This window comes from Girardinichthys multiradiatus, chromosome 1 (genome assembly GCF_021462225.1).
Source record: "Girardinichthys multiradiatus isolate DD_20200921_A chromosome 1, DD_fGirMul_XY1, whole genome shotgun sequence".
NCBI classification, from domain to species: Eukaryota; Metazoa; Chordata; class Actinopteri; order Cyprinodontiformes; family Goodeidae; genus Girardinichthys; species Girardinichthys multiradiatus.
The window spans coordinates 16,458,304-16,580,199 of record NC_061794.1 but is presented as its reverse complement, the minus strand read 5'-3'; the positions used below and the strand labels follow the sequence as shown (position 1 = coordinate 16,580,199).

Sequence of the window (121,896 nt, the reverse complement as noted above, 5' to 3'; positions counted from 1 at the left end):
CACTAGGACCTTTGCAGATATAAACCAAAAATGTTCAATTACCATCTTCTTTCCATGAAATCTCTAGTAATTGACTGCATGCTCTGCTATTTAAGCACACACTAATTGCTGCATGTGACCCTAAACATGGTAGAATTCATATTGCCATTATTATTATTAACAAGGCTAAGCTTCCAAGCTAATTAAAACAAAGTCAATTATTCTTGTAATTACGTTTAATGCAACTATTATGTGTGCAAAACTAAGCCCCTGAATCATTGCTTCTCTCCACAGCTTCAGCCCGCAGGGTTAGACCTTGTAATGTAACATAAACTGTTTAAAACCTAAAAAATATATTTTTTTTTTTTGACAGGAGGATTTCCTCCCTCTGTCTCCATAGATGACCAAAGCCATTTGAAATCAGTTAAATTTGAAAGAAAAGATAAACCAATGCAATGAAGAAGTATGCTATGTGTTTGCATGTACAAATACAGCATGTTGCAAAGTATTTGCCCACCCATTCAAATCATTGAACTCAAATGTTCTAATTAATTTGGAGTTCGTAAAATCTTACTCTTCAAAATAAAGATCCACTCAGTTAAATGAAAGCTTTTGCACATCTGGCTTTACACACATATACACTCACCATCCACTTCATTAGGTACACCTGTCCAACTGCTTGTTAACGCAAATTTCTAATCAGCCAATCACATGGCAGCAACTTAATGCATTTAGGCCTGTAGACATGATCAAGACGATCTGCTGCAGTTCAAACTGAGCATCAGAATGGGGAAGAAAGGTGATTTAAATGACTTTGAACGTGGCATGGTTGTTGGTGCCAGACGGGCTGGTCTGAGTATTTCAGAATCTGCTGATCTACTGGGATTTTCATGCACTACCATCTCTAGGGTTTATAGACAATGGTCCGAAAAAGAGAAAATATCCAGTTCTGTGGGCTCAAATGTCTTGTTGATGCCAGAGGTCAGAGGAGAATGGCCAGACTGGTTTGAGCTGATAGAAAAGCAACAGTAACTCAAATAACCACTCGTTACAACCAAGGCATGCAGAAGAGCATCTCTGAATGTACAACACGTCAAACCTTGAGGCGGATGGGCTACAGCAGCAGAAGACCACACCGGGTGCCACTCCTGTCAGCTAAAAACAGGAAACTGAGGCTACAATTCACACAGGCTCACCAAAATTGGACAAAAGAAGATTGGAAAAACGTTGCCTGGTCTGATGAGTCTAGATTTCTGCTGCAACATTCAGATGGTAGGGTCAGAATTTGGCATCAACAACATGAAAGCATGGATCCATCCTGCCTTGTATCAATGGTTCAGGCTGGTGGTGGTGGTGTAATGATGTGGGGGATATTTTCTTGGCACACTTTGGGCCCCTTAGTACCAATTGAGCATCGTGTCAACGCCACAGTCTACCTGAGTATTGTTGCTGACCATGTCCATCCCTTTATGACCACAGTGTACCCATCTTCTGATGGTTACTTCCAGCAGGATAACGTGCCATGTCATAACGAATCATCTCAGACTGGTTTCTTGAACATGACAATGAGTTCACTGGACTCAAATGGCCTCCACAGTCACCAGATCTCAATCCAATAGAGCACCTTTGGGATGCGGTGGAACAGGAGATTCGCATCATGGATGTGCAGCCGACAAATCTACAGCATCTGTGTGATGCTATCATGTCAATATTGACCAAACTCTCTGAGGAATGTTTCCAGTACCTTGTTGAATCTATTCCACGAAGGATTAAGACAGTTCTGAAGGCAAAAGGGGTCCAACCCGGTACTAGCAAGGTGCACCTAATAAAGTGGCCGGTGAGTGTATGAACATCCGTGACATCCCATTCTTAATACATAGGGTATGATGTGACGTCAACCCACCATTTGTTGTTATAACACCATCCGCTCTACTCGGAAGACTTTCCACAAGATTTAGGGGTGTGTCTATGGGAATCTTCGATGATACTTCCAGGAGCGCATATGTGAGGTCAGACACTGATGTTGGACAAGAAGGCCTGGCTCACATCCCCCAATTTACGGCCAGTCAAGTTTCTCCGTACCAAACTCGTTCATCCATGTGTTTATGGAGCTTGCTTTGTGTACTAGTCCTCAGTCATTTTGGAACATGAAGGGGCCATCCCCAAACTGTTCTCACAGAGTTGGGAGCAGGAAATTGTCCAAAATGTCTTCGTATGCTGAAGCAATAAAAGTTCCTTTTAATGGAAGGAAGGGTCTCACCACAACACCTGAAAAACAGTCCCACACCATGATCCCCTCTGCAGACATCTGCACCTGTGCTGCTTGCTAATGGAAACCCATTCCCTAAACTCTCTATGCACTCTTCTTGAGTTAATCTGAAGGTCGCATGAAGTTGGGAGGTCTGTAGCTGTTGAATATGCAGAAAGTTGGCAACCACTGTCCACTCTGCACCTCAACAAAACCACTCTGTGTGTTTATTTTGTTTTCATTTTATTTTGTCTACAAAAATAAGCAAAGAAACCTGGAACAAATCATGGCTGCAAGCAGCAAAGTGCTTGACTATCCACTTTAAAACTGAAATTCAAAATCTTTTCCCATTATATGTGTACACAACACTGGCTCAAGAGAAAAAGACCTTTATATCTGAAGATCGGGAACAAGATTATAAGACAGTCTGGCTCCTTAGATTGAAAATCTAGAGTTAAAAAGATGAGGGGAAAAATAAGGACTTCTGCATGCTACTGTAGGTAGGTGTTTGTTGACATTTGTGTTTGTGTTGTAGGTTTATTTGTATGGGCGGGGATTTATCATTCGGAAAGCCTTACCATTGTGTCGATCTGTCTCGCCAAACCTGAGGGAGACAACTACTGTGAAAACGTCTGCCTCTTTCTTTACTCTGCAAAGTGGAACAAAAGACAGAAAACAGGGCAGACAGAAATGTGTAGGTAGATGTTTGGTGGTATTATCCATTTTCAAACAGATACATATACTAACACGTTTGAAACGAGATATTTTCATCATGAGGGATTGTTAGCTGAAGCTAAACTGTAAATGATAGTATGGATGGGCTGAGTTTATTTGGTTTAGATTCCTGATCTTCATCTTTGGTAAGTTATGGCAGTTTCTATAACATGAGACACACAGTAGAAGGAAAGAATAATAGGCGTTGACATGTATCAGTTATTCTTGTAGAGCAAGAATGCAGTGTGGAAGGAAAACAGAGAAAGACTTTATTTATGCATATCATCTGCTTTAATACTCTTGTAATTACAGTGGCAAACATCTTCTTGGCTTTTTTTTAGCGAACAAACAAAATGGTACCCCATCTTAAAATTCCATAAATAGATGTTCCTTACATATGTAGGTGTCAAATGAAAATTCATGCTTTGAAAAGTCAGGTTTTTTTTATACTGTTTATAATTGTTTACAATACACCAATTTCGTTCCATTTTGAAATAGACGGTTAATATATAAAACCATGTAGCAGCCTGATAAAACGAGCAGTGGGACATTTAAGACAAAATGAAAGAAACATTTAGCCATTATGTCTTCCTTTCATATATATATCATCTATAAATAACATTTAATGTGTAAATTTCATGCTATTTCATATATTTTCTAACTTTGTGGCACAAGGACCTAACGTCTGCTAGGGCTTTGATCAATAACTTACAGTACAATATAATAACCACAGCTGTGATTAGTCCAGCAGGATAAATGGGATTCAATAAAGGGTTTACTTGGGAACTTTATGAACACATCGAGATTAAGACTTGTGTGCATAACATACACAGTGTACAGATATCTATTTTTTTTTATCTGACAATAAATATTTCTGTGGTATGAACAAATAAACAGTGGTAAACATGAATGAACTGGTATCAGTAAACCTTAGTTGATCACAGACACGTGGAGGTGATTTAAAGAGGCAGGAAATAAAAGGGTTTAGTTTGTTTAGACCGCTCTGCTTTACTTAGCTTTTCCAACAAGCTCTTTTAAGATCAACAAATAAGCCCCTGCCTCTATTTTGCATTAAAAATTATTATTTTTTGCTCGCATGTTTCATCAACATCCAACTATGACACGACGTTTTTCTTATTTGGCTGCAACTTTCTTCTAGGTTTGTATTTTCATACCTAAAAGTCCAAGCTGTTGCACAGACAAAGATGAACCCAGTGTGACGGAACTGAAACGAAACAAAGTGACACTACATACGTATGTACAGCAACATCCACATTTACTGGCACCCTGGTATAGCCTCAACATAATCTTTCATCTTTTAGACTGGAATAAATAGCTGCACTTCTCCCAACATTGAGCTCTACCTCCCTGATCATCCTCCTCACTGTGTTTTGGAGGTGAGATGAACTTGGTCCTGGGTGAGTCTTGTTCGTTATAGTTTTAACCTTTTAAATCACTGCTCTGGTTGTGAATTTAGAGCACATTTGGATGAACAGCTACTTTGTCACATGAAAATCAACCTATCTTAATTTTGTTTTGTTTTCTCTTTCCCATTTTGAAAAGTGCCAAAGACTAAATGGGCCTCTGGTTCAGATTATCCTACGCATGGATGCAGAACCTTTCTCCCATCTAAATAAATAAACTGAGTGAAAGGTTGGATTTCTGTAATCTTTGGAGTGTGAGCTCACGTTAGTATTCTATAAGAGATTAACTAGTGGTGCTAATACATGCACTGTGTAAATGCAGAATGGTCTATATACTGCATCATCCTGAATTTAAAATCAGTTTGTTTCTTTAGAACTACGGTTTTAATGACCTGTTACATTTACATCAGATCATTTAAGCAGCACAAACATCAGAATGCAAAATAAAACTTTAAATACAACAGGTTTACTCTGCCAACATGAAAACTGTACTGCTGATGGCAGGTGAGCAGTTTGGTTGGACCAAAAATCATCCACAAATATCAATCTTTCAGACTCTAATTCGATCAAATTTGTCCTAAAACACACAAAACTCATCTGATCGAAGTTGATGTAGATCGAAAAGCATATCCAGAGACATTAAGGCAGGTTTTAGAGAGTTAAACCTTGCCACATGTTGGTTGGGAGATTTATATTACTATGGTTTTGGCACAAATATTAAAGTAGAGCTATTTGGTTCAGCGTGATATTGAGTCAGAGAACATATCAGTCAGTAGGGCTGTTGCAGAAACAAGTTTGGACTTCAAAAAAATGCTCACTGAGACAGAGCAGATTAGTCTATTCTCATGTCAAGGTTCTGGTCCCAGGAGTGCTGATATAAACAGGTAAAAGACTACTTTGACATTTTTGATTCATGAGTTTCTCATTAAGACAGTGAGAGTGAGAAAATCAGCTTCCATAAAAACGTAAGACAAGCAAGTATGGAATAAAATGGATAAGACGTTAGCAAGAGGTAGACCTTCTTGCATAGAACATCTGATATCTACACTCATTTACAAGTCAAAATGCCAAATTATTCCTTTAAAACAGTTCATCTTTAACCAAACAGCTATCCAACAATGACATTTATAAAATATTCAGTTCCAGAACGTCCACGAACACTGACAGGGAGCTGTAGAAGCAGGTGAAATTGTACAATAATCTGTAACACTGAGTCTCAACCGGATACACAACATACAGGTAAGAGCTGAGGAAAAGGGTGGTGTGGGTGAAGCTAACTGTGAGGGATGAGGGGATTATGTTGAGGCTATAGTTGCCTGATGGGGGGGAGGTTAAGGGTCTCCAGAGCACTGTGGTAGAGCTCCCTCAAGGCTCTTAGCAGATGGAGACGACAAAACATCTGGTTGAAGAGGTGAGGTAATGGCTCCTGGAAACAAGGAGAAAATATTACAGAGGGGATATGTGTTTGAGTAAAAACAAATAAATAGCAGTCCCCCTTCAGAGATATTTAATGCTTTTGAATTTTTTCATGTTTTATTTTATATTATTATTTTATATTGTGAGGATGACCCACAAAACATGCATGTTGCAGGGGTATATCGTCTAACTTATGCTGCATTTTATAGAAGGCTTATTTTTTTTCACCTCTGTTCTATCCCATGCACTTTGACCATGTTTTTTAAATTGTACTGAAATAATGTGTGACGACCACAGATGATGTAACTGTTTAGCATGTTTCTGTTGTGTGAAAGCCAAAGACAAATTGTTTCCATACAGGTCCTTCTCAAAAAATTAGCATATTGTGATAAAGTTCATTATTTTCTATAATGTAATGATGAAAATTTAACATTCATATATTTTAGATTCATTGCACACTAACTGAAATATTTCAGGTCTTTTATTGTCTTAATACGGATGATTTTGGCATACAGCTCATGAAAACCCAAAATTCCTATCTCACAAAATTAGCATATTTCATCCGACCAATAAAAGAAAATGTTTTTAATACAAAAAACGTCAACCTTCAAATAATCATGTACAGTTATGCACTCAATACTTGGTCGGGAATCCTTTTGCAGAAATGACTGCTTCAATGCGGCGTGGCATGGTGGCACTGCTGAGGTCTTATGGAGGCCCAGGATGCTTCGATAGCGGCCTTTAGCTCATCCAGAGTGTTGGGTCTTGAGTCTCTCAACGTTCTCTTCACAATATCCCACAGATTCTCTATGGGGTTCAGGTCAGGAGAGTTGGCAGGCCAATTGAGCACAGTGATACCATGGTCAGTAAACCATTTTCCAGTGGTTTCGGCACTGTGAGCAGGTGCCAGGTCGTGCTGAAAAACGAAATCTTCATCTCCATAAAGCTTTTCAGCAGATGGAAGCATGAAGTGCTCCAAAATCTCCTGCTAGCTAGCTGCATTGACCCTGCCCTTGATAAAACACAGTGGACCAACACCAGCAGCTGACACGGCACCCCAGACCATCACTGACTGTGGGTACTTGACATTGGACTTCTGGCATTTCCTTCTCCCCAGTCTTCCTCCAGACTCTGGCACCTTGATTTCCAAATGACATGCAGAATTTGCTTTCATCCGAAAAAAGTACTTTGGACCACTGAGCAGCAGTCCAGTGCTGCTTCTCTGTAGCCCAGGTCTGGGGAATGCGGCACCTGTAGCCCATTTCCTGCACACGCCTGTGCACGGTGGCTCTGGATGTTTCTACTCCAGACTCAGTCCACTGCTTCCGCAGGTCCCCCAAGGTCTGGAATCGGCCCTTCTCCACAATCTTCCTCAGGGTCCGGACACCTCTTCTCGTTGTGCAGCGTTTTCTGCCACACTTTTTCCTTCCCACAGACTTCCTACTGAGGTGCCTTGATACAGCACTCTGGGAACAGCCTATTGGTTCAGAAATTTCTTTCTGTGTCTTACCCTCTTGCTTGAGGGTGTCAATAGTGGCCTTCTGGACAGCAGTCAGGTCGGCAGTCTTACCCATGATTGGGGTTTTGAGTGATGAACCAGGCTGGGAGTTTTAAAGGCCTCAGGAATCTTTTGCAGGTGTTTAGAGTTAACTCGTTGATTCAGATGATTAGGTTCATAGCTCGTTTAGAGACCCTTTTAATGATATGCTAATTTTGTGAGATAGGAATTTTGGGTTTTCATGAGCTGTATGCCAAAATCATCCGTATTAAGACAATAAAAGACCTGAAATATTTCAGTTAGTGTGCAATGAATCTAAAATATATGAATGTTAAATTTTAATCATGACATTATGGAAAATAATGAACTTCATCACAATATGCTAATTTTTTGAGAAGGACCTGTACATGTACAATACAATACAACTGCTGGTCATAAAATTAGAATATCATGAAATTCTTTTTTTATTTCAATAATTCCATTCAAAAAGTGAAACTTGTATATTATATTCATTCATTACACACAGACTGATATATTTCAAATGTTAATTCTTTTAATTTTGATGATTATGACTGATAACTAATGAAAACCCCAAATTCAGTATCTCAGAAAATTTTAATATTACTTCAAACCAATACAAAAAAAGGATTTTTAGAAATGCTGGCCAACTGAAAAGTATGAACATGAAAAGTATGAGCATGTACAGCACTCGATACTTAGTTGGGGCTCCTTTTGCCTGGATTACTGCAGCAATGCGGCGTGGCATGGAGTCGATCAGTCTGTGGCACTGTTCAGGTGTGATGAGAGCCCAGGTTGCTCTGATAGTGGCCTTCCGCTCTTCTGAATTGTTGGGTCTGGCATATTGCATCTTCCTCTTCACAATACCCCATAGATTTTCTATGAGGTTAAGGTCAGGCGAGTTTGCTGGCCAATTAAGAACAAGGATACCATGGTCCATCAACCAGGTACTGGTGGTTTTGACACTGTGTGCAGGTGCCAAGTCCTGTTGGAAAATGAAATCTGCATCTCCATAAAGTTGGTCAGCAGAAGGAAGCATGAAGTGCTCTAAAACGTCCTGGTAGACGACTACGTTGCTCTTTAACCTCAGAAAATACAGTGGACCAACACCAGCAGATGGCATCCCAAACCATCACCGACTGTGGAAACATTAGACTGGACCTCAAGCAACGTGGATTCTGTGTCTCTCCTCTCTTCCTCCAGACTCTGGGACCTTGATTTCCAAAGGAAACGCAACATTTACTTTCATCAGAGAACATAACTTTGGACCACTCAGCAGCAGCCCAGACCTTTTTGTCCTTAGCCCAGGCAAGACGCTTCTGACGCCGTCTCTTGTTCAAGAGTGGCTTGACACAAGGAATGTGACAGCTGAAACCCATGTCTTGCATATGTCTGTTAGTGGTGGTTCTTGAAGCACTGACTCCAGCTGCAGTCCACTCTTTGTGAATCTCCCCCACATTTTTGACTGGGTTTTGTTTCGCAATCCTCTCCAGGGTGCGGATATCCCTAATGCTTGTAGACTTTTTTCTACCACATCTTTTCCTTCCCTTCGCCTCTCTTTTAATGTGCTTGGACACAGAGCTCTGTGAACAGCCAGCCTCTTTAGCAATGACCTTTTGTGTCTTGCCCTCCTTGTGCAAGGTGTCAATGGTCGTCTTTTGGACCACTGTCAAGTCAGCAGTCTTCCCCATGATTGTGTCGCCTACAGAACTAGACTGAGAGACCATTTAAAGGCCTTTGCAGGTGTTTTGAGTTAATTCGCTGATTAGGGTATGGCACCAGGTGTCTTCAATATTGAACATTTTCACAATATTCAAATTTTTTGAGATACTGGATTTGGGTATTTTCTTTAGTTGTCAGTTATAATCATCAAAATTAAAAGAAAAAAACATTTGAAATATATCAGTCTGTGTGTAATGAATGAACATAATATACAAGTTTCACTTTTTGAATGGAATTACTAAAATAAAATTTATTTTTTCATGATATTCTAATTTTATAACCAGCACCTGTATTTCTATTCATGTATTTTCATCTCAGACAGGGTATTGGGACTGAGAATATGGATGGATCCATGTTGTTTACATGGAGCTAAATACAGGACAATTCTGAGAGAAAAATAGTTAGACTTGAGACTGGGGCGGGGGTTCATTTTGAGCAGAACAGTGGCACTAAACATACAGCCAGAGTTAGAATGGCCCAGTCAAAGCCCACACCTAAATCCAGCTGAGAACCTGAGGCAAGATTTAAAAGTCCCTGTTTACTCCCCCTCCAGTCTGACTGAGCTTGAATTTAAATGCCTGCCAAACTTTTCAGTTTTTCATTTGTAATAAAGGTCCATGACACCAAACCCCACAAAACACATTGAGGTTTGTGGTTGCAACTTGACAAAATGTAAAATGTTCTGAGTGCAGGGATACATAAACGCACAAAGACCTTCAGTAATACTAACTGATTTTACATAAAGAAATTAAACCCTTAATACACATTCAGCAAAAATGAAAGACCCACTTGGGCCGTTTACAGAGTTTTAAATTTACTCTGTTATGGTCAAACACAACTCATGCAGTTTCTTCCATTTAAAAACACACACAAACACAGGAACATGTCCTCACCCCGAGCACATGGACTCTGTTGTAGTAGGAACTGAAGTCCTTACTGAGCGAGACGAGAAATTTACAGATCTGAAGGCACAGAAACGTGGAACTTACATTTAGATCTTCAACAAACTTTCGTTAATGGACAATACTGATGGCTCGTTATTTCGAACATACTTGTTCAGTTTTAATGTTCACTCTGGCTCCTCCTCCTTCACGATCTAACGCTTGTCCTGATTGGTCGAGCAGCTCCGAGAAAGGAATGATGTAATTGAAGAGCAAAAGCCACTCACCCTGTCGGGGAAAAAGGAAAAAAAACCAAAGCTCTGGGTCGTAGTATTTTAACTGCGGCAACTAACTTAAAACAACAACAAAACAACAATAAGAATATCCAAAGAAACTAAAGAAGAACCTCTTCTTTTAGAGCAGAAAAGTCAAGCTGGGACCCATCAGGGATTTCTGGGTACAGACCTGCAGATAAGTGGAATGTGGAAAATCTGTGTGAGCATTTATATTGAACCAACAACTGTCAATTTTTAACACTACTGCAGATGTTCTGAACCAGTTAAAAAATAAATATACACTCATGGATCTTTGTGGGGCCGTCCAACAACAATCTCCTCCACATAAAAGCTCATGATTCTCCTTTTATTATGTACATGTTTTCATTATTTTTTTATTAATGTACAACTGGTAGCAACATACACAGTAATCTACAAGTAATAATTCATTTTGCTGGTTAGTGATTCTGTTTTGCCAGAACAATAAATCTAATTCTCTAATCCCAATTCACATTGATCTAAGTCCAAACCTTTCTGCCAAAACCAAAATGACTTCTCAGTTATTCATTAATTCAAGCTCTCTTTTTTAAATTATAATTTATTATAAAATATTCACTTTATGAAAGTCAGTTATTGGGTTAAACTAAAAGGAACAATAGGTGATTTCCTCCTGTTGGCAAAGTAATGCAGAGATTAGCAGCAGTTGTTTGAAATAAGGGTAAGAAACGTTAAAATGCACTAAAAATATATATTTGGAGGTTAATACATTAATATTGACTCTTCCCTAAAGTTACATACAACAAGAAAACCATCTTTGGCATTAGGATATTGTCCAGTTAAGGTTGTTAACATCATTTTTCGGCGTTGTTCTATTGCCCACAGCCCAGAAATCAGTCAAAGCGTAACACTGAGGTAAATGTAGAGGTTAAAAAGGTCTAAGACTGATGTTACTGGATGTTACTACCATTCCCTACATATCTACTTAGAAAATCCTTTATTCCTTCAAGAAAGCCCCTGTTGACAGAAAATCGTTGTCCTATTTGCAGTTACATGCAAAAGGATGTGTGTGACAGAAACTAACACTGCACATCACCCTGAACATATCATCCACATGGTGAAGCATGGTGGTGGCAGCATCATACAGTGGGGGTGTTTTTCTTCAGAATGGATAAGGAAACAGTTGACTAGACATTGGATGGAGCTAAATACAGGCCAATTCTGAGAGAAAACTTGTCAGAGGCCGCAAAGGACTAGCATCTGGGGAGGAGATTCACCTCCCCTGAGGACTACTAAAGAAAAAGAACAGAAGAAAAAAAACTAAAAACACACTAAAAACAGAAAAAAAAAAAAAGATTTTATGAATAAAATGATAAAAACAATGCATTATTTCATGCTAACAATGAATGTTCTCCATTCTGTTTGGCATCTAACAGCTTTTAAAGTTGGCTAAATACAATAAAAAATGTTTGCCAATTTTGGCCAAACTAGAAGAGCAGATGTGGTAACAGGAAGTTGCTTGTCTGCAAATGGATGATGCCAGAACTGAAAGGCGTCAACGGGTCTCACCCTTCTCCACTCCTCTCTCGTAACTGTCGAACAAAGTGTGCAGTCTGGCGCAATTATACATCACAAACACGCCTCCTCTTGGCCCTTTGGTTGACACGCCCCCTTCCCTCTGGACGTCCAGTGTCACCTGAACACACGAACGTTGATCAGTCTGACTACATCGTTTAAAATCCCTGCAGCCTGAAGGTACGGATTCCAGTTAGAGACATGTTTGATATCATGACGCATCTGAAACCTGTGCTTTTTTAAGCAGAATAGGCATCTTGGGAAATATACAGTCTTTGTACATGTGCGTACAGCACCACCTGCCTGACAAGCTCAGGTGTTAACCAGAGTTTTAACTCACAGGACTTGAGTGAACAGTTGATAGTAGCTCAAATCTGACCGTGGCAGAGGTCATGACTTTGATGATGTCATCCCAGGTCTGACCTGCAACAGGAATTCATTTGCTTCATTTACATTTCATATATTGCCAATACATACAACATTGTTCAAGTTACATTTCATAACATGCACACACACACGGGTTGGCAAGTATTTATATCCTGTGAACGTCTTCAGATTCAGTCACTTTACAACCATGAACTTTGATGTATTTAATGGGATTTAATGTTTGTTTTTCAGTGTTTTTTTTTTGTTTTTTTTTACAAATAAAAATCTGAGAAGTGTGGTGGGGATCATTTGCGAGCAGCAATTTTAAATTCTTTCCACAGATTCTCAATTTAGGGCAGGATATTCACGGTGCCATTCAAACACATAAATATGTTTTGATCTAAGCCATTCCACAAAATAACTGGCTGTATATTAAGGCTCACTGTTCTGCTAGCAGGTCAACCAGTCTCAAGCCTTTTGAAACCTCTAACAGTTTTTTTTTTTTCTGGGATCGGCCAGTATTGAAGTTGAATCTATCTTCGAAACAACTCTAACCTGCTTTCCAGTCACTGCTGTAGAAAAGCCTCCCCACAGCATGATGCTCCCATCACCATGTTTCACAGTGGGGATGGTGTTCTATGTGTTTGCTGTGTCGTCTACATGGTTTGTGGTAATCTTTAAACAGGACTTTTATAGATTTCTTTATACAGACGCTTTATTCTTACCACTCAGATTTAAGGAGTGCATATAGGGATTTTTGTCCCATCAACAAATTCTCCTAACTGAGCAGTGGATCTCTGCAGCTCCTCCAGAGTTGACATGGGCCTAATGGCTGCTTCGCTGATTATAGTTCTCCTTGCTTGGCCTGTCAATTTAATCAGACTACCGTGTGGTTGCAGTTGTACCATATCTTTTACATTTCCAGAAGGTGGAGTGAACAGTGCTTCATGGGATGTTCAAAGCTTGGCATATTGTTTTATATCATAGATCTGCTTTAAACCTCTACTACATAACTGTATCCCAGTTTACTGAGAGTAAATCAGGCACAAATTAACTCTATATACTAATTTGGTGACGTTTGAAAGCAAATGGTTGCTGCGGATTAGATTTTTGCAAATAAGAGTAATGGGAGCTCAACACTACATGTCAAACTGTTAAGATTTTTATTTGTAAAAACCTTTATAAACCATTTACCATTTTCATTCCATTTCACAGTAATGCACTAATTGTCCTGGTTTATTAGAAAACACCACATTTGGACGTTTGTGGGGGAAACGTAACAAAATGTGAGAAGTTTAGGGGGTATGAATCGCAAAGCAATTTATAGAAAGAGAACAATACACACCCTCTATTTTATCTCCATACTTCATCTCAGAGGCCTCTTTCATCTGACCTTTTCTCAGCCTGGATGAGAGGAAAAGACAAGAGAGAGCTACATTTACACCAATACCTGAGCTAAAAACATACAATTACAACGTTGACAAGAAAAAACAACATTCACTAGTATTTCCTTGATTTAGTTACTGTAGAAATAGCCATTATGATTAATTAGTGTTAGTTGTGAAGATAAACAGTTGTGTTAAGGAAAGGAAGAGACCAGGATAACAAAGAGGGGACTCTGCAAATATAAAATACAGAAGAAAGTAGGGGTGTAATTGTACACAAAAACCACAGTTTGGTCTATTTTTGGTATGCTTCAGTTAAAAAAATTAATGAAAATAGGATTTTTTTTACTTTGGTCGGCAGCAAACAAAGAATCGTTTGCAATTTCTGAAATTAATGTGATTTCACTATGATCTAAAACTTCAAAAAAGTGTAAAGTATAGAACTGACTGTAGATTTGGTTGGAGCTTTTTCATTGAATAAAGTAGTATAAGCAGGCATAGCAAATGCCTGGATAGATTATACAATAATATAACCACTTGAAAATGGTCAAAGATGATGTTTAGAAATTTAGAAACATCACTGTGTCCATTTCTGAGAATAAAACAGGTTTAAATCATAGTTGTTTTGACATTTAGACACCCTAGTGCCCCAGCTGTACCTGAATGCAGCATGCACAGCTGTTTGGAAAATCTTCTCTCAACAATGGAGATTACACTCCAATCATATTGATGTACAGAGTTCGGGCTGATGGGAGGCTACAGGTAGCCATTTGGACGACAGCTGATTTTTCTCTAGTACCAGTGATGTTTACATTTACACTGACGTTTCAGGTGAGTGATTCAGTTAAGTGAAGAGCGCGCTACATACCTTATTGCTGTTGAATAATATGTATGCTGACTTAAAGTTTTGGTTCAGTCCATCTTTTTTCTCCACTGTAGCTACATGAGAAACCTTAAAGTTCCCGAAAGGCAGAGTTTAGTGATAGTAGGAAGTTTCCTGTTTTGTTTTGGTGTCACTTTTTAAAGTTGGGCTACAAAACGTTGCATTGTGCACTTACAGGGGTTGGACAATGAAACTGAAACACCTGGTTTTAGACCACAATAATTTATTAGTATGGTGTAGGGCCTCCTTTTGCGGCCAATACAGCGTCAATTCGTCTTGGGAATAACATATACAAGTCCTGCACAGTGGTCAGAGGGATTTTAAGCCATTCTTCTTGCAGGATAGTGGCCAGGTCACTACGTGATACTGGTGGAGGAAAACGTTTCCTGACTCGCTCCTCCAAAACACCCCAAAGTGGCTCAATAATATTTAGATCTGGTGACTGTGCAGGCCATGGGAGATGTTCAACTTCACTTTCATGTTCATCAAACCAATCTTTCACCAGTCTTGCTGTGTGTATTGGTGCATTGTCATCCTGATACACGGCAGCGCCTTCAGGATACAATGTTTGAACCATTGGATGCACATGGTCCTCAAGAATGGTTCGGTAGTCCATGGCAGTGACGCGCCCATCTAGCACAAGTACTGGGCCAAGGGAATGCCATGATATGGCAGCCCAAACCATCACTGATCCACCCCCATGCTTCACTCTGGGCATGCAACAGTCTGGGTGGTACGCTTTTTTGGGGATTCTCCACACCGTAACTCTCCCGGATGTGGAGAAAACAGTAAAGGTGGACTCATCAGAGAACAATAGATGTTTCACATTGTCCACAGCCCAAGATTTGCGCTCCTTGCACCATTGAAACCGACGTTTGGCATTGGTATGAGTGACCAAAGGTTTGGCTATAGCAGTCCGGCCGTGTATATTGACCCTGTGGAGCTCCTGACAGATAGTTCTGGTGGAAACAGGAGAGTTGAGGTGCACATTTAATTCTGCTGTGATTTGGGCAGCCGTGGTTTTATGTTTTTTGGATACAATCCGGGTTAGCACCCCAACATCCCTTTCAGACAGCTTCCTCTTGCGTCCACAGTTAATCCTGTTGGATGTGGTTCGTCCTTCTTGGTGGTATGCTGACATTACCCTGGATACCGTGGCTCTTGATACATCACAAAGACTTGCTGTCTTGGTCACAGATGCGCCAGCAAGACGTGCACCAACAATTTGTCCTCTTTTGAACACTGGTATGTCACCCATAATGTTGTGTGTATTTCAATATTTTGAGCAAAACTGTGCTCTTACCCTGCTAATTGAACCTTCACACTCTGCTCTTACTGGTGCAATGTGCAATCAATGAAGACTGGCTACCAGGCTGGTCCAATTTAGCCATGAAACCTCCCACACTAAAATGACAGGTGTTTCAGTTTCATTGTCCAACCCCTGTAGTTCTGCACATGGATGTTCAGCATGTCTTCATATATAAAACAATCCTGTATTTGTTCGGTACATGAGCGTACTGAACCGACAGGGCTGTACTGGGGATCCACAAACTATCGCCTTCAACATCGATATCGGCCAATGTTAGTCATTTTTAAACATATCGGTATCAAACCCATAAGTAAAACTAGGCCGATATTAAAAGTCGATGTTTATTTCCATTTTGTATCCATTTGTGTTTCTGGAGGTGGAGCGGTGGGGGGTTGACCATGTGGTATTTGTTTGGTCATGTGACATTCATTGTGATGCAGCACAAGATTGTGAGGGTGCTTAACTGAACCAGAAAAGCAATGTCAGCATTGTGGTCGATTTTTTTTACACTATCGAAAGGGTACGAAAACATATGTAATATCTGTAAACATCGGTAATTGGTCTTAACGGCCATATCAATATCGGCCAAAGTTTTCAAATCGGTGCATCCCTAGGCTGTAGTGGATATCATCGGTATGAATACGTGCACCGTTACACCCGCAGGAGAAAGGCTGTTAAAATGTAAAAGAAGCCATGAGATAAGAAGATTGAATAAAGAAAGAGACTAATGCATCTTACTGAAGGTACTGTGCAGCAGTAAGGTGAGAACCGGGGGTCTTCACAGGACCACACACAAGATGTCTCTGCAGCCACAGATAGCAAAGCAAGCAAGTAATAAGAACACAATGAGTTGCACTGTTGTGTGTAGGAGCGAATGATGGTGGTTACCTGACTGTGTGTTGCTCCGCTGGCTCTCCATAGGATTGCTATTTGCTGCTGGCGAAACTCATCCTGACAAGAAGTCACATGCAGCACTGTTGCCATGGTTCCCTGGAAAAAAGGAGCCAGGAAGGACATTTTCTTTGAGAACAAAGAGAATTCTGCAACATGTGGTGTTTGTGTGCTATGAAGGTTTGTTTGGTTGTCTCACTGTGATGTCAGCTGTGGATAGATCCAGTTGTGCCAGGTGGGAAAGGCTGTCTCTGTGCACTAGAAATAAAGAACAGATGATAAACTATTTTTCAAGCCAATTTACCACAAAGCATCGGTCCTCTTTCGTTTCCCACACCTGGTTCAAAACAGAGACCACAGTTTTAGCAAAAATGTATTTTTGAAAATACTTCAACTGACACACAATAAATATTTGAGGCTTCAGATAAACTACTGGAAATATATTTCTAAACTTCGAACTGTAGCACAAAAATACAGTCATAAATTGAGTCAACCCAGATTTCAATAGACTGAGAATGTTTTTTAAGGTACTGGAAAAGACTTTGTGCAGAGGTCCGACTCTCCTGCCATTACTAAAAGACCTTGGCGAAACATGAGTGCTTGTCGTGATCAAATCTAAAGGCGGCCCAACAAAATATTAGAGAATTTTAACTTTTTCTTCACAAAAATTGTTTGCATCAGGACAAGATGTGCAGACACAGTAGAAAATGTATTTTTTGCTATATATCTGATTTAGTGAACGGGTCTAAAACTGCAAATGCTGAACAACTCTTAGCTTAACAAAAACACACAGAGTACATCATCCATTAATCTTATTTATTAATCTCTGCTTTTAATTGTGTTTATAAAATTAAAACTTGAGCACAAACATAGAAATTTAACTTAAGGTCTTCAATAAAAAAAGAAAATAATTCTCAAATCCAGGCCTTACCTTTGCAGGTGCCCAGGGTGGGGTCGTACCCTACCAGCCCCTCCTCTTGGAAAACCTGTTTCAAATTAATCCTGAGCCCTCCTTCGTTCTCCTCCTCCACAGCTTTTCTACCTCCTCCCCCACTGGTCCTTCTGCCTCTCTCTGTTCCCTTTTCTCTGTAAGGAGAGTTCTCTAGAGCTTTCTGGATCTTCTCCTCCCGCTCATCATTCGTCCAGTTAGCTGGAGCAGTCGGCCAATCAATGCCCAGAGCCTGAAGGAAGGTGGCAACATCGCTGTCCTCAGGAAGATTTGGGCAGAAGTACACCTCAAATCTAAAGTGAGGAAGAACATTCACATCATGAAAAAATTAATTAATTACAAGCTAACATATTGAGACAGTCTGAACTTGTATTAAAACACCCCAGTGTTCCCCCTAGACTCACCCTTTTCTCCTAAACAGTGTCCCAATGTGGTTAGCCAGTAGAACAGTTCTCAGCTGGCCCAGGCTCAGTGTGTCAGGAGTGGGTGTGTTGGGTTTAGGGTGCAGCGCAGGACAGTTGAGCACCACCCAGCCCTCCATCTGACTCGAGGGCTTTAGATACTCGGTGGTTCCACCTGCCAGGACAGCCCTGAATGATGCAACCCGGTCCACTCGCAGCCTTAAGCCCTCGCCCATCACCTCCCCACCTGCCACAGGAAGTACCCCACTGCCACGTAGCGACAGGACACGGGACATCACTGCTGGAGGAACCTGAGTGGAGACACATAATAGGGAAAAGACTAAAAATCAGAATGAAAATACATAATGAACCTACAACCGGCAGTATTTTACATATACCAAAATTTGTAATTATTATTTATTATATTTTATTTACACTCTACTTAATGATAAATGTGTATACTATTACAGTGAAGTGCATTACTGGGCATATCCTATATGAGATTCTCATGCTATGAAAACCTTAAATTAACAAGCCATGGTTTCATGTTATTTAGACAAAAAAACTACATAAACTACTTTACAACAGAAACGCAAGAATCATTCCTACTGCTGCAAAAATAGTAGAATTCATTGATTATTACAGTTATAATATAATCCATAACATGTTTTGTTGTTTTGATTTTGAAAGAGACTTAGGCAGAAGGTTTGCAGAAATATGGAATAAAAACACACCAAATTTAGAAGTACTTTAGGAGTCGTACAATATTTCTGATTGCAACCGTCATTAAGTGAAAAATCTCATGTGCAAAATCTAAATTTCAAAATCCACATTAGTTGCAAAATTGCACAATGTTTCATGTTGCATGCATTAAGCTGATTTGCTTTAATAAATTTGGTCATTTGGATGGACACTCTATTTTTTTACACTCACACCTGACATTGATCCTAGTGACCGAGATGCAGAAGCACAATAAGAAAATAGTGGGGTCATTGTGATGGCAGAAAAGAAGGAGATGGGAGAAAGAAATATGGATTGAGCTACATATACTCGAAACAGGATTTAGCTATTGTATCACAATTTCATGTTTTTCCTAATCTTTTGTAGCTTTAAAGTACTTTTCAAATGCTTATTGTGCAGAGTATGATGCATTTTTCCTGTCGTACTCTTTATAGAGAAAGTTTAACAAGCTGATATTAGCTGCTTTAGTTTCCCCACCGAGTTTCCGAGTTTTTTTCTTTATAGCTGCAAACATTTCCAAACTGATAAATGTGTCTGTCCTGCAAGCAAAGAAAAAGTGCAGTAGTGTTTTGGGGCAGTTGAGCAGCAGTGTTCAGCAACAGGTGGGGGAAGGGGCACAGTTAACCTTCTCTATGCCCCATACGCCCGGAGAAAATGGTGAGGTGGTACTTTCTCTGGCGTCTCATAAAAACTGTAGGAATGAGAGGTTTAAGTGGTTTGAAGCTTTTTAAATCCTTGGCATACCTTGATGCTACCAGGCCCATGTCTATGCATAACTAAAACAAATATGCTCCAATTATTCTCCATATCACAGTCACTTCTCGTGTGACAATCTAAAATAATACAGAGTTTTGAGATACATTTTTCCACTTGAAACTGGTGGAAAGAAGATCAAGGTTGTTAGTCTGCTTCTTGGGTTTATTGGTGGTTGGCAAACAGCAACTTGGTGCATTACCGCCCCCAACTGTTGAGGATTGAGGGGAAGAATGACATTTTATTCCAACTGTTTAAAAGCCAAAAAAAGAAAACAAAAAAAAAAAAAAACAGAAAAACAATATTCTTCTAATTAAGCCTGTCGTTTTTAGATATTGCAATAAATATAGGTAAAATTTAATTCTTGAATCTTTTGTAAGATGTCCACTAAGTCAAAGTTATAAAAGTTGCTTCAATTCAATCGTGTATAAGTGAAGCTTTCCCCTCAAGCCTGTATGTGCAGCCTCGTTTCAGCACAGCAAGTTGACCCACATTAGGTTTACCACTCATGGGTTAATAACTACAGCTGCATGCAGGCTGTCGGTGTCTGCTCGAACATAATGGAAGAAAATCGGCAGGTTCTAATCAATACAGGGACTGTGGTAGTTTCTAGTCTATTTAAATGCAGTTTTTCATAGTTTTACAGTAAGCGAGCAAATGTAACTGTTTGTAGTTTTAATTACAAGCAGTTCTCTGGGATCAGCCTACGTTTTCAGGTAGATAGTTCCTTCCCTCTGTTTTTAATGGATAAGGTTCAAACAGTCGAACGTCTGAGTAGGAGCATAGATAAACAAACCGAGGAACTATATTGCTCAGCGGAGGAATAAAATGAGGAGTTTGGAGGCAGGAACTTTTGTGTGTTAATGAACGGGTGAAGATGTGATGGTACGTCATAGCGTGCAGTTAGCGTCCTAAATTTAGTTTGTACGCTTTCAGCCAAGAACCTTAAAGCTCCTGTCTGTACACCAAACGATAATGAAGTCAGACACGATATTATTACAGGACGACATTTAAATGTTATGTTATGTTAATGGGTATAACACAATGATTGACCAACCTTTCCGCCCGCATACAGCGTGTTGAGCATCGTGCTCGGTGACAAGAAGTCCCTGTTTCGCAGGTTTTTGGCGCTGCTCTCCTTAAACCAGAGCTTCTCCGGTTCGGGGAACATCCTGTCGCCTTTCCCACGGCTGGTGCCGTGGACGTGCTCACGCTTCCCTCGCAGTGCGGAGCTGAGCGCTCGCACTGTAGCGGTGATCCGCAGAGGCGAGAGCTCCTCGATGTTCTCCATCACCGCAGCGCTGGCAGGTGAGCTGATCTCGCTATCTGCTCATTCAATCTTTGTTCATGTCTGTTTTCGAACCGCTACAAGTGTTGGTGCTGTTGCAAGCAGCGGTGGATCTGCCTTGTTCTGGCCCGCTAATTATTGGTCGATGTCAGATATTGGCTCTGTGTGTGGGGGAACTGCATTGGTTGTTTACTGTCGGCGGAACTACATAAAATTCATGTTGGTCCCGTGATGCATTTTTGGTTGTACCAGTGTGGTGCCATCTAGTGGGTTGCAGGAGTAATTGCAATCTAAATGACTGCTAGTGTCTTTTTGTATTACATTGCAGGTATCGCCAGCCTAGTTTCTTGAACATTTGGCATAACATCATAACACTGGATCAGTTTCATAAAGTGTTATGCTATTAATAAACAACCATTTAAGTCATTGTAGTTATCACTATCACTGCTACTGTGTTGGGAAATGGAGTTTTAAAACTCTCATCTAAAATGTATTTTCCCTAATATAAATATAAAACCCAAAAATAAAAACTGAAACCTTTGGTTTTGTAGTGTTAGACTTGGGTTGTAGGAAGGTAAGGACAGGGTTTAATTAGACATTCTCCCTTCTAATGAGTTGCATGAATAATTAATACACAGATTAATTAGGCAGATTGTTCTTGATCCTTCACAGCAGTGGTGCTTTATAAGGGCTATGGCAACAGCAGAACTCAATGGAAGTTGAGTACAATATTTTATGCCATATTTTAAAACACTTTCTTTATTATGAGAAATGTGCAGTACCTTTTCTACTATTTGGATTCCTTTTATACAGATTCATCTCAATAAATTACCATACCATTGAAAAAGTGTCTTTATTTTAGTAATGGAAATGTCGTACTGAAATGTTGGTTCGTGTACTGTACAGTATATGTATTCAGTAACTGGCCGGGGCTCTATTTAAATGAAGTACTGCATCAGGACAGTGTGGCATAGAGGTGATCAGCCTGTGGCTCTGCTAAGGTATTAAGGAACTACAGGTTGTTTTAATAGCTGTGGTTGTTTTAAGAGGTGGGGTTTTGGTCAGTTGAGCTTGCTGGTCCATCAAGCACCGTGATACCGTAGTCACTAAAGCAGGTATTGGTACTTTTGGCAGTGTGGGCAGGTCCAACGTCCTCCTCAAAAAATAAGTTGGCAAAGCTTCTATGCAGGAGGAAGCATGACATGCTGTAATGTTTCATGGAAGATGGCTGTGCTGACTTTAGACTTCATAAAACACAGTGAACTAACACCAGTGGATGACATGGTTCCCAGAATCATTACTAAAAGTGGAAACGTCACACTGGATTATAAACTACTTGTGACAGTGACAGTAAAGGATATTCAATTCTAATGTCTCTGGTTCAGGAGTGGCTTAACACAAGGAATGAGACAGCTGTAGCTCATGACGTTGCTTTTGAAGGTGTGAACTACTGTCATCTATCGCGAAAATGGCTTTTTGCTTACAATGCTCTTGAGACTGCGCTTGTGCAGCACTTTCACCCTCCACTTAACTTTATTATGCTTGGATACAGCACTGCATGAATAGCCAGCTCCTCAAAAAGTTTTCTTTTTGTGACTTACAGTATTAATAAATAAAGGCATCGCTGTATATAATACATCTCGTCAATACATGTTTCACACGTTTTTTTTTTTAATAAGTGGGCTTTTCGTTGATAATTCACAGAGATGCACCTGCTATAGTTCCCCCACCCCCTCCTCTGCGTAGTTTTCCGTCTTAGAAAAATGACGCAAGCCGCCGCGCAAAAACATTCAGGAGGGGTTTGTTAGTGAACTGGTTTCATGGCTCTCCAAAGAGGAAAGATACACAACTGGCAGGAGAACGAGATCAAACAACTTCTAGTGATCCGGGGGACGGAGGCGATCCGTAGCCAGATCAGAGGCACGGTGAAGGACTCGGTGGTGTACAGCAGGATTTCCAAACTGCTGGCGGAGAGGGGAGTGTACTGGACTCACATGCAGGTGATCAGCAAACTCAAGTCGCTCCGAAAGCACTACTTAAGGATTAGAGAACAGAAAGCCTGCTGTGGTAATGAACGCGTCCACTGGCTCTTCTACGAACTGTGCCACAGGACATTCTTCAATTCCCCGATGGGGAACCCCGTAAAACGGCCCGAAAGCCCGACGCCTCCCCCCAGCTGTGGCGGATCAAACACCGACACTGTCACTGCCAGCCACAGAAAGCGTCGAGGACCAACAGGAGGTTGTGGTTACCCTCTGGGACGAAGTGGATGACCATGAGATCAACAAGCATTTGGGCCAAGTGGTGACAGAGGATGAGGAGTCACCGTTCAGCCCACCTGACCCCTTACAGAACAATAATACTAGTAAGTGAACACTTTTCTGTTTGTTCTACTGTAAAAACACATTGTCACCTTGTTGACCTACGCGGTTAGTGCGCAGGTTCCCAGGCTAAGTTGGGCTTGGAGTTTCAAATCTTGAAACCAGATTCCTTAAGAGTCAATTAAACTTAGAAGAAAAACTGAAGACGTTTGTGTTTGGTGATTTAATTCTTTAGGGTAACAAGGATTCTTGGCAGTAAATCTAAGCAAGTTGGAAAGCCTGTTTATTTCTCCCTAATGTGCTGCAATTGTAAGGAAAAGGCATTTGCAAGCTGCAGAGTTCTGACCATGAACAATTTGCCTAAATGTTCCCTGCCACTAATACACATTTGGTGGAGGGCGTGTGATGGTGTGGGGCAGCATCTTCATTACTGGAAAAAACAATATTGGATCCACTCTCCATGCAGGAAACACAATGGGATGCTCACTCTGCTGTGGGATCACAGCAGTGTGCCACAAATATGGCACCATTTAAAAGGAAATAAAAAGGCTATTAGATTTATTGCCAAGGAGCATTGTTACAATAATAATGATCCACCAGCTATAGATGTCCTTATTTTTTGCACCAAGTATAACATTGATTATTATAATTGTTATCTGAAGAATTTGTGAAATCTTAAAGCATAGATTTAGGTAAAATATAGATAAAATACCAGCTAAATTATTTTTTGGTTCTGAAATGCTTATTGGGCAAAAGTAAAACAAGCTGGTTTTAGTTGGCTGGGTAGTCAGCAGTTAGCTGCTTAGCAAAAATGTTGCTTGTAGTTCTTTTTTTATTATTATTGTAGTTTCAAAACAGTGTTGCCTAATAAGAATGAAAGGTGATGATCCTTTACTTTCTATGAGTTTTATGAAAAGTTTCAGCCAATATTTCCTTGTAAGCAAAGGTAAAGTATTTACAGTCCTCTTTCATCTAGCTGACTGGCAGTGTGCAGCAATGGAAGGGGGAGGTGCAGCACCACCTTACTCTGCTTCATACACCTGTAAAAACTGGTATTTTCTGTGATATCTCCTTAAAAGGACCTTCAAGACAGTATGCTAAAGAATTTTCAGTGAATTTGAAACAAACTTTTTTAAAACCGTGGTGAATGTTTATGACAGTAACCTCCCCATGTGAGTAGCAGCATCTGTAAGAAGTTCTGTGATCTATTGTCACTACCTCCCCTTGACAGCTTTAAGGTACAACAGTGGTGTATTACTGTTGTGCGTCAGACCAAAGTGAGAAAAAGGAGACCTAGGCCCAGCCCTGTAAGTGTTGTATGGAAAGTTGGTACCGTTTATATAAAAGTCCTGGAGAGTTGAGGCAGAGGGGGAAAATACTTCCAAGTTGAGTGATTCCTCTCTTTTTTTTTTTAGCCTTCTCAGTTCCTTTTAAAGAAAAGGAAAACATTAGTGATGCAGCAAGTTTCTAATTTGGTGGCTGCAACAATGGCGCATCTCAGAGACGCTGCCATGCAGGCACAGGAAGATGCTTGACTGCAGAGATTAATGAACCATGAGAGGGAAATGCAGAACAATCTCATTAGTCAGCTGATGGCTATGAGCGAAAAGATCAGTCAAGAAAACCACGAGAGAAACCTTGAAGTTGTTGACAGAATACTCTCCAGATTCCCTTCACCCTCGTCCTCCACGAATCACTGATGGACTCTTTCTGTGTGAGCGACTACAGCTCTGGAAGGATTTATAGGGGGGGTATTTGAAACATTTGACTCTTTTCTCTGCCGGCTGACTAGTGCCTAAGCCCACATTGGTCTTATCTTACAAAGAGCAATGTAAGAAGTATGATCCATGATACCCAGAAACTACTAAGAGGTACTTATTCAGGATAAAAAGGGTTCATATTCACATTACGGTTGCACATTTCTTTTGCTTGTTGCTCATTAATGTGGCTTCCATGACTGCTAAAAACCTTAAAGAAATATCAGACAACTATCTGGAAGTGCTGTTAGGACAAACCGAAGCAGGCTTTGCGTTAAGTTTTTTATGCTCCATCAAAAACCCTCAAAACTTTGCCACTGAATTTAATTTAGAAGTCCTAAATAACCTTCTAGTCACTATGTGCTTAATTTACCTCATGAGTTACACTCACCGGCCACTTTATTAGGTACACCTTGGTAGTACCGGGTTGGACCCCTTTTGCCTTCAGAACTGCCTTAATCGTTCGTGGCATAGATTCAACAAGGTACTGGAAACATTCCTCAGAAAGTTTGGTCAATATTGACATGATAGCATCACACAGATGCTGTAGATTTGTCCGCTGCACATCCATGATGTGAATCTCCCGTTCCACCACATCCTAAAGGTGCTCTATTGGATTGAGATCTGGTGACTGTGGAGGCCATTTGAGTCCAGTGAACTCATTGTCATGTTCAAGAAGCCAGTGTGAGATGATTCGTGCTTTATGACATGGTGCGTTATCCTGCTGGAAGTAACCATCAGAAGATGGGTACACTGTGGTCATAAAGGGATGGACATGGTCAGCAACAATACTCAGGTAGACTGTGGCGTTGACACGATGCTCAGTTGGTACTAAGGGGCCCAAAGTGTGCCAAGAAAATATCCCCCACATCATTACACCACCACCAGCAGCCTGAACCGTTGATACAAGGCAGGATGGATCCATGCTTTCATGTTGTTGACGCCAAATTCTGACCCCACCATCTGAATGTTGCAGCAGAAATCTAGACTCATCAGACCAGGCAACGTTTTTCCAATCTTCTATTATCCAATTTTGGTGAGCCTGTGTGAATTGTAGCCTCAGTTTCCTGTTCTTAGCTGACAGGAGTGGCACCCGGTGTGGTCTTCTGCTGCTGTAGCCCATCCGCCTCAAGGTTTGACGTGTTGTACATTCAGAGATGCTCTTCTGCATGCCTTGGTTGTAATGAGTGGTTATTTTAGTTACTGTTGCCTTTCTATCAGCTTGAACCAGTCTGGCCATTCTCCTCTGACCTCTGGCATCAACAAGACATTTGCTCCCACAGAACTGGATATTTTCTCTTTTTCAGACCATTCTCTGTAAACCCTAGAGATGGTAGTGCATAAAAATCCCAGTAGATCAGCAGTTTCTGAAATACTCAGACCAGCCCGTCTGGCACCAACAACCATGCCACGTTCAAAGTCACTTAAATCACCTTTCTTCCCCATTCTGATGCTTCGTTTGAACTGCAGCAGATCGTCTTGACCATGTCTACAGGCCTAAATGCATTGAGTCACTGCCATGTGATTGGGTGATTAGAAATTTGCGATAACGAGCAGATGGACAGGTGGACCTAATAAAGTGGCCTATGAGTGTATACTGACCAGTAACATTTCACCCAGTTGGACAGGAGATCCAACTTACACTTTACAATTACTGGTTGTCCAAAATGTCTCTTTAGAAGCATTTTTTGTATGAATACGTAATAAATTATGCATTCACGCAGCTTTAAAGCACTATGTATGCAGTTATTATGCAGGAATATTGAAGGCACAAAATGGCAAAAAGAAAAACACGATGTCCTACACCAGTCATGACACGTGAGCAGCCATGTTGGATTTTCTTGCTGTTTCACCAACCTTTTGGATAGAATTTCCTAGAAAAGCATCTGAAGCACATAAAAAAAAATTAATTAATTTAATTGGGATTTATTGTAAATCTTTAAAGATCATCACTTTTATGCAGGCCATAGTGAAAACACGGATGTTCTTCAATGAAAAAGCCTGTTTCAGGAGCTCCAAGGTACCGCAAGCACCAAAATGCTTATTGTCATGATGTTTGGGAAACATGTAGAGCTGCAGCAATCAGACTTTTTACAGGCAGATGCTGATTTCTAGTTTCCTTTAGGGACCTTTAGGATGATTACATTTTCTATAATGCATCTTAATTCATTTGTGTAAATTGTATTTTTAATACAGCAATTAAATATAACAAAGGTTGACTTGGAAAGAAAAAATGTGCTGCAGCTTGATTGCAGGAGGTAGTCATTTTGAGTCTTAATTGCTAAATGAATGAATTATAAGATTATCCCTTTTCACCCAACAAAGCATACATCCTAGATCTTAACTTTAGGTTTCATAAACTTCAAACTAGAAGTAGGGGTCAGCTTTTCCTGGCCAATACCAACTTCTGGTTTCTGTCTTTGAAGTCTAACCTACTGATTTAGATTTTGTATATATATATACATATATCATCAATCAGCCAGATATTGGAATCAGTATCATATCATCGCTCATATATATATATATATATATATATATGTTCATCAGTATAAATAATCACTTGTCCATCAAATTTACGTGGAGAACACCCAGGCTCTGCTTTGGCATTAAGAAAAGTATTTAGAAAGGAGACTTGTTTCCTGAATCAGCTACTGACTACTGAGAAAATGTAGCAACATTTTCAACGAAAGCATTTAAAGCTTGCTACATATGGGATGCATCAAAATAAAGGTTATTAGATAAAACAAATACACTTAAATCATGGTCACTGTATTTTTGAGTAGTAATCACAAATGTTAAAGATGATAAACCCCATCAAGAAAGTCCGACTCTGTTTTACAACAGTAAAAGATTTATTATAACTCTAAGTGAAAATGGATCAAAGTTTTATTGTAGAAAATAAACTCTACTTGACTTAATATTTAGGCGCATGCAGTCATGGCTGCTGTTCAACGCTATTAACTACTCCTGTCCATGTCGGCTGACTGAGCTCTGAGGTGTCAGAGATGGTGGAGATCAGGATGAGTAGATGAGTATGAAATATTTATTAAAGCAAGAGGCCCCCGGGGCCCCCTTTATGCAAGCAAATCCTTTCAGTGACCGGAGCAGTTTTTTTTCTACAACATGATCAATAAACTCTTCTCGTCCGGCGCACATATAAACACTACAGAAAAATCCCTTTCAATAAAAAAGTTGTTAAAACGTTACATGCTTCTCATCAGTCTTCCAATGTATGTTTTATTTTCTATAGCTCTTAAAATCTTCTTAGTCTGAAGGGGTTTTACTTCTGCATGTTGTACCTGAGTGTGAACAGAAGATGCAGTCAACAGTGAACCAAACCTCTCAGCTGTTTGTGGTGAAGGAAATAATTTATTATTGGCCTAATCTTTCATTTGATGTCAGTGTAACATTTACAGGTGGAGAAAGATCACTGTAACAAAGCTGCTCTTCAGTGTTTCAATAGTTGTCTATTTTTCCCAAAGCAAAATTAAAAAATACATCATATTGGAAAAAAATACACCGTTATTGATATATTAGAAACCCAAAGTTTATTAAGAAAACAACACATTTAACAAAAGGCTTCAGCTCCTACAAATGGCTGCCGTCTCTCTAAGCGTCGACGTGGGTGTCATTCTTGGCTGACACGAAATTCCCGGTTGCATTCAGGTTTACCAGCAATCCGGGAGAAAACGTGTCATTGAAGAACAACACCCTCATCATACCGCGATGACCTAGAACCCTTTATCTCCAAGTAGCCCTGCTGGTTTTAGTTTCACTTTGTTTTATATGAGGGCCAAACTGTATTTGATCATAAAATGGAGCCAGTGGTGAGTAGCTGCCTGTAGGATCACAGTGAGGACTGTGGTTGGCTTGTCTGTGTTGCTCTGTCAACAAACATGTATTTTCAGGGTTTTTTTTTTTTTTTACATTCTGTGACCCATGTTTGAAGCATGTTTTATTCACTATTGAAGAATAAAATGTTGCAATATAACTAAACGTATTAGTGACTCTGTAACTGCACCTTCCAGTATGTGTAAAACGGAGGATCTAACACCGTTGGGGTTTTTAATCCTGCTGTAGAAGTTCTCCTCAAAGGCTTGTCCGCTCATTGTGTATTGTGTACTGTGGGATGGAAACGGACCCCATAACCAGCTGGGCCTCAGAATCACAGCTGCATTATGGGTTCCGTTACAATCCCACTCACAAAAAAATAAGGTTGCAGGATGAACTCTGGTCAGGTCAGCACTGCTAAACAGAAAAAAAACAGTTACAAACAGCAAAACAAACACTGCTCAGTATTCTAGTTCATAACCTGGCACTGTAGAGGAAAAATCTAAATCTCGCTGTGTTTTAAATGTAAAAAAAAAAAAAATCATTTTCTTTTTTAAATTGTTGCAGAAACTGGTTTGAAAATAGGAACTGACTTTTCTTTCCACACTGGGCCTGTATGCTGTGAAATAATGTGGTAGTGATGTTAAAGTAACTTCCGCTGAATGTTTTTATTACGCCGTTTCCCTGCAGGCTGTGATGACTCAGTTGCACGTGATCAGGTAAGGGTCATATTGTCTCATTACAGTAATTTGAGTGGAACTTCTGTTACAATATTAAACATGGAAAGTATTTCACCTACTGTAAAGCTGGTTTTAGGAGAGAGAGTACATTAAATGCTAGATGCTTAGAAAGCTTTTCATTGGCTTGTTGTTTCAGTTTTATTTTGCTGAAGCTTAAACTTTTGTGTATGAAGGAGTACAGAGTTGTGCTGTACTTAATAAAATCAGTAAAATCGAACCAATTCAGCCTGAACTCAAAGACCGTAATTACTTGGGTTAAACTACACATTTACAATGTAATCAGAAGTGATAAACTACTAAAATCGAATGGTTTCCTTATGACTGAAGCTTAAATTCTAACAATCAAACCTGCAGCAAATTTGTCAAACTTTCCTCTGAATGTTTTGAAAAAATCAAACAAATATTGTCTTTCTTTTTACAAAAAAAGATGATGTTAATATGTCTTTGAGATTTTTGGGGTTTGGACATGTTTTTACATTTATTTCCAAGAAATGACTTGCAGTTTTAGCAGACAGATTAGATCAATCTAAAGAAAATACCAAAGCAGTGACTCCTGCTGGAAGGTGACGTTGCGCACGAGAAGGAGCGGCACCAAAGAGCCTCTGATAAATCTGTCGCAGCCTAACAACGTCTCTGCGATGGCGGAGCCAAAGAATGTATAACAACTTTTATCTCAGTTGAAAAAACAAAACAAAAGCCTGCACATTTAAAACCAGTCTGGAAATCCAGCAGCGAGGTCATGTTTTTTCAATTTCATGTTGCAGAATAGAGCTCCCAATGAGAGCACAGTAATGATGTGAGAGATAAGCCCTCACCGTAGCTTGAAAAACCTGCTGTGTATTATTTCTTTGTAAGATAAATGGAAAAAAAAAAAAAGACAGCAGGAAAGAGGTTGTACAAGAGGTCAGTCTGACAAGGAAGGGCTGATGGGGTGATAAAGAAGGAGGAGAAAGCTGAAAAAAAACCTTAAACATAGAGATTTAAAACAGCAGAATTTGGCTGATTGTGCCCAACTCAAAGCTTGCAGAAATTACATGTACACAACAGCAGAAATAGGGTTGAAAACTTTACCAGACATGACCTAAGTACACATAAGTGAACAAAAGCACTAAAATACTTTCAGTTGGACAACTGTACTTTAAACCTAAAGAACCTGAAACATTTTCACTTCTGTGGCTGTGAAACCACCATTATAACAATCCTCATCTATAACCAACACTAAATTAGAAAAGTGAGGTAACATTTTTAAAGATCTATAAATGGAACCGTAAAAGAAGACGACAAGACTGATTTGGACAAAGCCAGGTGAATAAAATCAAAGTGAAAACAAACGGCTATATAGACTCGATCTGTATAAATCAGTGGTGGAGTGTGACGAATAGGAAATGTCGAGCAGCTCACCATCATCTCGGAGCAGCAGGTCGTTCTTTGCAGTCCTGCCTGCCAACAATTCTGCTAGTCCCAACTTCCTCTTTAAATACTCCAGAGATTCATTTCACTTTCACTTCTCCAGAGCAGAACAAACTCCTCCTTTCCTTCCTTTGTCCACTACCTCCCTGCCTCCTCTCCCTTCTGCCAGGGGGCCGACTGGTTTCTTTTGTTTGTTTGTTTTTTTTATTGTCATTCTTACAGAACGACCATAGAAACCTTTTAATTGTTGACAATACTCATTAATATAAAGTGTTTTTTTATATATTGTTTTAAAACGGTTGTATGAAGGATGAGCTGTTATCTAATTCAGATAATAGTGTTAGAAATTAGGCAACACTGATTCACATTTTCATATAATGATGGTACATTTGTTTTTAATTTTAACAGGTCCCATTAAGATACTGTACCTTAAATAAATATTCACATTGTGTAATGCCACACCACATACTTCAATGTATTTTATTGGGATTTTATTTGATAGGCACTAAAAAATAACACTGGATTGCAAAGGGGAATGAAAATGAAACATGGTGTCAAAATGTTTCCAAACAGAAATGAGAAAACTGGGGCGAGTACTTGTATTCCTTTACACTGATACCCCTAGCTAAAATCCAGGGCAAACAACTGCTTTTAAAAATTGCCGTAAATGAGTCCACCTTTGTCATTTACTCTCAGGATAGATCTAGCTGTTCTGTGAAGGCCTCAGATGTTTGTTAGAGAACATCAGAGAACCAACAGCATCACTAAGCCCAAGGAACACAGCAGACAAGTCAGGGAGAAGGTTATTCAATTCAATTCAAAAATACTTTATTAATCCCAAAGGAAAATTAAATGTTGTTGTAGCTCATATTATGAAGGTTTCCTCAAAGAGCCGTTGTAGATGCTGATGGCTGTGGGCAGGAAGGATCTCCTGTAGCGCTCCGTCTTACAGCAGATCTGAAGAAGCCTCTGACTGAAGACACTCTGTTGTTGTAGGACAGTCTCATGAAGAGGATGCTCAGGGTTCTCCGTAATGTTCTTCATTTTATGAAGAATCTGTCTTTCCACAATTATCTCCAGAGGTTCTAGAGGAGTCCCCAGAACAGAGCCAGCCTTCTTTAACAGCTTGTTGAGCTTTTTTAAGTCCCTGGCTCTGATGCTGCTTCCCCAGGAGATGATGGTAGAAGAGATCACACTCTCCACAACAGACTTATAGAAGATATGCAGCATCTTGCTGCAAACACCAAAGGACCTAAGCTTCCTCAAGAAGTACAGTCTGCTCTGTCCTTTCTTGTAGATGGCTTCACAGTTGCATCTCCACTCTAGTCTGTTGTCCAGGTGAACACCGAGGTATTTATACTCCTCCACCACCTCCACTTCTTCTCCCATGATAGAAATTGTTTTTGACTTATTCCTGTTTCTCTTAAAATCTACAATCATCTTCTTTGTTTTAGTCACGTTCAAAATGAGATGATTGTTTCCACACCATGCCACAAAGCGGTCCACCACCTTCCTGTACTCAGCTTCTTATCCATCTCTGATCCACCCCACAACTGCAGAATCATCCGAGTATTTCTGCAGATGACAGGAGTCTGTCTTGTACTGGAAGTCTGAGGTGTACAGAGTGAAAAGGAATGGTGAGAGTACAGTCCCCTGTGGTGCTCCTGTGCTGCTGACTACCTGGTTAGACTCACAACCCTTCAGTCTCACAAACTGTGGTCTGTTTGTCAGGTAGTCTTTGATCCAGGAGATTGTTGAGGCCTCCACCTGAGTCTTCTGGAGTTTCTGACAAAGCAAATCAGGTTGGATTGTATTAAATGCACTGGAGAAATCAAAGAACATGATCCTCACAGTGTTGCTGGCTTTGTCCAGATGACAATGGGTTTGTTGAAGCAGGTGTATGATGGCATCTTCAACTCCAACTCCACAGCGATAAGCAAACTGAAGGGGTTCCTGATAGTTTATTGTTTGCTTACTCAGGTGGGCCAACAGGAGTCTCTCTAGGACCTTCATGATGTGAGATGTCAGGGCAACAGGTCTATAGTCATTGAGGACTGATGGGTGAGTTTTCTTTGGTACCGGAACAAGTCAGGAGATCTTCCACAACACCGGAACCTTCTTCTGGGCCAGGCTAAGGTTGAAGAGGTGCTGCAGAATCCCACAGAGCTGCTCTGCACAGGCCTTCAGGACTCTAGGGCTGACATGATCTGGACCTGCAGCCTTATTCCTATTCAGTCTCTCCAGTTGTCTCTTCACCTGACTTCTTGAGACACACAGGTGGAAGGGGGAAGCAAAGGAAGCATCAGCATCTTCTGATATGGTTGAAGGCAAACATGTAGAAGCAGAAGGGTCTAGGGCTGAGGTGGAAGATAAAAAATGTGAGGTGTTACTGGACAGCTGTGAGTCCTGTGGGTCAAAGGAAGATGGAATGTCTGTTTGGCTGTGAGCAGGAGAGGAGGATGCGAAGCTGGTTTCTGAACTGAACCTATTGAAGAATGTGTTCAGTTCATTGGCTCTGTCCAGACCTCCATTGGTCTCATCATCCTTCTGCTTGAAGCCCGTGATCTTCTTCATCCCTGTCCACACATCTCTTGATATTGTTTTGCTGGAGCTTGCTCTCCAGTTTCTTCTTGTACACCTCCTTGCTGTCTCTTATCTTAACTTTAAGTTGCTTCTGTATACTTCTCAACAATTCTCGGTGTCCCTCTCTGAAGGCTCTTTTTTTCTTGTTAAGCAGGTCCTTCAGGTCACTGGTGATCCAGGGTTTGTTATTGGGGAAGCATCTCACGGTTCTGGTGGGGATGATGTTATCCACACAGAAGTTTATATAATCGGTTACACATTCAGTCAAGGCATTGATGTCCTCTACATGTGGCTGGAACAGTGCATCCCAGTCTGTAGCCTCAAAGCAACCTTGCAGAGCTTCTTCAGCTTCCGGTGACCATTTTCTCACAGTCCTCTTTATTACAGGTTGCCTCTGAACAAGTGGCTTATATTTTGAGCAGAGAAAAACAAGATTGTTATCTGATTTGCCTAGAGGAGGTCTTGCTGTAGAGATGTATGAGTCCTTGGCATTTGCATAAAACAAATCCATCGTTTTGTTTTCTCTGGTAGAGCAGCTGACAAATTGTTGAAACGTATGGAGAGGTTTAAAGCACCGTTGGGTTTATAGAACAATATTACTAACTTTAAAGACGTAACTAAGCATTGTTTAATCCATCATCCTAAAATAACCGACAGTGGCACTACCGCAAACCTACCAAGAACGAGGCCCTCCACCTAAACAGACATATTAGCCAGAGAAGCAGTGGAAACAGACAACATGAAAACATAGTGGTGACAGCATCATGCCATGGGAATGCTTTATTTCAGCAGGGACAGGGATGATGATTGGAGCTAAATATCTAGGAAGAAAACCTGTCAGAGGCAGCAAAAGACTGAGATTCGCCTTCTAACAGGACATCAACACAAAGCCAGAGCTACAATGGAATGGTTCAAATAAAAGCATATTCATGTGTTTGAATGGCCCAGTCAAAGCCCAGAATCAATTTTATTTTTGTTCAAATGCTCATCATTCATACAGCGATCTGAGAATTGGACACTGTGGATGGATTGGAGTCTAGACTCGATCTAGACGTCAAGCTTGTGGGCCTGAATCCAAATGGATGCCACACTTTTCAGATTTTTAATTGGTAAAAATCCTAATTTTCCTTTCGTTGCACAATTATGGACTGCTTTGTCTTGGTCTATTACATACAATTCAAATAAAAAATATTGATGTGGTGCTGATGTGACAAAATATGTAAACCTTGGATTTTGGGGTATGAATATTTCTCCTGCCTGAGAATCCAGTTACATGGTTCCATTGCTGAGATTTAGGCATCGTTGTTGGATGGACGCAGTACGTTTCCATGCATTTTGCTCATTTGTAGTACTGGTTTTGATCAGTGGTCATTTTGTTATACAGTTAAGCTCCAAATTTTTCACGCGCCTTGTTGATTTCATTCAACTAAGACGTTTGCTCCTGATAAGACTGTCATCTCGCCTAGGGCAATAAAACAATGTTAAAGGAGTATAAACTTGTATGCTTGTGTCACTTTAGTGTGTTGATTGATCTGCTTCTTGCTGTTAAATTGTCTTTTGTTCAACCCCCAGAGGTTTTCTGGTGCCTGTTGCTTTTTTAAAATGTGTTTAATTCCTTCTTTTAAACCTGTGTGGTATTTGTCTGCTTTTACTGGTGAATGAGAGAATAAGAAATGATACACAGCACACTCATATTAGCAGTGACTGATGTCCAACATAACATTGAGCGCAATCCTCTGTCAGTACAGTTTGTGTCCTATAAATTAGAAATTTATAATTTCAGTAAATGAAACACATTTAACATATTTCATCGTTTGACTGAGGGGACACAAACGAGGGCATGAATAACTTTATTACCTTTTTAATCTGCTGATATTTAGGTTTTTCCTACAAGCACAAAGTTGTGTCAGGTCCACTTGTGATATCAAGGACAGGTGACTGTGGTACAGAGACCATCTGGTTGTGGTAAACTGCTTTATTTCTCGTGGGAAACGTTCATCTTTCTGCCCAGCTAATTCTCCGAATGTACTCTTCTTCTCTGTTAATTAGAAACGTCTGAGCGCCTTATGATGGATGATGTGAGACAGGTGTGACCAACAGAGCGAAACGGGACAACTCCCATCAGGTCCGTCTGGGTTTCATCCTGGAAAGTCCGGAGGATTCAGAGGAGCACCTGATCCTCTCTGGAGACCTCGAAGAGGAAGGTGAGGGTGAGATGGGAGGAGAAGAACTGTTTGCTTGTTCTTTGATTCAATGCCACCCATTAATCCTGCACTTTAGATGTATGTCTTAGTTATAGGCTTTGCAGTAAAGAATTGTGCATATGTTGTTTTATTTGTTTGTTTTTTTTTGAATAAATGGTTTTCAATACAAAAGTACAAGTATTGTTTTAAAAATGGATCCAAAACATTCCACATTTTGTCTAGTTACAAACACAAATTTCCAATTTACTTTATTGGATTTTATTTAATAGACCAACAAAAAGTAGCATATCATTGTGTGTGTGAGTGGAGATTGAAAGCATACATAGTTTCCCAGTATTATTTACAAAGAAATCTGAAAGTGTTGTGTAAATTTGCACTTAGCCTACGAGAGTCCGTAGTTTGTTAGAACCACCTTTCGCTCCAGTTACAGCTGCATGTCCGTTAGGGTATGTCTCTACCAGCTTTGCACATCTAGAGACTAAAATCTTCTTTTGTTTTGTTTGCAGTTAACATTTCGTAAGATAACCCAAGCTCAGTTAGACTTAATGGACACCGTCTCTGAACTTACATTTTCAAGTCTTCCTCCTGATTTTCATGTTGATTTAGGTCTGGTCTTTGACTGGGCCAGTCTAAGACATGGAAATGTTGTGATATAAACCATTCCATTGTAGCTCTGGCTGTATGTTTAGGGTTCCAGTCCTGCCAGCAGGCTTTCTTCCAGGATTGTCCTGTATTTAGCTTCAGTCATCTTCCCATTAGTCTTGACCAGCTTCATTGTCTCTGCTGTAGAAAAGCATCCCCACAGCATAATGCTGCCACCACCATTCCTCAATTTGAGAATTGTATATCCAGGATGATGTGCAGTGTTAGCTTGGTGCTGTGCAAAAGGTCTTACATGTAGGCCAAAAAGTTCCATGTTGGTCTCATCGGACCAGAGCACCTTCCCGTACGTTTACTGTGAGCTCTGCATGGCTTGCGGAAAACTTTAAATGGGAGTTATGGCTTTCTTTTTGACACTCTTCAATAAAGGCAAGCTTTGCGGACTGTGTGACAAATAGTTGTCCTGTCAGGAAATTCTCCCACCTGAGCAGTGGATTACTGCAGCCTCTCTAGAGGTTCCATGGACCTCTCAGCTGCCACCCTAGTGCTCTCCTGGCCAGTCACGTCTTGGCAGGTTTGAACATAACTCTGAGATGTTCCAAGCATTGGATATTGTTTTAAAACCTAACCCTGCTTTAACCTTCCTTATCCTTGGCCTGTCTGCTGTGCTACTTGGTCTTCATGATGCCATTTGTTTATTAATAAACCTCAGAGGCCTTCACAGAACAGCTACATCAGAGCGTGTAAAATAAACACCGGTAGACTGTATTTAACTGTTTAGGTGACCTCTGAAGGAAATTAGTTACTCTGGACCTTATTTAGATGAGTAAAGGGAGCTGAGTACAAATGAATGCAACACTTTTCACTTTCACAATTTCACACTACTTTGTGTCTATCACATGAAAACCATGGTTGACCATGAAGCATGTCATAGTTACATGCACACTTCTACAAGGCGCTGTAGGTTTACTCTCCATGTAGTTTGTGTGCGATCAGAAATAAATTAAAATGACCAAATATGGCTAAGTTGAACACATTTAAAGGATTTGGGTAACAAGTGTTAATTTATGTACATTATCCCTTCTGAACAAACATTTTTAGGTGTTGAATTTGTTAAATTGTTTCTTCCCCTCTCATATTTTACTCACACCCCCCCTTTTCCAAAGACCTGTAGTGTTTAACCCATGGTGGTGTTTCCTGTTTCTTAAAAGTGTTTGCAGTTAGTCTTTTTCCAGCGCTGTGGAGGAATTTTGGCCCAGTCGTTTTTGCAGAATCGTTGTGAATCTGCCACATTGGAGGGTTTTCGAGCATGAACGGCCTTTTTAAGGTCCTGCCACAACATCTCAATACAATTCAGGTCAGAATTTTGACTAGGCCACGCTAAAGTCTTAATTTTGTTTTTCTTTAACCATTGAGAGGTGGGCTTATTGGTGTCTTTTTGATCATTGTTGTGCTGCAGAACCCAAGTTTGTTGGACATTCTCTTTTAAGTCTTCCAGGTCCTGAAGCAGCAAAACAGCCTCAGACCATCGCATTACCACATTTTACCATTTGTATGAGCTTTTTCTGAATTGTTATTTTAACGCCAGATCTAATGAGAGACACCTCGAAAACGTTCAGCTTTTGTCTCATCAGTCCAGAGTATTGGAGATCATCAAGATGGTTTCAGGAAAAAGTGAGATGAGCCTTATTTTGCTCAGCAGTGGTTTTCATCTTTGAGACCATGCATGCCATTTTTACCCAGTCTTTCTTATGGGGGAGGCATGAACTCTGACATTAGCTGAGGAAAGTGAGGCCTGCTGTTCTTTGGATGTTGTGGGGTCTTTTGTGACCTCTTGGATCAGTTGCCGCTGCGCTCTTGGGGAAGGTTCACCACTGTTACATGTTTCGCTATTTGTGGATAATTCCTCACTATGGTTCGCTGGAGTCCCAAAGTTTTAGAAATGGCTTTATACCCTTTTCCAGACTGGTAGATCTCCGTTACATGTCACACGTGTTCCTGAATTTCTTTGAATCTTGGCATGATGTCTAGCTTTTGAGGATCTTTTGTTCTACTTCACTTGGTCAGGCAGGCCCTGTAAGTGATTTGATTGAGAACTGGTGTGGCAGTAATCAGGCCCAGGTGTGGCTAGAGGAAGTGAACTCAAATGTAATAAACCAATTATGTTTTAACAGGGGGAGCAATTACTTTTAACACAGGGCCATATAGATTAGATTTTTCTCCCTTAAAACTGAATTTTGTTTGCTTGTGTTAAATTTGTTTGAAACACTTAATTGTGACAAACATGCAAAAAAATAAAATCAGGACGGGGGCAAACACTTTCATCCCACTGTATTTCACCACCGCTTGCCTGACTTTATGTCCTCCCAGTCTGAACCGATAGCAAAAACATTTCATTGCAAACCAAGTTGAGCAGAACCGTTCACCACATGCTGAAACTTTTCATCCCTCGCAGACTGTTTCTTACTGCAAGCTGCAGCAAGTCTTTCTGGGATAAAAGCCTCCTTCCTGGTAATGAGATCCCAGTAGCCCTTACCTGCTGATAAACTGCCTCTTCACTCTTCACTGCATAGGCAGCTTAAGCATATTCTTACAAGCATGTTGCTTCTTCCTCAGCTCGTTTAGTCAGTTATACGCAGACTGACTGATATAGAAATTACACTATTTACTGGAATAAAAACAACACTTCATTTTGTCAACATTTTAAATGCACAAAAAAACAAAGGTGAAAAACACTGAGGCCTTTTAATCAGTTTTTTTGCTTTAAAATAGACAACATGGAGACATTTCATTACATCAGGAGTGAATTTCCCTCCCCATTCAACTCGATCATACATGCACTGATTGATAATGCTAATTTCTCAATCAGTATACACATGCATACACACACAGACACACCTCTACAGTAACACAATGCATAGATGACACTGGAAGGAAGACAAACGTATCTCTGGAAGAGAACTGATTATTTAGTCTAATGTGAATCAGACATCAGCTGCATGGAGAACAGGATTCGAAGCAGGTCTTGCAGCCGCTTGTAGTGTCATATGCTGGACTATCTCTCCACCCGAGTGTTCCCCTCTTCTCAAAAGAGACGTTTCTCGTAACTGTGGGAAAGAAACAGTCAGAAGGAGAGATCACACGACATGTCGAGTGTCCACAATAGAGGCACCAAGGGGAAGTCAAACTGGAGGCTTGTGTGATTGTGGTATAGACATGAAACTAACTAATTTTTTGGACAATGGAATATGAAACCAAGTAAACACATGTTGAAAGCAGAGTGGAAAATACCAGTTTGTGGGAGTTTATGTACCTGTGTAGACTGTGGACTCCACCCTCCATCTGAGCTGATGCTGTTCTCTTTTCAAATTTCAGATCTCCACAGTACATCAGGGCTCTAAAAAGGACAAAAACGAGCTCTTACACCAACAGATGTTGACACCATGAAAGCTAAGCCTCAAACTGTATCTCAGCTCATCATTACTTTTCTATATCACTGTGAAAGTGTGGACATTAAAATCATCCTGCCTCTTTAACACCAAAGGATGATCGCTTTGGTTTAGCTTTACCTGAGCTGCGTGAGGCTTTTCGCACCGATGTCTTGGCAGGAGTGCTGAATGCCAGCCAGCAGGTAGGGGACAAACTTGTGGATGGAGCCTTTATCCTGCACAGCTCCAGAGACGCCTTGAGCAACTTTGATCTTGTCACTCTCACTGTGAAGGAAGAGATGGAAAACTGAGTGTTGGTTAGGTGAGTTTGGTAGGGTCAGTTTTGTTTGAATAAATAAGTCAGTAACATTTATTCATTTTTCAAATCTCCCTTCTTCTGCTTGGTGTCTGTAACAGCAGTCAGGGTGAGAGGTGAGTTGGTCTAATTCATTTCACTAGATGTATCGGACTATCCTGCACTCATGAATAGGAAACTATACCATCTTCATTCTTGAGTTTTGCATAATCAGGACATTAAAATGATCTGGTCTGACCTCTAGTCCACAAATGTCACCATATTATTGTTTATTTTACAGAACATGTTTGATCAGTCTGGACTTTAACTTGACCGTTGCAACACCTTTATTCTTGTGTTTTTCAGTCATACTGTTGATTGCCATTGGATACATTGCCTCACATCTATCTTCTGAGGAGTTTGTTATGCAGAGTCATGACAGCATGGGGCTTGGGATACAACACAAGCCAAATCATCCACCCTTCAGCTGGCACAAGAAATCTGGGCCGACATGTTTGGTTTGCACTGTGCATTATAGCCACAAATCTCCGCTGCAATCTTCTTTTTAGAGAGAAGAGTTCCTGTGAAACCTTTTCCAAACAAGTCGGAGAGTTTTGGCAATTATTTTGAGAATAGCACCGTCCTAAATGTCCTTGCTGTTGGCCCACCATGTCTACTGACTGGGAATCTGTATCATTGGGTAGACCTTTTTTTTGTACACCTTTCCAGATTCATGGGCAGAAATAGTTGCTTGTGTGAGGTTATTGCATGTGACGTTCCCAGAAACTCTGGCTCTTACAGAGGTGGTTCTCATTGCCATTTATGCATCTTACTTGAATTGGTTTTGGTTTAGTCCTGATCAGTTTAGCCCTTCCATTGAAAGAGGATGTGCCTTTAACCACGACTGTATTAAGGTGATGTGCACATTTTCCCAAAACTCCTTCCTGCAAACTTCAGCTTTTTAAAGTAAAGTTCCTGGAAAAATGTACCAACATTTGCATTAAAAAAGGCATTTCCTAAAATGTCTGCCACTCTTTTCTAGCAGGCTCATCAGTCTTTGCCACAGGACACTGACGTCTAGAGACCACTGAAAATGAAATGAGGAAGAGGTGTTGAAAGCTGCAGAAAAAAAAAGGTTATGGCAGGAGACGGTGTATGTGAAATGTTGTTGGGGTGTTGGTATTAAATCTGGTGTGTATACCTGAAGTATCTGGTCTGAGAGCCAAGGTTTTTGTCCATGGCGTCCAGGGAGCCCATGCCGCGGTATTTCTTCAGCCGGATCCCATCAGAAAATAAATACTCACCAGGAGCTTCACTGGTGGCAGCCAGCAGAGAACCCATCATTACTGCACACCCAAAAAAAACAAAAACGTATTTATTGATGAACTGAAATTAAGTTTCTGATGTCAATCTATTTAAAAATAGACAATCTACGCCAAGTCTTTAGTTTCATTTTAAATTGAAGTGACATTTTTTACCCTAATTTGCAACAGGTTACTGGAGAGTGGTATTTGTACAAATTAAAACCAGAGATGCAAAACTTACTGAATATCAATATGGCATTGATCCAAAAACCTGATGCTGAATTGACTAAAAAAAAAAAAATGTTTTATATTCAACAGTGATATCTTGGTTTCCTAATCTAAACTACATCACTCCCTGTTAAGCAGATAAAAAGGCTCCAACTTTCATATTCCTACAAATCTCAAAATATAGTGTACCACTTCTAACTGCCAACTTTGTTCATTCCTTGAATCATTTCTTTCACACTTAGGTCTATTGCTATATGTAAATACATCTAAATATGACTGAACTGACTTCATGTATAAAACTTCAATATTTTAAGTGTTTACTCCATCCTCCTCACCTGTGGATGCCCCCAGAGCCAGGGCTTTGGCGATGTGCCCAACAGTCTGGATGCCACCATCAGCTATGACAGGTACACCAAAACGCCTGGCGTACTCGGAAACTTTATAAACAGCGGTGGCCTGAGGTCTGCCGCATGCCAGCACTGAAGAGACAGAGACGCAGCAGGAGTCAACATGGAGCTGAGAAGGATTACAAGTTTAACTCTGGTTTTAGAGCTGTACCATTCACATCATCTGTTCAAAGTCTGATCTCCTCAGCTTTTATAGTTCTGCTAAAGTAAAACCAAACAATTCATGTACAATGGTTAGATTTGGTGTAAATTGAGTTCTGAATACATGCAGGAAGTGATAGAACTCAGTAATGCACAGAGTGAATGAAAACACAAGCTGGTAACGTGCTTCTTCATGTTTGTTACACGAGAGAATGAGGAAGTTAAACTTGCCACATCAGCACAAAAATATCAAACTGCTTCCAAAATTCTCAATTAGACTCATCTGCCAGCATTAAGCTCAATACAGAAAGCCACTAGATTTCAGAAACACTGGAAGTTTCAACTGATCAATCTGTATGAAGAAAGAGGAACAGCAAAACACCGACAGTAATGTTATTCACATTCCACCCTGTTTATATTCTGTGTGATATCCAGTGTGTTCAACAGCCATTAGGTAAAAAAAAGTTCCTTCTCTAATTTACAATCAAATATTTGATTAAAACAGACCAGTGTTTCATTACTAGTAGTAGAAATGCTTCCTTTGCCATCATAGAAGACTCACATTAGTTAACTGTTTAGGGAGCAACTCTTTATATTCACATTCTTCTTCCTGTTTAGAAAAAAAAAAAAAAACATCAAATCAGGAATGAAATAAAGGATGAAGATTTAGCTCCCCAGGCTGCACAGAGCAGTGGGCTCACGCGTTTACAGCCATGTTGGATGTCTTCAAAAGTTAGGAGGACCTTCTTACATCTGCTCTTTTTACAACCAAGTTACAAGACACGCTGTAGATAATCTGATGTAAGGACAATGTGTCAGTTATAATGTCTGGATTAAAACTACGGTACTCTTCCATTTCCGAGTTCGAAGGCAGCTACAGCAGCTGTATTCCATCTTTCACCTTTGAGGATCTACGACATCCCAGAAGGTTAGTGAAGTTGGTGGACGAAGAACACAAGTCATTCTGGGTGATTAATAGATTAATATGGAGACAGGAGCAAACAAACCCCCAAAACCCCAGCCGTTAAAACCTACAACCAAGCCTACAGCAACAGATGCAAAGCTGTTACCAGAGATGCACCAATCAGAGATTCTGTGGCTGTTTTGTAAATCTGAACTGCTTAGCCAGATTTTGCTTTAAGAACTATACATGTTTTGTCTTTTTTTCTGGTTCAACTGAACATTTAAATACAGTTTATAAGTAAAATAAAAACCATGACATCTAAAAACTTAAGATATGCTACAGTTTTCAGGAGTTTTTACTGTAAAACAAGTTTAATTTACTGTAGTGTTAGATTAAATAATTTACTGTAACTGTACAGGACCTGTCATGATCCATCAGTAATGGAAGAAAGTATTTTACAGCTCTTCACTAATATTTGGAAACAGACAAAATAGAAAACACCACAATTTGTGTGGTTAGTTGGCATTAGTTGCATATTCCATGTAAATTAGGTGTCTTAACTGTGAGAATTACAAAAGATTGCCAATATTTCCTGCATGTCCCATGGTGAACAAAATTGGACTTGCTAAAAGGATGAAAAAAGCACGTTTTCTGTATACCTTCAACTTCCTGTCGTTTGTTGAAGCCACCTGAATAAACAGCTTATAGGCTTGTCAAAAAAAATCTCTTCTAAAAGCTTCTTACACCTTTAGTTATGCCTCCAACTTTGTTTTTTAAATTACTCCCTTATTTGAATACAGCTAATTTCATGTCTTGTTGTTCCTATAGTTCCAACTTTTGCACTGAAGACAGTTTTTTTCTGATATGGTCTGTTTAATGATTAGAAAAAGGATTGTTTATTTCCCTAACTGGCCTATCGCTGGTGAAGGGTAAAAATCGGCCAATTCCAGTCACCGGCCGATTTCTCAGCGCATCTCTAGATGTTGCCCAATCAGTGCAGCAAGGCTGTGAAGTGGGAGGGACACGTAATAGTGGATCCAATCAAGGCTCAGCACAAGCCAGTAGGAGAAACTTACTGGAGTATCCTGTAATAGCGGTTGGGGTTTTGGGGCTGTGGAGCTTTATAGCTGGTGGTACACTGAGGGGAGCTGAACATGGACATAAATACAGACACAAGCACATGGAACACAGCAGGGGTGGGAAGTGCAAGGAGAAACAGGGGTCAAAAATAGAGGGACAAGAAGAAGGTAAAGGATCAAAAAAAAAAAAAAAACATGAAAAGAAAAAGCAGTTGTGTTCAAGAAAGTCACAACTATGGTTAAAAAGAACAGAAACATACAAATTACTTGTGTTTTAATTCAAATATACCTGATTCCAAAATCTACTTTCAAGGCTCTTTGGAAAATGGAACAACACTAACTAAACAACTATCAATAATATGACGATATGATCAGACAATAATATTTACAGTAGTGATGAAGAAGTAAACTCTGCTTTCAATCCAGATTTAAGTCATTTCTAACATAGGGTGTACTTTTTTTTTTACAGTGACTGTACCTACTATAATGTAGGTACAGTCACTGACCAACAGCACCAAATTCCTAACAGTAAAAATACAAACTGATCTCCAAATGGCTGCAACTTGTTTACTTCCATCCATCACCTCTATAACAGCCAACAACTGGGACCAGAGCTCAGTAAAAACTGAAAAGATGTAAAAAAATATATATATTTTACACCCATCTTGGAGGTAGGATTATTTTCTCATTAAAAACCTTCTTCACTCCCACAAACTGAAATGCAACATCAGAATCAAACAGAGAGAAACATGAGATCAGAAACAGCAGCGCTTTGTGTTTCCTGAGTTTGGCCGTCAGTTAACTCACCTTCCTGCGTGATACAGATGGAGCCACTGCCCATCCCAACTCTCAGTGCATCTACGCCCGCATCAATGAGGTTCTTGGCCTGAGCTGCGGTCACCACTGCCACAGACAGGGGGAGACAGAGGACATTTTTAGAACTCAATCAGAGCTTAATTAAACACAGAAGTTCTTGATGTCTTTCTTGTCAAAGCTAAAGACAAATATACACTGCTCAAAACAATTAAAGGAACAATTCTTAATCAAAGTATAATATACAGTTAGGTAAACTTCTAGCATATTGATCTGGTCAGTTAAATAGTAGACGGGGTTGTTAATCAGCTGGGTTGTTAGTTAAATTAACAACAGGCGCACTAAAGGGGCGACAAAGAGACAAACCCTAAAACAGGAATGGTTTTGCAGGTGGAGGCCAGATATTTTCCCCTCTTTTTTGACTGCTTTTTAGTACTTTTGCATTTGACCAGAGTCAGTGTCACCACTGGTAGCATGAGGTGATACCTGGACCCTACGGAGGTTGCACAGGCATGATGGGTTTGGTGGTGGGTCAGTGTTGGTCTGGGGAGGCCTATCCATGGAGGGACAGACAAACGATTACACCCTGACTGCAATTAGGTCTCAACATGAAACCCTTAGACCCATGGTATGACCCTTCACTGGTGCAGTGGGTACTGGGTTCCTACTGGAGCATGGTCATGTCCCACCTCATGTGGCAAAAGTATGCAGGCAGTTCCTGGAGGATGAAAGAATTGATACCACTGACTGGCCTCCGAGCTCCCCTGACCTAAATCCAATATAACATCTCTGGGACATCATGTTTAGGTACATCTGGCGTGACAAGTTTGCATCTCACTGTCCAGGAGCTCAGTGATTCCTTGGTCAGGACTTAGGAGGAGATGCTTCAGGACACCATCTGTCTTCTCAGGCGTGCATATAAGCACATAGAGCCCATAAAAACTACTGAGTACCATTTTGAGTTGCTGCAGTGACATTTCAGCAAATTGGACTAGCCTGCTGCATCAGTTTCTCAGGTTAAATTTATCAGTGACTTCAGATAAAACCATCTGTGGGTTGATAATTTTCATCAAATGATGTGGCATCCTTCTGTTCCCAACACATTAACCATTACATATCAGTATCCAGCATGACTTTTTTTTTTTTTTCCCAAATGAGATCTGATGTCTTAGTGTTTTTATTTATTTAGAGCAGTGTAGGATTTATGCTTCCTCTACAACAACAATCCAAATTACCATTCCACAACTTTTATTTGGGAAGCAGAGATAAAGAAAATTAGTTTTTCAGTTTAGGTCACACTTGTACATATCAATGTATACATTTAGCTGTGTGTGGTTACCATTGCCTCCAATAACTTGTAAGGTGGGGTACTTGTCTTTAATATATTTGATCATGTTAATCTGGAAGATCGAGTTGCCCTGAGACGAGTCCTGTTGACAGAGAAACACACTGAGTTTATTGCAGATATTTGCATGTGTGTATAGATGGAATCAATGAATGGTAGGACACAAAGAAGGAAGAAAGTTCGGGGACAAGGGAAGAAAGAAGGAAGGGAAAAAAGGAAGAGGAAAAAGGAAGTCAATTGAGGTAGGACACAGAAGGATGGACACAATGAAGAACTTGAAGTATGACACAAGAAACAAAAGAGGGGCGAAGAACAAGACCATAAAAACAAAGGAAGAAGGATACAAGTGAATAAGGACAAATAGAAAGCATGTAAGAAACAAGGAAGAAGATAGGGAAGTGGAAGAAAGAAAGGACGGACAATACTGAAATTAAATTCCATAGTTTTCCAGACCAGGACTAGAAATATAACCAGTTTGTTTTTTCTGTAAAAACTAAACACACTCTTCCCTCCTTCCAAACTACCAGTAGAAATAAAAGTACTCACCAGTACAACTACATCCACCCCACTCTGAACCAGCAGGTCCAGTCTGTACTTGTCGTCATTGTGAGTACCGATGGCGGCGCCACACAGCAGCTGTTTACGAGAGTCTTTGGAGGCCAGAGGGAAGTCCCGGTTCTTCTTCAAGTCTGTACGTGCAATGATGGCCACCAGGGAGCCCTCCTCATTCACTATGGGAAGTTTACCTGCAGGAGGTACCAGTGAGGAAAAAAAAACAAGCACATCAGGTTGGAATAATTTTACTTTGACTGAATTCAAAAGAATCAAGTTCTGCAGAACTTGCTATTTTCATCACCTTTTTTGCTCCTCTGGAGGATTTCATTTGCTGCTTTCAATGTCACTCCTGCAGGGGCAACCACTAGATCCTCTTGCTTGGTCATCACCTGTCATGGTAGTAATAACAGGTCATCCTCCACATTCTGGGGTTCATTTTGCTGTGTCAAACTAACAAATGCCTTATTCTTAAATCGGGGCTTTACAGCAGTATTTTTCTTTCCATGCAAATTATTATTCATTCAGGTCATAATGATCTTTAACAGAAACCAGCAGACTTTTTTCTGTTTTATAAGGACATTTTACTTCTTAGAACTAAGTGGCTTAACCAATAGGTATTTTTCAGTGTAAAACGTTGTTATTGCAACAAGCAAGTTGTTAACCCACTCAAGCATCATGTGCACTATTCAGGTCACATGACTTATTTACCAAGAAGCTGAAGTACAAGTGACTATGATCCATTTTGCCTCGGGGCTTCTGAATCAACGCATCCTGGTGGACTACATCACACAGAGTTCAGCCTAGATGGGTTCATTATTGGCATCTAGAGACTTTAATATGTAGCACAAATCCTGTCAGATTAAAAAGTGTCGGTAAGCTTCGATTTTTAAGTCACACCACAGATCGTCTACTGTCTTTAGGTCTGCACTTTGTCTAGGCCACTCTAACAAGCAGGTATGATTTGATCCAGCTCTGGCTGTATGTTTACAAGTGTTGTCCTCTTGAAGGGCAAACCTCTTTCCCCCAACTTCCCCATATTTAGCACAATCGAGGTTCTATGTTCCTGCTGAAGAGAAGCTTTCCCACATCATGATGCTGCCGCTGCCATGGTCTACGTTTAGGATGGAGTTTGGAAAACTGCAAATGGCATTTTAATAGATTTCTTCTTGCTGCTCTTCAATAAAAGAAAAGTAGGTTTACAGAGTGAAAGACTAATAGTTGACCTTTCAACAAAATCTGAGCTGCTGATCTCCAGACTTACCATGAGCCTCTTAGCTGTCCTCCATTAAGAATGATCTTTCAGACCAGGCTGTGTATTGGCAGGTTAGCCATGCTTCTTCCATTTTCAAATGAATAACTGAACTGTTTGAACAGTGCACTGTGAGATATTCAAACCTTATCCGGCTTTAAGCTTCTCCCTGACCGGTCTGCTGTGTTCTTTGGTCTCCAAGATGCTGTTTGTTCAATAATGTTCTCTAACAAACTTCTGAGGCTTCAACAGCACAGCTGGATTTGAACTGATGTTAAATTACACACAGTGAACACCATTACTAACTAGGTGACTTAGATACACACGTGGACAAAATAGTTGGTACCCCTCGGTTATTAAAAGAAAAACCCACAATGGTCACAGAAATAACTTGAATCTGACAAAGGTAATAATGAATAAAAATTCTATGAAAATGAACAAATTAACTTAATATTTTGTTGCACAGCCTTTTGAGGCAATCACTGCAATCAAACGATTCCTTTAACTGTCAATGAGATTTCTGCACCTCTCAACAGGTATTTTGGACCCACTCCTCATGAGCAAAATGCTCCAGTTGTCTCAGGTTTGAAGAGTGCCTTTTCCAGACGGCATGTTTCAGCTCCTTCCAAAGATGCTCAATAGGATTTAGGTCAGGGTTCATAGAAGGCCACTTCAGAATAGTTCAATGTTTTCCTCTTAGCCATTCTTGGGTGTTTTTATCTGTGTGTTTTGGGTCATTATCTTGTTGCAAGATCTATGACCTGCAACTGAGACCAAGCTTTCTGACACTGGGCAGCACATTTCTCTCTAGAATCCCTTGATAGTCTTGAGATTTCATTATACCTTCACAGATTCAAGACACCCTGTGCCAGATGCAGCAAAGCAGCCCCAGAACATAACAGAGCCTCCTCCATGTTTCACAGTAGGGACGGTTTTCTTTTCTTCATATGCTTCATTTTTCTGTCTGCGAACATAGAGCTGATGTGCGTTGCAAAAAAGTTCCAATTTTTGTCTCATCTGTCCGTAGGACATTCTCCCAGCAGCTTTGTGGCTTGTCAACATGTAGTTTGGCAAATTCCAGTCTGGCTTTTTTATGATTTGTTTTCAACAATGGTCTCCTTGGTCGTCTCCCATTAAGTCCACTTTGCCTCAAACAACATCGGATGGTGCGATCTGACACTGATGTTCCTTGAGCTTGAAGTTCACCTTTAATCTCTTAAGAAGTTTTTCTGGGGTCTTTTGTTACCGTTCGTATTATCCATCTCTTTGTTTTGTCATCAATTTTCCTCCTGCGGCCACGTCCAGGGAGGTTGGCTACAGTCCCATGGATCTTAAATTTCTGAATAATATGTGCAACTGTAGTCACAGGAACATGGAGCTGCTTGGAGATGGTCTTATAACCTTTACCTTTTACATGCTTGTCTATAATTTTCTTTCTAATCTCCAGAGACAATCTTTTCCTTCGCTTCCTCTGGTCCAATGTTTGGTGACATGGTACAAACCATGTCACCAAACAGCACAGTGACTACCTGTAGCCCTATATATAGGCCCACTGACTGATTACAAGAATGTAGACACCTGTGATGCTAATTAATGGACACACCTTGATTTAAAATGTCCCTTTGGTCACATTATTTTCAGGGGTACCATCATTTTTGTCCTGGCCTGTTTCATGAGTTTATTTTTTTTAATAATTCTGTTGAAGCATGTTTGAAAAGCAATGTCTGACTTTCATTTGTTCATTTTCATAGAATTTTTATTCATTGTTACCTTTGTCAGATTCAAGTTATTTTGTCCACGTGTGTAATTGGTGGCACTAGATTTCATTTAGGGTTATCTGAGTAAAGGGGACATCCTACAAATGAAAGCCACACTTTTCAGTTTTCTTTGGAAATATTTTAGAAAACAATAGATCATTTCACTCCCACTTAATAACTCTGCATTAGTCAGTGGTAGTCTATCACATCCGTTTCCAATGAAATGTTTTTGTAAAGGGACAAAAACGCTCAAGGAGTATGAATAGCCTAGCAAGGCACTGTAACAACCACAAGACAGTTAAATGATTAAACAATGAAAAAGTGCCCAAAATAGCCACTGAGCCCAATAATAGTAAAACACTTTCAGATCTTGAACTGTAAAAACTACTTGGTTGACAAATGACAAAAAGTCAAACTGGTTTCTGCTTAAACGGTTACCTTTAAAATAGTGATCATGCCCTTTAATCCAGTTTTAAGATGACTCACCTCACTTAGTGGCAAGTTATGGTCCTCTTCCTTCAGGAAATCAATATCTCTGGAAGAGATGATGCCCACCAGCTTGCCGCCCATTTTGCCGTTGTCTGTGATGGGGATGCCACAGAAGCCGTGGCGCGCCTTGGCCTGGAAGACATCCCGCACTCGCTCGCTGGGGCTCATAACCACAGGGTCTGTAATGAAGCCCTGCTCATATCGCTGGAGGGACGGAGGAGGTGAGGAAAACCAGCAATTGGGATGTAGAAGAATAGGGGGCAGCAGAAAGAGCAACAAAGGGAATACAAAGCAATCACTGACTACGTTACAACTGGGAGACAAGCAACGCAGAGGAAAAACTGCTCTAAAGGATCTACAGACAACAATACTGCAACCAGAAAGCAGGACAGCCATGTAAAAAGACAGTGAGGTGATGAAAATGGAAATAGACACATAAAAAAGACAGACAGTAGCCCAGATTGAAAGAAGTCATTATATTGATAGAAGAAATGCAACCGATACAGCAAAAGAAGAACAGTGCAAATACCGCACAGTTGTTATCAGTACCTTGACTTTGCGAACTTCATTCGCCTGGAACTCTGGAGTACAGTTGTGATGGATGAAGCCAATGCCCCCTGTTAACTAACACAAAAATAACAAACAAGTGTGTGAGTAAACATGACTGCAGCCTAAAGAACGCTGTGTTTCTGTGATACTCACCGCCATGGCAATAGCCATGTTGGCCTCAGTTACTGTGTCCATAGGGGTGGACACCAACGGGGTCTTCATGGTGATCTGCTTGGTGAGTGCTGATGTCAAGTCCTGAATTAAAGACACACATAAAAATTATTCAGTTTAGCCTTTAAATCCGTGTCAGGTAACAGGTCTAAACTTAGCCACTTCACTTTAGGTGTCCTGTTACTCAGCCATGGGTCAGACACAAAATCAACAGTAGGTGGTGTTCTTCTATAGTGGAGGACAAATTTAAACTAAATGTTTAAATCCTCTAAACATAATTAAGAGCAATTTTAAGAGTTTTTTTTCTCCTGTTTCTGCCAGGTTTTGATCCATTCAAGATGTTAACACCCAATTATTCTTAATACGTCCAATAATGAGAAGAGATTGCTCCTGTTATTGCTTTCTTGTCAAACTTACATGCTTCACATGAAATACATTTTAGTATCAGACAAAGATAACCTGCATAAATACAAAAAACAGTTTATAATTAATTTCATTCATTCAGGGTAAAAAATGTCCAAACTCTGCACTGTGTGACAAGGTTGTGCCACCATTTCTGGCCACAAAGTAGGATTTTGGCACATGAATGGCCTGTTTAAGATCATGTCAAGGGATCTAAATCAGACTTTGACTGGGCCACTCCAAAACCTTCAGCTTTTTGAGCCATTCAGAAGTGGTCATGTAGGTGTGCTTCGGATCATTGTCCTACTGCTTAACTCAAGTGTGCCTCAACTGAGGGTCAGACATTCCCCTACAGGATTTTCCTCCAGGGACCAAGATTGATGGTTCCATCAGTTACAGCAAGTCATCCAGGTCCCGAGGCAGCAATGCAGTCCCAGACCATCACACTACCACCACCGTGTTTGTCTGCAAAGTTGAGTGGGGGCCTTTGTTTTCCTTTTAGTCAGGAGCTGTTTATATCCTGCCCAGTCTCTTTCTTATTGCTGTATCATAAACTCTGACCTTTACTGCAACCGGCAGGGCTTTAGATGTTGCTCTGGGTTCTTTTTGTGACCTCCTGAATGGGTCATGGATGCGCTGGTAGGCTGGCCACTCATGGGAAGATTCACCAATGTTCCATGCTTTCTTCATTTGTGGATAATGGCTCTCACTTTGGTTTACTAGTGCCGATACCTTAGAAATGGCTGTTTAGCCCTAGGTTCTATTTAAGTAATTGTATAGATCTGGTAGTAATCAGGTCTGGGTGGTGATGACAAAATTGAACACGGTTTCCCAAAAAAATGTGATTGATCACAATTAATTCCTTATTTAACAAAGAAAGGGGTCATTCCCTTTTCACGGTAAGGTCAAGTTGTTTTTGGATCGTTTTTCCCCCTTAATAAAGGATATCACCATTTAAATGTGCTTATTGTGTTTACTCTGGTTGTCTTTGTCAGATATGAGCCACTTTCTTACAGCCATATAAACTGAAGACTCGATGTTCAGTCAGATGATTAACAAAACACATCTGTCTGGATCTTTACTCACTACTTGGTCAGCTGTAAAGTCGATGTAGCCAGGTAGAATCAGGAAGTCACTGAGGAATAGAAAGAATATCTGGTTAATGTTTATCCATCTTAACACAGCTTTAAACCCCATCATCTTCTTAAACAAAGAACTGATTTATAAGCTAAGAATTTACACACTAAACTGGTTAAACAATGTAAAGGTTATGGCTAACACCAGCTGCTTCAACATGCCCAGCCACTTTGCACAATGAAGACTGTGAAAAAGATCTTTAAAAAACACATCTGTTCATGTCATTCAAGTTCAGAGTTCCTACATATTTTCATGTCAAAATTCAGACATTTCGAGACTAACATAAGTTTATTCTGAAAGTGTGGCTTATTTTCCAGTGATCAGGCTTTAAATATGACAGAAGGCTGAAGGATGGATTAACAAAAGAAGGGATAACTGGCAAACTGGCCAGATAAATGGATAGAAGGATAGACTCATTGATGACATTTTAGAAAACACGATAGAGAATACAGTCTGGAATTACAAATATTTTTTCCACACTACTTTGTTCCATTGTATCCAGACCAGGAAAATGCGTCCATAGAGCTTCACGTTCTCCAGACCCTTAAGGAACCCTACATAGACTAAGCCACTCTAGATGAATCAAAAACCTAATCAAACAAATTGTTGTGAGTAGGTTCAAGTCATGACATGAACTTCTTTCTCTAGCTCCTCCGTTTCTGAGGAGTGTGACTCACTAGTTTGCAAAGACCAGTCAGGCAAGAAAGTAAAACTAAAAACAGGTCATAAAGAAAGCGACAGCCAGTAAGCAAACCAGTATGGCTCTGCACCCAGGGCATCCTTATAATCAGAGGGCGGTTTGAACAAAAACAATAAAAGGAGTCAGTTGTCAGATGTGCCCAGGAGGTGTTTTTTATTTAACTGCATGCCCGATGAATAGGGAATGTTGTGCACAGGGTAAACACTGCAAAGAAAAAATGGCTGAAAAAAGTTTTCGATTCATAGCTTCTGACTGGGCTCCAAATGAAGAGTTATTTCACTGTTTTGAATACTCTGGACTGCATTCAAGCATCTCATATTCAAATTGTAAAATACTTTAACTGATTAAACCAGGACTGAGTTCTGCTACAATGAACATTGAAACGTTTGCCATTTGATCTAGTTGTAAAAACACCCAGATCGTAGCATTTCAATGCTTTATTAGGATTACCATAAAGGGAGCCATACATTCATCCACTGTATGCTACTGTAACCAGAGTTATAAAGCATATTTACAACAAATGATAAACTAGAAAAGAACTAAACATCCAACAGTCATCTGTAAAGTTGCTGTTTAATCGTTAAAGTTTAGCTGATTTACCAAACACGTTATTCTGATGTCGTTAACTTCAAGATTGACAACATGACATTTTCTCAATAAATCTCCATTCCCCAAAGATGATCACATCAATTTTAATCCCAAATTATTGCTATCTTTATATTCTTTTTTTAATAGTGTGTTTACTTGTATGTGAGTCCGTCTCCACAGTTGAACAGTTGTTGTCCGGTCAACCCGTCCTCCGGTACGTAACTGGTCTGCCCGCTGATCAGGTAGTCCGCCATGGTCCAAATCTCCAAACCAAGAAACCACCTTAACAAAAGCCTCAGGTGTTGAGGGGTCACAGAAACTCAACACGGGCAGCACACACGCTGGCCAACAACACAGATCCAGAACTTTCTTCCCTCCTGTCGTGAGTGGAGCTGCCTCCGTTAAGCTAGCGGTCCAACCTTCTTCCAGCAGCTGTGATTTCTCCTTTTGTCTGTGTGTCTTTAACAATTTAAACTAACCAGAAATGTGGAGTGTGTAAAACGATCTTTTCTCAGGCCTCCCCGTCTCCCGTGGCCTGCAGCGCATGTTCAGTTTGCACGTGCGGCACTGCTTCCGGTAGCGTCATCGCGTCCGGATCCGCCCCCTCATTTATTTTGCTAAAAGAATCACAAAAAAGTAGTTATTATGAATTTTGGAACACTTTCTGCTGGGCCTAAATATTCACGTTTACTGAGTGTTTTATTTCTTTATTTATGAATTAACATTTTTTTGTACAACACCTATTTAGTCACTGCACTTACAGCCAATAACCCCGCCTACAGCACGCCGGATGGGGCGGAGTCAAATAGTTGGCGGGCTTGTACGTCAGACTCCACTCTCAAACCGTTCTGATTGGACAGTTATTCTCTTTCCCTTGCGGACTGAGGTAATATGGACAGATGAAGGGAAGAACTACTCAAGCTGTTCTCAGAAAGTATCACTGTATTATTACAGATCTGTAAACAATAAGTTCAGACCATCTGGCCATTTGAATGAAAAACTGGGTACAGTAGAAACATGAAAGTCACCTTTAGGATAGCATTTGTGTCTTCCCATCTTGTAATTCTTTATTTGCTGGCCTGCTACAAGAAACTTTAAATCTTGTACAACTTAAACAAAACACTGCAGTTAGAGTCCCCACCAGAATCCACGGATCTCCAGTTCTTGGTTTACTGGACTGGCTACCTGTGAACTTCAGAACTGAATTTATAATATTATTGTTTTTAAATCTTTGAACGATCTCGTCCCTGTGTATCTTTCATTTTACATTTACATGAATCTATGGACCAAACCAATCACAGGCTAACTTTCTTTCGATCAATGGATCAACCCAATCATATTCTCTTTTTCGCAAATCAATGGCCTAGAACACCAAACCCATTGAACGTTTGGTGCATAGGCCTTTGAACCCATGCATCCAAACCAATAACAGGTTAACCTTTAATGGATTAAAGGATTGTGAACAAAAACAGTCGAAGTACAAATTGGGTTTGCTTTGAGTTTCAACGCTGTTTCATTGAGTTATTCACCAAATAAAATATTTATCTTAAAGGTGACTTTCCTCTCTCTTACAATACACAAAACATTTCTCACTGAACTCCTTATGTCAATACTCAATAAAATCAAAGTACAGTCACATTTTCTGAGAACAGCTATCAGAATCCCTGAGCCTGTGTTTTAGGTGCACTTATGTGAATGGTACATAACATAAAAAAATTTGGCTCAGTAAGGAGTTCCAGCATGGTCACATTTTCTGATAACAGCCATTTCCCTCCGGCTTATTGTGTCTGGAGTGCTTTGAGAGTAAGTCTCACTGGATTGTTTGGCACAGCAAACTAGAAGGAAGCAACTGTATTACTCATATTTTCATTTAGTCATATTTAGTTAGTATGTGTGCTGACACAATCCTGTAGAAAATATTGTTAAAAGGAATCAAACGGCACTTCCCTCAGGTTAAGTTGATTCATTGCATCTCGTGGGATGCATGCCATCAATACATTTAGAGCGTTTAGCCACAATGAGATTGAAACTACAGCCCATTGCCTACACCAATGTTGCATAACATTATGACCACTGATAGGTGAGATTAATAACATTAATTACCTTTTAATCTTGGTACCTGTTAATGGGTGGAATTTTACTAGGCAACAAGGGAACATTTGGTCCTCAAAGTTAGTGTTGGCTAAAGGAAAAATGATTCTGAGCTAGTTTGACAAGAGCCAGATTGTGATGGTAGGCAACTGGGTCAGTGGTCCATAGCTATTACAAGTGGTTCAAGGAAGGAACAGTGGTGCACCTGCAACAGTCATGGACAGCCTAGGCCCACTGAGGTGGAGGTAAAACTGGTCCATGTGGCCCGATCCAACATAAGAGGTACTGTAGTTCAAACTGGTGAAGAAGTAAATGATGTTTCTGAAGGTGTCAGAATACACAGTGCACTGGAGTTTGCCACACATGGGGCTGCACAGGCGCAGATCAATCAATGTATGTTCAAGACTTATTCTAAAAATAACTTTCTGGCTGATTCATGTACTGAACGGATATAAAGATCCAACAGCGTATCTTAATTTTATGTATCACAGGTCAAAAAGGCTTATCCAAATGAGCAATACCTGTGTGATGTTTCCTAAAACTGTGATTGAAGTGTTATTCTTTTAAAACAAAACCATATATAAGAACAAGATATATATATTGAAGTTTACAAAACAAAAGGCATCTGATTTATTCTGAATTATTGTGGTGGTCTAAACCATCCTGCAGCCAAGCTCGGCGCTGGTGTTGTAAGGGGTTAAGCCATGTACAGAGGCTATAGTCCTCGATGCAGCTGTCCAGGGTTTGAGTCCCAGAACCGGCAACCTTTGTCCTCTTTCCTGTCTACCTACTATTGAAAAATGAAAAAATAAAGGCCTCTAGTGCAGGAAAAAATTATATAAAAAAAACTCTCCTGCAGCTATGTGGAGCTGGTTTATTATGGAGGCGTTTAGATCATTTGCATACTTGTCTATGAATGTCTGAGTAACACACGTAAGGTCAAGCAGAGCGGTAAAACTAAAAGACTTCTTGGAAAAGATTAGGCTGCAAAAAAAAACTCTGAACATGAGGTGTCAGAGTTTTACCTCTTTTACTGCAAGAGAAAAATCTAAAAAAGGTTCATATCATTTTACTCAGATTTCCTTTATTTTCTCAAACTTTCACTCTTTTTGAAATGTGCTGAATGTTTGACATAGGAACTCGTGGTGCATGTTTAATCAGCATTAGTATGTTTAATGAACACACAGGAGACCGTCTGGTTTTAAAAACTCTCAGTAACTCTATTTCTTTATTAATGTACAACCGTTGAAAATTACAGCAATTTTTTTTTTCCTTTTTCTTCCATTTTTTTAAATGATCTAACTATCAACAGCCATTATTCAGAGGTGAGCAACATGAGCTGAAGGAAAACAGAACAGAGCCAAATAAAATGCTGGGATGACAGTAAAGTCAGAAGAAAGAGCATGAGATGGGCAAATTAACAGCAAATGTCTTTAGTGGAGTGTTTGCACACGGGAGCGTCGGCGTGTGCACGCCATCTGAATGTTGGTGGGAGGTGCTGTAGCGCTTGTGAATGACGAATGAGATTACACTCAAACCGGGTTTGTCATCTGATCAGTGGAGGTACCAATGTTGGACCTTAAGGTAGGAGGTCAAGTCTAATTCAGTCTGCATTTCTCAAAATATTAAGGTCATAATATCAGTATCAGTAGGACAATTCTGTAGTTTTACCTCATCTGTTATGTTTAGGTCATGGTGCATCTCCAAGTAAAAAGGTAAAAGTTGGAGGAAAACAATGGTGGCAAAAAATTTAAGTAGCTGCTGTCAAAATCCCAACATTTTTCTCAACTATTTTGAACTTAAATATTACTACTACTAGATTTGGTTTGAAGTTAGCCATATTGAGTAGGGTACTGAGAATATTCTGTAAAAAAAAAACAAAACCAGAAAGCAATTCAGAAAACTTTCTTAAACTCTGGATGGATGGATGAGTTTATGTAAACCAGAAAAATACACCTTTAGGAATTATTTTAATCAGTTATATGGATTTAGTACAGCACGTGTACATGGTACAATCTCCATTTTTAAAATGTCCAGAAATTATTAATACAGGTGCAAGACCTGGCAAGTACCTGTATATAAGTCTGATTTATATGAAAACCACAAAATACAGATCCACTGGTTGCACTGTTGCCTTAAAGAAAAAAGGTGATCATTCTACCACATATTCCTCCTCTACTCAATTGCACAAACCTCTACTCCAAATGCTCTTTTCTAACGATAAGCCCACTTTTCTTGGGAGAACTATCCAGAAAGATTCCTAATTTCCAGCAGGCAACACATTGTTTCTTTCTTATTTCAAAGCGACTTTACTCTGTTTTTAGACACAAAACCTCAAACTGTGGCCCACAAGATCAGATCTGATGAGCTGAAACAAGTGTAAACACAACTGATGTGTCAAATATATGAAGGAGATGGGGATGAAATGAGAAGGAGGGGGTGGGGGTTACAAGCTCGACATTCTGCGATTCTGCAGCATGATGGTGGTGAGAGGAGGAAAAGACAAATGAGCAAACGAGTGTAGGGGGGGCAAAGAAAGGGAGGGTAAGTATGACTGCAACAACAGATGATTGTGGAAGGAAGCAAAGGTAGGGAAGCAAGGAAGAAAAAAGGAGGAAGGATGTTGGTGCTTTGCAGTTGCGATTGGAGCTTCAGGTGTCATGGAAATCCTTCAGCAGCGTGCGTCGCTTCTGCTCAGCAATGTGCATCTGATTCTCCAGATCCTGCAAAATAAATAAAATGTCATAGATCATCTAAAGCTGTAGATCTGTCATCAGCACCCTTCAATGCCCAGAGTGTCTTGTAAACATTCATATCCACAGAACGTTTCACATTTTTACTCATCAAAAACATCTTTTTCAGGCTGATAGTTTAAAGCAGGATGATGTTATAATAATATAAAATAATAAGCTTGGAATATCTCAAGAAAAGCATCTCACAGCATGATGCTGCCACCATCACCTGTCACTTCAGGGATGCTGTGTTCAGAGTGGTGTGTTGTGTTATTTTTTCCCAAACTGATTTTGTATAAAAGCCAAAAAGTTCCCCTTTGGCCACCAACCAGAGCCCTTTCTTCCACTTTTGCTGAGGCCAGGTAGATGTGTTGTTTAAGCATTCAGATTTTTTTTATTTTTAAATGATCCAGGAGAGGGAGCAGCCCTAGACCCAACCTGACACAGAAACAGGCGCACACAGTCACACATACGTTCTCCACCGTCACGCGTACACATAAAAACACTCACACACACCCAATGAACAGACACACAACAATGGAAGTCATGCACTCATTCGCACTCCCAATACATACGCTATACTCACAGGTCCAGGTACCGATACCCCAGAGGGGCAACCAGCCCACGGACTCAGGAGGTAGCCCCTTTCATTCCTGGGTGAAAACAGGCAGACCGCCCCAGCACCAGTCCAGACCAGTGCTGGCACCACCCAAATGACTCCAACTCCCTGCTCTGACATCGGTCCAAATGACCTCGCCAACTAGAGCCATCCCAGGACAAAACAGTTCCAGCCCCCCAATGAATTCCGATCTCAACCCCAACATGAATTTTCCCAATGGACAACCAGGACATACATATCAAACACATGCCCCAGAACCCAAACGCCATGGATGCCCTCCCCACAGGGGCACATCCCCACAACAGAGCTCCACCCCCGGAAAGCCGATAAAGACAGATCCATACAGGGCAAGCTCCACACAGCCCAGCTCCAAGCACCCCCGTTGCATCCTGCCCTCCTCCACACAGCATGCTGCAGCGGCAATGCAAGAGCACACCCGCAACACCACCCCAGTCTCCGCCCACAAGCGCCACAGAGCAGACACAACAGTCACAGCAGACTCCTCCCACCGACCCCACAGCAAGACGGGACAAGCTCACCTGGCAAGCAGTCCCCAGCAGGCGGCACCCACCTGGGGCTGACGGCCCTTACTATGCCCCAACAACCTCACCACATCAGCGCCACTGCAACGACAGTCCAGGGAGAAACACCAACCAGCTCAGCTCAGCCGATCCAAATGCAGCCGACCACAAATTCAAAAAGAGGACACAACCCCCCACCCTCCAGCTGGCTGCCCGATACTTTTTTAAAAATTTTTTTATCTTCTACTTCAGAAAAAGTTATAAAGTCTGGAAAATCAAAAATGTTTCCATGCTCAACAAATTGTTTTTTTTTCAATACTTAATCAGCCCTTTATAATGATAAAAGCTAATTTTCCAGACATTTCCAAACTTTTCCAGAATTCCTAACCCTGGATTTTTCAATGAACTGAACAATTTAGTGGGAAAATGTTTTACAACCTAACCTTGGTTTAAACCTCTTTTCAACTTTACCTTTACTTATTAAGTGAATTGCGAAGGCAAATATTTGCACTACAAAAGTTCTTCAACAAAATTCCACATCGTTCCAAACTCAAATTTCTAGATTTCTCCAACAGTTTCTTACTGAAAATCTGAGTAGAGCCCCTATGCGTAGTTAAGTTTCTTTATCTGTATGTGAGACAAATTACCATTCAATGTTGGAGTTAGGTTCTGTGATAGCATTGTGGTTGGGGATTATTACACTATCAAACATAGATAAGCCTTATTTGAAAATCTTTAATACTACAGAAAATCCAGTATGGCCGGTATAGATTCTTCAAAGAAATGCGATCAGATAAAAAACAGCTTTAAAATAGCCTATTTTGGATTTATCAGTGGGCTGTCAGTATATCAAGGGTCGGATATACAACATATACATCAATATAAATTTTACATGCAAGATGCAAAACCTGAAAAACAAAAAATGCATGGTGGAGCAGTCGGTAGCACTCCTGCCTTGCAGCAAGAAGGTCCTGGGTTCGACCCCCAGCTGGGGGTCTTTAGTCTCTCTACATTGCTCCTAGGTGTGAGTGTGTGTGTGCATGGTTGTTTGTCCTGTATCTCTGTGTTGCCCTGCGATGGACTGGCGACCTGTCCGGGGTGTACCCTGCCTCTCGCCCGCTGACTGCTGGAGATAGGCACCAGCTCCCCTGTCACCCACTATGGAATAAGCGGTATAGAAGATGAATGAATGAATGAAGATGAAAACCCTTCTTTCTAAATATGCTCTATCTGGAACTCCTTAAGCCCTACAACTATTGTAACTTACACAGAGATTTTTAATTTAGAATAGACTGGACATTTTTGTGTGGTTCGTTTTCCCTTGATGGGTTGCCCTCTCCCCTCAAAGAACTTATTTTGCATCCATACCCCTCTGTCACTGGCACTGAGCTCGCCCTCTCCTCCTACCACTCCTCTCTCGTAGCTGTCAGCTCGTTCCACCTTCCACGACAAGTTTTCTATCTCTGCTTCCAGCTGGGCCTGCTGGTATTCAAACTGCAGAGGACAGAAAAAAACATCAGGCTGAAACAGATACAGTTTACATTAATTTTAAATTTTAGAGTCAAAAATAAAGCACAGCTTGTTTGAAGATATGAGGTAAAATATTGACAAACTTATTGATATAAAGTAATGGCAAAAAACTAGACCTCCTTTTAGTTTCTAGGATTAAGAATTTGGGGGCTTTGGGGTGTACTTAGTTCCCCAGATCATTTGAACAAATGAAAACTCTACAGTTGATTGTGTTGAAGTTTGTTTCTCACCAGTTTCTTGCGCGGTCCAGACTCCATGTAATAGGCATAAGGGTAGGTGTACTGCAGCGTGTAGCGACACTGGAAACAAAGGAAAACTCATGACACCATATAGATGGGGCAAATATTTAACATTTTGACTAAAAATTTAAAAATTTCAAAGTGAGCTAGTACACCATAATCAGCTTACTGACATACGTTTTGATGATTTATACTGTATCACTTAAAAAAAAAAAAAAGATTCCAGCAGGAAAACAAAAGCAAATGAAGGGACAAAGTTTAGCAGCCTGATTAACTCCTTCTCTTCTGAACACATTTTATATGGCTGTATTATATGATGGAGTTCAGCATAAAACAACTTGGGTTTAATTCACACAAAGGTATCAGTTGTTTATTAACAGCATATCTACTCTGTCATTTCAGTACGTACACTGCTCAAAAAAATAAAGGGAACACTCAAATAACACATCCTGGATCTGAATGAATGAAATATTCTCATTGAATACTTTGTTCTGTACAAAGTTGAATGTGCTGACAACAAAATCACACAAAAATCATCAATGGAAATAAATTTATTAACCAATGGAGGCCTGGATTCAGAGTCACACACCAAATTAAAGTGGAAAAACACACTACAGGCTGATCCAACTTTGATATAATGTCCTTAAAACAAGTCAAAATGAGGCTCAGTATTGTGTGTGGCCTCCATGTGTCTGTATGACCTCCCTACAACACCTGGACATGCTCCTGATGAGACGGAGGATGGTCTCCTGAGGGATCTCCTCCCAGATCTGGACTAAAGCATCCACCAACTCCTGGACAGTCTGTGGTGCAACGTGATGTTGGTGGATGGAGCGAGACATGATGTCCCAGATGTGCTCAATCAGATTCAGGTCTGGGGAACAGACGGGCCAGTCCATAGCTTCAATGTCTTCATCTTGCAGGAACTGCTGACACACTCCATCCACATGAGGTCTAGCATTGTCCTGCATTAGGAGGAACCCAGGGCCAACCGCACCAGCATATGGTCTCACAAACGGTGTGAGGATCTCATCTCGGTACCTAATGGCAGTCAGGCTACCTCTGGCGAGCACATGGAGGGCGGTGCAGCCCTCCAAAGAAATGCCACCCCACACCATAACTGACCCACTGCCAAACCGGTCATGTTGAAGGATGTTGCAGGCAGCAGATCGCTCTCCACGGTGTCTCCAGACTCTGTCACGTCTGTCACATCTGCTCAGTGTGAACCTGCTTTCATCTGTGAAGAGCACAGGGCGCCAGTGACAAATTTACCAATCCTGGTGTTCTGTGGCTAATGCCAAGCATCCTGCACAATGTTGGGCTGTGAGCACAACCCCCATTTGTGGACGTCGGGCCCTCATACCATCCTCATGGAGTCGGTTTCTAACCGTTTGTGCAGACACATGCACATTTGTGGCCTGCTGGAGGTCATCTTGCAGGGCTCTGGCAGTGCTCCTCCTGTTCCTCCTTGCACAAAGATGGAGGTAGCGGTCCTGCTGCTGGGTTGTTGCCCTCCTACGGCCTCCTCCACGTCTCCTGGTGTACTGGCCTGTCTCCTGGTAGCGCCTCCAGGCTCTGGACACTACGCTGACAGACACAGCAAACCTTCTTGCCACAGCTCGCATTGATGTGTCATCCTGGATGAGCTGCACTACCTGAGCCACTTGTGTGGGTTGTAGAGTCCGTCTCATGCTACCACGAGTGTGAAAGCACCACCAACATTCAAAAGTGACCAAAACATCAGCCAGAAAGCATAGATACTGAGAAGTGGTCTGTGGTCCCCACATGCAGAACCACTCCTTTATTGAGTGTCTTGATAATCACCAAAGATTTCCCCCTGTTGTCTTTTCCATTTGAACAACATGTGAAATTGATTGTCAATCAGTGTTGCTTCCTAAGTGGACAGTTTGATTTCACAGACGTTTGATGTACTTGGAGTTATATTGTGTTGTTTAAGTGTTCCTTTATTTTTTGAGGGGTTGTGTATATAGGAAGGAGGTAGGTAGGTCAGTCAGTGAGGAAGGAAGAAAGTGAAGAATCGAATAAACGACCCAAAATTCCTCTTTTTTTTTATTGGGTCCCCCCCCAACAATAAAGTGGAATTTCCATCTATGCCTGTATACTTGCCATTTTTTTCCTGTATTTTGTTATTTAAACATCCAGACACAAAATTCACGGCCTGTATATAGTGTGTTCACCATACCTTGGCCAGTAGCTTTGCAGCATTATGCAGGTACTGCCAGTCGATCCAAGTACCCAGATTGTTCATTACTCTCTCCTGGATTTTCTCCTGGATCCTCTGGTACGTCTGAGCTTCTAACTGCAGGGACTTATTGTGATTCTCCCACTTGTCATTACACAAAAACAACAAATAAGCTTATATGAAGGGCATACAAAACACTCACTTATAAAACATATCTGTAGTTAAGACTATAACTGAACAGTAGATCAGCTGCTTAAAGCTTTTCCAGTGTGGTTTTCCTTCAACTTAATTTCATTAAGGAGGCTTCACTTTTGGACATGTCATTGTCCATCTAATATTTAGACATCTTTTACTTGTTTCTCTCTGCAAACGACTAAATGAACCACAAACCTATTTAGGAGGCTAAATAATAAAAATCTAAATTCAACATTAAAAACGAGAAAGATTTAAGTCTGAAATCCTTTTTATTTCCTGTCTTTATCTACTCCTTTAAAGAGTTGGAGGTTCTGAATATTAGGGTGATCATACGGTGATTAAAAGAACAAAATAAAGCACCTTACCCTCTCAAAATAGAAGAGGTATTTCTTGAGGGCCTCTCTGGCCTGAGCTTGCTGGCTCTGGTTGACTATATCAGGGTTCTCTTTGTATCGGCTGCACTCATAGTATTCACTGCCATGAGTCTTCCAGTCTCCAAGACACATCCAGCAGAAGTCTTCGAGCAGAAAACAAAATCCTTATACACTCTGCATCCACAATGAGGGGTATTTTTGTGATGCATAATGACTTGTGGCTTCTTACGCAAAAACCAAAACTTACCGTGTTTGCACTTAGAGCATTGCTGAAACAAACACAAAAGAAGGAGAAATGAATAAACCAAAAAGCTGCATGTTAATTAAAATAAAAACCCAGTCAGGCTCAACAGAGGTATCATCGGCATTCTGGCAAAATGTGGTTCTTACCATGTGATTGCACCCTCCGTTCTTTTCAATGCAGATATTGCATTTCGGACACTGAGGGAAAAAATAAGCAGACCTTAAACTAAAATCTGATCTGACGTTCACACTTTTGATCCAATAACAGAAACACATCCGCGCTCTGTTACTTAATATACAAAACTGCGAGTGTACAGTATGTATCTGCAGTCACAAAGAGTGGGTTCACGTGCAGCGATCGTACATCTTTAGTGTGGGCGCTGATGTAGTTTGCAGTCTCTGAGTCATCTGCACATTTAGTCAGCCATTTACGAATTGTTGCGCAGTCTGTAGGTGCGTGGTACATCTGGCGGCATTTGAAACTGGAAGACACACAATATGCAGCAAATTAGCAGAAATTTAGAAAGTCTGTCACCAAACAGACAACAAGATTTTCCATGAAGTGATTCACAAATTTCTATTGACTTTGTTCATCACATAACAGCTTAAAAAAAAAAAAATCTTCGAACACCACTGTCTGTGTGTCGTACCAGAAGACTTCACTGCAGCGGCTGCACTGCACTCTGCGCGCCCTGGGCTCCTGCACCTTGATGACGATAGGACAGTCTGCACCTGGACACAACTGCAACTGGAAGTGACTCTGAAAAACAAGAAAACACATCATGAGGAATAAATGCACGTCATAGGAAACCACTCCTATGTCTTTTTATTGTTGACTTGAAATTGTTTTGATTAAACAATTAAATGTGTGGTTAACCCAGGTCTACAGGGACAATTTCTGGAAGGATGTGCTTAATATCTAGATGTAATGTTTATCTAATCGTTGAAAGTAATGAAATCGTTGTTTCCATCAATCTTTGTTGGTAAAAAGTAGACAGTAACTGATTACTGAGTGAGTCTAAATAGTAAGATTTAAAACATCCCATTTGAGATTTCATCATTTGTGTAAATGTTTATACAGACTGGAAAAAGTATGACTCATATCTTCTCTGACTTTGAGTAAGTGTCAAGCCAGCAGATTTAGCCCACAGACAGACAGTGGCACACCTCAACATAGTCTCTGAAGAGGTAGCGTCTGTATTTGTCCTTTAGCTCCTCTCCTGGCAGCAGCGGGAGGACAAAGTCTTCTGGCATCCGCAGGGAACAGTCCTGAGCCATACAGGAGATACCTGAAACCACAAACATTATTAATAAAGAGTCAAAATATGGACCAGACTTAAATTCTTTTTGATGCTTTGACTAACAGGAGGAGGGTCACCATTTTCCTCAGTTAAAACAAGATAAACTGGCGGTTGAAACAATACCATATTGATACCAGCAGTTTAGCTGTTCTTTCATGATACCGATAAGACCAGAGGATGTATAGGTGATTAAACTAGCTTCCACAAAGGGCGTCCTTCAGAGCCCTTATCCCACAGGAAGTAGTCAAGTTGCTTTTCAAACTAAACATATAAAGAGATAATGGATCGATGAGGCAGGAACCAATGGATGCATAAAAGGTCCTGCAAACGTATACAAACTACGTTTCCTTTGTTAGGTTGCATCCGAAATCCTCAATGCATTTTCTTGCATAATGGTGAAGTAGAAGGGAAATGACACCAAACCAAGCTTTTTATAAAAATAAAAAGGGCTATACGCATTTTTACTCAGCCCCTTTCACCCTGTTACATCTAGACGCATGTATACTTTTCCATTACTACAAATACAGTGGTTCTATGGTGAGACCAAAATCAAATCTTTAGGCCTACATACAAAACACTATGTGTGGCACATCACCCTTAACCTTAACACACCATACACATGGTGGTGGCAGCATCATGCTGTGGGGATGCTTTTCTTCAGTAGGAACAGAGAAGACGATCAGTGTTAATGAGAAGATGGATGGAGCTAAATACAGAGAAAGACTTGAGACTGGGGTGGAGGTTCACCTTCAAACCAGGGAAATGCCCTAAACATGCAGCCAGAGCTACAATGGATGGTTCGGATCAAAGCATATACATGTGGTAGAATGGCCCAGTCAAAGTCCACACCTAATTTCAAAAAACAATTGGCAGAAATTACACTCTTTAGATGTAAAATGCAGTGAAGAACATAACCTATAAAACTTGCAGCGGTAATTGCAGTAAAAGGTGGTTTTATAAACTATTAAAATGGGGCTGATTACAAAAGCATGCCATACCAAATTCAGAAAAATCATGAATAATATTTCCTTCACAGTTCAGTTCTGCTTTGTGTCGGCCTTTCACAACAAAATACATTAAAATAACAAAGTAACAATACTTCTGAAAGGCACTTATTGCATATGTAAAACAGACTAAATCAGCTCTAAGATTAAAAAAAATGCACCAGCAAAGTGAATTCTAACTGTAGGGAGCACTGACTGGACACGATGCTGTACAAAATGGTTCTTCATGGTTTTGTTTTTATGATTAATCAGTAACTTGGAAGATCCCTGCTGTTGTGTTTGGTTTGAAAACAAAATGGTTTCTATTGTTACACTAGGCTTGGGTTAGAGGTCATTTTAAATCTGTCCTTGTTGCAGCCAACAAACAACCGTCTGACGTAGACCCACGTTATGTAGACCGAACTTATCAGAGATGTCATTTAAAAGAGACACAGGGACATTTTTTCATCCATGCAGGCTCATAAACCAAACCAGTAGAGTCACAACTTTAGGAAAGTAACCCTGGTAAACTGCATACCGTACATTGTTTTTTTGGTTTTACACAAGACATTGCACAACTTTAAACCAATCCATGTACACTCCCACACACTCGTTTGCTTTGCTGCTGACACAAGCAGACTTTCACAAGCGCTGATTTTCATGAGGCTGCTGCAACAGCATGCTTGCCTTGTAAACTTTAATCCATCTGGGACTCATCAAATCTCCCCTGAAAGCTCAAAATCTGTCTTAGATACTTTGACTTTCCACATATGAAGAAACCTGGTGAAATATGTATGATGCGCAGAGCTTTCAGCCAGTAAAAAACTGCTGCTGGATAGACTTTAAAGTGAAGCTCTGCATACTATGAAGAACCAAACCTCTAAACAAGAATGACTCAGCCACTACTATATTACATAGGATGACAACAGAGAGAGACACACATACTCGGAGCACTGCACTCACCCACTCCCATGCCATCTTTGACTAGTACGGTGCAGTGCTGCTCCCAGCATGCTTTACAGAAGGAGTGCTGACAGGGCAGAGCCAGCAGAGAGTCTCTCCGTACGACCTGTAGACACACACCACACTGGAGGGACTGAGGGGCCTGAAACACACAGAAAAAAAATAAATGAACACAGCAGTCCCAGTAGCACTCTCCTAAAATATAACGGTAAATATTTCATGAATCAATCCTCTTTGTTAAGCCTTCCTTTTATCTGTTGAAAATGTTGCTCTCTCCCAGCCCCGATAAAAGCACAGACCCGTCTTGTCATATTGTAGAAAACTGAGCTTCCTCTTTAATAGGTTCTTGCATCTCTTTGCTTCCCCTGACTTCATTTTAAACACTGATTTTGAAAATCCCCAACTTAGATTCTTCTTCCAGCAGTAACAGTTTTAAGACCTGATAGCTCTTGGCTCTTTCACTTCTATTATTAGTCCTACTCCTACTACAATTACTACTCCTCTTCCTCACAATAGTAATAGTAATAATAATAATAACAATAATAATAAGTTGCGGCAAATCTTATATTTGTACCATAAATTGTAAATTTAACTACACGATAAAGGAGTGTAACAGTGAACCCCAAACTGAAAGAAAGAAGTCATACTCACAGCGGCTAATCTGCATGTGCTGCTGGGCTGGACCAGAGCGTCTGACAAAAGCTGAGAAGAGTTGGACTTACATCTGCGTAAAACACAGGCAGAGAAAGGTTGAAAGGGAAATTCAAAAGAGGGAAAACAGAAATGAAACAGAATAGAGCTCTCTTATCACTGATTAGTTCATGCAACAGAGAACAAATGTTTGAAAAGCAGCGTCATCACTATTAAAGTTTAGCTATAAGTGTTGAGCTGGAACATGTTAAATCTCCCTTTTTTGATGGATTCAAATGTCAAAATTAGTAAAAGGGAATTTAACAGCATGAAATAATAATACAGATATAAGCCTAGAAAATCCGTAAAAGCTGCACTGTGGGAAAAACTGCAGTGCAAACAGTGAAACCAAATGTAAGAACGAGGATCATTAGACACAATTTAAATGAACTAAATATCCCAGGGAAATCAGACTCAAGGTAAATAACAAGGAAAAACACTGAAAGGAGGAGGTACGAGAGAACCTCATGGCTAAGGAAGCTGAGCCAATTAGTAACCAGAAGGTAATAAAAACAATGAAGCATGACAAGGAAGAAAAGACATACCTGTCCAGTATTTGTGAAACCTGCCAGTAAAAATGCACCAGGATCAGTTTTGCTACTGATGGCGAAACCTGCAAGAAAAATAAAGGAGATGGTTTAAACTTACTTTTAATTTAAAACAAGATTTTTCTTCAGAAAATAGGACAATAGGGGTTTTCTTCACAAAAAAAGCCTGTATAAAATGATAAAAAAAATAAAAGCTAAGAAAAATTAATTCTCCAGCTTCCTTGATAGGGTTAGTAGTTTAAAATGAAAGACATACTTAACGATTTCAAGATTACCCCTAGATCTTTCCTAACCTTTATCTGATCAACTCAAAACAAAGTGCATCACAGAACATGCTGTTTGATGATACGTTCACATACAGAATAAAACTGGAGGTTTTCAGTTTTAAAAGCACTTAATGTTCAGATTTCAAAAAGAACAAATAATTTCTTTTCATTATCTGACCTGCCGATCACTGATCTAAGCCAATCAAGGGCGAACCGATTTCAGTTTCACAGAGGACTGGTTGGATGCAATATATAGTGGGCAAATATATTTCAAAGGGCCATTTATTCACATGTTACAAGGCACGATTACATTTTGGACTTTAAACTCCCCTCGTTGCAGACAGTTGATAGTGATTTAGTGAGTGAGATGCTAAAGCCCAAGGACAGAGGCTAGGACATTGTGAGAAGACTGAGGAAACTGGGGGTTAGTCACACCAGATCTGATATTTGGAGTATTAAAACAATAATATCACAGTCACAAGTAAACGATTTCTCTTTAATATAAAAAAAAAAAAAAACAATAAAAATATGAACACACTGTTCCCCCTAATATTTAAAACTTTTTTTTTTTACACTGCTTTAGAAACCAAATGCACCTAAACACACCATAGAGAGACAAACTGTCAACTCCAGCATTCAACCTGTGTCTGTGCAAGAAAACAATGCTTTGCAATGCAGAATGGAACATGAGTCACTAAATTCATCAACACTGAACATGTTGTCTTTACGCTGGTAATGAGTGAAAAAGACTCATAGCTTGCTATTTATTAGTAGCAGTGAGCCGTTTTAAAAATAAACTCTGTAAGAAGCTATTTAGAAAGGAAACTACTTTCTAGGACATGTCGAGACTTGTCTGAGGTCCATTCAGGCTGCGAGAGAGCAACACTTGAAATAGTTAACAGGAAGGCTGAACGGAGTACAGCAAGGTTGCCGTTTTTATCCTTCTGAGCTTTCAACCTTCGTCTGTTATGGAACATTGTGGATTTGGACAGGCAAGCAGCCATTAGAAGGTTTCAGATCTAAGTACACACAGAGACTGATGTTTTAGTAACTCAGCAAACAGCTAGCATGAGCTGCTACAGATGGTTTAAATGTCAACTTTTAAATGACAGCTCTCTCGCACAGTGGTGACAAATAATCAATGACCCCTCAACACAAGGAAGGCTAGGAAAACATATTTGGAACAGTGTTTGTATGACTTTTTATGTTATACGTCTAGTTTCTGTGCTGTTTCTAGAGCAAATAGAGAAGTTTTCACAGGCATTCAGTTAACTGACAGCATAAACTCACCTTCAGAGCAGCAGCCACAATGTTCACTTCCTCCGCCAACACACGCTGGCTCTCTTTGTACGTCAGGCAGGTAAACAGGTACTCCTCTGGGTCGAAAGAATCGGCGCCCTGTTGCTCAACATCACTTGCCACTCCATCGTAATAGCCTGCAATATCGCCCTGATCCTCTTCCTCCCCTCCATCGTCTTCATCCTCCTCTTCCTCAGAGTTCACCCCGAAGTCTTCTTCATTGCTGTCCGACGCCTGGCTGTTCATGTCCACAGACATTCAGTCGATTGTGCCAATCACCCAGACAGGTAGACGAGCCGCCTACCTGTCGGATTGAAGAGGTCCAGTTCTAGTTGAAATGTCTCGACTGAAGCTCCGCCCCCCCCTCCTCCTTCTTCCCGCCTCCTTTCCACTTCACGTCGGCGTGTAGAGACACCCTCCCTTCCTGTCTGACTGAGGCGCGATGGAGCGCGCTCAGCAGCAGCGGAAGAAGCAGAAGAAGTCGCACTCTCCGTCACCCATTTGGACAATTGACTCGAGCACAATCTGGAGAAGATAGAAAGGAACAGTTAGACAAAGGGAGACCAAAAAAGGTCAAAAATGTTGGAAAAGTAACCTTACATGATACATATTAGTTTAGATATTACAAAAAACGCAGGTAGTATATTGACCGATTTCACGAATAGTGTGATATTGTTTCAAGTTAAAAGTTAAACTTATAATATTTTTTAAAGAACACATCCAATCAAAGTCATTTTTTTTCAAATAGATACATTGCAAAAGGATATTATCCATAAGCGAACATATACTTTACCCCAGACTATGTGGAGAAGCAAAACGATCACTCTGCGTACTTTAGTTAATATAATCCATCAAAAGTGCTTAATTATCTAAATGAAAGTGCGGTGAAAACAGGATTTGCCACCTTACAGATTTGCTTTTCTGTCAGACTCATATATTTCAGATCATCAAAGAAATATTACTATCAGACACTCCAGTGCAAGGACAATCCAGAACCTTCATTTGTTTTTGAGGCATTCACATGTGGACTTCCTGGTGTGCTTCACGCCATTTTAATGCTGCGTAAACCAGACATTCTCCTTCAGGATAGAAAGCTGAATTCATGGACCCATCAATTACAGCAAGTCATTCCGGTCCTGAAGCACCAAAATAGCCCCAGGTCGTAGCATTACCACCCTCATACTAAACCGTAACCTTATCTTCTTCAGAAATGCGGTGCTGGGTTTTATACCACATGTAATGGGATGTATACCTTGCAAAAAGTGGAGCTTTTGGACAAGCTCTAAATAGGGCTTTATAATAATTTCAGGACTGATAGATTTGTTCTTACATTTCTCAAGACCAGGCCATAGGTGTGTGGCTTCTTAACATTTCTTAGCCTACCTTCTGTGGTCAGGTTCTATTGAGGGGATTCATGGTTCTAACAGTGGGCAATCAGGCCTAAGCATGGCTATTGAAATTAAACCAGCGGTTAATTACAGCTAAATCATGATATAACATTAAAAGATTACTAGTTACAACAAACATTTGGTGGCAGTTGTTACCAACAATGGTGACACAACCAGTGGCTGAGTTTAGGGGGCATCTACTCTTCTACATTAAGATGAAGTGTTTTAAACAGCTTTTTACCCAGACTCCTCATCTGAAAACTACTTTCATATTTAGTCAGGTTATCTTTGTCTGTTGCTCAAATTTGCTTTAGATCTGAAATATTTATCCATGACAAGAAAAAGGAGAAACAGAAGAAACGGATAAGAAAGGACATTTGTTTTTTCGCAGCACTGTACAGGATTTACTAGAATAAAATTTGTTGGCAGTTACTCAACTACCCAAAAATATGACCACCCAATTCAAAGTCTAAACCAAATCCACTGAGAAAAAAAAAGTAATAAGTGGCTTGAGTATTAAAAACAATAAACAACTCCTGGGAGGAGTTAGACAGTCTATAATTTTTTGGCATTTGCAAAAATATGAACATTGTCCTCTGCAGAAACAACGGACATGCTACCATGGATAAAATAAGGAAGGAAATATCAGATAAAATGCTTGATGTGCTAGACATTTCTTCCTTCTAAACTAGTCACAGTAGACAATGGGAAACCTGAACTGCATAAAAACAAACGTGTCATAAACCAGTTTTTGCTAAAATCCTAGGTGTTCATGAATCATCCTCTTTCTCCTCTCAACAGTTGATCTTTATGTAATTATCATCCATACAATGAGCTAGAATGGGTCTTAATAATAACAACTACTTTGCAAATTATAGTTAATAACAGAACAGAGTTCCCCCAATAAAATCCATTTCTTTATGAATGCCATATGACTAGTTGGCCTTAATTCAAAGCCCCCAGGTTGCAAAAGGACTAGTTTGACCCTGTTGATGGTTCATTTACACTGAATTTGCAATTCAACTGTTTTTGTTCTATGCTAGTTGGGTGCTGCTGCTCTAGACCCCCTAAAATCTGGTCCAGTTCAAAACTCAATAATTAGACTTCTTACATTCTGGGCTACATTATACTAAATTAAATAGAGATTCTTGGAGTAATATTGTGTATTTTCTCAGTTTAAAATGTACACTGACAATAAAATACAGCTGAATAACAAAGCATAGATTGGCAGGATCATGGCAGGATTTTGCAGAAATGTAAGGTTTTTAAAAAGCACACTGAAGAAATAAAAACCCCAGCTAATTCTGCTTTGTGTGTCAATGACATCACAAGAGGCTCCAGAACCAATCAGCTGACTATAGCAAATATCAAGCAGGTCTTTGAAAAGTTCTGACACAGCGGCTTAAGTTCTTCCATGAGTTTCTTATCAAATTGTCCTACAATTTATCAAACGTTCTCATGGCTGCTCCACGGCATCTTGGACAAGCCCCATCTTGGAACATGGCTGTTGTGGAGCAGCCATGTTCCAAGATGGCTGCCGTGATGCAGTCACACTGTCTGGCAGGTCCTGTGTGTTTGCTACCCAAGCTTTTTAAAAGTACAAAAAGATCATGGCATACGTCATCAACCTATTTGTTATTTGCCTTTATACTCTTTACTCTTCCCTTTATACTCTTTATACTCAAACGTTTGTTGGCGAGCGCAACTTGTCATCGAAGAATGGATGAAAATCTGGTTCTCTGCCTGACCAAGAGGTCTCAACACTTTCTGTTTACCAAAATACTGGATGATGGCCATGCAAGGCCACCTCAGGATGCTCTCTGGGCCTCCACCTTTGCTAACTGGACTTCTACCTCAGCTAGCTGGACCTACACCTCCGTTGCCTGGGCCTCCACCTCAGTTAACTGGACTTCCACCTCAGCTAGATGGGCCGCCATCACTGCCAGTGGGACCTCCACCACTGCTAACAGTTCTTTCAGACTCCATCAGCAGTGTTGCGGTGAGTGAGTCCAAGAGTAGGTTATGCCCCAGGAACCCTGTGCTCAAAAAACAACGATCTGCAAATCTATACTGCACCCTTAACCAAGCTAAGGTAATTTGGGACCTACAACATAAGCCAAGAGGTCTGCTTGGTGGACATTTAAATATTAGAAGCATTTTGCCCAAGTGTGACCAAGTAATTCGAACCTGGACTTTTTATGTTAGTCTGAGACCTGGCTAAATATAAATTCACCGATGGCTGGATTGCATGTACCAGGCTACAATATCTTTCGGAAAGACCGGGTAGGAAATCCGGGTGGAGGGGTAATATTTTATGTAAGGGAACACTTAAAGTGCAAACAGATAGAATGGGTCAGTGTACACAACCTTGAATGTATTGGTCTTAAAATAGCTCTCACTCCACAAATGCCAATAACGCTGATTGGGATGTATAGACCTCCATCAGCCTCAAGTGCTTTCTATGCAGAGCTTCAGGCTCTACTTAAGGAATGTGACACAAAAAATGAAGTTATCTTGCTTGGAGATCTAAATATAAATTGGCTCAACAAATTGGTTTGGAGACAGTTAAAATCATTGACTAATTTTAAATTTACTCAATTGATTAAAGGTCCTACTAAATTAACTATTTCCTCTGAAACATGCACAGATCTTGTTTTTTCTAATTAGTGTGACAGAATTCAAAAGACGTTCAATATGATCACAGGTCTGTCAGACCATAATTTAATTCTGTTCTCAAGAAAGCTATCTGAAAATAGATTATCTTGTACTAAGAAAACAATATCAGAACAATTGAGAGTACCAAGGAGGGAGATCCCAAAATTGACTAAAACAATTTCAATTGGGATAACTATCTCACCCATAATCATGTTAGTGACAATTGTGATGTATTCATGACTGTTATCCAGGACACAATGTCTGCATTTACTAGAAAAATCAAAGCGACACCATTAAAAAAGAATCACCTCCTGTGGTTGAATGAAACCATACGGACATTACTGAAAAATCGAGATCATGCTCTTAAAATATCACTTAAAACGAAAAGGCTGAATGATAGACAGACATTTACTTCTCTTAGAAATAAAGTGGTAAAGGAAATTCGATCTGCAAAAGCAATTTCTTTTATTAATGTAATTAGTACTGCAAGAGGAAATGCTAAAGATATCTGGACAAATATTAAAAAACTAACGGGAAATGGTATAGTGCACAGAGAAATTAGGGAGCTACAGCTAGAGGAGAAAGTTATTCATGATCCAAGGGACATTGCAATAACTTTAAACAATTATTTTATAGACTCAGTTAAAAAACTGACTCAAAGCAATTCCCCCCCCCATAGAATGCCACTCACCAATGCCACTAAACGCCGACAAACCCTTTCTTGATTTGTGCGTAGTGTCGCAGTCACAAGTTGATAAAGCTGTGTGTGGCCTTAAAAGCTCTAAAGCCAAAGATGCATTTTGTATGGATGTAACATTTCTAAAATATCACAAAGAATCTTTCATCGCACCCTTAACTACTATTATAAATAAATCCATAAATGAAAGTTCCTTCCCTGAACCCTGGAAGTGCTCTGTCATTACACCAGTCTTTATGTCAGGAAATCCTGCAATAACCAGCAATTACAGAGCGATAAGCATACTTCCAGCAGTCTCAAAAGTCTTGGAAAAAATAGTAGCGGAGCAAATTGTAGTTCATCTTAACAATAGTCCATATACCTTGGACAGGATGCAGTTTGGCTTTAGAAAACATCATTCTACTGAGATGGCGGTTTGTTTCTTTTAAAAAAACATAAAATCAAAATTGGATGCAGGGGGTGTCGTTGGTGCTGTTTTCATAGATCTCAGAAAAGCGTTTGACACCATTAATCACCAGATACTGCTAACTAAATTGTCTAGTTTTAACTTTTTCCCAAGTACTCTGAACTGGATTGAATCATATATATCACCAAGATCACAGTGTGTTAGGATACAGAACATGAAGTCAACATCACGCAACAATAATCTTGGGATACCGCAGGGGTCAGTGCTAGGTCCACTGCTTTTCAGTTTGTTTATAAATGATCTGCCAAGTTGTTGTCCTTTGAATGTAATCTGCCAAATATATGCTGATGATGCTGTTCTGTATGTCCATGCAAAGGATGCAAAACATGCTGCGCTAGAGTTGACAGATGCTATGATAAATGTGTATAACCGGCTTTAGAAATCCCAACTATGCTTGAACATATCCAAGACTGTGTACTTCTCAAGAAGAGCAAATACTAACAGTGATCCTAACGTTTTTGTGCAAGGTAAAATAATTGATGTCGTACAAGAGTGTAAATACTTAGGAATCAATCTTGACTCACAACTTCTTTTTAAACAACAGATAAAAAATATTGTGAACAGAATTAAGTTTAACTTGTCCATTCCATTAACTTCTCCCATTCAACATGGGATTTTTAATCACTACAGCAAAAAACATTAAAGAGGTCAACTGGCAACGGACTTCAGATATGACTTTGCAAATATGAACCTGGAAAGAAAACACGGGGGAAACCAGCCAGTGGGTCGCGATGCCAGCCCTGCCACGGTCCGGTGTTCGCATTCCGCCCGATCCGAGTTAAAAATAGTCAGCAAAGTGGGTGACACACATCCCGCTAGGCTAATGTAACACAGCGACTCCTTACAGGTTAGATAACAGGGTTTACTGAACTGTAGAAATGTGTTTGGAGCGGGAAATTAAAGTGTGAAAACGGGCTAATAAAGTCTGGACACTGGCATCTTAGTCGGACGCCAGAGAAGAAGCTAAACGGCTGAAGTTAAATCCCCCGAGCGGCTTGCTGGGTGGTTAGCAGGGTTAGCTTCTAGGCTAGCATGCTGTAGTTCTGTTCACCAGTTTAAGCAGCAATAGACCAAAAAACAAAACAAAACACGACGAGCTACACCAATGAGCTATATAACAAGGAGCTTACAGAAGTTTTCTACTGTAAGTTAGGTTTACTTAGTGAAAAATAAAAGAGCACATCAAGAAGTAGCTACCCCTCCTTATCATTCCCTTTTCAGCCTCCGCTTCTACTCTACTCCGGGGACTGAGATGTAAACAAGGCCCGGTGCAGCTCCGGAGTAAACACATTCATTTAAACGACTGCTGCGTTCATTTCCAGAGCAAAAACCAGGCGACAGTTACCTCTGAACGAAGAGCTGGCTCGACCAGAACAACGGGCTCTGTGTGGGGGAAACGTAAAGAGCGATTTTCGCTCTTTTACTTGGCTGCAAAGCGGAAGGTGGATGGTTGGAGAGGTGCTTATCAACGACGTAACGTCCGCCTTTCGTCCCCCGAAGGTTCTCCTCTAAGCGCCATTCTCAGCATTAAACCGCTCCCGCTAATGAACATATTGGAATTAACCAAATAAAAAACAAACTCAAGCCAAAGCTTAAATCCCTCAATATCAAGGTTTTGCAGAAGTAAAAACTTTTAAATCAAGAGTTGAACTGTAAACAGGCGATAAAACAGCATCAAATAATTAAAAAAGGAAAAAGAAATAAATAGTTGCGTGAGAAAAGCGAAATATATCATTCCCAACTAGGATTAAAACTGAAGAAGGAAAAAATGCAGCTTGAAGCTTTCATTTGCAAAGATATTTCGATAGTCAAACAGTCGCAATCCGAATTAAATAGTGATACATGATAATAAAGTGAAAAGACACACATTGGATAAGAAATACATATAAATACATTTATACAAATATTTAAATGTGTTATTGACTACATAATTGGAACCATATTGCAGAAAATCATAAGTTAAATTGTGAAATAAGTGAAATTATTATAATTAGACAAATCATAATTGAATTTTATGATATCACCTATAAAATTTCCATAGGTCCTATGATATAGTCTACCATGAAATTATTGAAAATATTTGAAACTGTCACTTTGTATATTGACCTTAAATGTGATTGGGTAATATGCCCACCAACTTAAATTAAACCAATTCTTATTGCAGTGTTAACCCCACCCAATGACCTTATAAAGGGACATTAATTAAAAAAAAAATTTAATTGTGAAATTATTTCGATAATAAATATATTCAAAAACAATCAAATGCATTAACAAAAATAAGTTATTTATTTACAAAATTACTTTTACTTAAAGACGTTTATAATTATTGAAAAGTGTTTTCATGTTGGACTACAAATGGAGTATCCTGGTGCAAAGAGAGAATAAGCTTTTTCAAATTTAAGACAGTAACTATACTAGTGTGTTTGAGCATTCTTGCTGCTGCTTTCAGCGCTTGCTCCAGGTTTCACATCTCACTCTTACTTTATGTCAGCAGCAGAAACAAGTGCAACATCATAAAACGTCAAAGCACGAGATACTCTTAAGTGAACAATGATAGCATCCTCAGTGTCCAACGTCCTAATATCATGCTATAAACACTCCTGGTCCGCTAATGGCCCATAAATCACTTATCTGAAAGATACAGAACACGCACTTTGTGTTTTTTACAAGTTCCATTGGTTAAAGTGAAACTGTGAAACTTTAATGTGACTCTTCTGTTAGATGAGATAATGCACTTGTGGCAATAAAGGTATAGGAGTAAAAGCAATTTTTTTATGCATTCTCCTCTAATGCTCTTCTCTGTTGCAAATCAGAATAAGAGGGCTGAGTGGCAGGAGTAAATACAGAGTTAATAGGTCTGCAACTGCTGAGGAGGTAGATTTGAAGTACTTAATGCTGTAACTGTTTATATTTACATTTGACAAATGCAGTACATTTTCTTTTTATTCTATTAAGATTTCAAAGCACCCAGGTTTTCAAAGGAAAGTTTAAAAAATGTGTGCTGTTACGTTGATGTCTCTGGAGCTTTTGCTTGCAGTAAGCTGAGTTCACTGTCAGCGATCAGGTTGTAGAAAACAAATATTCTGGTCCTGAACTTTTCAAGATGCTGACTGTATGTTTCATTATCCTGATGGATGGAGATCCTCCACTCCAGTCTCAAGCCTGCGAAGGTCTGCGCTGTACAAGACTGAGGTAGTTAGCTCCATCCATCTTCTCATCAGCTCTGACTATTATCCCTGTCTCTGTGAAAGAAAGGGTCCCCACAGCCTGATACTGCCACCACCATGTTGCAGGTTGAGGATGGTGATATTGACCTCTGCAGCTCCTCCAGAGTTACCATGGGCCTCTTAGCTGCTTCTTAGTTTAGGTAGACATTCATGTCTTGGTACATTTCAGTTGTGGCATGTTCCATTTTCGGATGATAGATTGAACAGTGCTTTATGAGATGTTCAAAGATTGGAATATGTTTTATAACCTAGAGCTGCTTGAATATTTTCTACAGCTTAACTCATGACCCATTTAAGTGTGATCTTTTGTTTTCATGGTGCTCTTTGCTCACCGATGCCTATCACAACTATGCTGTGATCCAGACCATCCTGTTTTATCTCTGGCTGTATGCTTATTGTGGTTCTCACCTAGAAAGATGATCCTCTGTCCCAGTCTCCAGCTGGCTGCAGCCTTTGACTGGTTCTCTTTTATCTATCCTCTCATCAGCTCTGACCACCTTCTCTGTCCCTTCTGAAAAAAAAGGGTCCCCGCTACCCTGTTTTACAATAAGAATGTGTTCAGTGTGATGTCTAGTGTTAGTTTTGCATATAGACCAAAAAGGCCTTAAATTCTGAATACAGCTAGTTGCACTGGATTCTATTTAAAGGTATCAGAGTAACGGAGACTGCATACAAATGTAAACGACTTTCAGATTTTAGTTTGTTGACAAAAACAATGAAAAATTTAATTATTTTTCCTTCCACTGCTACTAAAATACATAGAATTTTGTGGTTGTACCTGGCCAAAACTGGGAAAAAGTTCAAGGTGAGGAAACACGTTTGCAGGGCATTGTAGTTTCCAATCATAGTTTAAATTGTAGATTTAAAGTTCCTCATACTCACATTCACTAGTAATAAAAGGTACTGCAGCTCTCAGTTCTTAGTACACAAATACGTCACAATCAGCCTCACCTGATAATGAAGGGAAACTTTGGAACCGCTGGCTTACATGGTTAAAACATCATATTAACTTCTCCAAATTAGGTCTTAATTCAGCATGAGAATAATGAACATCAAAGGACTCCATACTTTTTACACATTTAGTCCCAGACATGTATTCAGAATAATATTTGTATTTACTTTCGTATTATCCTTTTTAAAATTAAAATCATAATAGTTAGTCACTAAATGATTACCTGTCTAGGAAAATCTTAATGTTAATGTATTAACTGCTATTCTAGGTAACTATTAAAGTATCATGGGATGGTATGATTGCATTAAGTTACTCCACATTCAGTAAAAGATGACTCCCTGCTGAGTGAATGGACGGAATAAAAGTTCCAAACAAATATGATGCCTAATCTAATCAATGTGTTGTTACAGTTTCAACAGTAAGGTTTGGTTTTAACTCAACTTATCATAGATCTACCCTTTGCTTTGTCTTTTTTAACCGGATAACTCTGGTTGTCTTGCAAATGCTTGGAAGAAAGAACAAAAAAAAACTTCATCATTTAATTTGGTCATTTTGCTTTTTACTCATGAAACATTTCTTATAAAAATAATTTTCATAGAAAAACAGATTACTATTTCTATTACAGCAACCATCACCTGTGTACAGACACATAGAGCAGTGATCAAAGTTGTGACGTAGTGATAAAAGATATAAAGACAGATGTGGAAAGTGGTGCATCAATATGAAAACAGTTAACTTTAAGGAATTTAGCACCTAATCAGGAAAACAGTTTCAAAGGGGGAATGAACCTGTACTTTGATCATCAAGTGCTTTCCTGTCAAATAAATGCACCTAACAAACCAAAACCCATTCACACAACTAAAGCTCAGATAAAGTGGACAAAAAAGAAGTACAACTTTTAAGTTGATTCAGTGGGGGGGGGGGGGGATTCAACATCCATATTTGCAGCCCTAACAATTTATTTAGAATAAATATAGCTGAATCTTAAGCTGTTAATACCCTCCTGTTTCCCTGGGGAATTAATCTGATGTGACACAAAGTGCCATTTCTTTTTCCCACCTTTCAAAATGGGAAAGACAAGAGGACATTCAGGTAAGGTAGATGTGTGTTGATCAACATAAATCAGGAAACAGCAATGTGAAAATAGCTACTTATTGAAACTTGTCAAAATCTACAGAGCAGTGATAAAAGTTTAAAAAAACTGGAACTGTCACAAACAAGGTTGGCAGAGTATCCAAGTTTATATTGTTAATACGCACAGTGAGAAAAATGGTCTGGGAGGTAAAAGACTCGAGATATTTCAGTGTGAGATTTTGCTACTGCAATAAAACATTAATTTATTTCTAGGCTCGTGCACACATCTTCACCCGGGGAGTTAGTAAATGTGGAGGGAGCTGTAATTACTGCGCACCAATGGTTTTGTGTGCAACAGCTTCGCCCAACCACCTCAAACCAGCAGCACTCTAATGCTTGGCACACATTAAACTGAAGGACACTTTTGTAACAGTCATACTGTGTTTGTTTTCTCTACAGAAATTTTTTAAACGTGGGCATTTCTACTGGTTGTAAACATAATATCCCTGAAAATGAAAAGGTAAATACAAGAAGGATCACAGCTGGAAGAAAGATTCCTCTCCTTTCCTAGCCTCCTCTTTCCATTCAGTCTTGCTAAAATGGTTTTAAATCTGTAGCATCTGCTCATAAGAAACATCATACCCTGGTATGTTTGATGCTTGGTTTATAGCATTACACTTTCTCAAAAGGAAATAAATGTTTCTCTTGACCCTTCTTCTCTCGCTTTGTTGTCGTCTTCTTCTGTTTGCCTGGACTCCTGTCCTCCTCTTCTTTTCTGTTTTGGGGCCAAGACAATGCCAAAGTCTCAGATGCTGTCTTAGCACCACAAGGATCAACTTCACCCCCCTCCTCATCAGAGGAGAAACCTCCAGCTTCCTCTCCATGAACAAGGGTCCCCAGGCCCTGGTTCTTCTGGTTGTAACGCTGCTTGAGCCTCTCTCTGATCAGGAGTCCCTTCACCAGCAGAGTCCAACTGGCGATCGCTCTCTTTTCTTTTTTCTGGGAGGCAGGAAGAAAGAAGCTCAAACTGAGTTTTCCAACTGAACAGGTTTGAATGACCGGTTTGACTTCAGCTTGAAAATAATCTAGTTCCTTTTAATTGAAATCCCACCATGGATAGTCAAAATGTTATACTTTTTCATACTCCAGGGTTTTCCCTTATTGGATGTACTGATGGATGGATGTACAGATAGATTAATGAATAGATGTACAAATGAATTAATGTAGAGTTGGCTGGATGGGTGCATGTACAAATGGATGGATGAAACATTTAAACAATGGAATAGGAAATATTCAGTTATTTCCAGACTTATTCTGAACCCGTGGGAAGCCCCAAGTTAAAAACGTTTAGTCAGTAAAAATGAACACTAGAACGATACACACCTCTTTTTCCTTCTGTTTCTGAATCTCCTGCTCCTCCACCCAAGCAGCTCGGAGAACCTCCTCATCCTCTTCACACACAATATAACCATCAGTCCTATAACATACAGAAAAGGTTTTTTTTCATTTAAAAGACAACCAAATACCTGACAAAGACATACAAAAACGAATCATAACAGCTACTGTACATCACGCATGGGCTGTACATTAGCTAAAGCTTGTAGGTGAAAGTAAAGCATCTGCTCCTGCCGTGTTTGTGTTTAAATGTCAGTCGGGTCTTACACAGCGTGCGAGTAACCTCCGTGGTAGTCGAAGCCTGTGACTGCAGAGGCAACATCCAGGCTCAGCTTCTTGGCCACACGGTGCAGGTTGGGCAGCCTGAGGTGAACGCAGCCCACTGGGATCATACAGGCTTTAAAAAGATATACGTTACCGTAGTCGTTACGAGGGACCTGAACAGGACAGACAGGAAATGACTCCTGAGAATTATGCTGAAAACGTTGCATGTTTCACTTTTATTTCACCCTTTATTAAATGGAACAGGGCAAACCTTACATGGGATTTTACAGCTGTGCTCATAGGTTTACATACCTTGGCAGAATTTCAGATCTTTCGTCTATTTGTCAAAAATGATGAACAATAATACAAAAACCAATCACTCACCAGTGGTTAGTGGTTGGGTGAAGACATTTACTATCAAACAACTGTGTTTGCTCTTGTTGAATCATACTGAAACTTCCCAAATGACCCGGATCAAAAGTGTACATAACCTGGTTCTTAATATAGAGCATTGACCTCATAAACATCGATGGCAGCTTCAAGTCTTTTGTGGAAGATGTGGATAAGACTCTTCTTTCTCACATAGTAAAGCTCCTTGTTCTTCTTGGCAAAAAGCCTCCAGTCCCTGTGATTTCCTGGTCTCTCCTGCATGAGATGCACGTTTGAGATCTCTCCAAAGTAGCTCAGTTATAGTGAGGTCAGGAGACTGAGATGACCAATCCAGAACCTTCACTTTTTTCCTGTTGTAGCCAAAGACGGGTCCACTTGGCCTTGTATTCAATGTTGGAACCTGCAGGTGCATCCCATGCCAAGATTCTGGACTGATGGCTGCAAGTTTTGTAGGGTACTTTCTAATAACCAGTGGCATTCATTTTGACCACCACACATCTCCATCAGTGCCCCACCTCTGTGTCTCAAAATGTGAATGGTGTACTTTTCGTCGCTTTTTTGACTCCTCTCCAGATGTAGCATTTTTTTTTAAATGTTGGTCTCATCCCTCCATTTAACTTTACTTTTGCTTCAGAGGTTTCATACTATGTGTCTGTGCCTTATGGCACATTATCTGCTTTCTTGTGGCGACTGGACCACACAGCACATTTTTTTTCAAGTTCCTCTTTATTGTGCATCTTGCAAATAACCACACAACGTTTTTTTTAATCCTGTAGGTCTGCTAAGTTATTGATTGATTTCTCTTTGCATCTCGAATAAGTTTCCCCAGCAGCTGTAATGGAAATATTTGTTATATATTTTCCACTTCTGACAGTTTGATGTAAACATTCATAACTTCTAAACAAATTGCCAAAAGAGAGTTGGCCAGGGTATGCAGACGTATGAGCACAGCTGTGTGGTTTTTCTTGATAATGCTGAGAAAATATCTTTAGTCCATGTAGTCCACTAGGGCAGTTACCTTCCCATCCACCGCAACTGGTGGCTGGTATTCTTCAGTCTGCCATTCTCCAAACAAAGGAAGGTCCTTCTCCTCCCTCATCTTAGACATCATCCTGGCCTTTCTGGAACGGTTGGAGAAGCTCTTCACCATCTGATAAGGAGAGAATAATACTATTATAATAGTATTAAAAGGAGGTTCTATCTGGATAAAGACATTTATTGGTCATGTTGAAAACATAAGATGAGGATTGTGTTTTTATTTAAAGAGTTGCTCGAGCTGCATAAACAGGATCCAGGTAGGGTGTCACCTTGTAAGGCTCCTCTCCGAGTCGAACAGTTCTCGCTTGCTTCAGCCATAAATCTCTGGAGTGGAGGGTGTGCACGCAATCTCTAATAAGGAAGAAGACGGAAATATCACTTTTTTTCCATCCCAAAAATCCCAGTTGCTCACGGCGGACAGTATTAGACAAACAAGTCACTGACGTGTAGTAACAACAGATTTATTTTACAGATTGTTTTCTCACAGCGTACCACCCCAACATCTGTTTGACAAATGGTGAACAGTGATGCTCAGAGGTTTAAATCTCCTCATCATGAGCATGAATATCATCAATTTTGGGATTTTAAGATTTTATTCCAACCATTTCTTTCAGTGATGAATGACCTTACATCAAACTGATTCAATTATTTATATAAACAAGAATTTGGTGGACAAGTTCAAATTTATTGTGGATTTTATCTAATCCACACAGGGTCAAAATTACACATATAGGTTCACATACATACATACACCCCCATTAATGTTGGTTTGAATGGCCCTCAGCAATTTTTACCTTGACATCATCATTTCTGCAGCCATCAACAATCTTCTGGCATAATTCTGACCTCACTTCCTTGCAGAATCGGTAGAGTTAATGTAACCAAGGATCCAATTTAGAGGTAGGTTTTAGAAAGGCCAATCCAAAACGTACAGTAAGTCTGCTTTATCTTTGCCAAAATCAGTTCTGATCTGTGTATTGGATCATTGTGCTGCTGGAACTACCAATTATATCTACGTTTTAAACATCTAGTGTTAAATTCTGGTCAAGTTAAAAAATCTGGGAGGCATTACTTCCTTTTCTATTTCACATTTACTATGCATTCTATATCACTGGCAGCGAAACAGCCCCAGAGCATTATACCTCCACCCCTGTGCTTGAGAGGCCTCATAAAGCTTTTCTTACAGAAAACATCTGACTTGTCCATGAGGGAAGCTTCGAACTGAAAGCAGGATCTCAGTCTAGGGCAATAAAAAACTGGCTTTACTGTGGACAGTGACACTGATGTTCCAGCAGGTTCCAGCTTATGACAAGCTTAGGCCTTGGAGCTTCCTGGGTTGGTTCTGAACATCCTAACCAGTAAGTTTCCCCATCTGAGCGGGATAAATTAGATCTTCTCCCAGAACCCAACAAAGTCCTGAAACATCTAAATAAATTCCATTATTGTAAAATTATTTGAATCCATGATCCTGGAATCCTGGCTGAGAAACAAACCCTTTTCCTGATGGCAACAAGAAACCACCAGCAACGTAACAGAACATTAACAATAAACAGAAGCTGAAGCGTTACTTAAATATCTCCAAACTGCTAAAGAGTTCATGAAACTCAGGTTCTGCAGGCAATCTAACATTTTAAAAACTGATATCCATCTCGGCAGTACAGCTGGCAACTTTAAAGGTATAAATGTATAAAGGTGTGTAACATCTGTGTACCAGATGAATGACGACAGCGGTAGCACCGACCTGGAGTACACAGGTTCTCCTCTGCAGTATCCGAGGACAGTGGCTGTAGGAGGATAGAGGGCTTCATACTTCAGCAGGTGTCTCTTCAGGGCATAGAGTGGGTGGTTTTTATACTCTGCTATGGAGGTCGGCATGGGTTTGTTCAGCAGCTTGTTCTGGAGCTGAGAAAAAAAAATAGTAAATGCATAAATTATGCATTTTCTTTTCCTATACAGAGCATTGCAGACAACACATGATGAATCTGTAAAGTTTTTGGAACAACCATCCTCCAACCCATCACTACCTATAAGTGCAGTTGCTGCTAGAAGTCCTCTGAAATATGTTTCTATTTGTTTTTGCACATTTAGAGACATTTCTGGTCAGAAAAGCTCAAGCTCAGTTAGATTAAATGGAGAAGGTATGTAATCAGCAGTTTTCAAGCCTGGCCACAAATTTTCAATGGGATTTATGGCTGGATTTTGACTGGGCCACTCTATTATGCTTTGATCTAAGCCATCCTGTTGTAGCTCTGGCTGTACACTACCTGTCAAAAGTTGTAGAAACACTTTCTCATTTACTGGCTTTCTTTATGTTTATGACTATTTATATTATACGTAGATTCTCACTGAAGGCATCAAAACTGTTAATGAACACATGGAATTATGTAGCACACCAAAAATAGTAAAAGACCTTTAGATATGTTTTATATTTTAGATTCCTTAAAGAATCTGCCCTTTGCTGTGACTAAAATATTAACCTTTGGCCGTCTCTCAATGAACCTCTGGGAAGTTCTTTCAAAACTCCTTGAAAACCATTTCAGGTGACCACCTGATGAAGCTCATGGAGAGAATACCAAAGCAGTAATCAAAGCAAAGGGCAGCTATTTCGAAGAATCTATAATATAAAATGTTTATGTTTACTACATAATTCCATGTGTGTTCATTCATAGTTTTGTCGCCTTTAATGAGAATCTACACTGTAAAGAGACCCATAAAGTGAGAAAGTGTACCCATAACTTTTCACCGGTAGTGTTTAAGATTGTTTTTCAGTGTGCTTTACAGACGGTGAACCTACACCCCAGGCCCAAGTCTTCTGCAGTCTCCAACAGGTTTTCTTCCAGGACTGCCTGGTATTTAGCTCCACCCATCTTCCCATCAACTATGACCATCTTCTCTGCCCCTGCTGAAAAAAAGCATCCCCACAGCATGATGCTGCCACCACCTTTGTTAACGGTGGCGATGGTGAGCTTAAGGTTTTAGTTTTCACACAAAAAGTTAAATCTTGGTCTCATCTGACCACAGCACCTTTTTTCACATGTTTACTAAGCCCCAATCCATGGCCTGTGGCAACCTAAATCAGTCCATCCTATTGCTTTCTTTTCACAATGGCTTTTTCCATGCCCCTCTTCCTTAAATGCCAAATTTGTGGAGCGCATGTCTAAAAGTTGTCCTCTTAACCCACATAAACTGTGGATCTCTGCAGCTCCTAAAAAGATACTTTGGGTCTTTTTTTTCTGTTCCTCTGATTAATGTTGTCCTTGCCCAGTCTGTCATTTTAATTTAACTGCCATGTTGCCGCGAGTTTGCAGTTGTACCATAGCAGTTCAAAGCTTCAGATATTGTTTTATAACCTAACACTGCTTAGAACATCTCCACAAAGTCCTCCCCGACTAGTTAGCTGTGTTCCTTGGTCCCCATGATGCTGTTTGTTCATTAATGTTCTCTAACAAACCTCTGAGGTCTTCATAGAACAGCTGTAATTACACTGAAGGTAAATTACACAGAGGTGGACTTTCTTTACTATTTAGGTGACTTCTGAAGGCAGTTGGGCGCATTGGATTTAGTTTAAGGGGGAGTAAAGGTAAAGGGGGCTTAATACAAATGGATGGGAAACTTTTCCATTTTCTATTGGTAAATACATTTTGAAAACAATCAATCATTTTCATTCCATTTCATGATTATCCACATCTTTGTTATGGTCTATCGCATAAATCCCAGATTTAAGCACACAAGCTCAAGAGGTATAAATGCTTATGCAAGGCACCGCATTCATTACAAAAAAGGTATTTAATTAAAAGACAAATTCAAAATAATACATAAATAATAATTCCATTTCTTTCAAAGATTATAAACATGTACAGAACATAAGACACAAAGATGAAGCATTTGTTTTTTTGAACATACCTCCTTCTCCTCCTTTTTGTTCCTGTCATCCTCTGGCCCCATGAAAGACTCCAGTGTTTCCTCCCACCACTCATCGTCCACCCGACTCTTCTGTGACCAGGTCATCCAGGTAGGGTCGTACTTCTTTCCCAGGTCCTTTAAAAAGCCGTCTCCGTCCACCGCCACCACGTAGGTCAGTGGTGACGTGGCGCTCTGCGAGCAGAGGTGAGGCACTCCGACTCCTTGCTCCACATCCACACAAACCCATGAAGATGTTTTGTCCAGGTAAACCTCTAACCACTCATCTGCTCCTGGCCCTTCTTTCTTCCGCCCGCTCCGTCTCTTTGTTCTGTTGTTCGTCACGTCTTCATCCTCCTCTTTACCTTCCTCCCATTCACTGTCCTCATCTTTCACCTGCTGTTTCCCACCGCTGCTCTTCCTCTTTGGAGCTGCAGTATTTTGGGTTTTGGTTGTCTTTGCAGTGCTCTTCCTATTCCTCATCTTCTTTTTTGCAGATTTGGTTGTGGTTTCAGAGTCCTCGCTGTCATCATCACTGGTTTCCTGAATTTCCTCAGCATCACTAATCTCCTCTTCCTCACTCCCCTCACTGTTGCTCTCCTCTTTGTAGTTTACCTTTGAGGCAATGCTGCGGCGTTTGGTATTTTTTGGCCTTTGTCCTCCAGATGACACAGGCTTTCCCTCTTCCCCCTCCTTCATTTCTTTCCTCTTTGCTTTCTTGCCTCCGCTGCCCCCTTTGATTTTCCCACTTCCAGCTGGTCTTTTGGCGCCTGGTGAAACTTTTGTCTCAGGAGAGTTGGTCTTGGAGCTTTCCTGATTTGTCTGGTATCGCTCTGTCGCACCAGTTGATGCTTTAGGCCCTTTAGACTGGAATAAAAATGGATATTTATGGTTATTAGTTATTCGTGCCCTTAGAATAGAATAGAATAGAATAGTCTTTATTGTCATTGTATTGGGGGATACAATGAAAATTGAGGTTTCTTCAGTTGTTTTGCCAATTTGTCACACCTAAATGTTTCAAGTCAAACTAATTTTAATATCAAAATGCAGCATTTGGATGATGATTTAATTTATTTATGGAAAAGAAACCAACTTAGCCCTGGCCCTATGTAAAAACAATGGGCCAAGGGGGATTTCTTTTCCCGATTTCAGTAGCTACACTCAGGTCTGATTGCTGCCAGACCTGTAGAATCAGGAATGGAAAATATCCACAAATCTCTGATCAGTGCAACTCTAGAATCACTTAATTACCCTTAATAAGTAAATGTAATTCAATGTAAAACCTTTTACCATTTCAACAACCATGTTAATGTCTAATCTGATGCATAATAATGTATTTTGTATGACATTGTTCTCAAAGATTCTTGACAAGCAAATAGGCAAATAGGGCGGCAGCAAAAATGCTTCGTTTACTGTCTTTGGATCTGTTTTATTCAGCATTTTATGTAATCTTCTCGTACAAACATCACTAATATATACTGATCTCAGTGTGGTTTGGCTCATCCACAAAACAGGACAGGTCCAGACTGCAACAAATAATCAGAACTGCAGAGAGAATAATCAGGGCTGACCTTCCCTCCATCCAGGACTTATACAGGTCTAGGGTCAAGAAAAGAGCTGCTAAAATCTCTGCAGACCCCCCACACCCTGCACATAAACTGTTTAGAGTTTTACCTTCAGGCCGTCGCTACAGAGCACTGATCACTAAAACCAGCCGCCACAAAGACAGTTTCTTCCCCCAGGCTGTTTCTCTGATGAACATTCAATAGAGTACAAAACAACAGCATACAGATGTTGCAAATGCACCTTTTCTATTAGATATGTGTATATTGTACATTGTAAATTGTAAATTTGTATATTCTGTAATGCAAAAACAGAACAAAAGAGCAAAGTATAGCGGAGTCAAATTCCTTGTTTGTATGTACAAACTTGGCAATAAAGCTGATTCTGATTCTGATATGTCCTGTTTTCATGACAGACGTGGACATGTTATTTCACATCTCTTTAGGTACTAGAAAACATTAAGAACTAATTCTGTATCAGCTTGTTTACTGAAATATGTGCCAAGGGACATGGGGAGGTGCAGGAAATGGTCTTCAGCATTAAAGTGCTACTCTTCTAACTGCCTTCATCAGCCAGCTGTGCTGCAGTGCTAGTGTAGTCTTGTACATAAACAGGAGCAGTGGGTGTAGATTCAGTTTCACCTCTGTTAGTTTTTCTTTTGTCGTCCACCATGAAAGTGTTACAGCTAAAAACATTTATGGTAACATCTTCGGTCATGAAAACTATGAAGATGCTTTTAACTTCAGCTTCCACAAGGGGGCCTCATCACTACTCTAAATGAACCTATTTTCCTTTTCCTTTTACATGCCACAAAAGCAGAGCCGTAACACATTAAATGTATGAAATACACATAAACATGCATTACACAAAGATCTATTTCTGCATGATTACTACTTTCTTTAATTTTTTGCATTTCTACCAGTCTTGATTTAACTTTGATCTATATTTTCTGTACTCCCCAGATTTGACCTTAATAATAGTTTGTTTTTCTTGTGAGGATCATGCAGAAACCAAAGCCTCTTTTTGCTTCACATAACAAGTTGACGACCACAAACCTAAAAACCAGGATAACCAAAAATGGCTCACACTGTTTTCTATTCAGGCATGGTCAAACTGCAAGCTTTAAATGAAAGAAAACTAATTCTCACAACAATCTTTATATTTTTTTTATATTCTACAGCAGCCTACGAATAGATAATAGCTGCTCCTCCAAAACCTCCCGACTGTTTTCTTTTATTAAGCTAAACGATTTTTCTGTGTTTTCTGTATCTATTTTTACTGTTGTTGTTTTATCAGTTCAGCATTAAAGTGATGAAAGGCATTTTAACAATTACCTTTGCAGATGGAGGCTTGAAAGGAACTGGGTGCAAAGAGAGAACCAATCGGCAGAAGAGCTGCAGAGACCTCAGGAACAATAGGAAAAGCTGCAGGAAAAACAAATTACATGGAAGTGGAATTACTTCTCTAATTTACTATTCCTTACAATGAAAAACTGGAGATGGTCGGCATTAGGGGAAATGGTTCATCCTGAGAGGGGGGGGAGACTAACATGAGTCATCTCCTGGTGGTCTCTGGCTGAGAGGCTTCCCAGTCGCCTCTCCAGGAGAGCCCGAGGATCTGGGCGCTCCTCAGTGGGAAGACTGGGGTTGAAGGTGATTGTCGCTCTAAACCTAAAAGGAATGAGAAGGCAAAAGATGAGTAACTGCTTCAATTTAATGATACAAGAGCAGTTTAATCAAAATATATAAAGATGATTCCAATGCCAATGTTCACATGATTGGTAAAGTTTAAGAGTATTTATAATTTCTCCAGCAAAAAAAAAAATCAACATCAAAGCTCAACACATTGCAGACAATCCACACACCATTTGAGGAGTCCAGAGAGGTAATTTTGGTCAATGCGTTCTTTGGCCACCTTGCAGAAATGTGGGGGCAGCAGAGACATAGCGACAGCCAGCAGGTCCGGTTCACTGCACAGCTTGTTGCGGAACATCCCGTTTGCTAAGAGGCACAGGAGGTGGACCTGAAACACCAGTCAGAGGTCAGGGAAAGGTATAAAAACCCTGCTCCACTGACAGAGCAGACCAAAAGAGAAAAGATAAAGACTGTGTGTTCACCTTGTGTGTGTCTATCAGCAGGTCCTTCTTGTACCTCTTCATCATTCGTCTGAGGTATGTCTCGAACTCGGCCTGTCTCTTCTTCCTGCCAGAACGTCAGAAACCCAGACATAAATAGATGTACTCCCATCTTAGAAAATGGAGATACTGCAATTACTGCAAATTGTCCACGTCATAAAGATCTCAAAAACCTAGAACTATAAATATTTGTGTTCAAATGAATGGTGTAAAATCATTCAGAATCTTAAGATGACTAATTAATAAACTTTGAAGTTAGAAAATGTCTTCTGGTTTTAGGATATTATTGGATTTTATACAAAATGAAGTCTTATCCAAAGTAATCTTAAAAACATCAAGAACTAAAATACATCATACAAAGTATTAGTTAATAAACGTTTAACTAAAAGTTAAAGGAAGATACACCACGAATACTACACATTTTCCATGTTACAGAAACAAACTTCTGCATATTTGATTTGATTTTATCCGATAGAGCGACACAAAATATTGCATCATTGTGAAATTAAAGAAAAAGGGTAAAAGGTTTTTGTATCATTTTTACGACTACAAATCTGTGTGTAATTTAATCCAGCTGCTTCGAACAAACAACATCATGAAGAGCCAGAAGGGTTAGGTTAAAGAAACAACACCCCAAACTCTCTTAAAACCGGTGTTACGTCCACCATCCAATGCGTATGGCTCTACCAAGACATGGTTCTTCTTTCAGAAAGCCATGCAAAGTCCTGAAGATTGTCACAAACCATGAAGGCCACATAGCAAACATGTGGAAGAAGGTGCACTGGTCAAATAAGACTAAAGTGAAACTCGGTTGGAAAAAAGGGTCAAGGGGTGTGAATACTTTGCAATGCTCTGTATATTTGCTACAAAACCCACAGTTAATACAGTCCTCCTGCTTTAAACTTTCCTTATTTCATTTCAACATTCTTATCTTTTTTTTAAAATCTCAATTAGAACTAAAAATAACACTAAAGTCACATATTTTATTTTTTTTTAATAATTGCTGCACATATTTACTCACTGCTTTTTCACTTCTGCTGTCTCAATCTCAATCTCTACGGGCTGAGAGGGCAGGACGGGCTCTGGTGGTTCAACTGGACCCAGCGGTCCAGCCAGTTCTGATCCACACACAGACAACAAACCCAGTGTTTTTCAGTTCCGTCTCCAACAGTTTTCAACCATCAGCGGACACATAAAAATCTCCGATTTTGCACACTTGCCTTCCACTTCCTCCCATTCATCCTCATCCTCACTATCATCGTCGTCGTCCTCCATTTTTTTTTCTTCTTCCTCTGGTTTCTTGGCGCTCTCCTTAACTGTAGGTGGTGCCGCAGTCGCCATGTCAAAATCGTCTTCACTGTTAACCGCCTCCTTGAGCGGAGACTGGAAGTACTTACTGGTTTTGCCATCAGTGCTGGTGTTGGTGGTGGAAGAGGATTTATTCTGTGCTGCACGCTTTGAGGACAAACGTGGTTTGGGGTTGACCTTTCTCTCAAGCTTCTCCTCCTCTTCTGCAGGATCATTTTCTAAACCAACAAAAAAATAATACACTTTTTATAATGAATGTGAAGTTTGTTGTGATTTTGTTTTTGAAGAGTTAAACATAAATGCTGAAGATATATTAAAGTCCATTAAAATCTTTGTGATTTTATCCTTTTAGAATTTGCTAAATTATTATTAGGAATCTAGAGAAGGATTACCTCCACATCATGACCCACAGTAAATCATCCACAGCTGATCATTGTAATGGTACTTTAAATCAGTGTTGTGAGATATTTGACTTTGGCAAAAAGGAATACAGTTGGGCATGGGCTGTGTCTAATGCAAGAAATTGGAAATAAAACTCTTTAAGCTACAAGAAAAAAGATTATATCATAGAAGATTGAAGGCCAAATATGTCAAATAATAGTTGAAGTAGCTGAACTGCACAATATGGCTGTTTGAATGAGTTGTCAATAAACATTAAAGGGTTAAAACCTGGGCTACAGATAATAATTATTTTAACTACAGGGCAGAAGAACAAAAGTACTTAAATGCATTCCAAAGAACCCACCAGAAATAATAATATTAACAATAATAATAAGGCACAGTGCCAATCAGAAGGTGTTAAAAACACTGAATGCACAAGTTTAAAACTTTTGTATATGAGCTCTTTTAATTTGGTTTTCCTTGCATTAATTAATCTTCTAAGCCCTGGGCCACATAGTTTAGATAAGCCCCTTCCAGGATTATGGAAGGCTACCTGATATAATCCAAAACCACCTTAGATGTGTGTTTGGAATCATTGTCCTGTTGGTACGCCCTGCTGTGTCCAAGTTTCAACCATCTGACCCAAACTGTCCCCTTCTGGAGCCTTTTTTGGTGGAGAAGACTGAGCAGACAGTAAGAAGAAATATGTTGGAATGAAACAGAGGTTTGTATATCAAAGAACACTGTCCCCACTGTCAAGCATGGTAGTGGCACCATTATGCTGAGCCTCTGTGGTGATGCCAGTGGTACCTGTGCATCGCATGGAATAATGGGGGTAAGATAATGATTCCAAACACAACACAAAGCTGGTTTGGGAATGGATAAAGCAGACTAAAATTAAGCTTCTGTTAAGGCCCCTACCTTAACCATAATATAATATAATATTAATGGACAATGCCTAAAAGCCAGGTATGTGCCGGGAAACCAGCCAATCTAAATTAGCTCTACAATTTCTGATGAGGTGTTAGTAATCCAACTAGAATTGGGCACAAAAAATCTAATGTTTTCTTTGCCAAATGCTGCGAGATATTTAACCCAATACAACTGGAGCTGTATGTATGGATTAGTGGCTATATTTATTATTTTGAGTGGCTTAGAGAAAAATTTCCATCAGATTCCATCTTGTGCATCTAATTTATTAATATTATTTGTTGTATCGAACTGAGTAAAGGAACAGTTGAAATTAATTATAAAAAAACTTTAAATCATTCATATGAAATTCAATTTCACGATGAGTGAATGTGAATATCGGACCAATATTGTAGGTGTAAAACTACACAAATACATATATGTGAAACTCAATAAGCGAGAAAAAGCAACATAAAAAAAAAATCTTTCATGTTTCATATTGGCGTAAAGTATTTTGCGTGATATTTTGATGAAGTAGAGCACAGATGTGCATGTAGGACTGTAGATCCACTCTAGTAACCATGCACATCATTCATCCATGCACCTGCAATGAAAACTGTCTGCTTATGCTAACAGCATCAAAATAAACGTGCAGAATCAAGCAGCACAATAAGTTAAATTCAAAACATAATTGAATTTCATTTGTAACCCTTAAGGGGGCAGAAAATAAAAATTGCTACACAAGAGCGTTCTTTATGTTGAAGTCCTGCAAAAATAACGTGAATGTTACAGCTTTCTGCACAACTGGAAGTAGTTTGGGGTGTCAATTAAAGGATAATCAACCCCATAATATTCACTCACACTCTACTGCTGTAACAATGATCCAAGCTGCACAGACTGGCACACACAATCCATTCCAGTTTTCTGGATGCCCACTACCTATAACCATTGCAAAGGTAAAGTTACCTAATAAAAAGCACGTCAGATTTGCATCCCTGACTTTTTATACCTGGATCTTTCTTCTTGCGTCTTGTCTTTGCTCCTCTGCTCTCTGCACTCAGAACCTGCTTCGGCTTCTTTGTATCGGCCTCCGTCTTTACACACGTTCTCCGCTTGGCCATGCTGTCTGATGCCTTTACTCAGTTCAAGCTACCTTCTGGAGGTTTATTTGGTGAACTGATGGAGCCGCTGAAGCTAATCTCTCCACATGGCCTTGTGTAACGCTGAAAAAGCAGGCAGTTACTTAACATTTCATTGAGGAGTTTCATAACATCAGAACTGAACACGGTCGTTGTTTTGGGGGCTGGCTCGTGACATCACTTCCGCCTCTGTCGTCATTTTTACCGATAACTTTCCGTGTTCTAAAACACCGTGGGTCTATGTGAACCAGTCTACACTAACCCCTACATTCCTCTTCATATGTATATCGTGTATCTTAGAGAAAGTCAAGCTTCGGGTGTTCCGTTGCCATAGATGTAATGTCTCATTTAAACAGCAAGCGGCAGTGTTGTGCCTTGTTTGAAACAAGACTATCACGTATCACTACATTGTATGGCAAGCTGATGCTACATATAATCGAATCATACTTTTCACAGTAATTTTTCAAAGACAGCAATAAAAAACGTTTTGCAATCACAATGAAAATTGAATAATAATAGCTAAAAAGATGTATAAAAATAAATTTATGTTAGGAAAAATATATATTTCAAGGTTTCTTCAACTGAGATCGGATCCATTCGCCATTTGTTTATTGATATGAATAAGCTTTCCTTATTTGTCCTTCAATTTATCCCTTTTGAATGTTGGTCACTCACTCCTCGCCCCGCCCTCAAATGAACCTAGGATTACATATTTAGATAAAAACAATTAGCAGTTTTACAGTATTTTCAAAATCACAGACATTACATTTTACTGGGGCTAAATAAACATGTTCTAACATATCAAATAAGATGATTTTATTGGAACACAATTTTAGGTTTGCCACAGACACATAAAGCCTGAGATTCTGTTAGAGCCTTTGGTTTTGGTGCACCATGCCAACAACATTAGTGCCCCCCCCCCCCTATCTCACAGATAAATCTTTTGGAACTAAATGGTTCCCATTGATGTGCACCAGGCTTCCAGCTCCGTTTATTCACAAGTATATTCTTCCTACTCCGAATAAACATTATCAGCATTTTAAACAGAAGTCACATTGTAGATATCTTGTATGCTGTTTTTTGGTCATAATTTTCTCACTTTTTGCATTAAAACAGCTTCCTATAACATTCCTTAAAGATATCTGAAACATCTTTTAAAATATTTGCAAATTAAATGTCGCCATTAAAGTGAATTGTTACGGCGATAATTACTGATTTCAAAAACAGCCAATACAACTAATGTTTTTTGACTTGTAAATTTAGGTAGTCATTATATAGATACTCAGTGTCTCTACTGATATTTTTACTAAGTCAAAAGCATTGTTTTTGTTATAGACTTAAAATTATGTTCTGGAAATCTGGGGCAGGTTTTTTTCATTTCGGATACTAACAGTAAAACTTAACACTAGAAACAATGTGAGTTTTCTCTGAAACTTTATTTCAGACATAATGTCAATTCTGGGTGAGAATACTATTTTGTCCTGTAGAGAATTAAATCTGAGATGTTTAAAATGTAGATTGTTGACAACAGACTTCATTTTCCGGATATCTAAAATGTTTGTTTTGACAAGGAAAAACTGAATTATAGATATCAGCTCAGATGATCGTGTCTAATACATAATACATCATCTTGCCATGCATGGAGACCTTTGAAAGCATAAACTGAGTCCTCCTACTCTTGATATTTATATATTTATTCCATCATTTGTCCAGAGGTTGGAGTTGATTTTTTCTGATCATTGATTTACAGGTCAAATACTCAAAATTAGATTTTTTTCATACTATCCATTAAATGCAACACCACCAAACAGCGTATACTGTGGTGTGTTTCTTTTTGAGTTGAACAGAAATCAGATAATTGAACATGATCCAGAAACAAGAATAGTTAGATATTCCTCCCTCTTTTTTGTCTGATTTAAAAATACCACCTCTATTAAACAACTTGTAGCATTTTTCATTACATGTGGTTAAAATGGTAGAAATACAAATTTTGAATCAAAATCGGTATTAGCTAGGAAAAGCCTAATTTTGAATGTTTCATAGTGGAGACAGCAGATCATCTTCATCAGTTTATTTTTAATCTAAATATTCATGTCCGTTTCAGAGTATATGTAGGTCTTAAAATAAACACTATTATGAAGTTATTATAAATGTTTTTTTTCTTGTATTGGCAAAATTATTATTATTTCACAAATGTGTTTTCATTTTTTATTTGCATGTGTGTCTCTGTCAGAAAGACATTGGGCTGTAGCCTAAATGCAAAAAGGAATCTGGTTAACATCAACTCCTCACCAAAGCTCTCCTGGAGTTCTTCTGCCTCTCACCCAGAATATTGTTTCATTCCTGAGGGTTTCTCAGAATAAAACAGGTTTTAAGTGGAAAAGAGCCTGATAGAATGAATTATTTGGTAACAAGGCTGCGTCATTCCCCTGAAACCACATCTCCCTGTCAGAACTGAATAATCCAGCTCGTTTCATTTCAGTGGAATTTCCATCCATCTTTGTTGTGATCTGGAATGAACATGTTGGGATGCTGTGGCAGATGTCCGTGCTTCACTTCAGAGAACCGTCTGTCAGCTGATACAGTTGACAGCTTCAGACTGACTCGCTGCAGCAGGGTCCTGATGGGACGAGGAGGCTGGGGAAGGGAGGGGGCATTTACATGTTTGAGTGTTTGTAATAGCGCCCAGCATACATATGCATAATTACTGCATGCATACGCATAAACAAATACATAAATATTTATTTGGAAGTGCATGAGCATTGATTTTTTTCTGAGACAGGTTTGCGACTCACTGTGGCCTGAACGTGTCTGTGCATTTGTTGTCTTATGAGTATAAGTGAAACGCGTGAATTCTGTGAGCATTTTTGTGTGTGAGAGGTGTATGACATCGAGTTTGTGGCCCAGTGTGCTTTGCTCCCAGCGCAGTGCATGGCTTCCATCCCTATATGAGCCATTAGCACAGTCAGATAGGAATAAAAAGCCATACAGTGAACTGGGAATAGTGAGGACTGCTGTTTTTTTTTTAAGCAAGAAGACAAAAACTGTGATGATAGAAGGAAACAGCTTCAAACAAAATCACCTCAGGCTAACAAAACTGGAAAACAGACAGCAGGTGAAGGACACGGATACCTCCAGAGGAAGACAAACTGATACTTTACCCTGTATAAGATGGATGAAAAATACAGAATAACCCCAGGGCTGATAAGATGATAAAAACATTAGGAATAGTTGAGGATGAGGTAAAAAGTTAAAGACCCAGAAAGCACCAAAAATCCAGAGTAGAGGCACATTTCCAACAGCACGACTCCTTATGATCAGACTGAATGACGTCTTGTGTTGTGATCTTTCCTGTGAACAAGAAGATTATTAATCTGTTAGCCATCATAAACAGTAATTTTGTAGGGGACAAGAGTTACAAAACGTCCACTTTTGGACACCAGGTTGTCATTAGTGGATTTCACAATATTACTTTATCCTATGTTTTGAATTTTCAAGATAAGAAAATGACTAAGATTGTAAACAGCATCACTAACTCTGTTTTATTGATATTTCACATACATATTCCCAAGAAGATAATCATAAGCTTAAGACTCAAATTACAACTATTTAGCTGCAAACATTTCTGGCCGGTATAATTAGTGGCATCAGCTGATTTTGGTTAGTCTTACCTGGAACATACAAACTTGCAGACATGTGAAAAGAATTTCATTTCAGTTTTGTGTTAGTGAATGCAACTAGAATTGTAATTGTTTTCCCGCCAGTGCTGAACAGTGGCACCTGTTGTCCTCTTCGATAGAAGCCCTCTGCTGCAAAGTCATCCACATTAGCAAGTCTTAAGACTTTCATTTTTTAGACAATAGATACCTAGATTAGAATTATCACTATTGAATGTAAATAAGCAGAAAGCATATTTCGTTGCAAGCATACAAATTATTGACCCAAGAATACACTTACCATTTTTTTTCAATGGTCTCATATGTGAAAGTTAAGTGGAGATCAGCCTCTTTCAGAATTTTTGCAAGTTCCTAAAATAAGTGACACTTTAAATGAATAAGACTGTTATATTGTCGATGACAGTCAAGTTTCTGCAGTTTAGTACTTCAGATGGAGGAGGAAGCAGCATCTTCTGATTCTGGCAAAATGTTCTTTGCTATCTTGACCTCTTGGGCCTGTGAAATTCCACGACTATTTGGAAAAAGGTCTAAGAGTCAAGAAATAGCTATAAAATTAGAGCAACCCTTTTAAACAGAAATCGCCACGAGTCAAGAGCAGGTAATTCGGTGATGTGTTCCTTCTAATGAAATAGAGGATGAAAACCCCCTTTTCCTGTCGCGCCCTAAGAGGTTTCACAACTTCAAGGAGCGGATATGAAATAAATCCAATTACCGAGCTGTCAATCAGACCCTTAATTAGTGCGACTCCAGCAGACTGAGCGGCATCAACGCTGGAAGCTCAAAATAGAGGCGACGAGGGAAATATAATAAATAAAGAAGTAAACAAAATACACACAGCTGGTACATTTTCTGTAAAAACTACCGCGAATAAAACTCGTCATGAGACGTTTCCTCCAGACGAGCTGCAGCTTTTTTTTTTTTTTTTTTTTTGGATCGAGCAGCAGCGGCAGCAGCAGCTGGAACAGGAGGGAGACGAGCATCCATGCTTCCTCTGACTCATTCACCGGTGCCCCCCTCCGTCCCTTTTCCATCTGTGTCCTCCGTCCGATTCTTCTGGGACCTTAAAGCTTTTCCGAACAAACGGAGGTCCGGTTTGGTCTCAGTCAGAAATACCCCCTCCAAAATAGTAGCTCCCCTCCCACCCCTTGTGTGTGGTGATCTTGTCCGAATAATCGAGCCGGATCGGACAGGTGGATGGTACCACCGTTGGGTATGTTGGAGTCTGACCGCCCCTTTACGCATCTGTGCGTATTCCCATTCAGCGGCGGAGGCAAACAGTCAGAGAGGGAGAAGCAGAGAAAGTGAGAGCAGGGAGGGAGGTGTGGTGGAAAAGGACAGGAGGGAAAAAGGGGGGAGGGGGTGAGGCAACAGCAGCCCACAAGTGAGGAGGAGTCAAGTAAGAAAAAAACATTAATAGCAGGAACATACCTGAACAGGAGAGCTCTATCTGTGTGTCCCATAAATGCAATGTTTAAAGTGTGTGTATGTGGGGGGAACAGACAGTGAGGGGTTTTTTTTGGAAGGGAGGTGGGGGCTTATGTCGCCGCCTCAGTGACGCTCTGTGTTAATAAAAGCTAGGCACAGAGGCTGAATAGGGCTCTTTTCTGCCTCATTCAAATACCGCCAGAAAGCACTTTCATTCTGCTGATGAAGTAAAGGCAGTGTGTGTGGTGGCACTCTGGAGCTGTGTGTGTGTTTTCATGAGCATCTTCATGTGTTTGTCCTCCACCTCCCCACCTCTCTCCCCTTCTGTCTCTTTCACTGGCATTTACACCCTGAACAACCAGACACACAGAGGAGAGGCTGCACAGCCTCGCTGTCGGCCCAAACTGCTAAAACACTGCGCATTGCTAACATGATTTATAGCTTTTCTTTTTATTTCGTCTGGTTATAGCCACAAGCCTGAATGTAATTTATTGGGGTTTATGACAGGCCAGCATAAATGTAAAGAGTAAGGAAAATGACACATGGCTTTCACATGGTTTAATAGACTTTAGAGAACCATCTTTTGCTGTAAACAGTGAATCTTTGAGGTCTCTACCAGTTTTACACATAGGGGAAATTTACTGAGGGACAATGGTCAGCTCTGAACAACTTGCCTGTCCCTGCTTTAAAAAAAAAAAAAAAAGGTATTCCCACAGCATGATGCTTTCACCACCATGTTTCACTGTATGGATGATGTGAAGTGTAACATTTTGGTCTCTTCTGAGCAGAGTACCTATACTCTCACATGTTTTATCTGTCCCCTACATGGCTTGTGGCAGATTTAAATGAAACTCCTTATGACTTTGTTTTAACAATGACTTCATTCTTGCCACTTTCACGAACATCACATTTTTGGAATGCATGACTAGTTGTATGGTCAGCAGATTGTGGATCTCTGCAGCTCCTTCAGAGTTACCAAGGGCCTCTTGGCTGCTTTGTTGTCCTCATCTAGCCTGTTACTTCAGGGGGGTGGCCATGTCTTGGTAGGTTTGCTGTTGGGCCATGCTCTTTCCATTTTCAAATGATGGACTGAACAGAACTCTGTGAGATGTTCAAATTAATTAACTAATCAAAGCAAATGGTTGTACTGTATTTTATTTAAGATATTCTAAGTAAAAGGGACTGAATTCCAATGCTCATCCAACTTTCTTAGATTTGTATCTAAAGAAATTTAAAAACAATTCACCCTTTTCATTCAAATTCACAATCATGTGATAATTTGTGTTAGTCAATAAAATCCCTATAAATTACATTGAAGTTTGTGCTTCTAACATGACAAAACGTGAGAAAAAAAGTTCAAGGGATGCAAATGCTTTTTTAGGACACAGGATCAAATATCACATATTGTGTTTTGCACAATTACTGCTGATGAAGAGGTGAGAGACAGGTGAATCAAGGAATGACAAAACAGAGGAACAGAGGAACAACAGGAAAAGTGTTTTCAGAAGCCAAAAAAAGACATTAAAATGTCTGCAGACAAGACTGACAAAGTTAGACAAAAAGTAGGAGAAAAGGACAAGATAAAAAAAAATGGAGAACAACACAGCAAGTGAATAAAATGGAGGTTCTTGCTTTAAACAACCCCTTCCTCCACCTCCTCTTCCTCTTCTTGTCAGGGGCTCGGCTGGAGTTGCATTCCAGCACGTCGCTCTCAATCCCCGTTACTCCAGGCAACACAGTTCCTTGATCTGGTCCCACATCATGCCAGGCAAAAATTGAGGAGGTGAAAGTTGGAGCCTCAGGAGGAGGAGGAAAGTGGATGGTTGAGAAAAGGAGAAAAGGAGGTTAGGGGTTGAAGAAAAATGTGAGGAGAAGAAGGAAATGAAGTAATTGTCTGCAACAAAAAGGAAAAGAAAGAAGTGTGAGGTAGGATGTGAGAAAGGTGAACGCGAAGAGAAGAAGGGAGGATGGAAGAATGGGATATCTGAAGGGGGAAAGCAATAAAAGGGAGAAGATAGAGAGGTCAGAAAAAGTGAGGAGGGAATAACATCTTAAGTCAGGCAAAATAACAAGAAGAAACTAATGAAAAAAGAATTGGAGTCTTAATACAGGCATACTCCCACTAGTCCTCCTTCTCGATTAAAAGAAAATCACTATTAAGGATCATTTACTTTTCTTAAGGCCATTAGAGTCAGAAAGGTTTGTTCTCAACAGCCTGGCATAATAAAGTTTAATTAAGTGGAGTAAAAGACAGTGAAAGTGGAAGGAGGTGTGGATGGTTTCTTTCAAATCACTGACGGTCTTCATATTTTGACAGCTCATGGCGATTGCTTCATAAATGCTTGAGCTCACAGACAGGTGGGATTCAGGCAGAACAAAAAGTTTGAATAGTTCCTTAACTGAATTATTTTTAGACATATTGCATAAACCTGCCCAGATATGTGTCTGAGGTCTGTTTAACATTTAAGGATGATAGGACATTTTAATTAATGTGACTGTCTCATACATTCCACTCGAAGGTCTTACAAACAACAAGAAATGACAGTTAGTGATTGAACTTTACTATTGGCATGTCCTGCAGTATCTCTTGAGTTCAAACATCAAATTATAAAGATATGGATGCAGGCCACCATGCTGGAATGTCTGGTTCTAATTTTCAACAATATTCTGGGTGAAAACCCACATCCAAGTATAAAAAAGGGGGAGATTTGTATAACATTTGTGAAGTTTTAAAGCTATTTACAGCATAGAAATTATTCTGGTCTTTCATTTGTTACAGATCCAGGAATTTCCATCAGCCGTCTTTTTTTAGTCCCCTATAGCTGCTTTGGATGACCAAAGATTATTAATCTAGTTAGATATGCATTGGAGGGGTTTCAAGTCTACCTGTATAAGAGAAGTTTTGTGATAAGATTCTGTAAATGTCATATTCTGGCCATCTGTCTTGTGGAGTTCCCCATGGTTCTGTTCTTGAGCCCATAGTTTTCTCCATGTACATGCTCCACTATGACTGCAATTTAAGAAAATATCACATTTCCTTTAATCGCTCTGCTGAAGATATTTAAATCTACATACATCTAAACTCTATTTTTTACTACTTTATGTTTCAGATATCAATGACTGTGTCACACCTAGGTTGGGCACATAGATGCTACTTAGTTTGTTTTTAGATATCGGACTTCAGAAGTTTAGCTAAACAATTGCCTGTCATTACATTTTAAATATGCGACAGCCATATTGGATTTTTAAGGACATGAGAGTTACATAATGATCTTTGGACAAGCATCACATCTCATACAAATCTAGGTCACATTTAGTTGTCGCTTTTTGTAAAATCATGTGAAGAACTTGACACTGTCTATTTCAGTAGAATTAGCTTGCTGCTCTGCCATCAACCTCTTATCCTAGCTAACATTAGCAGTACTAATAACTAGCTAATGAGCTAATAACATCATAATAAGAATGCGAACATACTAACACAGTAGAAGTTTGCCCTGAAACGGCAACTGACAGAAATGCTAATACAATTTTGATGTTAAATCTATCATTGCTTAATTCACAAGCAGCCTCATCACAAGAGACCTCATAATTTTTAGGTCCTGCTGCTTTAATAAAGATCAACAACATGATGCAAAAATAGACCACAATGCAGATGGTTTGCATACCAAACTAAATAATACTGAAAGCATGCAAAATTATAATAGGGGAAATTGATACTATGATGTAGAAAGACCTTAAGGATGAACTTGCCAATAATTTTCTAACAGCTTTTGCCTCAAGGCAACATAAAAACAAGTAAACATGAAACCGCATCCGACTGTTGAAGGACCAACAAAGAGGACATGAACAATAAACAAATGTTGAGCATTATTGGGACAACTGTCATATTCAGGAGTCCTGAATTTTTGTGTATTTCTGGCTCCTGAAGTACAAGCAGTCTGATATATCATGGAGGTTTACAGCAAACGAGATGATTAAATTGTACTTATTGATTCCTGTGTCAAGAGTGGAGGAAATTAAAATGGATTACAAGACCTAAGGTTACAGGTCAACCCATCTGAGTTTCAAAGCCCAACATTGACACCACTTTTTTCTTTAGTTTTGCTTTATTTAGAATATCCTACAACTACAGTCTTTCAGATTTTACCGATGTATTTTTTACCAAAAAGAAAATATATGAGAAAAAAAATAGAGCACAATACAGAGATTATGAGATGTTACAATACTGAAAGCAGGTCTAAAGAGACGTTAGATAAGTTTTCCTTTGCAGATGACAAGCTCAAATGTCAAATAATAAACTACTCTGTTCCTGAGATCAAGAGACTCATGCAACTTAAAGACCACATAAACACCAAGGCAACACCAAATGAATCATACCCAAGGTAACATTTCTGAGCAGCCCTCAGCAGAAGCAATTTCTAACTTTGGGATGTTGTACTGGCCTCCACTCAAAAAAAAATGTCTGCCTTTATTCTAAGCAAAGAGGAATTTTGGAAAAGGAGAGCGGTTGTCTAGATTTCAATAGATGTATAACAGAGTTGCAGAATATATTAAAACACAATATATTGGTCAAAATTCCTTATTGCCCAAAGCAGCACATCCTAGGACCCCACAAGCACTCAAAAAACATTATGTATCAGTTGCGCCTTAATGGACTTTTCAAAGTTTTTCAAACCTTAGTTGATCTTTCATTAAAGGTGGAGTGGTGGTCCCTGGTGTTGTGCACATTGCAAGCACTGAAAGAAAAAAAAAAAAAAAACCAGACATATGCTGTGGGTGGATAAAGAAGTTTAAATTCGTATTATGTTAAAGCAAATCTACTCTTTTATAATGAATCTGAATTGCATTTCATAATAATTATTTTATAAAACACAAGACTAATGTCAAACATCTGTTTTTAGATTTTTATGTTTTAGAAAAGTTACATGATAAAATGTATTTTTTTTACATAATTGATTGAAATGTGTGTGAGTGTGTGTGTGTATGTTTAGCTGTGTGTCGTCTAAAAGGTTGGGGTATAGGTGAGGGGTGTGGGGGATTTTGGGGGCTGAAGGACTCACCCAGGGCACCATTCATTGGATGGACAGATGTCCATATCTGATTTAGATCTCAATATTATTGTAGCATGGTGCAGCTCTGATGTCATGATCCTGGTGTTTGTATGTGATTGTTAGTGGGAGTTGGTGCTGACTGCAATTCACAAACCTGTCTGCAATTTTCTCATTGGCTGATGGGGATTTTAGGTGCTGCTGGAGGACAAGTCTGTGCCCAATGCTCAGCCTTCTTAGCAGAGTCAAGCCAAATCGTTCCTCCCAGAGAATCTTTTCTTAAGATAAAATTTATGTTTGTTGTCTTACTTCCTTAAGCTTACTTCTTGTGTCTTCTGCACCTCACAGGTTGTGTCTCTTCTGGTGGTTTTCACACAACTCCAAGTAATTTTTACAAACCTCTCTATGGCAGATCTCTCTGGAAATTCCTCAACAGTCATCCACTGCAGCTCCAACGTGCTCAGCTTTCACATGCCTTCTCTCCTAGCCTTCTCATTTGGATCACAAACCTCCATCAGCTCCCTTCACACTGGAACCCAACTTCACGCAAAGCAGTCCGCTTGATCATGTCATCACCAGGATCTCGACTTTCTTCCCCAAATCAGCCACTGAATACAGATCATCAAGACATTGCATTCAGAATACAGAAATCATTGTCTCTCTGCCTGCGTTATCTAACTGTCTCTTTCACCAGATGCTGCTGAAGCCCTTTACAGAAGCATGCCTGTTGAATCTTTTCCATTTTTTCATATTGTAAATAAACTTTTATTTCTGAGTTTGATCTTGCATGTGGGTCAGGAAGCGTTTTAGAAACATGACACCTGATTTCTGAAATTGGTGAAAGTTTTTTTTTTTTTTTTTTTTAGGTTGAAACAAGCTAACCAAAACTAAACTTTCAATCCAAAAAGTTAGATCTTTTTTTTTTTTTTTTAACACACTGGAAAACAAGCTGGCAACAACATAAAAAGTCCAAAATGGTTACAGGGGTTGTGTTGTATTGTGAATATGGATGATGCATTAGGAAGCAATGAAGCGGAGCTGAGATTTTACAGTTGTAATCAAACATGTCGGAGTCAGTCTGAGGATGGGAATATGAATTTCTCTGCTTCTGTTAAGATGGATAGCCCATGGATACAACACTGGTGTCTTTGCCAAATTTGTAAGCAATTTAGAGGTTTCTCCTAAAGAAGCATTATCTTGTTTTACTGGGTAGATTTGTTTTAAAGAAGGTGACAAATGCTTGAAGTGAAGGGAGAAAATCAGTTTTATTTCTAATATAACTTTTCTAAGCAGAGCATAAAACAATGTATCTTCCAATCATTGCTTTTGGCATTTGATCCTTTGAAAATAGGGAGAACAAACTGCTTCTGCTTGACTGGTAGTGATTATACAAAGACATTAGTCGGGTAAGAGAAGGTGAGTGAGGAAGAAAGGAGAAGTCAAGAAAGTAAGAGAAGAAAATACATCAGAAAATGAAACGTTTGAGGCGGAATTGAACATAACTTAGGAGAACAGCCTGCAATAGAAAAACATGAAATATGAATAGGCCCTTGATGATATTCCCACTCTATCTGCCTGTCAGTAGGACTTCATTGATATTCAGCGGAGAGCTCCTCTTCCAGCAGCACATATCAAAAGGCAGCGTTATGATCAATAAACATGCCATGGGAATCAAAGCCTTTTTCTTTGATGGCATTGGTCATTTGCCCAGAAACTGTTTGGAAGCCGGGGCAGGGCTTTGAAGGCAGCCTGGTATGAGTCACTGGTTGCATTTACATGAAAGAAGGAGAAATAAAAAAATAAAAAAATAAAAAAATCAAATTTCTAACCTTTTGTGGGTCAGCTGAGTCGCTGATCCTCTTGTTGCCGTCTCAACACCAGAGTATGAGACGGTGGAGTGTCTCGCCTCTGCTTAGACAGCCTTGAAAAGAGCAGCTGTAAAAAAAGAGAGCTGGTATTGACTGTAAAAAGAAAATCTATATAAACAGATGGCATCCTTCAACTTTGTGATGGATAATTCTGCAGTAACAACAAACTGTGTGACATTTCTATGGGACTCTGTGGGTTTAGTTCTGATTGAATGTTTGACTGTTTGAAAATGATGCCCAAAATAAATACTAAAAGCTCTAAGGAATGACGAAGCAGTATTTATCTGTTTATGCTGGATATGTGCAAAGCTTTTCTTGAGTAGAAATTATCCTCACAAGTCAGGATATTTAAGAAATGGATCCAACATATTCTTGATCCAGGGGAAAAAATGGAAATAAATATTCAGTGTGGTATTTGACATTTTACACTCTTGAAACTCAATCATACTTTTTATTTCTTTGTCTCTAATTCAAGCGTCTAATACCTGCCTGATTGCTATGCCCGTATGGTGTCAGACCTTTTTAGTTCTGCAGGCTTTTAAAAGTCTTTCAAAGTGCTTTCTGGACTTTTTGTGTTCATTTTCCATTCAGTTCTTGTGTTTGAACACCACAGCATATTGCATGCTGTGTTTTAAATATTAGGAGAAGTATATGGATGAGCAGTATTTTAAAGTTGTGTTGTTTTTTTCAAGCTGAGTTCTTAATTTTCAATTACTCTTTCATTCATTTGTTTCCTGTCTTCCTTGTCTTATTCCAGACAACAGGCATGAAAAAGCTCAGGACTGGACCAGGGTAAAGACACAGGGTAGTTAACAAGGTGTTAAAGGGAGGAACCAGTGTAAAACAATGCAAACCAGAGAGCTTAAAAACTGAGGGAAATGAAGTGAGAACCAATAAGCTGGGAGACAAGGTAATCAGAAGTGAATATGGCACAGGTGTGGACCAGGGGTGCAGGGAGACAGAGGAAATGACCAATTAACACAAATAAGCAAGGAAAGCATGGAGGTGACCTGAATGCATGAAAACAATGACTAGACTAAGAACATAAACAAGAACCAGAAATGAACAGAAAAGCACCTGGCTGAGCAAAAAGAAAACAAAAACAAACCTAACAGACAGATCCTGCCACATATATATTTACCTATAAAAAGAGTTAATAAAAAAACAATGAATATACACAGAATTTAAAATTATTCTTATAAGTTTAGAAATATTTTACATTTTGAATAGATAAATAGTTTAAACTGTCACTGTGTGCTCATCAAATAAACCCTGACGTCTTATGGGTTAACCTGCACACCAACTCAGCTGCTGACCAATTATTTTGTCTGTAGCAACACTAGTGTCACTAACTAATTTGACATAAAATAAATTCATGCTATGATGCACAACAGGACTATAATTAAATTAAATAAATTATTAGAATTGTGTTTAAAAATTTGTGTTTATTTTTTTAAGTATTTAATGATTTTTTAAAATTAAATTTCTAAAATTAATCAATTTGATGTATTTTTATCTAGTTTAATATAAATGATCACATATATAAAGAATTATTAAATAGTTTCTTGGTGTAGAAAATTAACAAACTTTTCACTCTATATAGCAGCATTGTTGGATACAGGCCAGAAATATTTCCATTTATTTTTATTTTAAGGATGACATTTTCCTACATCGTAACATATAGGAACCCTTCTGCCCTCCTTCTTATCTTCACATTTTCCTGCAAACAAAAAAATACTAATAAAAACTGAATCCCCTCTTATTTCTTTCTTCTCACCTCTGAATCTGACTGAAGAGCTTCTGATGTCCATTTCAGAAAAGTCAAGTCTCAGTGGCTGCCTGCCTGCTCATCCCAATTCTATTAGAACTGAAGCCAAGCGTTGCACCAATTACTATCACTGTCATGGCACAACTCAAATAGCACAATTCTGGTCATAATAGTTAAAACACACACACCCACACCCACACACAGACACACACAGACACACACACACACACACACACACACACAGAACCACACAGTTGGTATGTAACTTGGCTAAGTGGGTGCTCCGTTGGCGTGCTGCAAACTGCCACCTGCTACCATCAGCCTACCTTGGCTCCAGGCAGGAATATAACAGCGCCTGAGGCTGCAGCATCGGACACTGGTCATTAATTGAGCCTAATAGTCTCTTTGTTTAACAGCCTGAGATCAACCTAATGGCTATGCCAAACCCAAGATCACTAAACACCTGGTTGCAATCAACCTGAAGCCAGGATATTTTCGGTAAGAGAGAGAGGTTTTGAAACAGGTCACTGGTTCTCCTCTGCTGGGTCCATGTGTGATGAGACATGTCAGCTTTTAATGAGACTGAGACCAGACTAAATTTAAATTCAAAGTTTTAAAACTTCATTAGCACCTAATGGATACTCAGCTGGTGTGTACATTAAAACCCCTTACTGCCAGTTTCTATAGGGTTTACAAGGGCTCCTCAATAAATTAGAATATCATGAAAAATGTAATTTGTATCAGAAACCCAATTCAAAACGTTAAACTCTCATATTATATAGATACATTGCACACAGAATAATATATTTCAAGCATTTCAGCTTACTAAAAGGGTATGTCCATAAACTGTTCAGTATATGCACTCATTACTTGGTTGGAGCTCCTTTTGCATGAATTACTGCATCAATGCAGCGTGACATGGAGGAGATCAGCCTGTGGCTCTGTTGAGGTGTTACAGAAAGCCCATGTAATTTGTATTTATTCCTTCCACTCAACTGTCCTTTACAAAGCATGCATACAGTTATTTGTGACCACATAGTCTCTTCATCAATGAGCTTTTGTGGCTTACCCTCCACGTGAACAGTCAATGCAGTTATTGACATAGTTTTCTCCATTATTCTGTAGGCTAACATTTTTCTAAGGCAAATCCTTTTTTTTGTTATTAATGGCTGCTCACACTGAGCTGTTGGAGGTTGCTTTCTGTTGAAAAAGGTGTTTTTTCTTTCAACTGGTAGCCACTTGCATGCTTAGTATGAGGGACTGCTGCAAAGTGAGTGACATGATGCAATCAGCTGGGTTTCATTAGACTGAAAACGTTTTAACATTTTGCATAATAAAATCGGACTGCAGTGTTTTAAACCTAGGACTGAATAGGAAAGTATGGGATTCACTTTGAATATGCTTGTCTGGACTGAACGACATTTGGGTCTGAATTTATAACAAGAAACACAATTGAAATTTGTGTTTTTTTTGTAATAACCTAAGTGTCTAAAAACCAGATTTTTTGTTTTCTATTAGCTGTAATGACTAACCCTTAAAATTAACCGAAATAAATTCTTAAAATATATCTCACACTGTGTGTAATGAATCCATATAATTTATTAGTTTCTTAATTAGTTTTTGAATCAAATTACAGAAATAAGCTTTTGCTGATGTTCTAACTTATTGAGATGCACCTGGTTGTTTGAGTGAAGGAGCGGGTTTCTGAATACAAACAGAAGGAATAATTCTCCAATTAGCACTACTATGAGACCAATGTTTGGCAGAACAGTGACGGTTGGCTGAAATATCTAGGATTTGTTATTTGTTTGCACACACATACTGTATTATCACACCTTCACTGTGTCAGCCGACTAGCTACTGATTCAAGAGGCTAAAGTCAGATTGGGTGGAAAGCTAGGCGGATGTACAGTGGGGTTATGCATGCAATCAGGTGGAGGGGGTCTGTAGGGTTATCTGGTGGACGACTGCCCACCCTTTGTGTTTCAAATCCGGGGGAATCTGTTAACCATTGTGGCTCCCTGCTTGTTCACCAGCCAGAGAGCTGAGAGAGGGGATTTCACTTTCACAGAGCCTTTGACTAGCAGGCTTTTTTTTCATAATCGTCCTCTCTGGGTTTCTCTCCTGCTCTTTTATCCTCTCTGTCTCTCCCTTTGTTCAGGATGCATTGCACAGTCAGCCCCAGCCAGCTATGGTATAATCTGTGAGTGACGGAGGGGAGCAATCCAGTTCTGCACTGAGATTTTAGGTTTTAGGGGTATCACAAGTCCTCTGCAGGGCACAAGCTGCTTGTTACAGTTTATACAGCCATTTTTAGTGCCACAGTGTCTCGTCTTTTCCTATACAGAAAAGGTATTTGCACTGAAACCAGCCTTTTTTTTGTTAAGACAAAATCCAGTTTTCTCCTATTATTACTCGAAGAAGAGTCTCTCCCCAAACCGTCAGCATTGAGAAGCCTCTGAAATAACATGTAGAGTGTCAGACATCAGACAGGTCTCAGCTGTAACCAGCACTAATGAGGTTCTCTTGGATGAGTGTTTCAAGGCAGAGTGATCCATGCAAGTCCACTGTGGGGAAAAAAGCACCGGTACATGTGACACTAGATTTAAGCAGGGTTCTAATTTTATATAAACCTGGGATTTCAAGCTATAAGCAGTGTTTGAATAAAACACCGCTGCTCCTTGTTGCATAGACATTTGAGATGCTCCAGTAGTTGCTGCAAATCTAAACGGATAGTCTTTTTAGTTATTGAGCACCAAGAGAGAATGCTACATCTGACTTCCTACAAAGAATATGTCACTATACAGAAAGAAATTGTCTCTCGAAGTAAAACTTTGACACCTCATACATAATCTGTAAAGACTTTAATCGGGGCTGCATGGTATTTGGAAAACATGCAGCTGCAATATAAATGCTAAATATTTCAGTGACAACATCAACTGTAATTAATTCAGGTTTTTCTCAATCTTCTCTTTCTTTTTTGTCATGTCGATGCTACCATCTTTTTTCTAGAGATTAAGGCCACTAATATCTTTATCTTGTGTCTTTATCCAGAGTTCATCCAGGAAGCCAAATATTAACTATATATATATATATATATATATATATATATATTGCATATACATTTGCAATTAAAAAATCAGCAAAATGTGATATTGCAATAATTGTGATTTTACGTATATATTGGGCAGCTCTAGTTCTGATGTTGTTTGCTTTTTGTTGGCTTCTCTACCCTCATAAATTTTATGTTGTTATGTGTTGTGGTAGAGGACCCAAGTGCAGGCATGAGGCAGGTGGCATCATGGCTGTGGTAACATGAGCTTTAATAAGGTCCAAAAGGGTTACAGAAACGAGTGCAAGGTGTGCAATCAAAAAATAACCATGCCAAGGAGCACAGGGTGCACACAGGAAAAAAAAACAGGGACCAGGAGCAATAGGTGTATCTGACAACGGCTGAGAGCAAATGAGATTCAGAAATACAGGAGATGATTGCTAGAACTGGTGAGTGATTAGTGGATGCACGAGAGCTGTGAAGGGAGAATGGCTGCAATGACATGAGGAAAATGCTACAAAAAGCAGAGAGAAAATAAGAAAACCGAATCAACACAAAAACACAGAAATAAAGAAAAATCATCAACACAGGATGATTAAACACAAGGATCTACTAAAATACAAATAAAAATGACACAAAACATAAAACCAAACTGTCAAAAGCAACGTTTCTACTCTTAATCAGAAGACTAAGGTTCAGTGAATACCTAAACTGACCGGCCGGACAAAAAGAGCAGTAATCAGGGAAACAACCAAGAGGCCCATGGTAAAATTGGAGGAGCTGGAGAGAATCAAAGCTCAGGTAGGATAATCTATCGACAGATGGAATATAAAACTATGTACACTCTACAAATCTGATTTTTATCAATGAGTGGCATATAGAATTGCTGTAAGGCACAGCAAACAGCAAAAGGTGCTCTGGTTAGAAAAGACCAAAACAGGAAGTTCTGGCCTACATGTACAACCCTTTGTGTGGAGCGAAATGCTACACAATGCTTTTCATATTTTATCTGTTAAATCAAATATAATCTTTCCTTACACTTCACAGCGAAGCAACGCTTTGAATTGGTCAAATAAAATACACTGCATACGTACATTTTAGATAGTGTATCTTCTATGAGCTAAAGGCAGAAAGGTCATAACTGCATCCTTGCAGTTTCAGATTTAATGCAGATGTGGAAATAAACTTTGACCAACTTCAACATGTGATGTAGTATTACTGTTATTATTATGCTATTATTAGACCTGTAAAAAGATTTATTTCAATGAATTCAATGTAAAGTTTATTTTCTGAAAGTTAGGGACCAACTGTAGACCAGTTCATTTCCATGTGAGACATACTCCAGTCCCTTTCATGCTGCTCATCAAAATGTGAAGGCAAAATAGTGGTCTGACTGCATTCTGAAGTTTGATTGATGCAGAAAGGAAGCAGTGAAATCAAATGCTAAAAATATGAGCAGACTTTACTACAGCAGCCTTGTAGATCTTAGACGTGTGGAATAATCAGGGGTGAGTAATGCGGAAAAGCCTCTCAGGGGACGACAAGTTATAAAGCACACGGAGCTTCCTGATGGTTTTGTTGTATTACTGCATAAGCGTGTGTGCTGTACGCGTTTAATACCAGTCTCATGATGTGCTCTCTCGTCTCTCTGCTCCACTTCCTGCCGCTTTGGTCTGTGGTCTGTCGCAGGGCCCGGAAGAGGTGATGAGGATGAAAAGGGAGGTGGGATGCCAGGTCCCTCTTGGAAGTGAGAGAGATGTAGCATGGATCAGTGCATGGTGTTGAGGAGAGAAAGAAGTTAAATACGACAGATAACTGCAGGGATGCCGGATCAGTTGCTGCTTCAAAGAGTAAAAATTATTTATAGAATTGCACTATTTCAGTGGTAAAAGTAAGATCTGTCAATACTTTATGGACCATCTGGATGCTGAGATTTTTGAAGATTAACTTACTGAGTAACAGCAAACCACAGAAGGTCAGTGAGCTAAATACGCAAATTATTCAGCAAAAAATGAAAAGATGTGCTGAAAGTTATAGTTAGAAGAATAAACAGAAAAGCAAGAAATAGAGATGTTTTAAAATCAGTCATATCAAATGTACAAGTATAGAAGCATATTTTAAACTTCAGTTTTAGTTATCAAATATCCACACATACATTATCACCATCTATCTGTTTGTCTCCTTTTTGCAGTCAAAACAGCTTTTGATCTGTAGAAGCCAGTAGAACGCTGGAGGTGTGCTCTGGTACCTGGCACCAAGATGTTAGCAACACATCCTTTAAGTCCAGTAATTTGTAAGACATGGCCTCTGTGGATCTGACTTGTTTGTCCAGCACATCCCACAGAAACTCGATTGGATTGAGATCTGAGGGATTTGACGGCCAAGCTAAAACTTTGCTCCTCAAACCATTCCTGAACCATTTTTTCTTTGTGGGAAATCATCCTGCTATGATGTACATGGCCTGCAACAATGCCTATAGGTCGTAAGTGTCACAGTATCATCCATCTTGATGCCAGGACCCAAGGTTTCCACCAGAACTTTGCTCAAATCATCACACTGCCTGTGAAAGCTTTCCTCCTTTTCATGGTATGCCCTGGTGACATGTGTTCCCCAGGTAAGTGAGGCACACCCACCCACCCACCCACCCATCCAGGTGATGTAAAAAAATATGATTAATCAAACCTCAACACGTTCCTCCATTGCTCCATGGTCCGGTTCTGATACTTATGTGCCAAATTGTTGGTGCTTTTGGTGGTGGACATGGATTAGGAGCTTCCTGACTGGTCAGCATCTATGCAGCTCCATCTGCAACAAACTGTGTTGCTATTACTGTGTATTCGAACACCTTTCTACAGGAGCTTGTAAAAAGGTGTTCTACAAGCTACTGTAGCTTGTCTGCTGGATCAGACTACAGCAAGCTTTGCGACAAGAGCTGCAGTTTTGGAGATGCTCTGATCCAGTTGTCTAGCCATCACAATCTGGCACTTGTCAAAATTACTGAAATCCTTTGATCCAATTTTTTCCTGCTTCCAACATCAACTTTGAATACAAAATGTTCTTTTGGAATTTTGGTCAATTCCTCCAGAAAGAACTGGTGTAACTGAGTCAGATTGCTCATCGTTTCAGCTCTCTCCACACATTTTCTACGGGACTGAGATCAGAGTTTTGTGACAGTCACTCATAGAGAAAACTTTGTGGCCCTTAAGCACCTTTGTAACTAGTATGGTGGTACAGTATACTTGGGGTTATTGTGCATTTACAAGATCTGTTGACAAAGTAGCATAAAAGAACAACAAAATAATACCAAACACATTTGCTAAGGCAGTGTTCATAGCAATTGTATTTTGGTTGCTAAAATAAGTAATGTTAACACTTTATTTGAGAAGGTTTATTTGGTTTATAAAGACCGTTAAAATCAAAATCAAATGGTTAACACATCTTGTGTAGTCGTATGTTAAAATGTTTTAAGTGGGATTCTGGAAAGAGGTTAAGAGCAGTCAATATCTTACCTCTCTGAACACTTAGAATTTGGACAAATGCAAGTTTTCAAAACTTAACACAGAATTTATTTTGATCACCTTAACTGACCTACAACAAAAAAAGTTAATGAAGGTCAGATAGTGAAACAAAAGGTTAAGGTTCTTTTATACAGTGTATGAACATATTTTCAGCTGTGCAAATGATGGAAGATAGTAGAATAATTTAGTAGACAGTTTTACTGCAATAAAATAAAAGTCACTTTTACTGCAGAATAACTTGGATTAAAGAGAGATTTTGAGAGACCAAAACTCTTAATGTTGGTAAATACAAAAGCAAACAAGCTGAACGAAAAATCTCAAAAAGAAACTAAAAACAGGCAGAGCCAAGCAGGAATAAATTATAAGTAAGACAGTGCATGAGAGACACCCAGACAAAAATGACAAAAAAAAAAAAAAACTCGTACTGTTGCAGAATAACAGCAAAATGATTCAACTGAGGAGGAGAGAAAGAGTGGTGATATATAAAAGACAGACCTAAAAAATGGAAGAAGCTGAAACAGCAGACGCATATGAGGAGTGATGTAAACAAGAAACCCAGAGAACGACAAAATACAGATATAAATATATGTGTGTGTGTGTGTGTGTACTTGTACTTGTTGCCGAGTGAGAACCAATTTTCGTATTTTTATCACAAAGTGAGGACATTTTGACAAAGTGAGGACATTTTCCTGGTCCTCACTTTTCCAAATTCCATTCTTGGGACAGGGGTTAGGTTTAGGACTAGGGTATGAATTGAGTTATTGTTAGGGTTAGGTATTAACTGGTTAGGGTTAGGGTTAGTGTTAGGCACTAAAAATCAAGGAAAATGAATGGAAGTCAATGGAAGTAACCGAAAAGTCCTCATAAAGATAGTAAAACACGGATGTGTGTGTGTGTGTGACAGAGAGGGATCTTGTATAAGGCATGTGGAGCGTGGGCTGCATGGCTAAGCAATTATTGTCCAGTTGACTGGTTGTATGGTAGGGGGTCCCTGGGAGAGCTTTGATCATTACAGAGTGTGACAGAAGAGTTCTGACAGAGAGGTAACCCCCAACCCAACCCATCATACACACACACACACACACACACACACACACACACACACACACACACACAGTACAACAGCATCACCATGACCACTAATGTTACTCCTATACAGGGCCAGGAGCTCAGATGTTGCAGAGAGGGAACCTAAACACAGTTAATCACCTTTTTAACAGGTTGGACATTTTCCCATTTCCGCCTCTAAATGTTTGCTCCATCTGATCTGAGTTCAGTCTATATAGAGAGCGGTGTTTTGCCATTTTGCGGTCAATGTGATTCTTCACCTGATTTGTCAAGATTCGGATAAAAACGGTTTTCTATCTGTAGTCTAATGAAAGACAGAAAACTCTGCAAGTGTTCAGAATCAGAAATTATTAAATTCCACACAAATATCTGGGTTGAACTGTAAAAATGATGGTGAAATACAATGTCCTTTATAATTCTGTGAGTACTGAGAAATTTGTAAATTTCTTTAGTTTGCACAACCAACTTTCACAGATATTCCTCTATACTCAACATTAGGAATGAGGGGCTTTTTGTTAAATTTTCCTTTGTGGCTGAAAAACTCAATCTTACCTCATCAGACCAAAGCACAGGGTTTCAATGAAAGTCCCAGCAGAGTTTAGAAAACTCTACATGTTTACATTTGTGATGGTAGGAGAGAAAAGGCTAATTTAAGGGTTGATTTAGAAACTTGGTGATCCTGAGATGCCACCCCACCCCACTTTAATAAACAATCTGAGGTTGGATTTTTCTACATTTGACAAAATGACAACAACATATCTTAGTGGTGACTTGACTCCCTACTGACGAATGCTAGAATCAGCTATAAGTACATAAATAAAATGTTTACAGTTTAGGTTTTCCCTTCAGAGTGCATCCTTGCTAACCTTTGGAACATTTTGCTTAAATTACACTTTCTCCAAAAAGTGTTTTCAGGCAGGTTCTTTTGTCCTTCTGAGTTAAAGTTGTGAACAATAGCTTCTGTTTAAACATCTGAGTAAAGGCTGTTTCAGAAATTTTACTGTCAAAATAGAGGCTTTTAATCAGATGCTAACTTCAGTTCCGTGTTTTCTACTTGAAAGAACTGTGAACGGATGTAAGAACAACCTCTTAGGTGTTTACCAGGTGTACTGGTTGTTGAACAGTATTTCCTCCATCACAAGGCTTAGAAGAACGCCTGCCAGGCAGGAAATGGATTCATAATTGTTCTCCAAAAGCTCAGAAATGTCTGTCTATTCCAGATCAGGACTATTATTATTTATATTTTATGACATTAGATGGCATAACAAGTTTTTACTGTAAACAGTCTCTGCTTTATTTTCCTGTCAGTTAGTGGTAATTTCCATCATTTGCTTGTTTCATATTAAACCAAATAAATCATTATGACCCCGGCTACCTAAAATCTAATGGAGTCTGAATAAATGGAAGGGACAGGAAGCTCAAGATCAAGCTTTTTACATTTTCAAAAACTTACTTTGTCTATTATCTTCTCAGATATGGTTAATGAAATAACCTGCTTATCTATCGATCACTCGCTGAAAGAGAATGTTGAATAAAACTGTGAAGAAGGTTGTTTATTTTCGCCCATTTTTCCTGTAGAAAATAGCTGAAAGATGAAATTGAAAGATGATTCTTCTTTTATCAGTGCTGTTTAGTAATAACATCTCCCTCTTTATTATGTTTGGGCTGATTTTAGATGTATTACAGTTTAAAGGTCTGCTTTTGTATGTTGAGGGTCTGATTTTCTGGCGGTTTTGCACACAAATGTTTGTAAGTGGCATCTGACTACAACGATTATTATGCGGTTTTGCCCTATGAACTGCAGAACAGTTTTTTTTTTTTATTTTGGTTTCTGAATTCTGGAAAATAAACTTGACCCCTCCGGTTGTCTGTATAATTGTCTCCCCCGATGTAGCGTCGACAGGAAGTGGAAGCTAGATAGGTAATAACATATACGGTGCTTTATTCTCTCAGAGCAGAAGGTCTTACCTTTCTAAAATCAGCAGAGATCATCACATTTTCAAAACTGATCAAAGTTTTGATTACTTACAAATGGCAGATCCAAAAATTTTAATCATATTAACACTATGCAAGCTAATATGTTGGCACGTAAATTTTACATGTGACCAGATTACGTTAAAGTTGAGCCTATTGTACCTCTTTTTAGTCAAATCAAATGTTTGTCACAAGTAATGCTGCAACTTTTAATGCCTTACTACCTTTTGTGTCATTTGAAAAAGTCAACAAATTCAATAGTAAGAGCTTTGACTATTATAACACATGGTTAAACAAGGTATGCGCCAGACTTCTACAAACATTGCAACAAGTGTCTCTGCATAGTTTTGTCTGCTTGAAGGTTGATGTCTTTATGTGTGTCTGTGTGTTTTTATTTTGTTTTTAAAAGATATGTTTTTTTAATGATATGATGTGAATTAAATACTCAGTATAATGAATGTCCCCCTCCGACCCTACATTCCTCTATCCACAAATGGTTTCACAAAGGGTTTAATCCTTTAAAGTCTGTTACAAAAAAATACAATTTTAAAAATATTCTGATTTTTAAAAATCTATCTTTTTGGGATGCTTTCAACAAAACCTTTTAAAAATAGTTTGTATCATAATTGATACATTAGGCGTTTGCGGTCGTGTAAAACCAAAAGGATCAAAAGAATGTCATGGATTTTACATTGTTATAAAGTAATATATTCATTTAATTCAGCAGGCTGTTGGGGACAGTGCTACCTTTTGTTAAGGAGGTACAGGTTTCACAAATACTTAGGTTTCAAGAGTGATACGTTTGGTGTTAATGGGTGAATGGGGCAATTCTGTGCACAAGTCACAGACCCTGATGGCCACTAAGTAAGAAAATGGCCAGACTGAAGGCACAGTGCTGTTTGAAATGAAACAAATCCCAAATGAGCCACAAGTAGTGGAAAAATCATTTGATCATTGCTGTTTACAGTTTAATAAACAGTCTTTAAGTTTGACGGGCAGTGTGCTTCACAGGTCAATAGAAACTGCCCCTGAAAATGACCAAGAGCAACCCTAAAGGTGATCAAACCATCCATCTGAAAGTAACCACCAGCCTACACACATTCCCTCTCCAATAATAGAACATTAATTTCCCAATTTATTTTGTCTCTAGTTGCCTGCCTGCCAGTCCTTCAGGTGTTTTCACTCAGGTTCAGGCTTCTCAGGCTCTCTGGGAACTGATAATTAGTTTCTCCTGGCTTTCTGTTTCACTGCCTCAGTGTGTGTGTGTGTGTGTGTGTGTGTGTATGTGTGTGTGAGTCACATCCAGACAGAAATCAATTTCAGGCGTAGATCTATCAGCTTTTGTAGCAGGCGATCCAATCATCAAATAATGCATCTGATATCACGCTGTCGAGGTGGTCTGTTCAGGGGAATGATTCACTCTCTCTTTCTTTCTCTCTGTTTTTTCCCCTCTCCTCTATCTCTGCAATTCAGCTCAACATCTCCCACACACTCGCAGTATCTCACACAATCTGTTTCACACACACACATAATAAGGTGATGGATAGTATTGGGAAACACGGCTTCACCTGGGGATTATCAGGGGAAAAACCTTCCTTCAATCTCTTTTATTCTGTTAGATATCATCAGCTTAAGATGTTTACAGCACACCAGGAGATATTTTCAGACAAGGGGCTGTGATTTATTCACTTTGTCTACGTCTGATTCGGTGAGTGACTACATCCAACATGCCATACCAACAGGTAGAGGTACCAAAAGGGATATAGTGAAAGAAATCAGGAGTTGTGCATTCTCCCATTTAAAACAGTTCTATTTGTCCCATATTTCTGTAAACATTCAAAATTTTATATCTAATCAGCTATAAGCTCCTTAATATCTGCTTTGGAAGAATTAAAGCAGTGAGTTCAACCAAGATTGTATATAAAAGCTGCACAGTTAAAAAAAAAAGAATTTTACAATGTCAATTTTATAATCTTTGATAACTAATAATTATTCATGCTTATGAACCCAAGAACATTTTTAGGTTCTGCTAACCTCTTGATGTGAATAATTGTTTCTCCTCTTAAATATATATTTTTTTGTCATCCCTTGAATGTTTCAGATCAGCATACAATAGGAGGAAATGAAACATGAAGATTTCACCCTTAAACCTGATAGCTGCTTGTCAGAACTGACAATGAGTCTTTTACATCACTGAGGAGGAATTCTGGTCCACCTTTCTTTGCAGAAGTGTTTCATTTGACCAGCAGTAGAGGGTTTCTGATCTTCAACTGCTCATCTAAAGCCATGTTACAGCATCTCAATCAGATTCAAGGCCAGACTTTGACTAGGCCACTCCAATGTCTTGATTTAGTTTTTTTTTTTTTTTTTAGTATTGAGGCATTCAAAGGGGGACTTACTGGTGTGCTTTGGACCATTGCCCTGCTACATGACTCATGGGTGAGTACATGACTCGTGCTTGAGTTTAAGGTCACAAACTAAAGGGCTTAAACTGTCGGAGTCTGGGAGTGTTCATGTATTGTTTTTTGCCTGCTGCTAACACTTACTCACCACTAGATTCCGCTAAGATCCTCCGGTGTGGAGGGTAGCAGGTGTTCCTCATTTCCATCAACCTGGAGGAGTATAAGAAGGTGGAGCTGTCAGCACTGCAGTGCCTGAGTGTTAGCCTCTGTGGTACTTTCAAATGGCCAAGCTATGGGATCTCAGTCTAAGTTAAAGATCATAGTCTCTTAGCTTTCATGTGCTCCTTCCTAGGAAACTTCAAGTCCTGGTTTCAAGTCCTTGCGACCTTCAGCTCAGGCTCAAAGTCCTCAGTTTGGATTCAGCCTCAGCCCATGTATTCAAGCCTCAGAAGAAATCCATTTTGGATTGAGCTCCGGCTCACAGCTCCAAAACCTACATCTCCAGGCAAGCGAATCCTGCTCACCCTCCACCATTTACTTCACCTAATCCTCACCAGGTAACTCCTATCAGTAATATTGATCTGGACTATACAATTGCTATACTCACCCAAAGCCTCAGCAGAGTACGTACCATCTTCCTGGATAAACTCACCATTTCCACAGCAACGTCTATTCAGTCCTGCCAGGCTCCGCATCATTCTTCCACTCTAACCACCATT

At 39.6% G+C, this 121,896-nt stretch overlaps 4 protein-coding genes and 2 long non-coding RNA genes across 7 annotated transcripts; 2 read left to right on the top strand and 4 right to left on the bottom strand.

Moving 5' to 3' along the window:
• Positions 1-3,213: 3,213 nt before the first annotated feature.
• Positions 3,214-20,941, bottom strand: dalrd3 (DALR anticodon binding domain containing 3). The gene is made up of 13 exons (XM_047362362.1): positions 20,483-20,941; positions 17,935-18,242; positions 17,513-17,823; positions 16,781-16,839; positions 16,579-16,680; positions 16,429-16,493; positions 13,459-13,517; positions 12,088-12,170; positions 11,742-11,868; positions 10,307-10,365; positions 10,072-10,188; positions 9,913-9,981; positions 3,214-5,791 (listed from the first exon to the last, which is right to left on the bottom strand). Exons 1-13 carry the CDS (start codon positions 20,714-20,716, stop codon positions 5,672-5,674), a joined length of 1,713 nt encoding a protein of 570 aa, XP_047218318.1. The 5' UTR covers positions 20,717-20,941; the 3' UTR covers positions 3,214-5,671.
• On the top strand, positions 20,595-39,722 carry LOC124866557. Its single transcript, XR_007037857.1, has 3 exons — positions 20,595-20,733; positions 35,405-35,559; positions 39,535-39,722. It is a non-coding gene; the product is annotated as an uncharacterized LOC124866557 (long non-coding RNA).
• Positions 38,886-54,326, bottom strand: impdh2 (IMP (inosine 5'-monophosphate) dehydrogenase 2). Its single transcript, XM_047362374.1, has 15 exons — positions 54,180-54,326; positions 53,857-53,963; positions 52,362-52,410; positions 50,856-50,957; positions 50,703-50,777; positions 50,151-50,357; positions 46,960-47,047; positions 46,650-46,849; positions 46,098-46,188; positions 44,753-44,848; positions 41,750-41,893; positions 41,084-41,228; positions 39,729-39,872; positions 39,473-39,556; positions 38,886-39,266 (listed from the first exon to the last, which is right to left on the bottom strand). The coding sequence occupies exons 2-15, from the start codon at positions 53,952-53,954 to the stop codon at positions 39,245-39,247; spliced, it is 1,545 nt and encodes a 514-aa protein (XP_047218330.1). The 5' UTR covers positions 53,955-53,963; positions 54,180-54,326; the 3' UTR covers positions 38,886-39,244.
• Positions 39,785-41,088, top strand: LOC124866550. The gene is made up of 3 exons (XR_007037853.1): positions 39,785-39,909; positions 40,005-40,019; positions 40,249-41,088. It is a non-coding gene; the product is annotated as an uncharacterized LOC124866550 (long non-coding RNA).
• A 2,661-nt stretch (positions 54,327-56,987) lies between the features above and the next one.
• arih2 (ariadne homolog 2 (Drosophila)) lies at positions 56,988-77,206 on the bottom strand. Its single transcript, XM_047374934.1, has 15 exons — positions 77,049-77,206; positions 70,489-71,022; positions 68,930-68,997; positions 68,346-68,418; positions 67,695-67,836; positions 65,615-65,736; positions 65,098-65,207; positions 64,812-64,929; positions 64,595-64,645; positions 64,452-64,473; positions 64,196-64,347; positions 63,636-63,779; positions 61,424-61,492; positions 61,032-61,157; positions 56,988-58,514 (listed from the first exon to the last, which is right to left on the bottom strand). The coding sequence occupies exons 2-15, from the start codon at positions 70,753-70,755 to the stop codon at positions 58,443-58,445; spliced, it is 1,536 nt and encodes a 511-aa protein (XP_047230890.1). The 5' UTR covers positions 70,756-71,022; positions 77,049-77,206; the 3' UTR covers positions 56,988-58,442.
• Positions 77,207-80,407: 3,201 nt separating this feature from the next.
• Positions 80,408-96,124, bottom strand: xpc (xeroderma pigmentosum, complementation group C). Of its 2 annotated transcripts, XM_047378870.1 has the most exons (15): positions 95,248-96,124; positions 93,038-93,166; positions 92,861-92,956; positions 92,662-92,758; positions 91,623-91,707; positions 91,371-91,528; positions 91,056-91,176; positions 90,841-90,930; positions 87,947-88,810; positions 85,785-85,945; positions 84,313-84,394; positions 84,024-84,155; positions 82,619-82,788; positions 82,340-82,433; positions 80,408-81,955 (listed from the first exon to the last, which is right to left on the bottom strand). In XM_047378870.1, exons 1-15 carry the CDS (start codon positions 95,357-95,359, stop codon positions 81,629-81,631), a joined length of 2,718 nt encoding a protein of 905 aa, XP_047234826.1. In that variant the 5' UTR covers positions 95,360-96,124; the 3' UTR covers positions 80,408-81,628. The 2 variants fall into 2 exon arrangements, with proteins under 2 accessions (XP_047234826.1, XP_047234817.1); XM_047378861.1 differs by having other exon boundaries at positions 92,861-93,166.
• Positions 96,125-121,896: the final 25,772 nt, after the last annotated feature.

Excerpts from the sequence above, each read along its gene's own strand:
- impdh2 (XM_047362374.1), bottom strand. The coding sequence starts at position 53,954 with ATGGCGGACTACCTGATCAGCGGGCAGACCAGTTACGTACCGGAGGAC. Across the intron at positions 46,850-46,959 it reads CCTCCAGAGGAGCAAAAAAG|GTAAACTTCCCATAGTGAAT; the intron begins GTGATGAAAATA and ends TACCTCCTGCAG. Across the intron at positions 39,873-41,083 it reads TCTCAGACCAGATACTTCAG|TGAGAGTGACAAGATCAAAG; the intron begins GTATACACACCA and ends CTTCCTTCACAG.
- dalrd3 (XM_047362362.1), bottom strand. The coding sequence starts at position 20,716 with ATGGAGAACATCGAGGAGCTCTCGCCTCTGCGGATCACCGCTACAGTG. Across the intron at positions 17,824-17,934 it reads ACACTGTTTAGGAGAAAAGG|ATTTGAGGTGTACTTCTGCC; the intron begins GTGAGTCTAGGG and ends TCCTCACTTTAG. Across the intron at positions 11,869-12,087 it reads CAACTGTTCACTCAAGTCCT|GTGACACTGGACGTCCAGAG; the intron begins GTGAGTTAAAAC and ends TCGTGTGTTCAG.
- xpc (XM_047378861.1), bottom strand. The coding sequence starts at position 95,359 with ATGGCCAAGCGGAGAACGTGTGTAAAGACGGAGGCCGATACAAAGAAG. Across the intron at positions 88,811-90,840 it reads TCAAGCCTCCATCTGCAAAG|TCTAAAGGGCCTAAAGCATC; the intron begins GTAATTGTTAAA and ends TTTTTATTCCAG. Across the intron at positions 85,946-87,946 it reads ACAAAAAGGAGGAGAAGGAG|CTCCAGAACAAGCTGCTGAA; the intron begins GTATGTTCAAAA and ends TTTTTTTCTCAG.
- arih2 (XM_047374934.1), bottom strand. The coding sequence starts at position 70,755 with ATGTCTGTGGACATGAACAGCCAGGCGTCGGACAGCAATGAAGAAGAC. Across the intron at positions 63,780-64,195 it reads ACCTCTTCTATTTTGAGAGG|TGGGAGAATCACAATAAGTC; the intron begins GTAAGGTGCTTT and ends TGTAATGACAAG. Across the intron at positions 58,515-61,031 it reads TCAGTGCCAGTGACAGAGGG|GATCTGGAGAATCAGATGCA; the intron begins GTATGGATGCAA and ends TTTATTTTGCAG.